Source organism: Hypomesus nipponensis, chromosome 17 (assembly GCF_054491055.1).
Source record: "Hypomesus nipponensis isolate SF chromosome 17, ASM5449105v1, whole genome shotgun sequence".
Lineage (NCBI taxonomy): Eukaryota > Metazoa > Chordata > Actinopteri > Osmeriformes > Osmeridae > Hypomesus > Hypomesus nipponensis.
In genome coordinates, this window is record NC_140377.1 from 12,501 (window position 1) to 150,000 (window position 137,500).

General features: G+C 43.5%; 8 protein-coding genes across 9 annotated transcripts in view; 4 read left to right on the forward strand and 4 right to left on the reverse strand.

Annotated features, from left to right (window-relative positions):
• Positions 1-45,490: 45,490 nt before the first annotated feature.
• Positions 45,491-50,337, reverse strand: asphd1 (aspartate beta-hydroxylase domain containing 1). Its single transcript, XM_084678268.1, has 7 exons — positions 50,164-50,337; positions 49,941-50,058; positions 48,753-49,216; positions 48,018-48,224; positions 47,679-47,886; positions 47,077-47,190; positions 45,491-46,865 (listed from the first exon to the last, which is right to left on the reverse strand). The coding sequence occupies exons 3-7, from the start codon at positions 49,197-49,199 to the stop codon at positions 46,756-46,758; spliced, it is 1,086 nt and encodes a 361-aa protein (XP_084534394.1). The 5' UTR covers positions 49,200-49,216; positions 49,941-50,058; positions 50,164-50,337; the 3' UTR covers positions 45,491-46,755.
• sez6l2 (seizure related 6 homolog (mouse)-like 2) lies at positions 50,330-73,517 on the forward strand. The gene is made up of 19 exons (XM_084678267.1): positions 50,330-50,449; positions 54,853-54,915; positions 55,003-55,131; positions 55,498-55,698; positions 57,563-57,696; positions 58,343-58,535; positions 58,672-58,857; positions 59,292-59,475; positions 60,793-60,956; positions 61,118-61,312; positions 61,629-61,767; positions 62,120-62,316; positions 65,103-65,297; positions 68,147-68,341; positions 68,458-68,649; positions 68,820-68,858; positions 68,977-69,094; positions 71,550-71,661; positions 72,194-73,517. Exons 2-19 carry the CDS (start codon positions 54,861-54,863, stop codon positions 72,221-72,223), a joined length of 2,658 nt encoding a protein of 885 aa, XP_084534393.1. The 5' UTR covers positions 50,330-50,449; positions 54,853-54,860; the 3' UTR covers positions 72,224-73,517.
• A 982-nt stretch (positions 73,518-74,499) lies between these two features.
• On the forward strand, positions 74,500-85,168 carry kctd13 (potassium channel tetramerization domain containing 13). Its single transcript, XM_084678553.1, has 7 exons — positions 74,500-74,669; positions 79,887-80,220; positions 80,326-80,495; positions 80,736-80,825; positions 81,029-81,081; positions 82,669-82,864; positions 83,370-85,168. Exons 2-7 carry the CDS (start codon positions 79,911-79,913, stop codon positions 83,646-83,648), a joined length of 1,098 nt encoding a protein of 365 aa, XP_084534679.1. The 5' UTR covers positions 74,500-74,669; positions 79,887-79,910; the 3' UTR covers positions 83,649-85,168.
• Positions 85,169-85,940: 772 nt separating this feature from the next.
• On the reverse strand, positions 85,941-89,862 carry nme4 (NME/NM23 nucleoside diphosphate kinase 4). Its single transcript, XM_084676743.1, has 5 exons — positions 89,659-89,862; positions 88,351-88,481; positions 88,113-88,214; positions 87,264-87,376; positions 85,941-86,667 (listed from the first exon to the last, which is right to left on the reverse strand). Exons 1-5 carry the CDS (start codon positions 89,810-89,812, stop codon positions 86,547-86,549), a joined length of 621 nt encoding a protein of 206 aa, XP_084532869.1. The 5' UTR covers positions 89,813-89,862; the 3' UTR covers positions 85,941-86,546.
• A 726-nt stretch (positions 89,863-90,588) lies between these two features.
• Positions 90,589-107,802, reverse strand: xpo6 (exportin 6). Of its 2 annotated transcripts, XM_084676741.1 has the most exons (25): positions 107,654-107,800; positions 107,188-107,326; positions 106,609-106,699; positions 106,014-106,126; positions 104,099-104,296; positions 103,745-103,904; positions 103,202-103,279; positions 102,479-103,010; positions 101,323-101,449; positions 100,518-100,627; positions 100,281-100,389; positions 100,063-100,155; positions 98,739-98,808; positions 98,444-98,603; positions 97,949-98,041; positions 97,546-97,690; positions 96,269-96,415; positions 94,878-95,064; positions 94,617-94,772; positions 94,126-94,240; positions 92,765-92,936; positions 92,280-92,441; positions 91,821-91,919; positions 91,442-91,672; positions 90,589-91,166 (listed from the first exon to the last, which is right to left on the reverse strand). In XM_084676741.1, the coding sequence occupies exons 2-25, from the start codon at positions 107,188-107,190 to the stop codon at positions 91,065-91,067; spliced, it is 3,453 nt and encodes a 1,150-aa protein (XP_084532867.1). In that variant the 5' UTR covers positions 107,191-107,326; positions 107,654-107,800; the 3' UTR covers positions 90,589-91,064. The 2 variants fall into 2 exon arrangements, with proteins under 2 accessions (XP_084532867.1, XP_084532866.1); XM_084676740.1 differs by having other exon boundaries at positions 107,188-107,802.
• A 168-nt stretch (positions 107,803-107,970) lies between these two features.
• Positions 107,971-112,226, reverse strand: antkmt (adenine nucleotide translocase lysine methyltransferase). The gene is made up of 5 exons (XM_084676742.1): positions 111,954-112,226; positions 111,334-111,438; positions 111,037-111,177; positions 110,027-110,077; positions 107,971-109,543 (listed from the first exon to the last, which is right to left on the reverse strand). Exons 1-5 carry the CDS (start codon positions 112,212-112,214, stop codon positions 109,328-109,330), a joined length of 774 nt encoding a protein of 257 aa, XP_084532868.1. The 5' UTR covers positions 112,215-112,226; the 3' UTR covers positions 107,971-109,327.
• Positions 112,227-122,210: 9,984 nt separating this feature from the next.
• On the forward strand, positions 122,211-134,485 carry slc6a16a (solute carrier family 6 member 16a). The gene is made up of 12 exons (XM_084677638.1): positions 122,211-122,490; positions 127,750-127,978; positions 128,142-128,299; positions 128,967-129,093; positions 129,308-129,483; positions 129,592-129,702; positions 130,474-130,715; positions 131,112-131,292; positions 131,638-131,839; positions 132,092-132,251; positions 132,406-132,568; positions 132,925-134,485. The coding sequence occupies exons 1-12, from the start codon at positions 122,488-122,490 to the stop codon at positions 133,258-133,260; spliced, it is 2,088 nt and encodes a 695-aa protein (XP_084533764.1). The 5' UTR covers positions 122,211-122,487; the 3' UTR covers positions 133,261-134,485.
• Positions 134,486-135,647: 1,162 nt separating this feature from the next.
• The window catches only part of slc17a7a (solute carrier family 17 member 7a), a 13,903-nt gene continuing 12,050 nt past the window's right edge, over positions 135,648-137,500 (forward strand). Inside the window, 2 exon segments of the mRNA XM_084676755.1 lie at positions 135,648-135,668; positions 135,670-135,710. Of these exon segments, the coding sequence (XP_084532881.1) occupies positions 135,648-135,668; positions 135,670-135,710 (62 nt within the window).

Consider the following 137,500-nt stretch of genomic DNA (forward strand, 5'->3'; position numbering starts at 1 on the left):
CAAAGGTACTCAGTGGCAGAAAGCCAAAAGGCTTGTCAAAATAAGTCCATTTAGGAAGAGGGCAATCGGCGGGTAAGGAAAGATCTTACAAGGGTGTTATTGTAGGAAGACCATGATTGACCAGTGGTGGGTGAAAGATTTCCTTCAAAATAAGAGTCCCTTCAAATTGTGCCCGAGAGGGAAAGTCATGATGGTAGCAGAGAGGTCCGATGACGGTCCTATTAGAATGAGAGTTTGGGGGTAACCAAAGATGGGCGTTAGGATTTTCAAAATAAAAGTGCCAATGAAGTGAAATCATGGTAGGATGATGACCACCGGGGGTGGGGGAAGGCCATGGGTGAGGATGACCAGTGGCAGATGAGCGTAAAGCCTTTCCAAATGAAGGTCCTTTAGAATTGCAGGCACAGGAGGAGGTGGACAGAGACGAGGGTTAGCCAAAATAAGTCACATTGGAGTGGAGGAGGTGCTGTAGGTAGCAAGAAGGTCAGAACCGGATCCTTTAGGATACGCCCTGTATTAGGGTTAGAGTCAGAGGGTCGGGTAGGGTTCTGGTTACAACAGGGTCTAGTACAGGTCCGAAATTCCAACAAGGTTACATTTAGGTGTTGGTCCTGAGTTTAGGTTAAGGGTATAGGTCGAGGCTCAAGGATGTATAGACAGGAGAGATGACAAGGAGGAGTCAAGAAGTGGAAGGGAGAGAAATAACTACAGAGCAGACACCCACAGGGCAAAGGACACTGTTGCCCACAGGGCTAAGTAAGTCTACCTCCCATCCAAAAGGGTGGTCCAAAAGGATGGGATGGGAGGGTATTTATTGTTTTAGGTTGAGAATCACAAGCTTCCTCCCAGAGGATTGATGGGTGGCTGCGGTGTTATCCTGGCAAGGTGAAATTGGGGAACTGGACCGTACCCATTTCAATCAGGAGAGCCCTGGGATGATTAAAGTGATGCTTATTACAGAATGATAAATGTACTACAGTTTTGAGCTTAGACCCCATGGGGAATTAGTGATCAAAGGGCGCCTGCCCAACATCCAAAGAAGAATCCCCCACGGAATCCAGACACTGGTGGCGGTGGCTGCAGCCGAAAACCCAGCCAAGGAGTCAAAGAACAGAGACAAGGGTTAAGGTGGGGAGGTGCAGGGTCGCGCACCTAATAGCATGGACAAACTAAACCGGGAGAGAATCGTAATCAAAGGCATGGGATCATTGTGATAGGCTGACAGCAACGAGGAAGTCTTGACAGCTTTGATAGACGGGAGCGCTGATCTAACTGAAACCAAGATGACAGCCCGACATAGGAAGAGGAAAAGTAGATCATTCTTAGTGGGGGGAGTAAGTCATGAAACATTAGAGTATGCCCGAAAGCAGGGGTCGGTCTTGCCTATCCCAACATGCGCCAAGCTTCATTTCCCGGAAGGACGCAGCTGCCATCAAGGGTCCCCAAGGCGAGGATAGGGGGTTTTTTTGGGTAAAGGAAGACAGCAGAAGGAGGGAATTGTGAGACGGAGAATCTTCAGTTCTTCTTTCTGATAAGAGAATCAAGGCAAATCTAAGGTTGGAATTAGAAGGAGCTGTAGGGGTGAGTAGACACCAAAGCCCAGGCAGGTTAGGTGTGGTAGCATCAATGAGGAAACACCCTGCGGAACCAGAGTTAAGGTGAGACCCCACAAAAGCACTTTTAAATCTCTCAGCCCGTCTTCAACAATAAGTATAGAGAACTGGTAATCAGTCTAACAGTATCATAACCACCAGGGTTGATATTATCGGTGTCTGGAATCTCCGAGACTGAGGTTATATAAAAGGTTTTGGCCAGAATCGATCCAATTGAGCGCTGGTGGTTAAAGGTCTAAGACCATTGGTCTTCATCTATAATAGATGTCAGTCTGAGTATCGCCACCCTCCAGGGGTTGAGCGATAACTGGTGTCCGGAGACTAAGACTGAGAGGTCAGGGAGATTTGCTTGAAATTATAAAGTCCAAACTAGCGACCGAGGGTTAAAGGTTCCACGTCCCCTTCTTGAAGATCTCAAACCAACAACAAACACCATCCAGGTTGTAACAGCTGGTGTCCGGAGACTTTAAGCCTGAATCAATGGTCCATTGGGGGTCTCAGAATAACAAACCCCAGGGTAGGTATATTGTAGTCTGGAGATGTTTAGAGAAACAACCGCTTGGGTAGTAGAATACAATATCCCTCTGTCAATGTATAGTTAAGTTTGAAGCAACACTACTAGGAGAAAAGGACACTGGTCCCCTGGGTATCAATCAGTATTAACACCACCTGGGTTGAAATATTGTTGTCTACAGACTTGAAGCTTAGCAACTGCCAGGTCATAATCATAAAGATACATGTTGGTCAGGTTGAAGTCCAGTCCAAGTAAAGGAGAATATCAAACATGTACTAAAGGGTCCTGAATTGTGGAAACGCATCAGTAGTAAACCCAGGGTCATTGGGTGTTTTCAGCCTTATTGTAATTCACTAGACACCCCTCTCCTTAGGCAGGGCCACCAGGGTTGAATCAAGTCCCAGTGACGGCGTCAAGGGGACACGTTGCGAAAATGGGATACTGGGAAATGCGGAACTCAAGATACGGTCCAAAACTTCTTGAGGGTTAGACAGCAAGTCTCCCAATTTGATGGGTTTATCCCCCAGGGGTCCAGCAATCGGGGAGGACAACCTTGATTGGTTGGGTGTACATGACATCAGTTTCATGACCGCCTCCACAGATAAAGATAATGGGCGGGGTTGTTTGGTGAGGTCCCAGGTGGTAGGGGGGATAGGGGCTGTTGGAGTAAAGGATGGGGTTTTCAAAATAAGTCCTGAAAAGGGTGAGAAGGCTGATGAGCGAGTAGGAGGGCCCGCCATGGATTTTATTGAATGAGAGTACAAGGTCAAAGGTACTCGGTGGCGGAAAGCCAAAAAGCTTTTCAAAATAAGTCCCTTTAGGAAGAGGACAATCAGGGTTAAGAAAGATCTTACAAGGGCCTTATTGTAGGAAGACCATGAATGACAGTGAAGGGTGAAAGGAAAGTCCTTCAAAATAAGAGTCCCTTCAAATTGTGCCCGAGAGGGAAAGTCATGATGGTAGCAGAGAGGTCCAATGAGGGTCCTATTAGAATGTGAGTGTGTGGGTAACCAGAGAGAAATGGTAGAATTTTCAAAAATAAAAGTGCCAATAAAGTGAAATCACGGTAGGATGATGACCACTGGGGGTGGGAGGGCCCTACAAGGGTTCAACAAATGAAAGGCCATGGGTGAGGGTGACCAGTGGCAGGAGGGGAAAGCCTTTTAAAATAAAGGTCCTTTAGAATTTCAGGCACGGGGAGGGTGGGCAGAGACAATCAATTAGAGCTTGTTAAAATGGAGTGGAAGAGGATGCTGTGCATCCAGTTTTAGGTTTAGGCATAGTTCCCAAATGGTTAGGGTTAGACTCAGAGGGTCGGGTAGGGTTCTGGTCACAACAGGGTGTAGTACAGTTCCGAAGCTCCAACAAGGTTACATTTTGGTGTTGGGGCTGACCCTAACCCAGAGGCTCAAATTGTGAGTGAACTACCAGGGTTGGTAATGAACTGCCAGGGTTGACGTAACAAGAGAAACCAGGTCAAGTAAGGTAGGAATCCTGTCCATACTTGTAGGTAACTAGATGATAGAGAAAAGTTGTGGCATAAGATTGGTTGGTGCTGCAGGTGTGTGATATGAGGGTAAGACAATGTTGAAGATCGGTGTAATTATGTGAGAGGAGATTGGTGCGGTTCAAGAATGAGGGTATTGAATAAGAAAATGGTGAGACATCAGGAGGAATAATATCTTTACAGGGCTGAGAGATTGGTGACAGAGGAGATAAGGGTGGGGTCAAAGCTGGGGTGACTGGGAATGGAGGGGAATCGAAAAGGAGTTTGTGAGATCAACTAGAGGGTAGGGATAAGTGGGGAATAAGGTGTGAGAAATGGAAGCTAGATGTGGGTGGGGTGTTGGTGTAATAGGAGATGAGGGCCACTAGATGTGTGTGCATGCGTCGGGGGGGGGGTGTCAAATAGAACTTTTTTTTTTTTGTGATTTTTTTTGAAATGTTGATTGTGCATTATGAGGGGAGGGAGAGGCGAGCCTATTTTTAGGATGAATTGGAGAGTCTAAGGCAGTGGTTCTCAACCCTGAACCTCAGGGATCCCCTGTCCAGCATGTTTTAGATGTTTCCCTGCTCCAACACACCTGATTCAAATGAATGGGTCGTTATGCAGAAGCCTGTTAACGACCATTAATTTAAATCAGGTGTGTTGGAGCAAGAAAACATCTAAAACATGCAGGATAAGGGGACCAGGGTTGAGAACCACTGGTCTAAGGTAATGTGGAATAAATACGTTTGTTTAACAATCAGTGTTGAGCTAATAAGCTAAATTGTGCAATTCTTACCTTGGATCCTGCCACACGGAAAATGTTGGGGTAGAATGGATACCCAGTAAGAGGCACAAAATGTGCAAGAGAATGTCCAAGAGAAGAAATTTCTCATGAGGAAGCCGACAAGCGCCAGGAACCAGGGAGGCAAAAGCGTATCCTGGGGTATGGGTTTGATCATACCCCTTGGGTTAAAGGGTAATGATCAGGATCAGTCAAAGGTGCAGTGGTGCATGAGTGGGGCTACCCCCCGTAAAAGACTGGGCTACGATCAAGGTCCTGAGCCCTGGACCACCACATCCTGCGTGCTGTCCCAAATGGGACCCAGGAGGGCCGCATACTTACCGCCCACCCAAACAGACTGCTTGTTAACACCGCAAGGTTACCACAGCCTGCCCAGAGAGGGCCTGAAGAACCACTTGCTCAGACAGACTGCTTGTGATCACAGCCTGCCCAAAGTGGATCAAAGTCTCCCACCCACCCAGACAAGCCGCCCCTGTCACAACTTGTCCAGTGGGGGCTAAGGAGAGTTCTGGCGGAAGGGAGGTAAGGCTCCTATCGAGCCTTGGAACTCCCTACAAGCTTCTACCAGCGGCTAGGGCCTAGGTTTGTCGGCGGGTGAGTCCTGGGAATGTGTCCCATTGTGCTAAACCACTGGACCCACCAATCTTCTACCGACGCTAACTATACCTTGGATAAGTATACTCACCAAAACTGTGGAAAACCCGGTCTGGAACCCCTATGTCAGGAGTCTGCCGAGGGATCCGGATGAGGCCTTGACATGTTTCAGGGAGACCACATCAACTGAGGTAGCAAACCTTTCAACGGTGAGAGCGGCAAGCGGCGGCGGGTATCAAAAACCCAATTGAGCCTCTGAATAAGAGCATCTGCTAAATGACTAAATGTAAATGTGAGCTTAATCAAACTGGAAAATTCTGGAAAATGGTCGAAGTCCATCAAACAGTCAGCCCCAAAGGATCATGGGAACTCAAAATGATTGAGAAACCAAAGGCAGGAATGGTAGCCCCAAAAAGGGGTATCTGCCTGAGTATTAGTGAAGATTCAATCGATCTGCTTGTCTATAGACACAGCGATTTGTCAACTGGCACCAAAATGGGGAGGGGCCCCTGTTAAATAAAACTGGTCACCCAACCTGTCAGTCAAAGGGATGTGGCAGTGTAGGGAGGACCCAGGCACCTGAGGGTGTCAGGGCGAGCCCCTTCAGAAAAAGGGTGGGGCCCTTGTGAAATAAAATAGTCCAGGGGACATGGCAGTGTAGGAACAAAACCAGGCACCTGAGGGTTAGTGTTAGAAAAATGGATATTAGGACTTAGGAAGGCCCCAAACTTGGCCTGGCCTGTTCATCAGAGTCCCCTCTACGGGTGTGTTTTGGATTGGATTTGGAGATTTTTTGGACCAAATTCGCCCTACCCCTTTGTCAGGCCCATAACTCTGCCTAGGAAGGCCCCAGAGGCCCCAAACTTGGCCTGGCCTGTTCATCAGAGTCCCCTCTACGGGCTTGTTTTGGACTGGATTTGGAGATTTTTTGGACCAAATTCGCCCTCCCCCTTTGTCGGGCCCATAACTCTGCCTAGGAAGGCCCCAGAGGCCCCAAACTTGGCCTGGTCTGTTCATCAGAGTCCCCTCTAAGAGCATGTTTTGAATTAGATTTTGAGATTTTGTGGACCAAATTCGCCCTGCCCTTTTGTCGGGCCCATAACTCTGCCTAGGAAGCCCCCAGAGGCCCCAAACTTGGCCTGGTCTGTTCATCAGAGTCCCCTCTAAGAGCATGTTTTGAATTAGATTTTGAGATTTTGTGGACCAAATTCGCCCTGCCCTTTTGTCGGGCCCATAACTCTGCCTAGGAAGCCCCCAGAGGCCCCAAACTTGGCCTGGTCTGTTCATCAGAGTCCCCTCTAAGAGCATGTTTTGAATTAGATTTTGAGATTTTGTGGACCAAATTCGCCCTGCCCTTTTGTCGGGCCCATAACTCTGCCTAGGAAGGCCCCAAACTTGGCCTGGTCTGTTCATCAGAGTCCCCTCTACGGGTGTGTTTTGGATTGGATTTTGAGATTTTTTGGACCAAATTCACCCTGCTCTTTTGTCGGGCCCATAACTCTTCCTAGGAAGCCCCCAGAGGCCCCAAACTTGGCCTGGCCTGTTCATCAGAGTCCCCTCTACGGGCATGTTTTGGACTGGATTTGGAGATTTTTTGGACCAAATTCGCCCTGCCCTTTTGTCGGGCCCATAACTCTGCCTAGGAAGGCCCCAGAGGCCCCAAACTTGGCCTGGCCTGTTCATCAGAGTCCCATCTACGGGCTTGTTTTGGACAGGATTTGGAGATTTTTTTGACCAAATTCGCCCTGCCCTTTTGTCGGGCCCATAACTCTGCCTAGGAAGCCCCCAGAGGCCCCAAACTTGGCCTGGTCTGTTCATCAGAGTCCCCTCTAAGAGCATGTTTTGAATTAGATTTTGAGATTTTGTGGACCAAATTCGCCCTGCCCTTTTGTCGGGCCCATAACTCTGCCTAGGAAGCCCCCAGAGGCCCCAAACTTGGCCTGGTCTGTTCATCAGAGTCCCCTCTAAGAGCATGTTTTGAATTAGATTTTGAGATTTTGTGGACCAAATTCGCCCTGCCCTTTTGTCGGGCCCATAACTCTGCCTAGGAAGGCCCCAGAGGCCCCAAACTTGGCCTGGTCTGTTCATCAGAGTCCCCTCTACGGGTGTGTTTTGGATTGGATTTTGAGATTTTTTGGACCAAATTCACCCTGCTCTTTTGTCGGGCCCATAACTCTTCCTAGGAAGCCCCCAGAGGCCCCAAACTTGGCCTGGCCTGTTCATCAGAGTCCCCTCTACGGGCATGTTTTGGACTGGATTTGGAGATTTTTTGGACCAAATTCGCCCTGCCCTTTTGTCGGGCCCATAACTCTGCCTAGGAAGGCCCCAGAGGCCCCAAACTTGGCCTGGCCTGTTCATCAGAGTCCCATCTACGGGCTTGTTTTGGACAGGATTTGGAGATTTTTTTGACCAAATTCGCCCTGCCCTTTTGTCGGGCCCATAACTCTGCCTAGGAAGCCCCCAGAGGCCCCAAACTTGGCCTGGTCTGTTCATCAGAGTCCCCTCTACGGGTGTGTTTTGGATTGGATTTTGAGATTTTTTGGACCAAATTCACCCTGCTCTTTTGTCGGGCCCATAACTCTTCCTAGGAAGCCCCCAGAGGCCCCAAACTTGGCCTGGCCTGTTCATCAGAGTCCCCTCTACGGGCATGTTTTGGACTGGATTTTGAGATTTTTTGGACCAAATTCACCCTGCCCTTTTGTCAGGCCCATAACTCTGCCTAGGAAGGCCCCAGAGGCCCCAAACTTGGCCTGGTCTGTTCATCAGAGTCCCCTCTACGGGGGTGTTTTGGATTGGATTTTGAGATTTTTGGACCAAATTCGCCCTGCCCTTTTGTCGGGCCCATAACTCTGCCTAGGAAGCCCCCAGAGGCCCCAAACTTGGCCTGGTCTGTTCATCAGAGTCCCCTCTACGGGGGTGTTTTGGATTGGATTTTGAGATTTTTCGGACCAAATTCGCCCTGCCCTTTTGTCGGGCCCATAACTCTGCCTAGGAAGGCCCCAGAGGCCCCAAACTTGGCCTGGTCTGTTCATCAGACTCCCGTCTACGGGTGTGTTTTGGATTGGATTTTGAGATTTTTTGGACCAAATTCACCCTGCTCTTTTGTTGGGCCCATAACTCTGCCTAGGAAGGCCCCAGAGGCCCCAAACTTGGCCTGGTCTGTTCATCAGAGTCCCCTCTAAGAGCATGTTTTGAATTAGATTTGGAGATTTTTTGGACCAAATTCGCCCTGCCCTTTTGTCGGGCCCATAACTCTGCCTAGGAAGGCCCCAGAGGCCCCAAACTTGGCCTGGTCTGTTCATCAGAGTCCCCTCTACGGGCTTGTTTTGGACTGGATTTTGAGATTTTTTGGACCAAATTCGCCCTGCCCTTTTGTCGGGCCCATAACTCTGCCTAGGAAGGCCCCAGAGGCCCCAAACTTGGCCTGGTCTGTTCATCAGAGTCCCCTCTAAGAGCATGTTTTGAATTAGATTTGGAGATTTTTTGGACCAAATTCGCCCTGCCCTTTTGTCGGGCCCATAACTCTGCCTAGGAAGCCCCCAGAGGCCCCAAACTTGGCCTGGTCTGTTCATCAGAGTCCCCTCTAAGAGCATGTTTTGAATTAGATTTTGAGATTTTGTGGACCAAATTCGCCCTGCCCTTTTGTCGGGCCCATAACTCTGCCTAGGAAGGCCCCAGAGGCCCCAAACTTGGCCTGGTCTGTTCATCAGAGTCCCCTCTAAGAGCATGTTTTGAATTAGATTTGGAGATTTTTTGGACCAAATTCGCCCTGCCCTTTTGTCGGGCCCATAACTCTGCCTAGGAAGGCCCCAGAGGCCCCAAACTTGGCCTGGTCTGTTCATCAGAGTCCCCTCTACGGGCTTGTTTTGGACTGGATTTTGAGATTTTTTGGACCAAATTCGCCCTGCCCTTTTGTCGGGCCCATAACTCTGCCTAGGAAGCCCCCAGAGGCCCCAAACTTGGCCTGGTCTGTTCATCAGAGTCCCCTCTACGGGGGTGTTTTGGATTGGATTTTGAGATTTTTCGGACCAAATTCGCCCTGCCCTTTTGTCGGGCCCATAACTCTGCCTAGGAAGGCCCCAGAGGCCCCAAACTTGGCCTGGTCTGTTCATCAGACTCCCGTCTACGGGTGTGTTTTGGATTGGATTTTGAGATTTTTTGGACCAAATTCACCCTGCTCTTTTGTCGGGCCCATAACTCTTCCTAGGAAGCCCCCAGAGGCCCCAAACTTGGCCTGGTCTGTTCATCAGAGTCCCCTCTAAGAGCATGTTTTGAATTAGATTTTGAGATTTTGTGGACCAAATTCGCCCTGCCCTTTTGTCGGGCCCATAACTCTGCCTAGGAAGCCCCCAGAGGCCCCAAACTTGGCCTGGTCTGTTCATCAGAGTCCCCTCTACGGGGGTGTTTTGGATTGGATTTTGAGATTTTTCGGACCAAATTCGCCCTGCCCTTTTGTCGGGCCCATAACTCTGCCTAAGAAGGCCCCAGAGGCCCCAAACTTGGCCTGGTCTGTTCATCAGACTCCCGTCTACGGGTGTGTTTTGGATTGGATTTTGAGATTTTTTGGACCAAATTCACCCTGCTCTTTTGTCGGGCCCATAACTCTGCCTAGGAAGGCCCCAGAGGCCCCAAACTTGGCCTGGTCTGTTCATCAGAGTCCCCTCTACGGGCTTGTTTTGGACTGGATTTTGAGATTTTTTGGACCAAATTCGCCCTGCCCTTTTGTCGGGCCCATAACTCTGCCTAGGAAGGCCCCAGAGGCCCCAAACTTGGCCTGGTCTGTTCATCAGAGTCCCCTCTAAGAGCATGTTTTGAATTAGATTTTGAGATTTTGTGGACCAAATTCGCCCTGCCCTTTTGTCGGGCCCATAACTCTGCCTAGGAAGCCCCCAGAGGCCCCAAACTTGGCCTGGTCTGTTCATCAGAGTCCCATCTAAGAGCATGTTTTGAATTAGATTTTGAGATTTTGTGGACCAAATTCGCCCTGCCCTTTTGTCGGGCCCATAACTCTGCCTAGGAAGGCCCCAGAGGCCCCAAACTTGGCCTGGTCTGTTCATCAGAGTCCCCTCTACGGGTGTGTTTTGGATTGGATTTTGAGATTTTTTGGACCAAATTCACCCTGCTCTTTTGTCGGGCCCATAACTCTTCCTAGGAAGCCCCCAGAGGCCCCAAACTTGGCCTGGTCTGTTCATCAGAGTCCCCTCTAAGAGCATGTTTTGAATTAGATTTTGAGATTTTGTGGACCAAATTCGCCCTGCCCTTTTGTCGGGCCCATAACTCTGCCTAGGAAGCCCCCAGAGGCCCCAAACTTGGCCTGGTCTGTTCATCAGAGTCCCCTCTAAGAGCATGTTTTGAATTAGATTTTGAGATTTTGTGGACCAAATTCGCCCTGCCCTTTTGTCGGGCCCATAACTCTGCCTAGGAAGGCCCCAGAGGCCCCAAACTTGGCCTGGTCTGTTCATCAGAGTCCCCTCTACGGGTGTGTTTTGGATTGGATTTTGAGATTTTTTGGACCAAATTCACCCTGCTCTTTTGTCGGGCCCATAACTCTTCCTAGGAAGCCCCCAGAGGCCCCAAACTTGGCCTGGCCTGTTCATCAGAGTCCCCTCTACGGGCATGTTTTGGACTGGATTTGGAGATTTTTTGGACCAAATTCACCCTGCCCTTTTGTCAGGCCCATAACTCTGCCTAGGAAGGCCCCAGAGGCCCCAAACTTGGCCTGGCCTGTTCATCAGAGTCCCCTCTACGGGGGTGTTTTGGATTGGATTTTGAGATTTTTGGACCAAATTCGCCCTGCCCTTTTGTCGGGCCCATAACTCTGCCTAGGAAGGCCCCAGAGGCCCCAAACTTGGCCTGGCCTGTTCATCAGAGTCCCATCTACGGGCTTGTTTTGGACAGGATTTGGAGATTTTTTTGACCAAATTCGCCCTGCCCTTTTGTCGGGCCCATAACTCTGCCTAGGAAGCCCCCAGAGGCCCCAAACTTGGCCTGGTCTGTTCATCAGAGTCCCCTCTACGGGGGTGTTTTGGATTGGATTTTGAGATTTTTCGGACCAAATTCGCCCTGCCCTTTTGTCGGGCCCATAACTCTGCCTAGGAAGGCCCCAGAGGCCCCAAACTTGGCCTGGTCTGTTCATCAGACTCCCGTCTACGGGTGTGTTTTGGATTGGATTTTGAGATTTTTTGGACCAAATTCACCCTGCTCTTTTGTCGGGCCCATAACTCTTCCTAGGAAGCCCCCAGAGGCCCCAAACTTGGCCTGGTCTGTTCATCAGAGTCCCCTCTAAGAGCATGTTTTGAATTAGATTTTGAGATTTTGTGGACCAAATTCGCCCTGCCCTTTTGTCGGGCCCATAACTCTGCCTAGGAAGCCCCCAGAGGCCCCAAACTTGGCCTGGTCTGTTCATCAGAGTCCCCTCTACGGGGGTGTTTTGGATTGGATTTTGAGATTTTTCGGACCAAATTCGCCCTGCCCTTTTGTCGGGCCCATAACTCTGCCTAAGAAGGCCCCAGAGGCCCCAAACTTGGCCTGGTCTGTTCATCAGACTCCCGTCTACGGGTGTGTTTTGGATTGGATTTTGAGATTTTTTGGACCAAATTCACCCTGCTCTTTTGTCGGGCCCATAACTCTGCCTAGGAAGGCCCCAGAGGCCCCAAACTTGGCCTGGTCTGTTCATCAGAGTCCCCTCTAAGAGCATGTTTTGAATTAGATTTGGAGATTTTTTTGACCAAATTCGCCCTGCCCTTTTGTCGGGCCCATAACTCTGCCTAGGAAGCCCCCAGAGGCCCCAAACTTGGCCTGGTCTGTTCATCAGAGTCCCCTCTACGGGGGTGTTTTGGATTGGATTTTGAGATTTTTCGGACCAAATTCGCCCTGCCCTTTTGTCGGGCCCATAACTCTGCCTAGGAAGGCCCCAGAGGCCCCAAACTTGGCCTGGTCTGTTCATCAGACTCCCGTCTACGGGTGTGTTTTGGATTGGATTTTGAGATTTTTTGGACCAAATTCACCCTGCTCTTTTGTCGGGCCCATAACTCTGCCTAGGAAGGCCCCAGAGGCCCCAAACTTGGCCTGGTCTGTTCATCAGAGTCCCCTCTAAGAGCATGTTTTGAATTAGATTTGGAGATTTTTTTGACCAAATTCGCCCTGCCCTTTTGTCGGGCCCATAACTCTGCCTAGGAAGCCCCCAGAGGCCCCAAACTTGGCCTGGTCTGTTCATCAGAGTCCCCTCTACGGGGGTGTTTTGGATTGGATTTTGAGATTTTTCGGACCAAATTCGCCCTGCCCTTTTGTCGGGCCCATAACTCTGCCTAGGAAGGCCCCAGAGGCCCCAAACTTGGCCTGGTCTGTTCATCAGACTCCCGTCTACGGGTGTGTTTTGGATTGGATTTTGAGATTTTTTGGACCAAATTCACCCTGCTCTTTTGTCGGGCCCATAACTCTGCCTAGGAAGGCCCCAGAGGCCCCAAACTTGGCCTGGTCTGTTCATCAGAGTCCCCTCTAAGAGCATGTTTTGAATTAGATTTGGAGATTTTTTGGACCAAATTCGCCCTGCCCTTTTGTCGGGCCCATAACTCTGCCTAGGAAGGCCCCAGAGGCCCCAAACTTGGCCTGGTCTGTTCATCAGAGTCCCCTCTACGGGTGTGTTTTGGATTGGATTTTGAGATTTTTTGGACCAAATTCACCCTGCTCTTTTGTCGGGCCCATAACTCTTCCTAGGAAGCCCCCAGAGGCCCCAAACTTGGCCTGGTCTGTTCATCAGAGTCCCCTCTAAGAGCATGTTTTGAATTAGATTTTGAGATTTTGTGGACCAAATTCGCCCTGCCCTTTTGTCGGGCCCATAACTCTGCCTAGGAAGCCCCCAGAGGCCCCAAACTTGGCCTGGTCTGTTCATCAGAGTCCCCTCTAAGAGCATGTTTTGAATTAGATTTTGAGATTTTGTGGACCAAATTCGCCCTGCCCTTTTGTCGGGCCCATAACTCTGCCTAGGAAGCCCCCAGAGGCCCCAAACTTGGCCTGGTCTGTTCATCAGAGTCCCCTCTACGGGGGTGTTTTGGATTGGATTTTGAGATTTTTCGGACCAAATTCGCCCTGCCCTTTTGTTGGGCCCATAACTCTGCCTAGGAAGGCCCCAGAGGCCCCAAACTTGGCCTGGTCTGTTCATCAGAGTCCCCTCTAAGAGCATGTTTTGAATTAGATTTTGAGATTTTGTGGACCAAATTCGCCCTGCCCTTTTGTCGGGCCCATAACTCTGCCTAGGAAGCCCCCAGAGGCCCCAAACTTGGCCTGGTCTGTTCATCAGAGTCCCCTCTAAGAGCATGTTTTGAATTAGATTTTGAGATTTTGTGGACCAAATTCGCCCTGCCCTTTTGTCGGGCCCATAACTCTGCCTAGGAAGCCCCCAGAGGCCCCAAACTTGGCCTGGTCTGTTCATCAGAGTCCCCTCTACGGGGGTGTTTTGGATTGGATTTTGAGATTTTTCGGACCAAATTCGCCCTGCCCTTTTGTTGGGCCCATAACTCTGCCTAGGAAGGCCCCAGAGGCCCCAAACTTGGCCTGGCCTGTTCATCAGAGTCCCATCTACGGGCTTGTTTTGGACAGGATTTGGAGATTTTTTGGACCAAATTCGCCCTGCCCTTTTGTCGGGCCCATAACTCTGCCTAGGAAGCCCCCAGAGGCCCCAAACTTGGCCTGGTCTGTTCATCAGAGTCCCCTCTACGGGGGTGTTTTGGATTGGATTTTGAGATTTTTCGGACCAAATTCGCCCTGCCCTTTTGTCGGGCCCATAACTCTGCCTAGGAAGGCCCCAGAGGCCCCAAACTTGGCCTGGTCTGTTCATCAGACTCCCGTCTACGGGTGTGTTTTGGATTGGATTTTGAGATTTTTTGGACCAAATTCACCCTGCTCTTTTGTCGGGCCCATAACTCTTCCTAGGAAGCCCCCAGAGGCCCCAAACTTGGCCTGGTCTGTTCATCAGAGTCCCCTCTAAGAGCATGTTTTGAATTAGATTTTGAGATTTTGTGGACCAAATTCGCCCTGCCCTTTTGTCGGGCCCATAACTCTGCCTAGGAAGCCCCCAGAGGCCCCAAACTTGGCCTGGTCTGTTCATCAGAGTCCCCTCTACGGGGGTGTTTTGGATTGGATTTTGAGATTTTTCGGACCAAATTCGCCCTGCCCTTTTGTCGGGCCCATAACTCTGCCTAAGAAGGCCCCAGAGGCCCCAAACTTGGCCTGGTCTGTTCATCAGACTCCCGTCTACGGGTGTGTTTTGGATTGGATTTTGAGATTTTTTGGACCAAATTCACCCTGCTCTTTTGTCGGGCCCATAACTCTGCCTAGGAAGGCCCCAGAGGCCCCAAACTTGGCCTGGTCTGTTCATCAGAGTCCCCTCTAAGAGCATGTTTTGAATTAGATTTGGAGATTTTTTTGACCAAATTCGCCCTGCCCTTTTGTCGGGCCCATAACTCTGCCTAGGAAGCCCCCAGAGGCCCCAAACTTGGCCTGGTCTGTTCATCAGAGTCCCCTCTACGGGGGTGTTTTGGATTGGATTTTGAGATTTTTCGGACCAAATTCGCCCTGCCCTTTTGTCGGGCCCATAACTCTGCCTAGGAAGGCCCCAGAGGCCCCAAACTTGGCCTGGTCTGTTCATCAGACTCCCGTCTACGGGTGTGTTTTGGATTGGATTTTGAGATTTTTTGGACCAAATTCACCCTGCTCTTTTGTCGGGCCCATAACTCTGCCTAGGAAGGCCCCAGAGGCCCCAAACTTGGCCTGGTCTGTTCATCAGAGTCCCCTCTAAGAGCATGTTTTGAATTAGATTTGGAGATTTTTTTGACCAAATTCGCCCTGCCCTTTTGTCGGGCCCATAACTCTGCCTAGGAAGCCCCCAGAGGCCCCAAACTTGGCCTGGTCTGTTCATCAGAGTCCCCTCTACGGGGGTGTTTTGGATTGGATTTTGAGATTTTTCGGACCAAATTCGCCCTGCCCTTTTGTCGGGCCCATAACTCTGCCTAGGAAGGCCCCAGAGGCCCCAAACTTGGCCTGGTCTGTTCATCAGACTCCCGTCTACGGGTGTGTTTTGGATTGGATTTTGAGATTTTTTGGACCAAATTCACCCTGCTCTTTTGTCGGGCCCATAACTCTGCCTAGGAAGGCCCCAGAGGCCCCAAACTTGGCCTGGTCTGTTCATCAGAGTCCCCTCTAAGAGCATGTTTTGAATTAGATTTGGAGATTTTTTGGACCAAATTCGCCCTGCCCTTTTGTCGGGCCCATAACTCTGCCTAGGAAGGCCCCAGAGGCCCCAAACTTGGCCTGGTCTGTTCATCAGAGTCCCCTCTACGGGTGTGTTTTGGATTGGATTTTGAGATTTTTTGGACCAAATTCACCCTGCTCTTTTGTCGGGCCCATAACTCTTCCTAGGAAGCCCCCAGAGGCCCCAAACTTGGCCTGGTCTGTTCATCAGAGTCCCCTCTAAGAGCATGTTTTGAATTAGATTTTGAGATTTTGTGGACCAAATTCGCCCTGCCCTTTTGTCGGGCCCATAACTCTGCCTAGGAAGCCCCCAGAGGCCCCAAACTTGGCCTGGTCTGTTCATCAGAGTCCCCTCTAAGAGCATGTTTTGAATTAGATTTTGAGATTTTGTGGACCAAATTCGCCCTGCCCTTTTGTCGGGCCCATAACTCTGCCTAGGAAGCCCCCAGAGGCCCCAAACTTGGCCTGGTCTGTTCATCAGAGTCCCCTCTACGGGGGTGTTTTGGATTGGATTTTGAGATTTTTCGGACCAAATTCGCCCTGCCCTTTTGTTGGGCCCATAACTCTGCCTAGGAAGGCCCCAGAGGCCCCAAACTTGGCCTGGTCTGTTCATCAGAGTCCCCTCTAAGAGCATGTTTTGAATTAGATTTTGAGATTTTGTGGACCAAATTCGCCCTGCCCTTTTGTCGGGCCCATAACTCTGCCTAGGAAGCCCCCAGAGGCCCCAAACTTGGCCTGGTCTGTTCATCAGAGTCCCCTCTAAGAGCATGTTTTGAATTAGATTTTGAGATTTTGTGGACCAAATTCGCCCTGCCCTTTTGTCGGGCCCATAACTCTGCCTAGGAAGCCCCCAGAGGCCCCAAACTTGGCCTGGTCTGTTCATCAGAGTCCCCTCTACGGGGGTGTTTTGGATTGGATTTTGAGATTTTTCGGACCAAATTCGCCCTGCCCTTTTGTTGGGCCCATAACTCTGCCTAGGAAGGCCCCAGAGGCCCCAAACTTGGCCTGGCCTGTTCATCAGAGTCCCATCTACGGGCTTGTTTTGGACAGGATTTGGAGATTTTTTGGACCAAATTCGCCCTGCCCTTTTGTCGGGCCCATAACTCTGCCTAGGAAGCCCCCAGAGGCCCCAAACTTGGCCTGGTCTGTTCATCAGAGTCCCCTCTAAGAGCATGTTTTGAATTAGATTTTGAGATTTTGTGGACCAAATTCGCCCTGCTCTTTTGTCGGGCCCATAACTCTGCCTAGGAAGGCCCCAGAGGCCCCAAACTTGGCCTGGTCTGTTCATCAGAGTCCCCTCTAAGAGCATGTTTTGAATTAGATTTGGAGATTTTTTTGACCAAATTCGCCCTGCCCTTTTGTCGGGCCCATAACTCTGCCTAGGAAGCCCCCAGAGGCCCCAAACTTGGCCTGGTCTGTTCATCAGAGTCCCCTCTACGGGGGTGTTTTGGATTGGATTTTGAGATTTTTCGGACCAAATTCGCCCTGCCCTTTTGTCGGGCCCATAACTCTGCCTAGGAAGGCCCCAGAGGCCCCAAACTTGGCCTGGTCTGTTCATCAGACTCCCGTCTACGGGTGTGTTTTGGATTGGATTTTGAGATTTTTTGGACCAAATTCACCCTGCTCTTTTGTCGGGCCCATAACTCTGCCTAGGAAGGCCCCAGAGGCCCCAAACTTGGCCTGGTCTGTTCATCAGAGTCCCCTCTAAGAGCATGTTTTGAATTAGATTTGGAGATTTTTTGGACCAAATTCGCCCTGCCCTTTTGTCGGGCCCATAACTCTGCCTAGGAAGGCCCCAGAGGCCCCAAACTTGGCCTGGTCTGTTCATCAGAGTCCCCTCTACGGGTGTGTTTTGGATTGGATTTTGAGATTTTTTGGACCAAATTCACCCTGCTCTTTTGTCGGGCCCATAACTCTTCCTAGGAAGCCCCCAGAGGCCCCAAACTTGGCCTGGTCTGTTCATCAGAGTCCCCTCTAAGAGCATGTTTTGAATTAGATTTTGAGATTTTGTGGACCAAATTCGCCCTGCCCTTTTGTCGGGCCCATAACTCTGCCTAGGAAGCCCCCAGAGGCCCCAAACTTGGCCTGGTCTGTTCATCTGAGTCCCCTCTAAGAGCATGTTTTGAATTAGATTTTGAGATTTTGTGGACCAAATTCGCCCTGCCCTTTTGTCGGGCCCATAACTCTGCCTAGGAAGCCCCCAGAGGCCCCAAACTTGGCCTGGTCTGTTCATCAGAGTCCCCTCTACGGGGGTGTTTTGGATTGGATTTTGAGATTTTTCGGACCAAATTCGCCCTGCCCTTTTGTTGGGCCCATAACTCTGCCTAGGAAGGCCCCAGAGGCCCCAAACTTGGCCTGGCCTGTTCATCAGAGTCCCATCTACGGGCTTGTTTTGGACAGGATTTGGAGATTTTTTGGACCAAATTCGCCCTGCCCTTTTGTCGGGCCCATAACTCTGCCTAGGAAGCCCCCAGAGGCCCCAAACTTGGCCTGGTCTGTTCATCAGAGTCCCCTCTAAGAGCATGTTTTGAATTAGATTTTGAGATTTTGTGGACCAAATTCGCCCTGCCCTTTTGTCGGGCCCATAACTCTGCCTAGGAAGGCCCCAGAGGCCCCAAACTTGGCCTGGTCTGTTCATCAGAGTCCCCTCTACGGGTGTGTTTTGGATTGGATTTTGAGATTTTTTGGACCAAATTCACCCTGCTCTTTTGTCGGGCCCATAACTCTTCCTAGGAAGCCCCCAGAGGCCCCAAACTTGGCCTGGTCTGTTCATCAGAGTCCCCTCTACGGGTGTGTTTTGGATTGGATTTTGAGATTTTTTGGACCAAATTCACCCTGCTCTTTTGTCGGGCCCATAACTCTTCCTAGGAAGCCCCCAGAGGCCCCAAACTTGGCCTGGCCTGTTCATCAGAGTCCCCTCTACGGGCATGTTTTGGACTGGATTTGGAGATTTTTTGGACCAAATTCGCCCTGCCCTTTTGTCAGGCCCATAACTCTGCCTAGGAAGGCCCCAGAGGCCCCAAACTTGGCCTGGTCTGTTCATCAGAGTCCCCTCTACGGGTGTGTTTTGGATTGGATTTTGAGATTTTTTGGACCAAATTCACCCTGCTCTTTTGTCGGGCCCATAACTCTTCCTAGGAAGCCCCCAGAGGCCCCAAACTTGGCCTGGTCTGTTCATCAGAGTCCCCTCTAAGAGCATGTTTTGAATTAGATTTTGAGATTTTGTGGACCAAATTCGCCCTGCCCTTTTGTCGGGCCCATAACTCTGCCTAGGAAGCCCCCAGAGGCCCCAAACTTGGCCTGGTCTGTTCATCAGAGTCCCCTCTAAGAGCATGTTTTGAATTAGATTTTGAGATTTTGTGGACCAAATTCGCCCTGCCCTTTTGTCGGGCCCATAACTCTGCCTAGGAAGCCCCCAGAGGCCCCAAACTTGGCCTGGTCTGTTCATCAGAGTCCCCTCTACGGGGGTGTTTTGGATTGGATTTTGAGATTTTTCGGACCAAATTCGCCCTGCCCTTTTGTTGGGCCCATAACTCTGCCTAGGAAGGCCCCAGAGGCCCCAAACTTGGCCTGGTCTGTTCATCAGAGTCCCCTCTAAGAGCATGTTTTGAATTAGATTTTGAGATTTTGTGGACCAAATTCGCCCTGCCCTTTTGTCGGGCCCATAACTCTGCCTAGGAAGCCCCCAGAGGCCCCAAACTTGGCCTGGTCTGTTCATCAGAGTCCCCTCTAAGAGCATGTTTTGAATTAGATTTTGAGATTTTGTGGACCAAATTCGCCCTGCCCTTTTGTCGGGCCCATAACTCTGCCTAGGAAGCCCCCAGAGGCCCCAAACTTGGCCTGGTCTGTTCATCAGAGTCCCCTCTACGGGGGTGTTTTGGATTGGATTTTGAGATTTTTCGGACCAAATTCGCCCTGCCCTTTTGTTGGGCCCATAACTCTGCCTAGGAAGGCCCCAGAGGCCCCAAACTTGGCCTGGCCTGTTCATCAGAGTCCCATCTACGGGCTTGTTTTGGACAGGATTTGGAGATTTTTTGGACCAAATTCGCCCTGCCCTTTTGTCGGGCCCATAACTCTGCCTAGGAAGCCCCCAGAGGCCCCAAACTTGGCCTGGTCTGTTCATCAGAGTCCCCTCTAAGAGCATGTTTTGAATTAGATTTTGAGATTTTGTGGACCAAATTCGCCCTGCTCTTTTGTCGGGCCCATAACTCTGCCTAGGAAGGCCCCAGAGGCCCCAAACTTGGCCTGGTCTGTTCATCAGAGTCCCCTCTAAGAGCATGTTTTGAATTAGATTTGGAGATTTTTTTGACCAAATTCGCCCTGCCCTTTTGTCGGGCCCATAACTCTGCCTAGGAAGCCCCCAGAGGCCCCAAACTTGGCCTGGTCTGTTCATCAGAGTCCCCTCTACGGGGGTGTTTTGGATTGGATTTTGAGATTTTTCGGACCAAATTCGCCCTGCCCTTTTGTCGGGCCCATAACTCTGCCTAGGAAGGCCCCAGAGGCCCCAAACTTGGCCTGGTCTGTTCATCAGACTCCCGTCTACGGGTGTGTTTTGGATTGGATTTTGAGATTTTTTGGACCAAATTCACCCTGCTCTTTTGTCGGGCCCATAACTCTGCCTAGGAAGGCCCCAGAGGCCCCAAACTTGGCCTGGTCTGTTCATCAGAGTCCCCTCTAAGAGCATGTTTTGAATTAGATTTGGAGATTTTTTGGACCAAATTCGCCCTGCCCTTTTGTCGGGCCCATAACTCTGCCTAGGAAGGCCCCAGAGGCCCCAAACTTGGCCTGGTCTGTTCATCAGAGTCCCCTCTACGGGTGTGTTTTGGATTGGATTTTGAGATTTTTTGGACCAAATTCACCCTGCTCTTTTGTCGGGCCCATAACTCTTCCTAGGAAGCCCCCAGAGGCCCCAAACTTGGCCTGGTCTGTTCATCAGAGTCCCCTCTAAGAGCATGTTTTGAATTAGATTTTGAGATTTTGTGGACCAAATTCGCCCTGCCCTTTTGTCGGGCCCATAACTCTGCCTAGGAAGCCCCCAGAGGCCCCAAACTTGGCCTGGTCTGTTCATCTGAGTCCCCTCTAAGAGCATGTTTTGAATTAGATTTTGAGATTTTGTGGACCAAATTCGCCCTGCCCTTTTGTCGGGCCCATAACTCTGCCTAGGAAGCCCCCAGAGGCCCCAAACTTGGCCTGGTCTGTTCATCAGAGTCCCCTCTACGGGGGTGTTTTGGATTGGATTTTGAGATTTTTCGGACCAAATTCGCCCTGCCCTTTTGTTGGGCCCATAACTCTGCCTAGGAAGGCCCCAGAGGCCCCAAACTTGGCCTGGCCTGTTCATCAGAGTCCCATCTACGGGCTTGTTTTGGACAGGATTTGGAGATTTTTTGGACCAAATTCGCCCTGCCCTTTTGTCGGGCCCATAACTCTGCCTAGGAAGCCCCCAGAGGCCCCAAACTTGGCCTGGTCTGTTCATCAGAGTCCCCTCTAAGAGCATGTTTTGAATTAGATTTTGAGATTTTGTGGACCAAATTCGCCCTGCCCTTTTGTCGGGCCCATAACTCTGCCTAGGAAGGCCCCAGAGGCCCCAAACTTGGCCTGGTCTGTTCATCAGAGTCCCCTCTACGGGTGTGTTTTGGATTGGATTTTGAGATTTTTTGGACCAAATTCACCCTGCTCTTTTGTCGGGCCCATAACTCTTCCTAGGAAGCCCCCAGAGGCCCCAAACTTGGCCTGGTCTGTTCATCAGAGTCCCCTCTACGGGTGCGTTTTGGATTGGATTTTGAGATTTTTTGGACCAAATTCACCCTGCTCTTTTGTCGGGCCCATAACTCTTCCTAGGAAGCCCCCAGAGGCCCCAAACTTGGCCTGGCCTGTTCATCAGAGTCCCCTCTACGGGCATGTTTTGGACTGGATTTGGAGATTTTTTGGACCAAATTCACCCTGCCCTTTTGTCAGGCCCATAACTCTGCCTAGGAAGGCCCCAGAGGCCCCAAACTTGGCCTGGTCTGTTCATCAGAGTCCCCTCTACGGGCTTGTTTTGGACTGGATTTGGAGATTTTTTGGACCAAATTCGCCCTCCCCCTTTGTCGGGCCCATAACTCTGCCTAGGAAGGCCCCAGAGGCCCCAAACTTGGCCTGGTCTGTTCATCAGACTCCCGTCTACGGGTGTGTTTTGGATTGGATTTTGAGATTTTTTGGACCAAATTCACCCTGCTCTTTTGTCGGGCCCATAACTCTGCCTAGGAAGGCCCCAGAGGCCCCAAACTTGGCCTGGTCTGTTCATCAGAGTCCCCTCTACGGGCTTGTTTTGGACTGGATTTGGAGATTTTTTGGACCAAATTCGCCCTCCCCCTTTGTCGGGCCCATAACTCTGCCTAGGAAGGCCCCAGAGGCCCCAAACTTGGCCTGGTCTGTTCATCAGAGTTCCCTCTACGGGGGTGTTTTGGACTGGATTTTGAGATTTTTGGGACCAAATTCGCCCTCCCCCTTTGTCGGGCCCATAACTCTGCCTAGGAAGGCCCCAGAGACCCCAAACTTGGCCTGGCCTGTTCATCAGAGTCCCCTCTACGGGCTTGTTTTGGACTGGATTTGGAGATTTTTTGGACCAAATTCACCCTGTCCTTTTGTCGGGCCCATAACTCTGCCTTGGAAGCCCCCAGAGGCCCCAAACTTGGCCTGGTCTGTTCATCAGAGTCCCCTCTAAGAGCATGTTTTGAATTAGATTTGGAGATTTTTTGGACCAAATTCGCCCTGCCCTTTTGTCGGGCCCATAACTCTGCCTAGGAAGGCCCCAGAGGCCCCAAACTTGGCCTGGTCTGTTCATCAGAGTTCCCTCTACGGGGGTGTTTTGGACTGGATTTTGAGATTTTTGGGACCAAATTCGCCCTCCCCCTTTGTCGGGCCCATAACTCTGCCTAGGAAGGCCCCAGAGGCCCCAAACTTGGCCTGGCCTGTTCATCAGAGTCCCCTCTACGGGCTTGTTTTGGACTGGATTTGGAGATTTTTTGGACCAAATTCACCCTGTCCTTTTGTCGGGCCCATAACTCTGCCTAGGAAGCCCCCAGAGGCCCCAAACTTGGCCTGGTCTGTTCATCAGAGTCCCCTCTAAGAGCATGTTTTGAATTAGATTTGGAGATTTTTTGGACCAAATTCGCCCTGCCCTTTTGTCGGGCCCATAACTCTGCCTAGGAAGCCCCCAGAGGCCCCAAACTTGGCCTGGTCTGTTCATCAGAGTCCCCTCTACGGGCTTGTTTTGGACTGGATTTGGAGATTTTTTGGACCAAATTCGCCCTCCCCCTTTGTCGGGCCCATAACTCTGCCTAGGAAGGCCCCAGAGGCCCCAAACTTGGCCTGGTCTGTTCATCAGAGTTCCCTCTACGGGGGTGTTTTGGACTGGATTTTGAGATTTTTGGGACCAAATTCGCCCTCCCCCTTTGTCGGGCCCATAACTCTGCCTAGGAAGGCCCCAGAGGCCCCAAACTTGGCCTGGCCTGTTCATCAGAGTCCCCTCTACGGGCTTGTTTTGGACTGGATTTGGAGATTTTTTGGACCAAATTCACCCTGTCCTTTTGTCGGGCCCATAACTCTGCCTTGGAAGCCCCCAGAGGCCCCAAACTTGGCCTGGTCTGTTCATCAGAGTCCCCTCTAAGAGCATGTTTTGAATTAGATTTGGAGATTTTTTGGACCAAATTCGCCCTGCCCTTTTGTCGGGCCCATAACTCTGCCTAGGAAGCCCCCAGAGGCCCCAAACTTGGCCTGGTCTATTCATCAGAGTCCCCTCTACGGGCTTGTTTTGGACTGGATTTGGAGATTTTTTGGACCAAATTCGCCCTCCCCCTTTGTCGGGCCCATAACTCTGCCTAGGAAGGCCCCAGAGGCCCCAAACTTGGCCTGGTCTGTTCATCAGAGTTCCCTCTACGGGGGTGTTTTGGACTGGATTTTGAGATTTTTGGGACCAAATTCGCCCTCCCCCTTTGTCGGGCCCATAACTCTGCCTAGGAAGGCCCCAGAGGCCCCAAACTTGGCCTGGCCTGTTCATCAGAGTCCCCTCTACGGGCTTGTTTTGGACTGGATTTGGAGATTTTTTGGACCAAATTCACCCTGTCCTTTTGTCGGGCCCATAACTCTGCCTTGGAAGCCCCCAGAGGCCCCAAACTTGGCCTGGTCTGTTCATCAGAGTCCCCTCTAAGAGCATGTTTTGAATTAGATTTGGAGATTTTTTGGACCAAATTCGCCCTGCCCTTTTGTCGGGCCCATAACTCTGCCTAGGAAGCCCCCAGAGGCCCCAAACTTGGCCTGGTCTGTTCATCAGAGTCCCCTCTACGGGCTTGTTTTGGACTGGATTTGGAGATTTTTTGGACCAAATTCGCCCTCCCCCTTTGTCGGGCCCATAACTCTGCCTAGGAAGGCCCCAGAGGCCCCAAACTTGGCCTGGTCTGTTCATCAGAGTTCCCTCTACGGGGGTGTTTTGGACTGGATTTTGAGATTTTTGGGACCAAATTCGCCCTCCCCCTTTGTCGGGCCCATAACTCTGCCTAGGAAGGCCCCAGAGGCCCCAAACTTGGCCTGGCCTGTTCATCAGAGTCCCCTCTACGGGCTTGTTTTGGACTGGATTTGGAGATTTTTTGGACCAAATTCACCCTGTCCTTTTGTCGGGCCCATAACTCTGCCTTGGAAGCCCCCAGAGGCCCCAAACTTGGCCTGGTCTGTTCATCAGAGTCCCCTCTAAGAGCATGTTTTGAATTAGATTTGGAGATTTTTTGGACCAAATTCGCCCTGCCCTTTTGTCGGGCCCATAACTCTGCCTAGGAAGCCCCCAGAGGCCCCAAACTTGGCCTGGTCTGTTCATCAGAGTCCCCTCTACGGGTGTGTTTTGGATTGGATTTTGAGATTTTTGGACCAAATTCGCCCTGCCCTTTTGTCGGGCCCATAACTCTGCCTAGGAAGGCCCCAGAGGCCCCAAACTTGGCCTGGCCTGTTCATCAGAGTCCCATCTACGGGCTTGTTTTGGACAGGATTTGGAGATTTTTTGGACCAAATTCGCCCTGCCCTTTTGTCGGGCCCATAACTCTGCCTAGGAAGCCCCCAGAGGCCCCAAACTTGGCCTGGTCTGTTCATCAGAGTCCCCTCTACGGGGGTGTTTTGGATTGGATTTTGAGATTTTTCGGACCAAATTCGCCCTGCCCTTTTGTCGGGCCCATAACTCTGCCTAGGAAGGCCCCAGAGGCCCCAAACTTGGCCTGGTCTGTTCATCAGACTCCCGTCTACGGGTGTGTTTTGGATTGGATTTTGAGATTTTTTGGACCAAATTCAGCCTGCTCTTTTGTCGGGCCCATAACTCTGCCTAGGAAGCCCCCAGAGGCCCCAAACTTGGCCAGGCCTGTTCATCAGAGTCCCCTCTAAGAGCATGTTTTGAATTAGATTTGGAGATTTTTTGGACCAAATTCGCCCTCCCCCTTTGTCGGGCCCATAACTCTGCCTAGGAAGGCCCCAGAGGCCCCAAACTTGGCCTGGTCTGTTCATCAGAGTTCCCTCTACGGGGGTGTTTTGGACTGGATTTTGAGATTTGTGGACCAAATTCGCCCTGCCCTTTTGTCGGGCCCATAACTCTGCCTAGGAAGCCCCCAGAGGCCCCAAACTTGGCCTGGTCTGTTCATCAGAGTTCCCTCTACGGGGGTGTTTTGGACTGGATTTTGAGATTTTTGGGACCAAATTCGCCCTCCCCCTTTGTCGGGCCCATAACTCTGCCTAGGAAGGCCCCAGAGGCCCCAAACTTGGCCTGGCCTGTTCATCAGAGTCCCCTCTACGGGCTTGTTTTGGACTGGATTTGGAGATTTTTTGGACCAAATTCACCCTGTCCTTTTGTCGGGCCCATAACTCTGCCTTGGAAGCCCCCAGAGGCCCCAAACTTGGCCTGGTCTGTTCATCAGAGTCCCCTCTAAGAGCATGTTTTGAATTAGATTTGGAGATTTTTTGGACCAAATTCGCCCTGCCCTTTTGTCGGGCCCATAACTCTGCCTAGGAAGCCCCCAGAGGCCCCAAACTTGGCCTGGTCTGTTCATCAGAGTCCCCTCTACGGGCTTGTTTTGGACTGGATTTGGAGATTTTTTGGACCAAATTCGCCCTCCCCCTTTGTCGGGCCCATAACTCTGCCTAGGAAGGCCCCAGAGGCCCCAAACTTGGCCTGGTCTGTTCATCAGAGTTCCCTCTACGGGGGTGTTTTGGACTGGATTTTGAGATTTTTGGGACCAAATTCGCCCTCCCCCTTTGTCGGGCCCATAACTCTGCCTAGGAAGGCCCCAGAGGCCCCAAACTTGGCCTGGCCTGTTCATCAGAGTCCCCTCTACGGGCTTGTTTTGGACTGGATTTGGAGATTTTTTGGACCAAATTCACCCTGTCCTTTTGTCGGGCCCATAACTCTGCCTTGGAAGCCCCCAGAGGCCCCAAACTTGGCCTGGTCTGTTCATCAGAGTCCCCTCTAAGAGCATGTTTTGAATTAGATTTGGAGATTTTTTGGACCAAATTCGCCCTCCCCCTTTGTCGGGCCCATAACTCTGCCTAGGAAGGCCCCAGAGGCCCCAAACTTGGCCTGGTCTGTTCATCAGAGTTCCCTCTACGGGGGTGTTTTGGACTGGATTTTGAGATTTGTGGACCAAATTCGCCCTGCCCTTTTGTCGGGCCCATAACTCTGCCTAGGAAGCCCCCAGAGGCCCCAAACTTGGCCTGGTCTGTTCATCAGAGTTCCCTCTACGGGGGTGTTTTGGACTGGATTTTGAGATTTTTGGGACCAAATTCGCCCTCCCCCTTTGTCGGGCCCATAACTCTGCCTAGGAAGGCCCCAGAGGCCCCAAACTTGGCCTGGCCTGTTCATCAGAGTCCCCTCTACGGGCTTGTTTTGGACTGGATTTGGAGATTTTTTGGACCAAATTCACCCTGTCCTTTTGTCGGGCCCATAACTCTGCCTTGGAAGCCCCCAGAGGCCCCAAACTTGGCCTGGTCTGTTCATCAGAGTCCCCTCTAAGAGCATGTTTTGAATTAGATTTGGAGATTTTTTGGACCAAATTCGCCCTGCCCTTTTGTCGGGCCCATAACTCTGCCTAGGAAGCCCCCAGAGGCCCCAAACTTGGCCTGGTCTGTTCATCAGAGTCCCCTCTACGGGCTTGTTTTGGACTGGATTTGGAGATTTTTTGGACCAAATTCGCCCTCCCCCTTTGTCGGGCCCATAACTCTGCCTAGGAAGGCCCCAGAGGCCCCAAACTTGGCCTGGTCTGTTCATCAGAGTTCCCTCTACGGGGGTGTTTTGGACTGGATTTTGAGATTTTTGGGACCAAATTCGCCCTCCCCCTTTGTCGGGCCCATAACTCTGCCTAGGAAGGCCCCAGAGGCCCCAAACTTGGCCTGGCCTGTTCATCAGAGTCCCCTCTACGGGCTTGTTTTGGACTGGATTTGGAGATTTTTTGGACCAAATTCACCCTGTCCTTTTGTCGGGCCCATAACTCTGCCTTGGAAGCCCCCAGAGGCCCCAAACTTGGCCTGGTCTGTTCATCAGAGTCCCCTCTAAGAGCATGTTTTGAATTAGATTTGGAGATTTTTTGGACCAAATTCGCCCTGCCCTTTTGTCGGGCCCATAACTCTGCCTAGGAAGCCCCCAGAGGCCCCAAACTTGGCCTGGTCTGTTCATCAGAGTCCCCTCTACGGGTGTGTTTTGGATTGGATTTTGAGATTTTTGGACCAAATTCGCCCTGCCCTTTTGTCGGGCCCATAACTCTGCCTAGGAAGGCCCCAGAGGCCCCAAACTTGGCCTGGCCTGTTCATCAGAGTCCCATCTACGGGCTTGTTTTGGACAGGATTTGGAGATTTTTTTGACCAAATTCGCCCTGCCCTTTTGTCGGGCCCATAACTCTGCCTAGGAAGCCCCCAGAGGCCCCAAACTTGGCCAGGTCTGTTCATCAGAGTCCCCTCTACGGGGGTGTTTTGGATTGGATTTTGAGATTTTTCGGACCAAATTCGCCCTGCCCTTTTGTCGGGCCCATAACTCTGCCTAGGAAGGCCCCAGAGGCCCCAAACTTGGCCTGGTCTGTTCATCAGACTCCCGTCTACGGGTGTGTTTTGGATTGGATTTTGAGATTTTTTGGACCAAATTCACCCTGCTCTTTTGTCGGGCCCATAACTCTGCCTAGGAAGGCCCCAGAGGCCCCAAACTTGGCCTGGTCTGTTCATCAGAGTCCCCTCTAAGAGCATGTTTTGAATTAGATTTGGAGATTTTTTGGACCAAATTCACCCTGCCCTTTTGTCGGGCCCATAACTCTGCCTAGGAAGCCCCCAGAGGCCCCAAACTTGGCCTGGTCTGTTCATCAGAGTCCCCTCTATGGGGGTGTTTTGGACTGGATTTGGAGATTTTTTGGACCAAATTCGCCCTGCCCTTTTGTCGGGCCCATAACTCTGCCTAGGAAGGCCCCAGAGGCCCCAAACTTGGCCTGGCCTGTTCATCAGAGTCCCCTCTACGGGCATGTTTTGGACTGGATTTGGAGATTTTTTGGACCAAATTCGCCCTGCCCTTTTGTCGGGCCCATAACTCTGCCTAGGAAGGCCCCAGAGGCCCCAAACTTGGCCTGGCCTGTTCATCAGAGTCCCATCTACGGGCTTGTTTTGGACAGGATTTGGAGATTTTTTTGACCAAATTCGCCCTGCCCTTTTGTCGGGCCCATAACTCTGCCTAGGAAGCCCCCAGAGGCCCCAAACTTGGCCTGGTCTGTTCATCAGAGTCCCCTCTAAGAGCATGTTTTGAATTAGATTTTGAGATTTTGTGGACCAAATTCGCCCTGCCCTTTTGTCGGGCCCATAACTCTGCCTAGGAAGGCCCCAGAGGCCCCAAACTTGGCCTGGTCTGTTCATCAGAGTCCCCTCTACGGGTGTGTTTTGGATTGGATTTGGAGATTTTTTGGACCAAATTCACCCTGCTCTTTTGTCGGGCCCATAACTCTTCCTAGGAAGCCCCCAGAGGCCCCAAACTTGGCCTGGCCTGTTCATCAGAGTCCCCTCTACGGGCATGTTTTGGACTGGATTTGGAGATTTTTTGGACCAAATTCACCCTGCCCTTTTGTCAGGCCCATAACTCTGCCTAGGAAGGCCCCAGAGGCCCCAAACTTGGCCTGGTCTGTTCATCAGAGTCCCCTCTACGGGGGTGTTTTGGATTGGATTTTGAGATTTTTGGACCAAATTCGCCCTGCCCTTTTGTCGGGCCCATAACTCTGCCTAGGAAGGCCCCAGAGGCCCCAAACTTGGCCTGGCCTGTTCATCAGAGTCCCATCTACGGGCTTGTTTTGGACAGGATTTGGAGATTTTTTTGACCAAATTCGCCCTGCCCTTTTGTCGGGCCCATAACTCTGCCTAGGAAGGCCCCAGAGGCCCCAAACTTGGCCTGGCCTGTTCATCAGAGTCCCATCTACGGGCTTGTTTTGGACAGGATTTGGAGATTTTTTTGACCAAATTCGCCCTGCCCTTTTGTCGGGCCCATAACTCTGCCTAGGAAGCCCCCAGAGGCCCCAAACTTGGCCTGGTCTGTTCATCAGAGTCCCCTCTACGGGGGTGTTTTGGATTGGATTTTGAGATTTTTCGGACCAAATTCGCCCTGCCCTTTTGTCGGGCCCATAACTCTGCCTAGGAAGGCCCCAGAGGCCCCAAACTTGGCCTGGTCTGTTCATCAGACTCCCGTCTACGGGTGTGTTTTGGATTGGATTTTGAGATTTTTTGGACCAAATTCACCCTGCTCTTTTGTCGGGCCCATAACTCTGCCTAGGAAGGCCCCAGAGGCCCCAAACTTGGCCTGGTCTGTTCATCAGAGTCCCCTCTACGGGCTTGTTTTGGACTGGATTTGGAGATTTTTTGGACCAAATTCGCCCTCCCCCTTTGTCGGGCCCATAACTCTGCCTAGGAAGGCCCCAGAGGCCCCAAACTTGGCCTGGTCTGTTCATCAGAGTTCCCTCTACGGGGGTGTTTTGGACTGGATTTTGAGATTTTTGGGACCAAATTCGCCCTCCCCCTTTGTCGGGCCCATAACTCTGCCTAGGAAGGCCCCAGAGGCCCCAAACTTGGCCTGGCCTGTTCATCAGAGTCCCCTCTACGGGCTTGTTTTGGACTGGATTTGGAGATTTTTTGGACCAAATTCACCCTGTCCTTTTGTCGGGCCCATAACTCTGCCTTGGAAGCCCCCAGAGGCCCCAAACTTGGCCTGGTCTGTTCATCAGAGTCCCCTCTAAGAGCATGTTTTGAATTAGATTTGGAGATTTTTTGGACCAAATTCGCCCTGCCCTTTTGTCGGGCCCATAACTCTGCCTAGGAAGGCCCCAGAGGCCCCAAACTTGGCCTGGTCTGTTCATCAGAGTCCCCTCTACGGGGGTGTTTTGGATTGGATTTTGAGATTTTTGGACCAAATTCGCCCTGCCCTTTTGTCGGGCCCATAACTCTGCCTAGGAAGGCCCCAGAGGCCCCAAACTTGGCCTGGCCTGTTCATCAGAGTCCCCTCTACGGGCATGTTTTGGACTGGATTTGGAGATTTTTTGGACCAAATTCGCCCTGCCCTTTTGTCGGGCCCATAACTCTGCCTAGGAAGGCCCCAGAGGCCCCAAACTTGGCCTGGCCTGTTCATCAGAGTCCCATCTACGGGCTTGTTTTGGACAGGATTTGGAGATTTTTTTGACCAAATTCGCCCTGCCCTTTTGTCGGGCCCATAACTCTGCCTAGGAAGCCCCCAGAGGCCCCAAACTTGGCCTGGTCTGTTCATCAGAGTCCCCTCTAATGGCGTGTTTTGGATTTGATTTGGAGATTTTTTTGACCAAATTCGCCCTGCCCTTTTGTCGGGCCCATAACTCTTCCTAGGAAGCCCCCAGAGGCCCCAAACTTGGCCTGGTCTGTTCATCAGAGTCCCCTCTAATGGCGTGTTTTGGATTTGATTTGGAGATTTTTTTGACCAAATTCGCCCTCCCCCTTTGTCGGGCCCATAACTCTGCCTAGGAAGGCCCCAGAGGCCCCAAACTTGGCCTGGTCTGTTCATCAGAGTCCCCTCTACGGGCTTGTTTTGGACTGGATTTGGAGATTTTTTGGACCAAATTCACCCTGCCCTTTTGTTGGGCCCATAACTCTGCCTAGGAAGGCCCCAGAGGCCCCAAACTTGGCCTGGTCTGTTCATCAGACTCCCGTCTACGGGTGTGTTTTGGATTGGATTTGGAGATTTTTTGGACCAAATTCACCCTGCCCTATTGTCAGGCCCATAACTCTGCCTAGGAAGGCCCCAGAGGCCCCAAACTTGGCCTGGTCTGTTCATCAGAGTCCCCTCTACGGGGGTGTTTTGGATTGGATTTTGAGATTTTTGGACCAAATTCGCCCTGCCCTTTTGTCGGGCCCATAACTCTGCCTAGGAAGGCCCCAGAGGCCCCAAACTTGGCCTGGCCTGTTCATCAGAGTCCCCTCTACGGGCATGTTTTGGACTGGATTTGGAGATTTTTTGGACCAAATTCGCCCTGCCCTTTTGTCGGGCCCATAACTCTTCCTAGGAAGCCCCCAGAGGCCCCAAACTTGGCCTGGTCTGTTCATCAGAGTCCCCTCTAATGGCCTGTTTTGGATTTGATTTGGAGATTTTTTTGACCAAATTCGCCCTGCCCTTTTGTCGGGCCCATAACTCTTCCTAGGAAGGCCCCAGAGGCCCCAAACTTGGCCTGGTCTGTTCATCAGACTCCCGTCTACGGGTGTGTTTTGGATTGGATTTGGAGATTTTTTGGACAAAATTCACCCTGCCCTATTGTCAGGCCCATAACTCTGCCTAGGAAGGCCCCAGAGGCCCCAAACTTGGCCTGGTCTGTTCATCAGAGTCCCCTCTACGGGGGTGTTTTGGATTGGATTTTGAGATTTTTGGACCAAATTCGCCCTGCCCTTTTGTCGGGCCCATAACTCTGCCTAGGAAGGCCCCAGAGGCCCCAAACTTGGCCTGGCCTGTTCATCAGAGTCCCCTCTACGGGCATGTTTTGGACTGGATTTGGAGATTTTTTGGACCAAATTCGCCCTGCCCTTTTGTCGGGCCCATAACTCTGCCTAGGAAGGCCCCAGAGGCCCCAAACTTGGCCTGGCCTGTTCATCAGAGTCCCATCTACGGGCTTGTTTTGGACAGGATTTGGAGATTTTTTTGACCAAATTCGCCCTGCCCTTTTGTCGGGCCCATAACTCTGCCTAGGAAGCCCCCAGAGGCCCCAAACTTGGCCTGGTCTGTTCATCAGAGTCCCCTCTAATGGCGTGTTTTGGATTTGATTTGGAGATTTTTTTGACCAAATTCGCCCTGCCCTTTTGTCGGGCCCATAACTCTTCCTAGGAAGCCCCCAGAGGCCCCAAACTTGGCCTGGTCTGTTCATCAGAGTCCCCTCTAATGGCGTGTTTTGGATTTGATTTGGAGATTTTTTTGACCAAATTCGCCCTCCCCCTTTGTCGGGCCCATAACTCTGCCTAGGAAGGCCCCAGAGGCCCCAAACTTGGCCTGGTCTGTTCATCAGAGTCCCCTCTACGGGCTTGTTTTGGACTGGATTTGGAGATTTTTTGGACCAAATTCACCCTGCCCTTTTGTTCGGCCCATAACTCTGCCTAGGAAGGCCCCAGAGGCCCCAAACTTGGCCTGGTCTGTTCATCAGACTCCCGTCTACGGGTGTGTTTTGGATTGGATTTGGAGATTTTTTGGACCAAATTCACCCTGCCCTATTGTCAGGCCCATAACTCTGCCTAGGAAGGCCCCAGAGGCCCCAAACTTGGCCTGGTCTGTTCATCAGAGTCCCCTCTACGGGGGTGTTTTGGATTGGATTTTGAGATTTTTGGACCAAATTCGCCCTGCCCTTTTGTCGGGCCCATAACTCTGCCTAGGAAGGCCCCAGAGGCCCCAAACTTGGCCTGGCCTGTTCATCAGAGTCCCCTCTACGGGCATGTTTTGGACTGGATTTGGAGATTTTTTGGACCAAATTCGCCCTGCCCTTTTGTCGGGCCCATAACTCTTCCTAGGAAGCCCCCAGAGGCCCCAAACTTGGCCTGGTCTGTTCATCAGAGTCCCCTCTAATGGCCTGTTTTGGATTTGATTTGGAGATTTTTTTGACCAAATTCGCCCTGCCCTTTTGTCGGGCCCATAACTCTTCCTAGGAAGCCCCCAGAGGCCCCAAACTTGGCCTGGTCTGTTCATCAGAGTCCCCTCTAATGGCGTGTTTTGGATTTGATTTGGAGATTTTTTTGACCAAATTCGCCCTCCCCCTTTGTCGGGCCCATAACTCTGCCTAGGAAGGCCCCAGAGGCCCCAAACTTGGCCTGGCCTGTTCATCAGAGTCCCCTCTACGGGCATGTTTTGGACTGGATTTTGAGATTTTTTGGACCAAATTCGCCCTGCCCTTTTGTCGGGCCCATAACTCTGCCTAGGAAGGCCCCAGAGGCCCCAAACTTGGCCTGGTCTGTTCATCAGAGTTCCCTCTACAGGCGTGTTTTGGATTGGATTTTGAGATTTTTTGGACCAAATTCGCCCTGCCCTTTTGTCGGGCCCATAACTCTGCCTAGGAAGGCCCCAGAGGCCCCAAACTTGGCCTGGTCTGTTCATCAGAGTTCCCTCTACAGGCGTGTTTTGGATTGGATTTGGAGATTTTTTGGACCAAATTCGCCCTGCCCTTTTGTCGGGCACATAACTCTGCCTAGGAAGGCCCCAGAGGCCCCAAACTTGGCCTGGTCTGTTCATCAGAGTCCCCTCTAATGGCGTGTTTTGGATTTGATTTGGAGATTTTTTGGACCAAATTCACCCTGCTTTTTGTCGGGCCCATAACTCTGCCTAGGAAGGCCCCAGAGGCCCCAAACTTGGCCTGGCCTGTTCATCAGAGTCCCCTCTACGGGCATGTTTTGGACTGGATTTGGAGATTTTTTGGACCAAATTCACCCTGCCCTGTTGTCGGGCCCATAACTCTGCCTAGGAAGGCCCCAGAGGCCCCAAACTTGGCCTGGTCTGTTCATCAGAGTCCCCTCTACGGGGGTGTTTTGGATTGGATTTTGAGATTTTTGGACCAAATTCGCCCTGCCCTTTTGTTGGGCCCATAACTCTGCCTAGGAAGGCCCCAGAGGCCCCAAACTTGGCCTGGCCTGTTCATCAGAGTCCCCTCTAAGAGCATGTTTTGAATTAGATTTTGAGATTTTGTGGACCAAATTCGCCCTGCCCTTTTGTCGGGCCCATAACTCTGCCTAGGAAGGCCCCAGAGGCCCCAAACTTGGCCTGGCCTGTTCATCAGAGTCCCCTCTAAGAGCATGTTTTGAATTAGATTTTGAGATTTTTTGGACCAAATTCACCCTGCCCTGTTGTCGGGCCCATAACTCTGCCTAGGAAGGCCCCAGAGGCCCCAAACTTGGCCTGGTCTGTTCATCAGAGTCCCCTCTACGGGCTTGTTTTGGACTGGATTTTGAGATTTTTTGGACCAAATTCGCCCTCCCCCTTTGTCGGGCCCATAACTCTGCCTAGGAAGGCCCCAGAGGCCCCAAACTTGGCCTGGCCTGTTCATCAGAGTCCCCTCTACGGGCATGTTTTGGACTGGATTTTGAGATTTTTTGGACCAAATTCGCCCTGCCCTGTTGTCGGGCCCATAACTCTGCCTAGGAAGGCCCCAGAGGCCCCAAACTTGGCCTGGTCTGTTCATCAGAGTCCCCTCTACGGGCTTGTTTTGGACTGGATTTTGAGATTTTTTGGACCAAATTCGCCCTCCCCCTTTGTCGGGCCGATAACTCTGCCTAGGAAGGCCCCAGAGGCCCCAAACTTGGCCTGGCCTGTTCATCAGAGTCCCCTCTACGGGCTTGTTTTGGACTGGATTTGGAGATTTTTTGGACCAAATTCACCCTGCCCTTTTGTTGGGCCCATAACTCTGCCTAGGAAGGCCCCAGAGGCCCCAAACTTGGCCTGGTCTGTTCATCAGACTCCCGTCTACGGGTGTGTTTTGGATTGGATTTGGAGATTTTTTGGACCAAATTCACCCTGCCCTATTGTCAGGCCCATAACTCTGCCTAGGAAGGCCCCAGAGGCCCCAAACTTGGCCTGGTCTGTTCATCAGAGTCCCCTCTACGGGGGTGTTTTGGATTGGATTTTGAGATTTTTGGACCAAATTCGCCCTGCCCTTTTGTCGGGCCCATAACTCTGCCTAGGAAGGCCCCAGAGGCCCCAAACTTGGCCTGGCCTGTTCATCAGAGTCCCCTCTACGGGCATGTTTTGGACTGGATTTGGAGATTTTTTGGACCAAATTCGCCCTGCCCTTTTGTCGGGCCCATAACTCTGCCTAGGAAGGCCCCAGAGGCCCCAAACTTGGCCTGGCCTGTTCATCAGAGTCCCATCTACGGGCTTGTTTTGGACAGGATTTGGAGATTTTTTTGACCAAATTCGCCCTGCCCTTTTGTCGGGCCCATAACTCTGCCTAGGAAGCCCCCAGAGGCCCCAAACTTGGCCTGGTCTGTTCATCAGAGTCCCCTCTAATGGCGTGTTTTGGATTTGATTTGGAGATTTTTTTGACCAAATTCGCCCTGCCCTTTTGTCGGGCCCATAACTCTGCCTAGGAAGCCCCCAGAGGCCCCAAACTTGGCCTGGTCTGTTCATCAGAGTCCCCTCTAATGGCGTGTTTTGGATTTGATTTGGAGATTTTTTTGACCAAATTCGCCCTGCCCTTTTGTCGGGCCCATAACTCTTCCTAGGAAGCCCCCAGAGGCCCCAAACTTGGCCTGGTCTGTTCATCAGAGTCCCCTCTAATGGCGTGTTTTGGATTTGATTTGGAGATTTTTTTGACCAAATTCGCCCTCCCCCTTTGTCGGGCCCATAACTCTGCCTAGGAAGGCCCCAGAGGCCCCAAACTTGGCCTGGCCTGTTCATCAGAGTCCCCTCTACGGGCTTGTTTTGGACTGGATTTGGAGATTTTTTGGACCAAATTCACCCTGCCCTTTTGTTGGGCCCATAACTCTGCCTAGGAAGGCCCCAGAGGCCCCAAACTTGGCCTGGTCTGTTCATCAGACTCCCGTCTACGGGTGTGTTTTGGATTGGATTTGGAGATTTTTTGGACCAAATTCGCCCTGCCCTTTTGTCGGGCCCATAACTCTTCCTAGGAAGCCCCCAGAGGCCCCAAACTTGGCCTGGTCTGTTCATCAGAGTCCCCTCTAATGGCCTGTTTTGGATTTGATTTGGAGATTTTTTTGACCAAATTCGCCCTGCCCTTTTGTCGGGCCCATAACTCTTCCTAGGAAGCCCCCAGAGGCCCCAAACTTGGCCTGGTCTGTTCATCAGAGTCCCCTCTAATGGCGTGTTTTGGATTTGATTTGGAGATTTTTTTGACCAAATTCGCCCTCCCCCTTTGTCGGGCCCATAACTCTGCCTAGGAAGGCCCCAGAGGCCCCAAACTTGGCCTGGCCTGTTCATCAGAGTCCCCTCTACGGGCATGTTTTGGACTGGATTTTGAGATTTTTTGGACCAAATTCGCCCTGCCCTTTTGTCGGGCCCATAACTCTGCCTAGGAAGGCCCCAGAGGCCCCAAACTTGGCCTGGTCTGTTCATCAGAGTTCCCTCTACAGGCGTGTTTTGGATTGGATTTTGAGATTTTTTGGACCAAATTCGCCCTGCCCTTTTGTCGGGCCCATAACTCTGCCTAGGAAGGCCCCAGAGGCCCCAAACTTGGCCTGGTCTGTTCATCAGAGTTCCCTCTACAGGCGTGTTTTGGATTGGATTTGGAGATTTTTTGGACCAAATTCGCCCTGCCCTTTTGTCGGGCACATAACTCTGCCTAGGAAGGCCCCAGAGGCCCCAAACTTGGCCTGGTCTGTTCATCAGAGTCCCCTCTAATGGCGTGTTTTGGATTTGATTTGGAGATTTTTTGGACCAAATTCACCCTGCTTTTTGTCGGGCCCATAACTCTGCCTAGGAAGGCCCCAGAGGCCCCAAACTTGGCCTGGCCTGTTCATCAGAGTCCCCTCTACGGGCATGTTTTGGACTGGATTTGGAGATTTTTTGGACCAAATTCACCCTGCCCTGTTGTCGGGCCCATAACTCTGCCTAGGAAGGCCCCAGAGGCCCCAAACTTGGCCTGGTCTGTTCATCAGAGTCCCCTCTACGGGGGTGTTTTGGATTGGATTTTGAGATTTTTGGACCAAATTCGCCCTGCCCTTTTGTTGGGCCCATAACTCTGCCTAGGAAGGCCCCAGAGGCCCCAAACTTGGCCTGGCCTGTTCATCAGAGTCCCCTCTAAGAGCATGTTTTGAATTAGATTTTGAGATTTTGTGGACCAAATTCGCCCTGCCCTTTTGTCGGGCCCATAACTCTGCCTAGGAAGGCCCCAGAGGCCCCAAACTTGGCCTGGCCTGTTCATCAGAGTCCCCTCTAAGAGCATGTTTTGAATTAGATTTTGAGATTTTTTGGACCAAATTCACCCTGCCCTGTTGTCGGGCCCATAACTCTGCCTAGGAAGGCCCCAGAGGCCCCAAACTTGGCCTGGTCTGTTCATCAGAGTCCCCTCTACGGGCTTGTTTTGGACTGGATTTTGAGATTTTTTGGACCAAATTCGCCCTCCCCCTTTGTCGGGCCCATAACTCTGCCTAGGAAGGCCCCAGAGGCCCCAAACTTGGCCTGGCCTGTTCATCAGAGTCCCCTCTACGGGCATGTTTTGGACTGGATTTTGAGATTTTTTGGACCAAATTCGCCCTGCCCTGTTGTCGGGCCCATAACTCTGCCTAGGAAGGCCCCAGAGGCCCCAAACTTGGCCTGGTCTGTTCATCAGAGTCCCCTCTACGGGCTTGTTTTGGACTGGATTTTGAGATTTTTTGGACCAAATTCGCCCTCCCCCTTTGTCGGGCCGATAACTCTGCCTAGGAAGGCCCCAGAGGCCCCAAACTTGGCCTGGCCTGTTCATCAGAGTCCCCTCTACGGGCTTGTTTTGGACTGGATTTGGAGATTTTTTGGACCAAATTCACCCTGCCCTTTTGTTGGGCCCATAACTCTGCCTAGGAAGGCCCCAGAGGCCCCAAACTTGGCCTGGTCTGTTCATCAGACTCCCGTCTACGGGTGTGTTTTGGATTGGATTTGGAGATTTTTTGGACCAAATTCACCCTGCCCTATTGTCAGGCCCATAACTCTGCCTAGGAAGGCCCCAGAGGCCCCAAACTTGGCCTGGTCTGTTCATCAGAGTCCCCTCTACGGGGGTGTTTTGGATTGGATTTTGAGATTTTTGGACCAAATTCGCCCTGCCCTTTTGTCGGGCCCATAACTCTGCCTAGGAAGGCCCCAGAGGCCCCAAACTTGGCCTGGCCTGTTCATCAGAGTCCCCTCTACGGGCATGTTTTGGACTGGATTTGGAGATTTTTTGGACCAAATTCGCCCTGCCCTTTTGTCGGGCCCATAACTCTGCCTAGGAAGGCCCCAGAGGCCCCAAACTTGGCCTGGCCTGTTCATCAGAGTCCCATCTACGGGCTTGTTTTGGACAGGATTTGGAGATTTTTTTGACCAAATTCGCCCTGCCCTTTTGTCGGGCCCATAACTCTGCCTAGGAAGCCCCCAGAGGCCCCAAACTTGGCCTGGTCTGTTCATCAGAGTCCCCTCTAATGGCGTGTTTTGGATTTGATTTGGAGATTTTTTTGACCAAATTCGCCCTGCCCTTTTGTCGGGCCCATAACTCTGCCTAGGAAGCCCCCAGAGGCCCCAAACTTGGCCTGGTCTGTTCATCAGAGTCCCCTCTAATGGCGTGTTTTGGATTTGATTTGGAGATTTTTTTGACCAAATTCGCCCTGCCCTTTTGTCGGGCCCATAACTCTTCCTAGGAAGCCCCCAGAGGCCCCAAACTTGGCCTGGTCTGTTCATCAGAGTCCCCTCTAATGGCGTGTTTTGGATTTGATTTGGAGATTTTTTTGACCAAATTCGCCCTCCCCCTTTGTCGGGCCCATAACTCTGCCTAGGAAGGCCCCAGAGGCCCCAAACTTGGCCTGGCCTGTTCATCAGAGTCCCCTCTACGGGCTTGTTTTGGACTGGATTTGGAGATTTTTTGGACCAAATTCACCCTGCCCTTTTGTTGGGCCCATAACTCTGCCTAGGAAGGCCCCAGAGGCCCCAAACTTGGCCTGGTCTGTTCATCAGACTCCCGTCTACGGGTGTGTTTTGGATTGGATTTGGAGATTTTTTGGACCAAATTCACCCTGCCCTATTGTCAGGCCCATAACTCTGCCTAGGAAGGCCCCAGAGGCCCCAAACTTGGCCTGGCCTGTTCATCAGAGTCCCCTCTACGGGCATGTTTTGGACTGGATTTGGAGATTTTTTGGACCAAATTCGCCCTGCCCTTTTGTCGGGCCCATAACTCTTCCTAGGAAGCCCCCAGAGGCCCCAAACTTGGCCTGGTCTGTTCATCAGAGTCCCCTCTAATGGCCTGTTTTGGATTTGATTTGGAGATTTTTTTGACCAAATTCGCCCTGCCCTTTTGTCGGGCCCATAACTCTTCCTAGGAAGCCCCCAGAGGCCCCAAACTTGGCCTGGTCTGTTCATCAGAGTCCCCTCTACGGGCTTGTTTTGGACTGGATTTTGAGATTTTTTGGACCAAATTCGCCCTCCCCCTTTGTCGGGCCCATAACTCTGCCTAGGAAGGCCCCAGAGGCCCCAAACTTGGCCTGGCCTGTTCATCAGAGTCCCCTCTACGGGCATGTTTTGGACTGGATTTTGAGATTTTTTGGACCAAATTCACCCTGCCCTGTTGTCGGGCCCATAACTCTGCCTAGGAAGGCCCCAGAGGCCCCAAACTTGGCCTGGTCTGTTCATCAGAGTCCCCTCTACGGGCTTGTTTTGGACTGGATTTTGAGATTTTTTGGACCAAATTCGCCCTCCCCCTTTGTCGGGCCGATAACTCTGCCTAGGAAGGCCCCAGAGGCCCCAAACTTGGCCTGGCCTGTTCATCAGAGTCCCCTCTACGGGCTTGTTTTGGACTGGATTTGGAGATTTTTTGGACCAAATTCACCCTGCCCTTTTGTTGGGCCCATAACTCTGCCTAGGAAGGCCCCAGAGGCCCCAAACTTGGCCTGGTCTGTTCATCAGAGTCCCCTCTAAGAGCATGTTTCGAATTAGTTTTCGAGATTTTTTGGACCAAATTCGCCCTGCCCTTTTGTCGGGCCCATAACTCTGCCTAGGAAGGCCCCAGAGGCCCCAAACTTGGCCTGGCCTGTTCATCAGAGTCCCCTCTACGGGCTTGTTTTGGACTGGATTTTGAGATTTTTTGGACCAAATTCGCCCTCCCCCTTTGTCGGGCCCATAACTCTGCCTAGGAAGGCCCCAGAGGCCCCAAACTTGGCCTGGCCTGTTCATCAGAGTCCCCTCTACGGGCATTTTTTGGACTGGATTTTGAGATTTTTTGGACCAAATTCACCCTGCCCTGTTGTCGGGCCCATAACTCTGCCTAGGAAGGCCCCAGAGGCCCCAAACTTGGCCTGGTCTGTTCATCAGAGTCCCCTCTACGGGCTTGTTTTGGACTGGATTTTGAGATTTTTTGGACCAAATTCGCCCTCCCCCTTTGTCGGGCCCATAACTCTGCCTAGGAAGGCCCCAGAGGCCCCAAACTTGGCCTGGCCTGTTCATCAGAGTCCCCTCTACGGGCATGTTTTGGACTGGATTTGGAGATTTTTTGGACCAAATTCGCCCTGCCCTTTTGTCGGGCCCATAACTCTTCCTAGGAAGCCCCCAGAGGCCCCAAACTTGGCCTGGTCTGTTCATCAGAGTCCCCTCTAATGGCCTGTTTTGGATTTGATTTGGAGATTTTTTTGACCAAATTCGCCCTGCCCTTTTGTCGGGCCCATAACTCTTCCTAGGAAGCCCCCAGAGGCCCCAAACTTGGCCTGGTCTGTTCATCAGAGTCCCCTCTACGGGCTTGTTTTGGACTGGATTTTGAGATTTTTTGGACCAAATTCGCCCTCCCCCTTTGTCGGGCCCATAACTCTGCCTAGGAAGGCCCCAGAGGCCCCAAACTTGGCCTGGCCTGTTCATCAGAGTCCCCTCTACGGGCATGTTTTGGACTGGATTTTGAGATTTTTTGGACCAAATTCACCCTGCCCTGTTGTCGGGCCCATAACTCTGCCTAGGAAGGCCCCAGAGGCCCCAAACTTGGCCTGGTCTGTTCATCAGAGTCCCCTCTACGGGCTTGTTTTGGACTGGATTTTGAGATTTTTTGGACCAAATTCGCCCTCCCCCTTTGTCGGGCCGATAACTCTGCCTAGGAAGGCCCCAGAGGCCCCAAACTTGGCCTGGCCTGTTCATCAGAGTCCCCTCTACGGGCTTGTTTTGGACTGGATTTGGAGATTTTTTGGACCAAATTCACCCTGCCCTTTTGTTGGGCCCATAACTCTGCCTAGGAAGGCCCCAGAGGCCCCAAACTTGGCCTGGTCTGTTCATCAGAGTCCCCTCTAAGAGCATGTTTCGAATTAGTTTTCGAGATTTTTTGGACCAAATTCGCCCTGCCCTTTTGTCGGGCCCATAACTCTGCCTAGGAAGGCCCCAGAGGCCCCAAACTTGGCCTGGCCTGTTCATCAGAGTCCCCTCTACGGGCTTGTTTTGGACTGGATTTTGAGATTTTTTGGACCAAATTCGCCCTCCCCCTTTGTCGGGCCCATAACTCTGCCTAGGAAGGCCCCAGAGGCCCCAAACTTGGCCTGGCCTGTTCATCAGAGTCCCCTCTACGGGCATTTTTTGGACTGGATTTTGAGATTTTTTGGACCAAATTCACCCTGCCCTGTTGTCGGGCCCATAACTCTGCCTAGGAAGGCCCCAGAGGCCCCAAACTTGGCCTGGTCTGTTCATCAGAGTCCCCTCTACGGGCTTGTTTTGGACTGGATTTTGAGATTTTTTGGACCAAATTCGCCCTCCCCCTTTGTCGGGCCCATAACTCTGCCTAGGAAGGCCCCAGAGGCCCCAAACTTGGCCTGGCCTGTTCATCAGAGTCCCCTCTACGGGCATGTTTTGGACTGGATTTGGAGATTTTTTGGACCAAATTCGCCCTGCCCTTTTGTCGGGCCCATAACTCTGCCTAGGAAGGCCCCAGAGGCCCCAAACTTGGCCTGGCCTGTTCATCAGAGTCCCATCTACGGGCTTGTTTTGGACAGGATTTGGAGATTTTTTTGACCAAATTCGCCCTGCCCTTTTGTCGGGCCCATAACTCTGCCTAGGAAGCCCCCAGAGGCCCCAAACTTGGCCTGGTCTGTTCATCAGAGTCCCCTCTAATGGCGTGTTTTGGATTTGATTTGGAGATTTTTTTGACCAAATTCGCCCTGCCCTTTTGTCGGGCCCATAACTCTGCCTAGGAAGCCCCCAGAGGCCCCAAACTTGGCCTGGTCTGTTCATCAGAGTCCCCTCTAATGGCGTGTTTTGGATTTGATTTGGAGATTTTTTTGACCAAATTCGCCCTGCCCTTTTGTCGGGCCCATAACTCTTCCTAGGAAGCCCCCAGAGGCCCCAAACTTGGCCTGGTCTGTTCATCAGAGTCCCCTCTAATGGCGTGTTTTGGATTTGATTTGGAGATTTTTTTGACCAAATTCGCCCTCCCCCTTTGTCGGGCCCATAACTCTGCCTAGGAAGGCCCCAGAGGCCCCAAACTTGGCCTGGCCTGTTCATCAGAGTCCCCTCTACGGGCTTGTTTTGGACTGGATTTGGAGATTTTTTGGACCAAATTCACCCTGCCCTTTTGTTGGGCCCATAACTCTGCCTAGGAAGGCCCCAGAGGCCCCAAACTTGGCCTGGTCTGTTCATCAGACTCCCGTCTACGGGTGTGTTTTGGATTGGATTTGGAGATTTTTTGGACCAAATTCACCCTGCCCTATTGTCAGGCCCATAACTCTGCCTAGGAAGGCCCCAGAGGCCCCAAACTTGGCCTGGTCTGTTCATCAGAGTCCCCTCTACGGGGGTGTTTTGGATTGGATTTTGAGATTTTTGGACCAAATTCGCCCTGCCCTTTTGTCGGGCCCATAACTCTGCCTAGGAAGGCCCCAGAGGCCCCAAACTTGGCCTGGCCTGTTCATCAGAGTCCCCTCTACGGGCATGTTTTGGACTGGATTTGGAGATTTTTTGGACCAAATTCGCCCTGCCCTTTTGTCGGGCCCATAACTCTTCCTAGGAAGCCCCCAGAGGCCCCAAACTTGGCCTGGTCTGTTCATCAGAGTCCCCTCTAATGGCCTGTTTTGGATTTGATTTGGAGATTTTTTTGACCAAATTCGCCCTGCCCTTTTGTCGGGCCCATAACTCTTCCTAGGAAGCCCCCAGAGGCCCCAAACTTGGCCTGGTCTGTTCATCAGAGTCCCCTCTAATGGCGTGTTTTGGATTTGATTTGGAGATTTTTTTGACCAAATTCGCCCTCCCCCTTTGTCGGGCCCATAACTCTGCCTAGGAAGGCCCCAGAGGCCCCAAACTTGGCCTGGCCTGTTCATCAGAGTCCCCTCTACGGGCATGTTTTGGACTGGATTTTGAGATTTTTTGGACCAAATTCGCCCTGCCCTTTTGTCGGGCCCATAACTCTGCCTAGGAAGGCCCCAGAGGCCCCAAACTTGGCCTGGTCTGTTCATCAGAGTTCCCTCTACAGGCGTGTTTTGGATTGGATTTTGAGATTTTTTGGACCAAATTCGCCCTGCCCTTTTGTCGGGCCCATAACTCTGCCTAGGAAGGCCCCAGAGGCCCCAAACTTGGCCTGGTCTGTTCATCAGAGTTCCCTCTACAGGCGTGTTTTGGATTGGATTTGGAGATTTTTTGGACCAAATTCGCCCTGCCCTTTTGTCGGGCACATAACTCTGCCTAGGAAGGCCCCAGAGGCCCCAAACTTGGCCTGGTCTGTTCATCAGAGTCCCCTCTAATGGCGTGTTTTGGATTTGATTTGGAGATTTTTTGGACCAAATTCACCCTGCTTTTTGTCGGGCCCATAACTCTGCCTAGGAAGCCCCCAGAGGCCCCAAACTTGGCCTGGCCTGTTCATCAGAGTCCCCTCTACGGGCATGTTTTGGACTGGATTTGGAGATTTTTTGGACCAAATTCACCCTGCCCTGTTGTCGGGCCCATAACTCTGCCTAGGAAGGCCCCAGAGGCCCCAAACTTGGCCTGGTCTGTTCATCAGAGTCCCCTCTACGGGGGTGTTTTGGATTGGATTTTGAGATTTTTGGACCAAATTCGCCCTGCCCTTTTGTTGGGCCCATAACTCTGCCTAGGAAGGCCCCAGAGGCCCCAAACTTGGCCTGGCCTGTTCATCAGAGTCCCCTCTAAGAGCATGTTTTGAATTAGATTTTGAGATTTTGTGGACCAAATTCGCCCTGCCCTTTTGTCGGGCCCATAACTCTGCCTAGGAAGGCCCCAGAGGCCCCAAACTTGGCCTGGCCTGTTCATCAGAGTCCCCTCTACGGGCTTGTTTTGGACTGGATTTTGAGATTTTTTGGACCAAATTCACCCTGCCCTGTTGTCGGGCCCATAACTCTGCCTAGGAAGGCCCCAGAGGCCCCAAACTTGGCCTGGTCTGTTCATCAGAGTCCCCTCTACGGGCTTGTTTTGGACTGGATTTTGAGATTTTTTGGACCAAATTCGCCCTCCCCCTTTGTCGGGCCCATAACTCTGCCTAGGAAGGCCCCAGAGGCCCCAAACTTGGCCTGGCCTGTTCATCAGAGTCCCCTCTACGGGCATGTTTTGGACTGGATTTTGAGATTTTTTGGACCAAATTCACCCTGCCCTGTTGTCGGGCCCATAACTCTGCCTAGGAAGGCCCCAGAGGCCCCAAACTTGGCCTGGTCTGTTCATCAGAGTCCCCTCTACGGGCTTGTTTTGGACTGGATTTTGAGATTTTTTGGACCAAATTCGCCCTCCCCCTTTGTCGGGCCGATAACTCTGCCTAGGAAGGCCCCAGAGGCCCCAAACTTGGCCTGGCCTGTTCATCAGAGTCCCCTCTACGGGCTTGTTTTGGACTGGATTTGGAGATTTTTTGGACCAAATTCACCCTGCCCTTTTGTTGGGCCCATAACTCTGCCTAGGAAGGCCCCAGAGGCCCCAAACTTGGCCTGGTCTGTTCATCAGAGTCCCCTCTAAGAGCATGTTTCGAATTAGTTTTCGAGATTTTTTGGACCAAATTCGCCCTGCCCTTTTGTCGGGCCCATAACTCTGCCTAGGAAGGCCCCAGAGGCCCCAAACTTGGCCTGGCCTGTTCATCAGAGTCCCCTCTACGGGCTTGTTTTGGACTGGATTTTGAGATTTTTTGGACCAAATTCGCCCTCCCCCTTTGTCGGGCCCATAACTCTGCCTAGGAAGGCCCCAGAGGCCCCAAACTTGGCCTGGCCTGTTCATCAGAGTCCCCTCTACGGGCATTTTTTGGACTGGATTTTGAGATTTTTTGGACCAAATTCACCCTGCCCTGTTGTCGGGCCCATAACTCTGCCTAGGAAGGCCCCAGAGGCCCCAAACTTGGCCTGGTCTGTTCATCAGAGTCCCCTCTACGGGCTTGTTTTGGACTGGATTTTGAGATTTTTTGGACCAAATTCGCCCTCCCCCTTTGTCGGGCCCATAACTCTGCCTAGGAAGGCCCCAGAGGCCCCAAACTTGGCCTGGCCTGTTCATCAGAGTCCCCTCTACGGGCTTGTTTTGGACTGGATTTGGAGATTTTTTGGACCAAATTCACCCTGTCCTTTTGTCGGGCCCATAACTCTGCCTTGGAAGCCCCCAGAGGCCCCAAACTTGGCCTGGTCTGTTCATCAGAGTCCCCTCTAAGAGCATGTTTTGAATTAGTTTTTGAGATTTTTTGGACCAAATTCGCCCTGCCCTTTTGTCGGGCCCATAACTCTGCCTAGGAAGGCCCCAGAGGCCCCAAACTTGGCCTGGTCTGTTCATCAGAGTCCCCTCTACGGGCATGTTTTGGACTGGATTTGGAGATTTTTTGGACCAAATTCACCCTGCCCTGTTGTCGGGCCCATAACTCTGCCTAGGAAGGCCCCAGAGGCCCCAAACTTGGCCTGGTCTGTTCATCAGAGTCCCCTCTACGGGCATGTTTTGGACTGGATTTTGAGATTTTTTGGACCAAATTCGCCCTGCCCTTTTGTCGGGCCCATAACTCTGCCTAGGAAGGCCCCAGAGGCCCCAAACTTGACGGGCCCCTTTGACGTGCCTCTTTTCCCTTGCATCATGGGAATGGACCAGCCAATGAGCCACGCTATCTTCATTTTGTCACGTTTTTATTTAGTTCTTCAGTCAGTTTGACAGTATAACCTTCAAATGCATAATGCAACCCTTCTGTTTGCTTGTTTCTCAAGTAGCTTTTTCGTTTTTACCATTAATAGCCCAATTGATAATTATTAGTATAGTATAACATTTTTTGGCTGTAATTAAGGTTACAGCTAGACATGAATAATTAGAATATACAAGGTGGATGAAAAAAATGTAACTTGTAATATACTTTAAAAGTTTTTTGACTGTTTTTGTTGTACAGTAAAACAAAATGTACATCCTACTCCAGAAGAAATGTATACCATTTTCTGTTTCTAAGCATACTTCATAAAAGTATACCAAAAGTGACACAAGTACATTTCTTAAAAGTATATCAAAAGTAAACTAAAGGTGTACTATCCATTTTTAGTATACTTATAGTTAAAGGAGGAGGAGGTGAAGTTTTTTTCCTACCTTTTTTTCCCAATCCTTGGTTAGACATTTGAGATCATTTTTGAAACTTTAAGTCATTCGCATATTTGGATGCATTTTTTTGGGTTACATTAACAGTGAATTCACCCATTGCATAACAGTGCATGCAATAGCATAGGTACTGTGCTTAAAACTATACCTCATGTGCATATTCTCTACCATAATACTAATTTTAAAAAACAATTTAAAAAAACATTATCCAGTATATGCCAAAAAGAGGTCACAATGTAAAAAAAACATTAGGCACAATAGAGAAACCAATGATTAGAAAGTCATAGAAATAAGAAAAATACATATGTGGGTCATACATTTTTACACATTGAACTTATTGATAACTCACAGTAAATGTTGTTAGACTGTATTTGATCGAAACATTATTGTATGGCTATTTATGGGGTGAAAATACTTTCCCTATATATGTTGAGCAGGCACCATCTTTATACAAATTTTTACAGCACAGATTACAATAGCACATGCATACACTGCACATGCATGGTAGATTTTATACGAAAACACGTCAGTCAGCAGCCACAACATGTGTTCAACCAAATATGTCTGTTTTCTTACAATTCATAGTTCAAATGTGTAAAACAGTTGATTTTTGATTATTTGAATTTTCAATGATTAGAATAGAATAGATTTAATAATGTATCTTTTCTCCCATGGGATTCACTTTTAACACAGTGATATTTCCACTGAAAAGATGTTGAGTTTCAGAATGAAAATCACAATCCTCCAGTCGAAGAGGAAGCTCAGCTGCCTTTTTTTCAAGAAAAACAAGAAAAACATGGCCACTGATGTTCATTGTTCAGGGCAGAAAATATAGTCCAAGGCTTGTCTCTCTGCTGCAGCCACATTTGGGTGCCAGAAGTCGACGCTGAAAATGACCCGTGGTCCATCCTCTGCCACCCCTTCATGAAAAGCAAGAACGTAAAATAATTTCTTAAGTTGCAATTTGATCTACAGCACTACCCAGTGAGCCTTGTAAATTTGGCTAATATTCTCTAGTATTTCAGAAAACATATTATTGGAATGACATGCCGTCTTTCTGTGAAGCATTTAAAACACCATTCAAAGACTCGGATGAAAATGTGAATTTAGTAGGCGGTGTAGCTCACTTACCATTGTGGGAAACAGTGTGAAGGAAAGAGTCATCTACCAGGAGGCAGTGTCCCTCTGACCAGCACTGAGGCTCACCGCCCACTACCAGCTCACACTGAGGTGGGGTTTGTAAACCTAATAGGATCAATACATGTAAGAACAAGATGGCATTAACCGTTAATCTTTTTTTTAAATTATTGGCTGGAGAAAAGATTTTGATAAGTACATTTTTCCAGAATTAAAATTTTATATTTTAGTCATAACAGGGTAATTCATAATAATATGCAGGAACAATTATAGTTGCAAGATGTTATTAATATATTTTGGGAGTTAATGGATAGCTAGCAAAGTCAATAAAAAATAAGAACTGCAGCCCAAGTACAAAGTACTCCCCCAAATCTTACTCTGTATCATAAATAAATAATATATATTTAGGTACAGTACGGTTAATCATGCTGATTCTATCCTTTTATTGATTTTATGATTTTATAGACTTGATGTCAAGATCAAGTTCTCACATCAGAATCTGATAGTCTGCTGAGGGCTGTGAAAACATGAATTGAGTAAGCAATAAACCCAAATATGATTATCTTCCTGTATGGATCAATGAACCAGACCCCCACCTAAATGACAGCGTAGACGGGTGTTGGTGGGGCCATATGATCCACTCAATGTAGCCCCAGGTCCTAAAAGCCAGAATCCAGCAGCCCCCAAAGAATTGCTGCTTATGAAGGTGCGAAGTGAGAGGAGAGTGCGGTAGGTGGAAGGGCTGGAGCGGCAGTTGGCGGTCATACACACACCTGCATTGTAAAGGAGAAATGCTGCCTGGCCCTGAAAAAGAGTGCTCTGCAATAATTGGCTAGTTTTCAAAATGAATAAAGAAAGAAAATGACTAAATAAATTATTACATTTTTGGGAATCAAAAAATGAAATTGTATATGGAAGTTGTAGTTTGTTTTTACCTTTGGTCCAAAACAAGTCCAACCAAGCTTTGGGTCAATTCCTCGTTGGTAGATAGCTTGGAACTCTGCCAGGATAACAGGGTAGTTGGCCTCCAGTATTTCAATGTCATGGCGATGGGCATCACGCGGAAAGTAGGGGATGCTTGGGACATCTGGAAGGAAGAAAAGATGAGGCCTCTGGATAGCGGAGCGGTCTTTTGACCTGACCTGATAGAAAGAAATGTTTTATGTATTAAACGGGAAGAAATGTCCTAACATTTATCAGCTGTGCAACTCATTAATTGTTGAATGTTGTCACCGCTGATTAAATCAAGGTATACCATGATGGTTGACTCCCTTGAGTGAGTGAGCTGGCCCCTTTTTGAACCTTTCCAAATATTTTCAACAATCCACAGTGTTATTTTTCCGAAACAATAGCTAGCCAGCTTTGTTAGCTGCCGGGCTAAGTTACCGAGCATTATACCAGTTGCAATGTTTCTACCATGCTAATGTTACTTGCTAAATTTCTAATTAATACATTCTGAGGCCATACTAAAGCCATTGTTGCTTAGTTTTTTGCCTACACCCTCAGGTTGCCACAATATATCGGCAACAGCATAAAGAGATTATATTATTTATGTAATGGACTGTCCTTACAGTCTGATACTTTTCCAAAAATATTATTTCAACATGACAACATGCATATAAGGTGCATATGAGGCAATATTGAAATATATAAATAGACATAAAACCTACCTGCTCACGGAGGCCCTTGTGGATGCGACCCATCCCAGCCCAGCTATAGCGCTTAGCATACTCTTGCAGTGCTGCATACAACTTTCTACCACTTGAAGAGGTCTGAGCTGGAAACAAGACTTGGCTTATAACTGGTGTGAGGTAACCCTGCCCTTGTTCTTCATCTCCTGTCTCCAATGCAATGCATGGAGTGCCCTGTTCACTGGACAACACTTTGGACACTGCAATGTTCTCTGCTCTTGCATTACCTGTACGGGATAAAATTGATCGCATTGAACTGGACTTGAGCTTTCCTGTGTGTGCTCGGCCTGAGGGTGGAAGGTCAGAGCCAACCCGGTAACAGTACCATAGGAAGAGAAGGAGAAGAGTCCACAGGAGCCCATTCAGAGGTCGGACCCCTGATTCCAAATATGGAGTGAGGGGGAGCAAGTCCATTGACCAATGCATCCTGGGCAGGAAGTGTTCTGAAATGATGCAATAACTAAAAGTGAGATGGACTGAAAAATAATGAATGAAAGAAGGGAAAGTGGTAATGATAATAATAATAATTCCACAGCCCTCACACAGTATGCAATACATTTGTGTTCGAGTTATGAACAATTGAACAGTGTGGGACAAACTAGTGGAAAAATAGAGCTTGAGACAAGGCAAATCATCTCGACTTTAGTTAAATGTATATACAGTAGAAGGATATATATATATATATACCCTTTAGCCTACTCATTTAACATCTTCTGTAACGTGGGTTTCCCCATATAATTTCACTGTAACCTGCACATGGTAGTTTGCCTAAAGGCTGTTTTATTAATTGACAGACTGAACTATGGTCCAGCTGTATGTTTCAATATTAGATTTTGGTCAGAATTCAAATGAGTGCATAATAAATCTATATTATTACAATGATTTAATTTATATTTCAGAAATAAATTATTGTTGTCTCACAGACTAAAATAAGATTTAATTTGTCTATGTTAGCATCTTGCAAACATAGTTTGATGTTTCCCACCTAGGTCTGAACCATTGCAAACCAATATATAAACAAGTTGTTAATCTTAGCACTTTAAAATGGCCATTCGACTGAGATTAAACATTAATAGGCTTATCAGTGAACATTTGTTAAAATTACAGTATTATATGTTTTAAATATGGCGCTAAACTTGTCTTATCATCATCATCAGTTTGACTTACCACGGCTGATTTATTTTCTGTATTTCACCCTGTTCCTGGTTACACAGCTGCAATTCTCTATTATGCTACATAATGTTCCGCATTCTACGTTCCCGCATATCACCGATGATTCCAGACTCTATACGGAAAATACCGAAGTGGGAAATAACACGGATATTATTGTGAACATTTCTGTATTACATTTAAAATGTAAGATTTTCCAACGCGCTTCAATAACACTTACGTCCCGAGCACCAAACCACCAAGGAAACAAATTTCAGCCCTTAATGGTAGACAGACGGGCTAATGGTTCAACTGCGTTGAGGTGGTGTGTGCTATAACTGAAACAACCACTATACGGCGCAGCTGATAAGCGTGACTCCATGCACAAATGCCCTCACATCCCATCGATAGCCAACGCGTCAAACCTAAAAGATAAAACCTGCAAGCTCTATGCGTTCTACCACCTTGGTGGCCTAGCGAAGAATCAGAGGCAAACGAGAAGTATATCGTAGGAAGAAGACAGTGGGGTAGGATACCTTTTTACAATATTGGTTGGATATGCATTAATTTCAGTGGGAATGTGGATCTTTAAAACACATTGCACGCGTTTGCCGAGACAATTCTACACAATAGGGCCGGGATGAGAAGAACTGTCATAATTTTCGCTAGCAGCATCGGTAGCCTACTGGTATTTTTGATGGCAGCCTACCGTCATATTTACGACCGAGAAAACGTTGGCTCTAAATATGTTTTGGAATCAAAAGAGGCATTCTTTATATGCGTTTATATTAACGTGAATATCCGTTGGCTAAACCGAATTCCACTATTCTCTATGAAACGTTATTTTTGTTCTGCAATACATGTGATAACAGATGGGAGTGTATAGCTTTCAAATTACGCTAGCCAAATGTTTTGGTCGATGGCCATCGACATGGAAATATGTACGAGGGAAATGACAAGCGTAATGTGTTGATTTGATAGATATTGTCAAGGTACGGAGGGGAACGCAGGACCCATGTGGGGCTGTAGACTATGTCGCTGTTGCGTCATACATTTAGACAAGCTGCATTTTTCATGTTTTTGACAGGTAAGGTATGTCCGAACGAGCTCCATGATTGCCATAACTTGTAAGTCGGTGTAACATCACAAAATGTATCTAGGTCTATTGTAGGCCTCGGAAGGCCTTGAAAAGTAATTTGAATGATTCAACAATTATTCTGTTTAGGAAGAGTCCCATGTTATTCTATGAACTGTAGTTAAGCCTTAAGCATTTCGAGAATGCTACTTTCCTCGTCTAAGATGGTACGATACAAGATCAAGGGATTGTCATGCCATTATAAAAAATTGTTGAGTGAAATTGAGTTCTTCAGCAATGAAGTGAGCTTGGTTCTATTCTCCTTTCAGTCCACATTTAAATCAAACATAGACCTACAACTCATAAGTTATTGACATAAGTAGGTGTATAACTTATGAAAAGCATTGGAACAAAGTTATAGTCTATAGGCCTACTGTAGCGAGAACATTTTGCAACCTTACAACCTGAATTGGATTGATCAAATTTTCTTCTACCCAAATGTTTTATTTATTTATTTTTACAATTCCGCACATATTCTAAACCAAATGCCAAAATATGAATGGGCTCAAGTATGTAGCCATAACTACACCCCTGCATCCTGCAGTCTGACTCATCAGTATCAACCAACACAATATTATTTGATTTGTCACTTCTATCATTTTATCTCAGAAGGGTTTTACTACTTTTATTAGTTATACTATTGTTGCTATTTTAATTATTACTTTTATCACTTATATTATTGTTTTTATTGATTTTGTGTAAAGCACCTTGAGCTACAATTCTTGTATGAAATGTGCTATATAAATAAAGTCTTACTTACTTACTTACTTACACTCAATAACTTTCGGACAGTGTGGAATATTTAGTTGATTACATAACTATACAGTAATATGGTATAAATATGTAAATTTACATTTATTCATTTAGCAGACACTTTAATCAAAAGCAATTTGCAAGAAAGTGCTTTACAAAAAGTGCATAGGTCAATGATCATAAACAACATGCTAGCCCCAAATGCGGGTATCCAAAACATGAAACATACATTGTGAAAAACAAATAAGTGCCAATGGGTAGAAGCAGAAGAGCATGTAGGCCTAGTTAAACAAATTACAATTAAACAACATGATCCTCGAAAGTGCTAAAGTGTATCTGGAGGAAAGCAAGCAACAAGATTGTAAAAAAAATAAAAATAATTACCGCACTTTTTCTGTAAATTATACTTGTTTTTTTCTGTATTTCTGACAATGGCAAACTCTAAATTTATCATTTTACATAAGAATTACAGCCAAATGTTGTTACTTAAAAATACAATAAAATTTCATTTTTTTTTACAAATACTAATAGAATGTTCACGAAAATGTTCTGTTAAAACACATAACTTCACTTTATCAAAACTAGCTATTTTAACAGTTATTTTGCAGATATTTACTTTCATCCCACGGACAAATAACTTAATAACATAATTTTTGGTTTACACATAGGAACCTTAAATTGTGAACTGAGCTCATGTAGTTGACGTCATGCAATCCCAGCATGCACCAATCAATATCAAAGACTACAAAAGCCTGCAAATGCCTTTTTGGGGCTATCTCGCTGTTTATGATCATTGACCAATGCACTTACAGTAAAGTTCTCTCTTGGAAGTCGCTTTTGATAAAAGCGTCTGCTAAATGAGTTAATGTGAAGACGCCAGAGTAGGACGAAGGAAAGTTGATTAGATAGTTGCGTAGCGGCAACGCTCCTGTTACCCAGAATGCACCACGGCAAGCTGAAAAGCTAAAGTTAAAGGTTTAAACTTTGTTTTGGAGTTTTGCAGTTGTGTTCGTTCTGTTTTGAAATGTGTAATGTGATGGTCTGTAGTTTGGATACATTAAGTGTTCACCCTGAGTGTGAATGTTGTCCAGTTAGATGCCGATCTAACCTGTCTTTGGAATTAAGTGCAACGAGATATAATCTTTTCCTTTTTGTACAGCTAGCCGGCGCTACAGGTATAATCTGAAGCGCCAGTGCTGTCTGTAGTATTTGGATTCTGATTACAGCATCTGAATGCTGTGTGTTGTGCACACAAGTTGCTTTGAATTAACATGTTAAATCATTATAACTTAATTAGGCTTTATTCATTATTTTTATTTATTGAAAATGATGTTTTTTTTACAGAGAAGTTATATCATTAAAAGTCATATTTAACGGCAAAGAACAGCTTGTAATGTGATATTACAGATATATCTCGTACATTTGGTTCTGGAAAATGACAATTTTATGGTTTTATGGTTAATGAATGTTAATGAAAAAACAAACATTTTTTTACCGTAATTTAATGGGTGTAATCTGGCGTGCCCGCTGCCAGAATGTTCCTGTTTTTTTACACTGTTTTTTTAGATCATTATTTTCGCTAGCAAGATCTCATTCGATGATTAATTTCCATTAAGCCTACTGCCAGCAGGCACATTTAAAGAAATGTGATCTGATTGATTGGGGTAATGAGGCACTTAAGATGAGCTTTTACATTTTCCCAAAACGTACGCATATACCTCATCGGCAATTTTTTGCCAAGCTGCCTGTTTTGCTCTTGCAGCAGTGGCGGTGTTTGACTTAGCCATGATAATATGCTTTTAGTCTTTCTAGAGACTCATTATAATAGTTTGCTCGGATGGCGAGAATATCACCGCTCTCTCTTTCGTCTTTTCCGCCATCATACCGTTAGAAAATCACGGTTTTGGTGATCGACCTTTCCTGCCTTTTGAGGTAGGACGTTAGCAATTTCACTGATAAGTTTAGCCTGATTTAAATTAACCACATGATCTCAATCTTGATCTTATGATTCTCAATCAGCTCGCTAATGTTAATGGGCTAAAGGGACAATTGATTAACTTAGCTTCAACCCTTACGACAACCCTTACGACAACCCTTACGCCCTGTTTTTTTTTTCAAATAAATAATCCGTTTTGTCATGTAAATATACAATTGTAAATGCATGTTTGTCCAGATCGCTTTTTCAGCAAGATAGCTAGAGCTAACTGAAGCTGAGTTGGATCACGATAGTTTGTTTGCTAAGCTGTAGTGCTAAAGTTACTCACCTTTGCTACAACAACAGAAGTGGAAACAACTAACGTAATCATTTGAAATGATATCTAGTCAATCTGTTGAAACCAGTGTTGTGTAGACACAATAGATTTATTTGTACGTTTTTATTTCAAGGGTTAGTCCTGTGGCCGTGTTGCGTCTTTGATCCGCAGCTTCTCTCGTTGTAAACCAATCAGCACGCAGCTCATCTATATATTCATGAGCATACCATTACACATAGTTTTTTTTTCACATTTCACTGGATGTATCAGGGGGCATAGAACAGCACCCGGGCCATTTTCAGCCCAACCAATGTTACATTCCCTATTCGGAGACCTTAAGGAACAGTGTGAAATACCCCCAAAACCCAGTCAACCACCCCTTTATCAGTAAGATCTTACCACAACTGAAGCAGTCAACTATCCACTTCTGCTGAAAGAATGTTGTTTTAGATGTTTGAAGTTGTGAGTAGGATTTTTTAAGGACAGCTGACCCCTGTAGCTCCATCCTTTTCATCATCCTCAACAGATTATGTGAAATAATATTTTTTGATTTAAGTAAAATAAATGTTTATTGAAAAGGATGTTAAATCCTGCAATGTAAAATAAATGCTGCGTCCCACCTAAAATTACACATACTATGAACACATCATGGTCAGAATTACATTTCAGTTTCCTTCACAGATGGCATTTTCTTTCACATTATCCACCTAGAAAATCTATAAATCCTCTTAAAATTCAGTGTTTTTCAGGAAAGCAAATGTGTTGCTTTATTACCTCTTCTTCTCCTCAGACTTTGCCATGATGTCCACACTGTTTGCTGTGACACTGTCAACAGTTATTCATCTAATATCAGGTAATAACAACTGGACTTTGTGTGTGAGTGCATAGACGTAAGTATGTTTTATGTTTGATACTAATATATTTCTGTCTTTATGTCTAGGTGTGAGCTTGGGGACTGTGGAGCCTGAGGCTCCTCCCACACCCTCCCCTGGTCCTCATGCTCTGGGTGACTTGATACATGCAGCTCTACTGAGGAAGGAGTACCTAGGACATGCCCTTATGGACACAGGTAACAGCTTAACAGTAATTACTGGGGCATTAGGGTATGTACGAGTTTTTGAAATGTATCTTTAAAATTAAATTGACAGTCTGTCAAGTGAAAAGTATGTATTTTTTAAAATATGTATTTTCAGCATAATTGAACATAGATACGGAAAGTAGGGAACAGAGAGAAGACATGCAGAAATGAGGCCCTAATGCAGTAGTCTGGATTAGGGCCTCATGGTACCATCCTGTACCCTGTGAGCTAAACCTACAAATATTGTTCCATCTGAATACTCCAAACCTTATTTTTTTGTTATAGGTTGAAGACTATCAACCAGGCTTTGCTAGTATGACTTGTAAGTGTTTATGCATACTTCTCACTTTTTGGCAGACACAACCACCAACCCCACTCAAGCAGTCCCTGCCATTGGGCAGACTGAGGCTGCATCCACAGCGATGTCACCAGGGGTGCTCACTACAGCTTTGGGGTCGACCAGCCTGTCAGGAGCCAGGAGCAGCCTGCCACTTACAGAGGAAGAGACTACTACCACTTTGATCACCACAACAACAATAACTACTGTGCACATACCAGGTAAATGTTAGGTGTTACTCTACAGCTACACCAACCGCAGAAATTCTGCCGTGTGGAAATAGAACGTTCACGGAGCGGATCTTTTATTTAACCGTATTTTCAAATAGAAAAGCAACGTTAAAATCGTTAGAAAACGTTAAATATCCATGGAAACAGCTGGAAGGTTTGGGAAATAATCAGATTTATTACTTCCTTCATTATTTACAGCAAAATATATATAATAATTTTCATTGCATTTCATAAATGTGTTGCCAGACTATGTAAAAAGGGCCACTCAAACCTTGCAGAAAATAAAAAAAATATAAGCCAGTCTATTTCTCAATTTCCCCTTGGAAATTGTCAGGGTGTACATTCCGTTTCCGCGTCTGGTGTAGCCACTCATTGTTTACAATGGATTAGAAATTCCGCAAGGCCGAATTTCCGCGCTTGGTGTAGCCACGGCGTTATGGATATAAAAATGGGCCGGTGAATGAGAGAGATATAAATATTTAATCACTGTGGAATCTGGATGGGAATAAACTTTGTGTGTGTGTAATGTGTCAGTAGAAGCCTGTCAGTCCAACCAAGGGTGTTAGGGTTAGGGCAGCACTCAGTATGTAACAGTGCAAATTTTACACAACACTGATTAAAAAGCTAGAAAATCTGGAATTTTTCAAATTAAAGCAAACATGAAGTGTGATAAGAGTTATTCTGCCTGTGGGAGGGTACCACTCACTTTACAGATTAATTTACCTGCTGTGCGGGTCTGTTGTTCCATCCAGTCCCCCAGAGCAAGTGAAAATTAAAAGGCTGGTTGTCTTTGGATCTTATTTATCTCAACAAAATCATTTGAATCTCAATAAACAATCCACAAGATGTTCATCCCCATCCCACTTTTTAACCCTAACCCTGCATCCATGCCTCTCTGTGACCCACTCGCTCACATTGCCGTTAATTGCCTCGTTAGCAATAGCAACACACCCTCCTTCATATCTATATCAATTTTTGCTGTTAGCTTTACAATTCCTTCGGGCTGCTACAAAAACCGACCTGTTGCATTTACATTTATGCTTTTAGCAGACGCTTTTATCCAAAGCGACTTCCAAGAGAGAGTTTTACAAAAGTGTATAGGTCACTGATCATAACAACGAGACAGCCCCAAACATTGCGGTAGCCAAACATGAAGCATACATTGTGAAACCAAATAAGTCCCAAAGGGAAGAACAATAAGAGCATGTAGTTAGACAAGTTACAATTATACAGCAAGAACCTCAAAAGTGCAAGAGTGTACCTGTGGAAAAAGCAAGCAACAATAATGTATTTTACAGCGAGTACAGTAATTTTAAGACAGTTACAACAAACCAACAACAAACCTACTTTAGCGTTGGCTAAAGTAGCTTGTTACTGTCAGCTATGTCTGTGACATAATGTCACAGATTAGCATGAAAAACAAAGTACATTGAATTGATGTCAGAGATCCTGCCCTAAGGAGGACAGCAGGAGCCCATCCTCCTCTGCCCTCCACACCCAACATCGCCATTACCACTTCACAATCCTCTCCCCACTTGCCTGCCCTGCAAATTGTTTAAGACATTTGTTTAATATAGGTTTTCCAAAGAACTCGAAACTCTATACACAAACCACAAAACCTTACCCCAAACCTGCAAAACATTACACACACTTACATGACTGACAGTCATTGGACATGCCTCACATTTTGTCATCTTGATTGAGCGACAATGAGATTATGGTGCAGATCATGGACATTTGATCTAAATTGTAACTGTAAAATACTTTATAATTAAAGCCGACAGTCTGCACTCTGCTATTATTGTATCCTTTCATGGAGAGACACATGGTTACTTACTTTTTTCTCCCTCTTTAGTGCAGTGCAATGCCAGTCTCTCGGGCATGGAAGGAATTGTGGAGTCTCCAGAATCCACGTCACCATTCCCATTTTCCCCCCTTGAGTGCATCTACAGCATCACTGTATATCCAGGGTATGGAGTGGAGTTGCAGGTATGAGAAGGCCATTGTCATAACAGTATGTTGTTAACTATTTAGCAGCCTCGCTTATTTTGTGTAATCCTTCAAAGACACTAACACCAATCAGTTGGAATTAAAAATATATTTAGTTTAGTAAGGTATATGCAGGGTTTTTCTTCTTCCACGTGATTTTGAGGTTAATTGTAGTCGTACATTTTATTGGGTACAGATGGTGATCCAAATATTATTTTTTAGGGGATAGAAGGGGTGAATTTGCATAATATTACATATACTAGAGAGGGGGAATTGTGAAGTGTTCTTGTGGCTGACCCAGCTATCCGTAGTCTCCAGCTGTGGACTGAGGTTAACAGAAACACAAATGTTGACACCTTTTGTGTCTACGTATTGCAAAATCTCCTTAGGAGTTAGGGTGGGTTTAATAATAATAACTAAAATATATATGTGACATAACAATACTATGCCTTGCTGGTAGCAAGAATACTAATAATATACAGTATATGTTAGAGAACAATGGTGTACCATGCTGGTAGCTAGGTAACACTAATTTGGTAGGATTAGTGTCTGTTTACAGATGAAATAAATCATTAAATGAAGATTGGAAAAAAAGAAAATTAAAATGGAAGCTAAAATATGATACATTTTGATCTCCATTACACAGGTGAAGAAGGTCAGCCTTTCAAAGAAGGAGTCACTGACCATTTTTGGATATGGAGAATTGGGACCTGAGGTTTTAGCCAATGAAACGTTGATCAATGAGGGTCAAGTAATTCGCAGCTCAACAAATAAGGTGCAGATTCACTACCGTAGCCTGCTGCAGACCAATCATGGCATTTTCAGCCTCCAGTATCAAGGTAATCATCCCAAATTACAATTATTAAACAAAAATGCTATGTACGAGGGGTTATATGTGTCAAACAATAAATACATTTTTGTTCCTGTCTCTTTCCATCTTCTGTCAATACATTTCTGACTCTCCACATATTCCAGCCTTCCTCCTTTCATGCACGTTCCCTCTCTCTCCTGGGGGAGGGGGTGTAACAGTAACAGACATTCATCCGGGAGGTCAGGCCCACTTCCATTGTGATCCAGGGTTTCAGGTCAGGGGTCACGAGGTAGCCACCTGCCTCAACACGACACGTCCGCATTGGAGTTTTCCTGAGCCACAGTGTGTGGGTCAGTAGTGCTCCTTTAAAAATCGTTATTGTTAATTAGAAGTAATATTATAGTGGCTTCTTTTTCAGTCAAGTTCCAACATGTTTTTAAAGGAATCCTGAGTAATTTTCCCATAAAATAAAAATAATTTATTGTCTTATCGCAGAATCTAATTGGAAACAAATGGATTTAGCAACTTCAAACATCAAAAACTGTGTCCTGCTTGTACCTGCCGGCACTCACATTGAATGCCCATAGAGATCAAATGTATGCAGTGACCCAGTGGCTGCTGTGCGTACTATGTAGAAGTATTTGGGAATGTCACAGTACTTAATCAAGCAGACATATACAGATAGCAGTAAGAAAGAATTGAAAGAAAAACATATATTTCACAGATGTGTCCAAAATCTCATGATTCTTGTAGCTAGATTTAACTTCTTTCTCCTCTTTTCTAGCTGTTTCATGTGGAGGGTGGATTCGAAATGCAACCATGGGACGAATTTTCTCACCACCTCACCCATCTGCAAATAACCACAGTAACGGAAATAATCTGAGCTGCCACTGGTTACTAGAGGCCCGGGAGGGACATAGACTTCATCTCCACTTTGAAAGGGTTGCACTGGATGAAGATGACGATAAGTAAGCTTTAATATTACTTGTATTGTTATTAGTATGTTATTGTCATAAAGTAATTTATTACTAGCGGTGGTATCTTTCTAGTGCTCTTTACTGCTACCACAATGACACTGTCAAATGGCAGTCCTGTCTTTAAAGGAATGTGCTAACCAATTATAGAGAAACTTCCTTCGTGAGATATAAATCTGTCAGATTTTCCATAGCTAAATTACATTTTTTTCCCATTAAACTTTCCTATTGGTAAGGCCATAGTAGAATTGGATTAGATTACATTTTAATAGCAACATTTGCTAATTAACGAATTAATTAGCCTAGCTACATTGTTTGTGAAATTTGATGCAATGACGAATACTTACAAACCACGGCAACACTCAAGAGTACTTTTTTATAAATACATTTAAAGGTGCAACAAAGAAACAATGAATAACATTACGCAGATGAATATGACACAGCTCCCCCTTTGGCTTTATTGCTCAAATATTTTAAAAAAAAAAAAGTATAGTCTTTTTTACAAGCAATGTCAGAGGGCTTCATATATGCCCATAGACCTACCCCTCACCCACCCTAAACCCTCAAGGAAGACAAGGAAAAACTCACTATAGGAGAAAAAATTGAAGAAACCTTGGGAGGAGAAATTCAGTGAGGAATCCCCTCCTTCAGAGATGGTTGCTGAAAGAGAGGTGCAGAACATAGTCATACATCAGGGAAGTGTCAATGGGTGTTGAATATCCAAAATCCAGTGTTCAACTTGGGTCAGTTGGTAAATGACAGTTTAAGCAGAAGTAGCCACAGGGCTGGGGACTGTGACTGGCGCAGTATCACAGGCCGGGGGGTGAGGAAAGTGGGTGATAAAACACACGTATCTAGAAAAAGTCAGGAACTCAGGGCCCTGGAATTCGATTGAGTGCGAAGATACAATTTTATTTCTCTTCACTGGGGTCAAATGACTGCTCGGTGCTGACTTCTGGATAAATTGCGACAGCACAATAAAAATGTCTGTCCATTTTGCCAGTATCATTTGTCCTGTGACAACTACACAATCTACACAATATTGGGAAAGTGGTAATAATATTATGGCTGAACGGTGTATGTTTGTAATTTAACATTTCCTTTAGTGGAACTTGAGGGCCTAAGCCAGCCCCTGACTCAGAAATTACCTTGTCTCTCAACTCCAATAAACCTCTACATATGCAATATAAATTACTTATATATTATTTATTGTATTCATATACATTATGCAATGTTAACCATAGTATATTCTCCCCTCCCTTTGGATAAAAGCTTCTTGTTCTTACCCCCCCCCCTCCCTCCTTCCGTAAGGCTGATTGTGCGCAGCGGCAACAGCTCTACAGCTCCTCTGCTCTTTGATTCAGACCTGGATGATGTTCCAGAGCGAGGGATTGTGAGTGAGGGCTCTATGCTCTACCTGGAGCTCACAGCTGACTCCTCTGCCATACCACTGCTTCTGGCTCTGCGCTATGAAGGTGAGCATAAAGAACTCATGATGGTTCCCTTATACCTCCATAAGTCACTTCCCACTCCCACTAAAACATCCATCAACAACAGCATCAAGTCAATCTGGTTAATCTATAAACAGATTAGTTTTTGCTAGAATGCACTAAAATATGTGTCTCTTCTCCATCAGCTTTTGACGGTGAACACTGTTATGAGCCCTACTTGCCTCATGGAAATTTCAGTAGCAGTGACATCACCTTTCAGCTGGGTACAACTGTAACCTTCTCCTGCTCTTCGGGATTTGTCATGGAACAGGGCTCTGGGATCATTGAGTGTGTTGACCCCAGTGACCCCCACTGGAATGAGAGTGAGCCTGTGTGTAGAGGTAAGAGCTAAACCTGAAATGTAATCCACAGTAATTGAATGATTTAAGATTATGTGGGCCGTGAGGTTAGACCAGCTGAGAAACACTGGTTTCTATCATTCACCCTGCAATATACTGTTGCTGAATGACTGAATGTCTTCACTCTATGTAACTATCTCCTTTTCTGTTCTGTTTCATACTGTATTACCCTGTTTCCGTTCTTGCCTATTTCTTTCTCTTTTCTTTAATTGTTCCATTTCCATCTACATCTCCCTATTATCTCCTATTTCCCCCAAATGGTCATATCCTGTGTCTCTCTCTTTCGTTTGTGTCTAAGCTCTATGTGGGGGGGAGCTGACTGACCCCACAGGCACCGTCCTTTCTCCCGACTGGCCTCAGAGTTATTCTAAGGGGCACGACTGTGTGTGGCAGATCCATGGAAGTGAGGAGAAGCGCATTGAACTGGATGTGCAGATGTGAGTTTAGTCTAGCTTGGTTTAAGTGATTGTTAATTCCTGCAAGATATCTAGTTATTGTATAACTATACATGATGCTACTTGTTTAAAAATGCGCTGGCAAGGGAGGAACAATATTGGATTATATTCAACTACTCACAGGTAAAGACTGAGGAATCAATACAAAATCACTGAAGTTACAGTTATTGGTGGTTTGTTTTCATAATGTGTAATCACATTTCTTGAGAATAAATTATTGTGTCATAGTCACCTCTTACAACAGCTATTGTGACTGTCGACTATTTCTGCAATAGCAAAGGTAAGGGATACTTAATATAATTCCTGATTCTGGTTTTCTTTCTGCTTCTTGAAGCTTAAATATTCGTCACAAAGATGTCCTCACCATTTTTGATGGACATGACCTCATGTCCCATGTGATCGGTCAGTACCTGGGGTCCAAAGAGCGTTTTCAGGTTGTCTCAGGAGGCTCAGAAGTTACTATTCAGTTCCAGAGTGACCCTGACGATTCCACGTTTATTTTAAGTCAAGGATTCCTTATACACTACCGTGGTACGTATTTAAATACGTTTTTATTTTTACCTGAATAAAAATGTTATATATCCATACACTGTAAAAAAAAAACTGTGTAACCCTAACCCAAAACAGGAACAATCTGGCAGCTGGGACACCAGATTAAACCCATTAAATTAAATTTGTATTGACATTAATTAACCAGAAAATAATTTTAATTTTCCTGTACCAAATTTACAAGATATATCTGTGATATTACATTACAGGCTGTTCTTTGCCGGTAAATATTACTTTTATTAATTGAACTTCTCTGTAAAAAAACAGCATTTCTAATTTTAAATGTGTACTATTATCCTGAATAAACCAGATTTGTGGGGGAAAAACGATTTGTAATTGTACAAACATATGTACGTTGTGTAGGTTCACATTAAAAACCCATGTTATGACATGTTCCAGAACCAGTAGATACTACTTTTGTTAATTAAACTTCCATGTTAAAATACAGCATTTTCTAAAAATAATAATATTCCTTAAAGCCAAGATACGATATCACGATTTAACATGTTCATTCAAAACAAGTCGTGTGCACAACATACAGCATCCAGATGCTGTTATCAGTATCCAGATATTTACGACTGTAGCGCCGGCTAGCTGTATGTATTGGAGAGGAATATTGCTTGCCGCACGCTTGTCTTATAAGACAGGTTAGATCGCCATCTAACTGGACAACATTCGCACTCAGGGTAAACACTTAAATTATCCAAACTACAAACCATCATATTACACATATCAAAACAGAACAAACACAACTACAAAACTCCAAACAATGCTTATCTAACTTAAACCTTTAACTTTTCAGCTTGCCACGGGGCATTCTGGGTAACAGGAGCTTTGCCGCTACACAACTACCTAATCAACTTTCCTTCGTCCTACTCTGGAGTCTTTACATTTATTCAAAGCGACTTCCAAGAGAGAGCTTTACTAAAAGTGCATTGATCAATGATCATAAACAACGAGATAGCCCCAAACTATCTCAACTACACGAGCTCAGTTCACAATTCAAGGTTCCTATGTCCAAGCCAAAGAAGTTATTAAGAAGTAAGTTATTAATAAATAAAAAAAAGATGCAATTAGTACATTTTGAAATTACAATCTATTCAGTTTCAAGTGCATATGTAGGCAGCACACTCTGTCTAAATGATGGTGTGGTTGTGTTGTGTTCTGGCACAATTATAAGTGCTAAGGACACTTGCGTTTAGGATTTAGATTTTCACTGTTCTACCAATTCTCATTCTGGGCTCAGTTATGTACAATAGAAATTAACAGTTGGTGACACTGCTGATGTTTGTAGAAAAAGATTTCAAAAGGGAAAATAGATTTTAAAACAGGCCATATTATAATCAGTGACCCACGGTTATTTATGAAAAAATTAAAATGTATGCAAATGAAGTGTTCAAATTGAATCAAAATCAACCACTATAATATTTAACCAGAGGGTACGGCGTGTGCTCGCGTTGGTTACAGATGGGTTATGTATATCTGAGTCCACACATTTGTAGATATAGGCCTACGTTTCAACTATATGGAAACATATTATGAGGTAAAACGGATTAAATTAGCCAAAATGAGATACAATGTTTGACGTTAAGATTGACATTAAATTTAGGCTGTGGCATTGAAGACAGCGATGCACCACACAATCTTGAGTTTAAATACATAATTTAATGTGACATTACTTACTGTACATTTAAGTCTTGAATTGCTTAAATGTAGGATGCTGCTAGTACACCATAATACTTGCTGAGCAACAGTCTTACTAGCACGTTGTAGATACACGTTGTATCTATGCATCGTTGTGACGTTGGGATAGCACTGACGTCCCTTGGTGCACACATAGCACTTTTTGCCACAAAAATATAATTCAAGCCTAAACCGTGCAATGTCACGTAAATCCCAATAGAAGCAATACAATCGCTGCCAAAACAAACCTTTTGACACCGGCGTTGTCTATGTAGTCCAAATATTGACGGATACTTAGGGTTGGGAAAATAATAATAATAAATATATATGACAGAGAACAATGGTTGTGCTCGCTGAAGGCTTGAGCACACCCAACTAAACCATAAAACTAATAACTGACTCAGGTAATTTACAGTGAGCGCTAGCATAATTGTAAAAAATATATAAATTTGGCATAGATGCACAACTTTAAGTTATAAAATATACTTTAACAGTTATAAAATACAATATTTAAAATTATAGGCAACAATTTTACCCATTCTAAAGTTTGTTTTTGGAACTTGTATATTTAAATGCTATAGCGTGACAAAGACGTCACTTCTTATTACCTTCTCGTTCATGTAGAACTAGCAATGAAGAGGGACATACGTGCAACACTGACAACTGTCATAAACCTAAATAAGATAAGATAATCCTTTATTTGTCCCCAGTGGGGAAATTGCAGTTTGCAACATCAGCAGGGTACAGAACAGCACTCAGAGTACAATTAAATATAGAAAATACAAAGTATACAAATATACGAGATACAAGATACAGGGAGTCATATAAAATACCATATAAACATCCCAAAATGGATGAATGACACTGGGGTGAAATGGTGACAATTCATTCTGAACACTTATTACGATTTATTGAACATGTAAAATGTACTATGTAAAATGTTATTCTGGTCGTTTATTGTAATCATATAATCCTGCACTGAAGTTATGAACAGATCAACTGAACACCTCAATTGTGACATTATCCTTTAAAAAAAGTTAAAATGCCTTTCAACAATTGGAATCCATATTTTTATTCATTTTCAGAAGTTGAGCCCAACGACACCTGTCCCATTCTCCCTCAAATTGAATTTGGATGGATTAGCTCCTCCCACACGTCTCCTGTTAGGGGCAGTGTGTTGACATATCAGTGTCAGCCTGGGTATGATATCAGTGGCTCTGACATCATCACTTGCCAATGGGACCTTTCCTGGAGCAACAGTCCACCCACCTGTGTTAAAGGTGAGATGGAGGTATTGCTTAGGGTTGACTTTAGTTTGCACTGCAACTGTATAATCATTCTGTATTATTATTCAGGTTTTATAGAAAACTATGAAGTAATGGCATTAAAACCAAAAACAATATTTGAGGAACTGGTTGTAAAAAAACATGAATTCTTGGAGTCTCCAAGTTTCTTTCATAAAAAAGTATTTGTTTTCAGCCAAGTCCCTGTATCTTTTGGAGAGTTTTTTTCAGCCAGTTTTATAAAACTATAAGAAAGAATAAGGAAGACATATGCTACAGTATTCAGTTAATCCGTGTTGGGAAAGATGAGGCAGAGGGTCTCTGTGTACGATGCGTGGAGTGCATTATTAACAAAATGAACACACCCCATCATAGCCAAGATCACTCGTGGAAGGGATGGTACAAAACTCGTAACTGAAAACTGTATTTGTTAGACAGCACACAGAAAGTTTTATAAGGACAAGACACAAAGACTGCTATCTTAAATATGCAATTCAAGTCATTGACATGTAAACAGAAAACAAACTTGGTATTTGATAGTTATAATACCACTTCAGTTTAACTTTTTGAGTACGTAAGTTTGTCACAGAATTGCCAAAGCAGGTTGTGGGAGTGACAGAGCAGTAGTGTGAAGAGGTGTTCTTGAATACCTAGAATTACGGTGTTTTGTCTTCATAATTTGTTATACTATTTGCATTTATGTCACTACAAATCCCTTTCCATCCATAAACATGTTTAAAACATGAATTTAGCTGTCCAGACAATAAAAGTCCCATGACATGAAAATTTCACTTTAGGAGGTTATTTAACATTAATATGAGTTCTCCTAGCCTGCCTTTGGTCCCCCAGTGGCTAGAAAATTTGATAGGTGTAAACCAAACTTTGGGTATTCTTCTCCGCCTTTGAGAAAATGAAAGCTCAAACGCTCCAATTTCAAAATATTCTTCTTATGTCGCCATAGGGTAACCTCCCCTTTCCCTGTTTTGCCCGCCCAGAGAATTTGGCCCGCCAATGAGAAAATTAGCTATGACTGTGCTAGCGCAATATTGGTTTTTCCTCGAGAGACATCATGGCTGCTCGTAGTGGCTGTAAATCTACACCAAGGCTGAATTTCGGAAATGGACTTCAGATACAGTATTAGGGGACCACTAAGGCGTATATAAAAGCATCCAAATACAGCATGCCATGGGACCTTTAAGATTTTTAGGTCGTTATGACCCTACATTTCCAAAATTGTAATTATTTCCTTCATGGTGAATTAATTAAAATTCACTATTTAGTCATTGCCTATCCATCCTTATTACTTGTACAACTGTCAACATGTATTAGAAATATCCGTTTGTCCTGTTATGCTGCATAAGAACATTAGGCCTCATTCTCGGACGCAGTTAAGAAGAATTTAAGAAGGAATTTCTTCTGAATTGGATTTAGGAAAACATTTGGCATTCATGAAAGTTTTGTCATCTGGGATTTGCTCTGAATTTAAGAAGACTTTCCGAGCTTGAAATAGCAGTCGTAAATTGGCCTGAGTTGTCTCAAATGCGATTCCTTAAAAAAACACAAGGATCAAAGGAATCGCATTTAAGAAAACTCTGTGTTTGAAGTGTTTATGAAGTTATGAGAAATTGTTGGTGATTGCGTTCACATCAACTCTACAGACTATAGCAAGCCGTTTGATCATTTAACCAATGAATTCTTGATATCCAAAATTTGAATTCTTGATATCCAAAATGCATTTCGAATTTTGAATATCAAGAATTCAGTGGTTAAATGATAAAACGGCTTGCCATAACAGACATCCTCAGATTTAAATAATAGTGTGCACACTGTTAGATCCAGTGGAGCACAATTCCACTACTCATCTTGGCTGGGTTTCCCAGATTCGTTAAGAAGCTCTTAACGCTGAGAGCTTCTTAGGAACGTTCTAAGAGCGTTCTAGAAACCCGGGAATCTGGGAAACCTGGCCCTTATTGGTATGATGTCGCACCTGTGCACCGGTTGCTTTTTGCTTGGACATAACTTGCGTTCCTGTTGCTTTCCTAATTCTGTCGATTCTGACTGCACACGTCATTGCTGTTGCGTGCCCATATAAGGAGCTGTCGGGGCACGTATGTATGCAAATTCGGGGGCACGAGGACGCGCTTTCAATTTAAGACAACTCTTCCCGGGGAGCACAACTCAGAAAAATTCTGCTGTGTAGGAACACATTTTCAAACGTTCATGAATTTGGCGGATGTCTTTTTCTTACGTTGTTTTTCCGAAGCCAGTAAGAAACATTTCAGAAGAAACTTCAGAAAATGTTCGAGAATGAGGCCCATTGTATACCCTAAGACTTATAATTTTAAACAATCATCTGTGTTTAAAATGCCTATTTATCCCCAGGTGCATGTAGCTTTCAGCCATAAAGGGTTAAACTGTTAAGTCTGGAAATTCTTAGGCCTTGATGTTTCCATAATGTACATTTCTAGGACAAGTACACTTTTTGATTGGACAGACAAGTTGTCCTAATGCTAACACTTTTCCAAACTAGTTTCACACCCACAGTAATAACATCCAAGCCCTATCTCATGTAGCCCTATCTCGTGTACCTAACCCTCAGAATGTTTGGCAAATGTTTCTGTTGTTATCTCTGTTGCTAGACGCTACTCTCACACCATGCAGCCACCCTATGTGTTTATTTGACAAAATCCTAATCTTTTATGAATGAGTTGGTTATTCCACCCAAATGTTAATTGCAGTCTTATTGACTCATCTAACAATGTTATGCTTTGATTGTTTATTATTGTACTAAGACAATCCATAGTTAATATTAAGCTGAGATGTCTGCACACATTTATTAATTTCAGTTCAGCAGTGTCCGGATCCGGGGGAGGTTGTAAATGGAGCCCGTTCTGTACGGCCGGAAGCTGGTTTTGCAGTAGGAACTGTGGTGCGCTTCTCCTGTAACCAAGGTTATCAACTAGAGGGTCCTGGGCAGATTACTTGCCATGGGAGAGACACTGGCACTCCCAAATGGAGCGACCGCAGTCCAAAATGTGTCTGTGAGTCACAATACTAACGTGTCTGTATTTTTGTACCCAGTATCTTATTGGTCCTCAAACAATGAAAGGAGTCATCCCTAACTCCCCTCACCATTCTCTCTTTCAATCTTAAACAGTGAAGTATGACCCATGTCCAAACCCGGGCGTCCCTGACAATGGTTACCAGACTTTGTACAAGCATAGCTACCAGGCTGGAGAAACTCTACGGTTCTTCTGCTATGAGGGCTATGAACTGATTGGGGAAGTCATCATCAACTGTGTTCCAGGCCACCCCTCTCAGTGGAATAGCCCACCACCCTTCTGCAAAGGTAAAAACTATCCTGGATCTGTTTAGTCAGTAAATTACCATATGTTAAACTGGACAGTGTCCTATGTAACAATTTAGGAAAACACAAGGTTCTATTGAGCAGCCTGTAAAGGAAATGTTTAATTTAAAATAATAAACTAAATGAAAATATAATATTCATCTCTGTTTCAGTGGCATATGAGGAGCTACTGGATGATCATAAATTGGAAGGTAGTACTCTTGTAAAATGTGTTCAATAAATTTCCCTCTATACAGTTACAGAGTGATGACATCTCAATTCATAGAAAGTGGCTTATCTTTAAGTTTTCTTCTATTTTGACTTTTCCAGTTTCCCAGTCATTTGAGCCATCCCACCAGATCTTAAGTGAGAACATAGCCTTGGCCATTGTCCTGCCTATTGTCCTAGTCATTCTGCTGATTGGAGGAATTTATATGTATTACACAAAGTAAGTACACTTTTCTACTCTTGACACCCAAGAGGAAATATTATTTTAACTAAATTAAATCCACTATATAGAAGGTGAAGAAAGATTTCTCAGTGATTTTATTGTCATTTAAGATCTACAGTTTAAATAACGTGTAAATTACAAACTAGAACTAATCCTGCTGTACCCTCTCTGTGGGACACATTTTCAATGTTTACTATGATTGAAGACTGATACAATTAATACATTTTTTCTTCTTCAAAGAACATGTCAAATAATATAAAAAATCTTCAAGTGCACACTGTGCTCCCCCCTTACATTTTTTTTTCTTCAATCAGTGTACATTTTCAGGCCACATGAAGTGGGGTTAACGGCACGTCCGACTCAGAAAGAGTACAGCTGGGGGGTGTTCCATCAATGTCGATTAAGGGAAAGACTTATTTAGCCAAGTCTCACTTACTGTAGCGAGAGTTCCGTTCCATTAAGGTGGATTATTCTAGTTCGAGCTACGTAATCAAGGTTCGGAACTAGCCTGATCCGTGTCAGGCTAAAAGTCTAGCTAAACTAAAATGTCTTGCAAGTAATTTCAAACAGACGAAAACAGAATCTTAAAAGACAGTTCCGTCGATTCAATTTCTTTGCATGTGGGACGTTTTTGAACTATGCCAGGAAATATGAAGGGTATACCTTGCTCCAAAGCAGTACCTGAATATTATCATCAGTTTTCTGGTCATCTTGAAACAAAAAGAATTAAGGAGACTTTTTATTCAATTGTATAAAGTATTTTCATTGTTTAAAGTAGCCTATATATTGACAAGCCTCTATATTACCTCTCCTCTGGCTTCCCCAATATTATAGGTGCAATATACTGCCCCCATGGGTGTATCCAGGCTCATTGGAAGACTCAGGGGGTGACTGCCTGGTGCCCCCATGGTTGAAAGTGTTCCTAAAATGCCCTCGAGTGGCAACAAATTTGACCTACTGTCTGCCATTCACATTGTGAAATATGCTTGAGTGCCTGCAGGATGCCCCACACAATAAATGACAGTGTGCCCTCTATAAATGTAAAAACATGTCTTAAAGAGTTCCTTTATAGTATACAAAATGTGATGCAGTACCCTATAAGGTGCCCTTACAATGGCCTAAATTGGACTGTTCCCATGCCCTTACTTCCAATGGAAAAGGGTGCTGTTATGAAGTGCCCTTTTATGCTGCCCCTACATGACAGTGTCCCAAATGTTGCCATTTCCAAAGAAGACAATTAGATGCTGTGCCCAACAGTCTCCCCTAAAGTTCCCAGTAGGGCATGCTGTCCCAAAGTGAGGCTCTCCCAAAGTGAGGCTGTGACAACACTTGGCACAGCCACAGTCTGTCACTGTCCAAGCCCCCTCTGGATCTGTGGAGGCAGACTATGTTAATTGGAAATACTCGTGATATAATAATGATAGTCATACTGAGCTATTTTAAATTACTGTTCTGCCAAACAAAGTGTGCAGTTTGGGTCACCTGATCTAAAAAGTCAGTGCTGGATCTGTGCAATACTAGTCATTTCAGTGAATCCCTATTTCAGTCATGGTTATCTTTCCCTTTTATCTTAAAGATCAGCATTTAGTAATAGTAGTATCAGGTAATAAATATGTGTGGCAAAGTTATTTTTAAGTAATTTATTGATTTTGTTCAAGATTTGAAGACAAAAACATTATTAGCCCACATCAAGTGCAATTAACCATGGCCTTCTTCAGTGTTTTGAATTTAATCCTACAATTTTCAATTGCTGCCACGTTCTTTTTTGGGCTATTATTCTACATCTCCTGTTGAGAATATCGGCCATAGGCTAGCCTACCGTCAGAACGGTTTCAGACAGCTCATCAAATTACGCTAATTATCAGTAGCCCTAAATGCATATATATGGTGGGTCTACCTCTTTTCGACGATCGCCTGATCTGGGCTGCAGAGTCTAAGCTTATTGAGGTCTATCTTAAATTAGCGTTGCCTGTTAGTGGAACAGAACGTTAGTGGAATGGCTTGAGGCTTAAGTCTAAGTTGACGTTTACCTAAGTGAGACTTATTCGTGTTAGCGCGACTTGCGTTAGCGACGTTGATGGAACACCCCCCTGGTTACAATGTCTGAAAAAGAAAAGTTGTCTATAGGCACCACACAACTTAATCCTTAACTGAAATTATCTTCCTATGGCAATTATAAGAGAGTAGTCCATTGTATTATTATTTATTATTTGGGGGGAACAAGGTGGTATTATTTCTAAATAAATAGTTTAAACATGAATATACTGTTTGTGTATGTACATCATTAATTTAGGATGTTAAATCTTTAAAAGCAATGAATAGTTATGCTTTTGTCTGGATATACTCGTCTCTTCACGAGTAGTGCCAGTAATGAGTAGTGTGTCATGGTAAGCTGTAATTCTGTTATTTTTCTTTATTTTGATCTATGTCTCTCATTCCCACTTCTTCTCAGTGTATGTAGACTACAGTGGAAGCCTCTGTTCTGGAAGTCTCTCTCACACACACACTCATACAGTCCAATTACAGTGGAGTCTGATTTCAACAACCCTCTATATGAGGCAGGGGTAAGTGTAACAATGTCAAAAACATTTACTATATAGGGCTGAGTTTCCCGATAACGATGGATCGTAGCAACGATCGAGCAAACATGATTCGAGCAAACATTCCCAAACATGCTCGAAAGGAGTAGGCTAATCTATGCGCTTTCAAGAGCTACAAATTTTCAAGAGACACTTTAGCTACCATGTCTTTGGGAACGGCCCGTAAAACTAAGCTTTGTTGTACAATGGATTCTACGATCAATTTACGCTTACAATGCTTTCGGGAAACGCAGCCCTGGTATACTTATTCAAAAGACAAGTTCTGACATTTGTTAATTAGATAGAATGTATTAAATAATAACATAAAGTCATAGATGTAGATTGATCTAGCTAAAATGTTGTTACCCTTTGTTAACTTAAACTTACATAAACCTAAAGCTATTGGTTATTTAGATGGGAAACCTTTAACTATTCCTTTAGTACACAGCAAATCAGTAATTGTTTATTAACATATTTCAACATTCTAAATAAACTGTTTTGTTTTGTTTGTTTCCAGGATACACGAGAATATGAAGTGTCTATTTAATATGGAAATGTAAAAAAACTGGGAGACAACTTTCATTTTCTTGGATGGCTTCTTTTTATCCCTTCATCTCAAGCCTGCCCTCTTCATGTCCTACCTGTTCTTTACAAGTGTACAACTTTAACTGTGAATCCTTTTCCTCCATCCCTCCAATCTCCCCATATCTCTTTGTATTGATGGTCTGAGCTTGCGTTTTAACATTTGTGTACTTTACGGCTGTCCTTCAGTGTTGTGCTCATATTCACATTCCAACTTCGTCTCACATTAGGACTGGTGCCTTACAACAAGTAAGATATGTGAGAGAGATAGAGATAGAGATAGAGATAGAGAGAGAGATAGAGAGAGAGAGAGAGAGAGAGAGAGAGAGAGAGAGAGAGAGAGAGAGAGAGAGAGAGAGAGAGAGAGAGAGAGAGAGAGAGAGAGAGAGAGAGAGAGAGAGAAAATTGCATCGAAAGACAGTTGAAGGTGATTAACACATTGTTTGAATTGATATAATTGTGTATAGAGGCAATTAGAAATCTACATATGTACGGTTTACACATTATTAAGTTCTGGTACTTTATGTACATCTTTTGTGTGATGAAGGTTACACAGAAATTTTTAAAAAATTAAATGAGAGAGAGGAATGCAGACACATACACACTCTGCCATCATTTCACCACACGCACAACCCCAGACACACTTGCGCACACACAAAACACCCCCAAATATTGAATGTAAATACTTGGTTAAATATTGAGGTCGACTATATAAAGTATGTAGACTAATCAGTGCCAAAATGTAACATTGCATTATGTAATGTATCTAAATGTTTCTCTTGTTGCCATAGTATTTCCTTCATGAAATGTAAATTATGTGTAAAGCCAGCAATACAGATTGTTCTTTGCTGTTTCAAATTGTATTTTCACCTGTTTTCGACTGATGTGAAGAAAAGGTGAAGGCCTGAATGTCATCGCGCTATAGCACGCAATGATTGTATATTTTACTGCTTGTACTGAATCATGTTTTATGATTATGGTAAGTGAAAAGTATAATTGTTATTGATGCAGGTTTGGTGTTGTACATGCACTGTGTTGATGAAAATAGCTATCTTGGCTGCTTGCTGTAATGCAGTATAAAAATGTAAGCTTTTTAATTTCTTACAGTTTATTGTTTGAGCAGTGAACTTGCGAGTCCTAGGGACTTTTGCATTGTACATTTATTCTGCTCTTATTACTATTTATTATATATACGGTATAATGTAGAAAATGTATTATTTATTTGAGAGAGAGAAAATGAATATAAAATAAAGTGTTTGTTGAATGGTTTCATGAAGTTGTGTCCTGGTTCATGCAAACAAATCATGAATTTAAAACATTCACAATTGTTTTTGAACATCCAACAATAAAAAACATCCGAAGGTTAACTACCTAGTAGCACAACAGAGCCCCGCCTAAAGTTGCAAAATTCTGCAAATGTTCTGCCTTGGAAACTTTTCACGGGAATTTGGGGGAATATTTTAGAATTTGGGGGAATTGATGGGGAATATTTGTAAATGAACAAAAATCTATGATAAATTAACAGGTATCAGTGGGGAATTTGGGGGAATTAATGGAGGACATTCAGGAATGAACACAAATGTATTAGGAATTAACATGAGCTATAGCTACAGTATGTAGCAGAAAACATGCCAATATAGCCTAGTACAAATTTACCAGAATGCATGTACTCATTTGGCTGAAGGCTAAATGTTAACAGACTAATGTAAGAACAAGCTACTCTGTGGTGGAAACATGGACAGGGCATGCAAGGAATTGCAACTGAAAGCACTGAATTAATACTAGACTAGGTGTGTTTTCACCTAAATGAAAAATACAATGCAAAATACAATGTATATATGCATTTATATATGTCACTGAAATATGTGTGTGTCGCTGACATCTTACTCACTGACTGCATCACGGCCACTGGGCCTTATCTATAATACTAGGAGTGTGTAACGTACTTCATCATGGGCTCTGGATAAGAGCGTCTGCTAAATGATCAAATGACACTGCACTAGTATGCACTTTTAGTGTGCACTTATGCACCTTTTCGGGTCGGTCATTTAATTTCTATTGACTTGAGAAATGTGACGTTCTAAGCAGGTATAGGCTGGGTGCAAGGGTGGGTAACAACAACGATAGGGATGTTTTTTCTTAAAGGGACTGACAAATTTTAGGCTACAATATCTTGTTGTAATGCCACTGTCTGACCCATACTCCAGAGCAAAAGGTGGCGGTAATGCACCAATAAACTGGATGCCGTAAAACAAGAAGTAGACATTCAGTTACAGGCAAGTCAACAACGACAGCTTGCAGTTTGCTTTGTACTGTGTATTATAGCTAGTTAGTTAACCTAAGCTTCTCAGCATTTACATTCAAACGTTGCCACAGCAGGACACTTGCTGCAACTTTGCTGGCCTGGTTTGGTGAGTAGTCTAACGTTAACTTACAGATAGGCCAGCTAGTAGGCTACGTTAGCAGCAGTATGTAGCAGGCACTTTAGCTAGCTAAAAATATGGCAACTACTGTAGATAACTTCTTCTAAAGTCTACATATGCATTGAGAATGGGTCACCTTTGGGCTCACAGGAACCCTTCGCCACAACTGTGGTGGACTTGGACCGGGTCTCGAAACCGTGCATGATACCGGAGCGGCAGGATTCTAAAATCACTGATGTGATCAGCGTTTACACGTCGATTGTTTGTCAATGGAACAGGAAGAAGACGATGCACAATGGACAATTTACCTCTATGGCAACTTAAATTAAGAAAGTGAATACATGTGAAAATAATTCAAATTTAAGAATGAATATAGGTCAAGCAAATTGAGTTGAGGTTTTTAGTATTTCATATCAACGATTAGCTAGCTAGAAATACATAGCTTCAAACTACTAAATGTAATGTAATTAGTGATATGAAACAAAACATTTCAATAGCATGTGACCACATTACATACGCGCAGGCAATGTGAGTGAACTGACCGAAAGAGCGAGCCGTTGTTGCTATAGTGTCAATAAAGCAAACAAGCTAGCCTAACACCTTGCCGAATTGTTCTGCAGATATATTATATTGTACGTTGAACATTAAATCGTACAAAGTACATATGAGCTAAACTGTGTACTGTATATTTCATCCAGTAAGTAAAGCTATCACTAAGCGCGTTGTTGGTTTTACTTATGGCGGAGCTTGGGTAATTAGACGAGGACTCTGTTACTGACACAATGATCGCTAGATGGCGCAAACGCAACCAGTATGTTAGAGTTTACAGAGCTCTGATTCCAGATCAATGACTGTAAAAATAATGGACATAGTAACAGCAGAGCATGGGCGTGTCTAGCCCCAAAATAGGGCTTTTTTCATATTTTAAATCTAAATTAGTTAATTTCTCTTCCTAAAACCCACTAGAGCAGGGGTGTCAAACTCCGGTCCTCGAGGCCGCTGTCCTGCATGTTTTAGATGTTTCCCTGATCCAGCTCACCTGATTCTAATGAATGGTCGTTATAACAACCCATTTAATTGAATCAGGTGTGTTCGAGCAGGGAAACATCTAAAACATGCAGGACAGCGGCCCTCGAGGACCGGAGTTTGACACATGTGCACTAGAGGACACTATTTAAAAGGATATTTTCAAAAATGTATTTTGGGGGAACATGCCCCCAGACTAGGGGTGGGCGATATGGCCAAAATCTTCTATCACTGTATGAGTAATTTTATATCACGGTTACGGTATATATCACGGTATAGTAATTGTTCTGTAAATTCAATTAAGAAATGGTACAAAATAACCATACCGTACTTCATCATCGCATTCGATTATTTATTACAAACAAAAACAACTGCCTCAAATGAGACAACACTTGAGTTAAAAACAAGACTCAAAAAGGTTACGAGTATGAGCATTGCGATTTGCTGATGCGCAGTCATGCCATCCGCGTGGTGTCCGACTCACAACTTAATGCGGATCCGTAATGCCCTCTGACGAAAATGTCTAAATGAGCGAAAGCATCAGTTTGAGTTTTACTATCCATATAACTTGGGTTTCGACGTATCAACCTCGTTAAAGCTCGGTCGATACGTTAAAGCCTCAGTTTGATATTTCCTGGCATGACCTCACTCTCAGTTAGTAAGTAGTTAGCCTTCACTAGTCATCCTAGATCAAGAATACTAGCAACGCCACCAGTGTAATTTTACAACAATAATTTTACAGCACGAGACATGACTTGAATAACACATCGAATTGGTTACCTGCAGAATGGGTCCTCAAATATATAATTAATTAGCATCGGTATGAATGTGGTCCACTTAGACACATTACACTCCACATCGAAAATTCCGTCAGACCAACGCAAATGTGCTTCAAGGTCAAACGAAAATAGCAAATCAAATAAAAGTTCAACTACAATTCTAAATATTGCAAGAATGTGATTTATATGATGGCTTATATACAATACAACAACCAGACATTTATTTGACACATGTAATACAAAAATATAGTATAAGAGTATACCGCGGTTGAAACGGTATAGCCAAATCTCTCCCGGTAGACACATTTCTACCGTCGCACGGTATATAACGTCATACCGCCCAGCCCTACCCCAGACCCCCTTAGTTTTGCTGGGTCACAGGAAAAATAATAGGTTTTATCTAGGGGCTTAGCCCCTCCAAAAGTGGGAACCTAGATTCGCCCCTGCAGCAGAGCCTGTTTGAGAGCCTGGCCACTCCCTATTAAGCCCCATTGTACCGAATTGTGTTGCAGTTCCACCAGAGTTCCACTGGGAGTGATCGTGTGTGAGTGCAGAATGAATGGGAGTCTATGGAGCTAAACTGCTAAATTTGTCTCTTTCACCTGATTGTCGTTGAGAAATATCCAATTTTATTGTCGTTTTTATATGTTCAAAGTGGAATATAGGTCGAAAATGTTATGAACGAGCACTTATGTCCTTTCCATATCTTACAGGGTGAGTCGTTGTTGCCTATAACATGCTAGCATTCTGGTAATGAATGCTGATTGGTTAGTGAATGACTGATTACGACCAGAGATCCCGCTTGATGGCATCTGATGTAAAATCAGAATGTCAGAGCATTAGCAACATTAGCAACAACTAGGGCTGCAACTAACGATTATTTTAGTAATCGATTAATCTGACGATTCTTTTTTCGATGAATCGATGAATCGGATAAAAAAACTTAAAACATAAAAGCATTCATTTCCAACCCTTTATTCAAAAACAGAACTGACAGTGCAAATTCACAGTGCAAATCTGTCAGATCTGTGCACAAACAGGCACACAGTTTTGAAAAAGTTATTAATATTAGCGTGGATTTAATGCTTTTCAGAGATTAGCAATTTATTTGAGTTTTGTTTAAAACATTTTTCATAATTGAAAGGTTGTGGAAGTAGTCTAGACTTTATTAGAATAATCTGGTCAACCAGGCAGGTGCTGACAGTTTAAACCCCCCACACCACAAGGGATGTGGTGTCTGGCCCCCCGCCATCGGGGACCCAGACAGGAGTAGCCCTTGGGTTGGGAGCAGGTGCTCTTGAGGGGTGGGACCACCTGACGGTTGTCAGAAGAAGACCGTATAGGTGGCGGGTGGGGGTGTAAAGCTGGAGGAAAGACTTGATGTAGTCGGGTGCAGTCCCGTTCACCGCTCGGAAGGTCAGTAATCTCAGGTCTTGAATCTGATACGGGCAGTGATGGGAAGCCGGCGGAGGGAGATGAGGAGCAGGCTAACATGGGAGCGTCTGGGTAGATTGAAGACGCATAGTATTCTGGAAAGAAAACATCTACTACAGTGGCCGGGTTTTCCAGATTTGTTAAGAAGCTCTTAACGCTAAGAGCTCCTTAGGAGCGAACGCTCTAGAACGCTCCTAGAATGCTCCTAGAATGCTCTTAGAACATTCTTAGAATGCTCTTAAGAAGCTCTTAGCGTTAAGAGCTTCTTATCAAATCTGGGAAACCCGGCCAGTAACTGTAGCACAGTGCACATGAGGGATATCTCTAAGGTCCACTGCCATACTGACAAAACTTCTAAACATTTTGACCTGCAGTGTTTACACAATGCCAAAGGGACTTTTCATTTTGGGGGCACTGACTATTTGTATGGGAAAAGGTTTACATTTTGACTGATGAGTTGTCTGTTTTGGGAGGGATGTGACCTTTTGCAAGTGTGCCATGGTGTTTTGCTGAACCATCTAGGTTATTTTGGCAACTGTATTTAAAGCTTTGAGAATGTCCTTTTTTCGAGAGAGAGTCACAGCAATCAGAAGGAACTTTTTATTTGGGGGCACTGACTATATGAGAAAATGATTTGGTTTTGAAGCATGAGTTATCTGTTTTGGATGAGATCTGACCTTTTTAAGGTGATCTCTGTAGTTGTGCTGAACCATATAGGCCATTTTGCCAAATGCACTTAGAACTTTGAGAATGTGATTTCTGTTTCAAGAATTGAGCCAAAGCAATGGAGGAAAAACTGTAAGATGGTCTCCTATCTAAACCCTGTTGAAATGTTATGTTAAAGGGCACAAGATATGCAGTTTTTGGATGCTTTTATATAGGCCTTAGTGGTTCCCTATTACTGTATCTGAAGTATCTTTCCCGAAATTCAGCCTTAGTGCATACCACTACGAGCAGTCCCTCAATGAGCTTTCCTCAAAATGCGCTGTTTCTGTGTCTGTAGCTTTAAATGCTAATGAGGAGGAGAGGGGCGGCAACATGCGCTAATGTTTACAACGGATGTATTGCAATGGCTCGTAGCCCCCGTTGCTGTAAGATGCCTCGAATTTGCCCATTCTGATCTGATCACCCTGGTTTGCAGAGGTGCACACTCAGTCATTTCAATGAGGAGAAATGTGGATATTGCGCGCCATAACACCAACAGCAGAACGGTTATCCAAATAACAAAGTATACAAAGTGTACAACACTGGCGTTACAGCGTTTTCTATTCACACACACACTTGATGCCATCTACCTTTACATTAGCGACGGTAACTCAGCTGGCTCGTAGCCCCGTTGCTGTAAGATGCTTCGAACTTGCCCATTCTCATCTGATCACCCTGCACACTCATAATTTGGGGAAAGGCGGATATCGCGCGCGCCATAACACCAACAGCATAACTGTTATCCAAATAACAAAGAAGTGTACAACACTGGCGTTACAGCGTTTTCTATTCACACACACACTTGATGCTATCTACCTTTACATTAGCAACAGTAACTCAGCTGTTAGCTCCAGAGCTAATGTCACATCCAAATTCTAAGGGTAGCAAGCTAGGTAAATACTTATTTGTCCGAGGTTTGTAGCTTGACCAAGGAGAGTTAGTAATGATCCAGAATTTAATTTTTAAGCAAGGCCAGCTTTTTGTTGGCTCAAGTTGAGGAAACAGTTGTGGCTGAAATGTTTGGCGCAGACATACAACACCTTGGGAAGTTGTGTCAGCGCATTTCCAGCCAAAATAAAATTTAAGATACTGGTTGTGCAGAGGCTTGGATGAAGGAACTAAAAAAATACTTTTGTTTTGATTTGTACATCCAAACACTGAGCAACTGTTATGCTTCGTTCGTTTGCTGGTGTCCTGTAGAAACCCTGTTGACATTTTATGTTATGATGGTCTCTTATCTGTGCCTTTATTTTTCATTCAGGAATCTGTAGCTTCATGAGCTGCTATGTCTGCTGAGGCTTCAGCTCAGAGGATGGCATCTTCCCCAGTCCCTGTTCCTCTGTCTGCCAGCCAGGGCTCTGCCTGTCAGGGCTCTGCCTGTCAGGGCTCTGCCTGTCAGGGCTCTGCCTGTCAGGGCTCTGCCTGTCAGGGCTCTGAGGAGAAGGAGAGTGGTGGAGCACTGGCAAGGAGCAAGTATATCAAGTTGAACGTGGGGGGCTCCCTGCATTATACCACGGTACAAACCCTGAGCAAAGAGGAAAGCTTGCTGAGGAGCATGTGTGATGGAGGAACAGACGTCGCTATAGACTCGGAAGGTATGTGACATTTCCTGCTACCAGAGCTCACACTTTGGGATTAGAAAAACAGTGCTGATTGTTGACAATTACAAGAAAGAAACATTACATATGGTTTTATTCTAGGCTGGATAGTGTTGGATAGGTGTGGGCGCCATTTTGGATTGGTCTTGAACTTCTTACGGGATGGCTCAGTGCCTCTCCCTGAAGCCCACAGAGAGCTGGAGGAAGTTCTGAAAGAGGCTCAGTACTACAGGGTCCAGGGGCTGGTCCAACACTGCCTCGCTACCATGCAGGTACTGTCTCGCTTCATCTGTTTAATGTTGCAGTGGAATTGGGTGTTCTTTATCCATACCCTTATAATAATCAGAATCCATGTATTGAATAAAATGCTGTTAATGTAACAATTCCCCAAAACTATAGATGCTTCAATCTACTTCTAAAGAGTTGTCTGTGTTTTTTTTTTGTCATATCAGTCCTATTTGTTTTTTCATTGATATATTGATGGAGAATGTAATGGCTCTGGTGTCCCTCAGATGCGAAATGACATTTATGAGGGGGTTTGCCGCATTCCTATGATCACCTCAGCCAAAGAAGAACAAAGGATGATTACCACCTGTAGGAAGGTGAGAGAAACAAATGGGAATATCGAATGCCAAAGGGGAGCTTCAAGAGAAAGTTTCAGGGCAATACACTGTTAGGACAACACATACAATACAGTGTTAGGACAACAATAAATCTAACGTGCAAAAGAGGTATTATCCAGTAGTGAATTATATTTGAGCAGTAAATATAAATGAATTCATATTTTGTTTCCTGTCTTCTGCAGCCTGTAGTTAAGCTTCAAAACAATAGAGGAAACAACAAGTACTCGTATACCAGGTAATGTTACCCTTCAAACTGTTCTCAGAAGAAGACACCATCTCACTATAATAGAAAGCACAGAAGTGTTAACTTCATACAAGTAGTAGTGATAATAATACATGTTTGTGGTGAGTTATGTTTTGTGAAAAGCCTCAAAAGAAAGGAAATTAAAATGACAACCAGAACCTACTCAAACAATGCAACACAAAAAAAGGTGTTTCATGACTGTGGTGGCTATCAAAAACTTAAATTACTCATACGTAACCACAGTGTCAGCAGCAGTGTAAATCTTAACGCACCTGTAGATGTTGATGTACAGTCCAGGTTTGGGCATGATGAGTCCAAGTTGATGTGGGTATTTGTGTGTGTATATAAATGTGAAGTGTATGTTGTTTGTGCAATTTAATGTATATTTGTGTGGTTGAAAACTATATTGCTCTCTATCAACAACTCAAAACCCTCAAACAAATTCTCACTCAGGGCTCTATAAGCCCCCTCCCGCTGGTCGGAGCTACAGATACCTATTAATCATACCAACTAAGGTAGTTTCCCCAAGGTCTGGGTCAGGACCAAAGAGCTAAAGAAAAAACATCTTTAAGGTTAGGTCATTTGAATTTCAGTTATTTCAAAGCTTTTCACAAACCATAAATCATCACATAAAACAGTGATATATTTTTCTAGGTTTACTCAATGCAGGCTTTTTATTCTAGGCATCTTTCAATATATGAGTTACCAAAAACAAAACAGTTCATTGGGTAGAATCACAAAGCTCCTCTTGGGTGAAGAGATTGTGATTCCCTCTGGGATGTTGAGTCATCTTGAAATTTGTCAAAAATACACAGAGGAACTTCAATTGAGTAATCAATAATACACCTATATTGAATCAATTTACTGAACTGAATTATCTAATTATCTGGAGTCGTGCGCAAGTTAGACAGATGTTATAGAATATTTTAATGGTTGTCAAGCCAAAAGATTTCCCTGAGCCTCAGAATCGGCTTTATTCAACAAGTTACACAAACAAAGAATGTGCTGTGGCAGGAAGGTGCATACGATAAACATATAAGAATCTTAAATATTAAAAAGTAGAAAATGTACAACGGTCTAAATAATTCTAAACACTACTATACAATGTAAAATATAAAATAAGATATGAAATAAGTGCAATATGACTATGAATGTGATTTTGTGCATAAAGTGTATATTAGGCTTTGCGATTGGTTGATATGTTGGAGACATTTTCAGTAGTGTCTTCAGATTTCGAATGGAGGTGTCAACCAAATCGTTTTCATCCAAGCAGTCGTTCAGATACTGTAATAATAATCTAGTAATATTTAAAAAGCATTATCCATTCACTTTTACTAATGAAGGCCAGAGTATTCACAGTGAACTTTAACAGTAAATAATGCAAAAAAACGCTTTGACAGTACTGGATAATTTGTCATTGGTTTTCTTGGTGTCAGATAAATTTAGTAATGATTGGTTTGAGCCGTATATTACTGATGCCTTTCACACGATTTTCATGTAATTATTGAAAATGTTGGCACACATTAGTTATTATTAATTGTTATGGACTGACAAACCTCATTTTTTCCTTTTCATTAGTAACTCTGATGACAACCTACTCAAGAACATTGAGCTGTTTGATAAGCTGGGTCTACGCTTCAACGGCCGTGTTCTGTTTGTCAAAGATGTGCTTGGTGATGAGATCTGTTGTTGGTCCTTTTATGGCGAAGGCCGCAAGATTGCTGAGGTCTGCTGTACCTCCATTGTCTATGCAACTGAGAAGAAACAGACCAAAGTGAGTGCCTCGAAAGAAGTTAGAGTACCGTGATGATGTATAATCTGGCGATGGTGTGGTATACAGTTTTTGCAAACTAAACATATGCACATGGGCAACATGGCATGCCAATAATGCCAGCACACATGAGATCAAATCAAATGTTATGTTTATAGCCCTTTATTCCTGCAATGTCACAGAGGGCTTCCCATGGCCATTGAACTGCACCTAAACCAATATAACCCCTCAAAGAAGTCGAGGAAAAACTCCCAGGAAAGAAATTCTAACCTCAGATAGACATCTGGTTAGGGTTAGGGTTAGCCCTAACCCTTCATCACTGGGTTAGGGTTCCCTTCATCATTGCTGTCTCCATCATCTCCAGAATCTGGATTTGTGAGGGTCTAGCAGTTTGCTCCTGGTTAGAAAGGAAGGTGGCTTATTGTTGTTAAATATATGTATAATATTCTTGTAAATAAAAAAAATGCTAATCTTTTCAATGCTGATCATACTTTTTCATACCTGATAGGTGGAGTTTCCAGAAGCACGTATTTTTGAAGAAACTCTCAATATTCTTATCTATGAGAATGGACGCTCTGGTCCTGGTGGAGTGGGTCTTTTGGAGTCTGGTGGCTCGGGTTCCTCTCCCAGGACTGGCCAGCTGGAGGAAGAGGGGGCCGGCATGGCAGGAGGGGACAAGGGGGCCGGCATGGCAGGAGGGGACAGAAGGGTGAGACGGATCCACGTGAGGAGGCACATTATGCATGATGAGAGGGGCCATGGTCAACAGACTGTCTACAAGGACTGAAAGAGAAGTCTTTATTCCTGGGGAAATGGAGAGGGATATTAAAAGACAAAGATGCACTACTTGGAGGTAACATTGGGAATCACTGCACATATGATAAATATAATAATTTATAGACTGGAAAAACACCTAACTTGAAGTTCTCTTGATTTCAAACTTTGGAGAGGAGCCTTGGATGTTGGCACAATGCGCTAATAATGATGCTTAAGTACCGTCAGCTGGTTTGATATTCCCTGCTTAATGAATGAAGAATGATATGTCATACCAAAATAATATGTACTCACATCATTTCAACAGTTATTGTTAGTGTCATGAACACAAAATAGAGGGGTTCACAGTCATAATTGGGTACTTAAACATTGCACAAGTAGTAATTGGGGAGTCTTGGGGATTTCTGGGGATGGATATGTAAATAGAAACTACACCCACTATTTGATTTCATATTTTCTTTTATTATATTTGTCATCATTAAGTTATACAAATATGGTTAATTTATTATATTTATTATTTTATTATTGTGAATGTATTATCTAAGATCACCTTGTAGGGATTTTGTAGTAGAGAGTTTAGGCAGCTGATTTACAGTTAAATTACAATTTAAAATTAATTCAGGGTTCCCCATGTAATTTCTAAAATATAATGGATTTTTGTTCATTTGCATTTTAAATTCCAGTTCTGAAACTGACAGTACCATACCAATGCCATAGCATGGGGATTTTTTTTGTTTAGTTTTTACAAATGTGCAAGCCATAATATCTCAAAATTGTTATTTGTTTGTCCAATGTTAAACTTAAAAGTCTTGTTAAATGTCATTGTCTTCATTCCTTTGTCACTGTATATAGTTTTATATTTAGATCCTTGAAATAAGTGATTTTTCTCTAACTGTGACAAGTTCCCACATTAAATGTGAGTGACTAACATCTAAAGTGGTATGGATGGAATATTTATTTTATTTTTTAATATTACAATATTTGCGCATCCTATATTATGTTTTCAGTCTGTTAAACTAAACTGATCTAGCACTTCTTGGGGTACAAGTTTCTTAATTCGGGAAGCATTCACTGTGAGCAGTTACAAAAGTAAACATTATTAGATGACATGATGATGTAAACAATACCTTCTTCCACAGATTTCAGATGTGAATTGCAAAGGTATCACACAATTTAAAAAGTATGCTTTTTCAACCATACAGCCTAATTCAAGATCTCTCACTAATTTATTCAAAATAAAAGATGTAATCTAATTTGCATAGGTAACCCCTCTTCTAATTGTAAGTGCCAATGAGAATTAATGTGGATCTAATTCTAAGGTTAATGGCACTGGAATAGTATGGAATGCTTAGCTGATAAATGACAGCAAGTGATCAAGTGTCTGTGGGTGCAAACCAGCATCAAAAGATCATAGCCCAGCTACTAAGGAGTATGTTGGAGTTTAACTATGTACAAAACAGAACTTATTTAATTTAATGCTGTATTATGAAAGTTATAATCTAAGTATAATTAAAAATGCCACTGTGCTTACAACCTTGTGTCCAAAGAAAGTGTTGGGAGTGCTTTCAGTCATTTGAGATATTTATAAAGTATCTAAGTTTTATAACTAATATAATTTATAAATAATATACTGTGGTACTGTGTCTCAAGGAGGCTACTCAAAACGCAGCTGAGGTGCCATGACAAAATATGAAATTTCAATAGCATTAGCTTTTCGTCTGCTGCGGCAGTTAACTGAAAGCTGAAAGTGTCTTGTGCCTTGGCACAGGCTCTACTAGTCTTTAGAACTCTGCTGAATGGGTGGTACACCATTATTCCAAAAGGTCCCATCATTAGGTGATGGTGGTGTAGTCTATTTGCTTGGTATATTTATAAGAACATACAAAACACATACCATGGTATGTTGGTAAAGCTAATGTGTAAAGCAAATTACAATAAATGTGTTTAAACTATTTTTGAGACAGGTTCAATGGTTGATTCTAGATGTCAACATGTAAAACATGTAGAAGTTGCAGCTGTGTTACTGTATTGTATAGGACAGGCTACTTCTCTACCTACCAACATCCTGGCAGTAGTCAGGCAGTACATTCATGTGTTTTGGGAGAGTGACTTTGAAGGGAGGTTGGTGGGACATTTTGGTTTGAATCCTTTTTGAACTCAAGCCAAAACTGCTTGGTTCACCAAACTTACCTGCTCTGCCTTAAGGAGTGAGACAGTCTTGGAACTCTGAGCAAGCAAAGTAGCTGAACTTGGCTTGATACTGTAATCACATGTTCGAAGGAGCGTGGACAAGTACACATTCATCAACCAGTTCAAAAATGTTTTATTGTAGTTATGAAACAGATATAAAACCATGTATCCCAAATCATAACACATCATTACAAAGGCACCGATATATGACACTAGCTATGTTCTGAATCTGGACCATTCTTGGAAAGTGTGAATGGATCTTCTCAAATGCTTTGAGAAGATCTTTTTTGCCAGGTAAGCTTTCAGGTAACCTTTCAAATATTTTCCTTGTCAATTGTTCCCCATTATTAACTATGATCTATTAAGAAAGATTTAAGGTTAGGAAAATCATAAAAGGAGAAAATAATTACTTTAACATCACTATGATGATTTACTTATTATTTGTTGTGGTTGAGAATCATCTTCACAGAAACATTTATAAGAAATCTGCTGTATTTCCGAACCAAAAATACAAAAGATTAAGACAATTAGTAGGGTAAATATGGTACAAATGCCAAATAATTCTGAGAATAGTATTAGTAAAAAGGGTTTAATATACAATATAACAGCAACAAAAAGTCATGGTATTCCGCAACAGAGGTGAAAAGGAGGTGATTTGATTTTATTATAACGCTCATCCTGCTTTTAGGGTTAGGGTTTAGTTTTATTTACTATTTCCATTTTACAACTGGTAGGTAATACTGTGGTCACAGGAGTCCCAGTCTAGAAGTTCTCTTCCATGAAACCACAGCTGGATCTCTCTCTGAGCCCCCTCCACTGAATCACTGGCATGGACAACATTTCTAGAGAAACAAAACAATTAGGGTTTAGTTGGCATTTCCATTTAAAATCTCCATGTGCCATTGTGAATGTTGCTCTACAGCCATTTAAACCGAATTGACAATTCCTTTGGCACATAATATAAAACAATGTGCAATACACTGTTCGTGTATTGCATCCTGCACTATCTCATCAAAATGACAGTTCTCTCTACAGTCAGAGTTCGCGCAAGAAGGTGGAAAGTAAGGGAGATACCCTTTCCGAAACTTGTAAGGGCGTAATAGTTGGTGATAGACCCAGAGAAACACGAATATCCAACGAGGCAAAAACCCGGACAATTTTGGAATCCCTGCCGGACGCATTTTTTAGGTCTCGAAAAGAGGACATGTCCAGTTAAAAGAGGACGTCTGGTCACCCTATTTTAATGAACTTGTATATTCTTTCTTTAGAAAGACCATTTCAGCTTATTGTGCTCACACCTTCCTACAATCTCATTATACCCATGTTAAGCATCCTTTTACCCCGAGAGCAAACCCAAACAATAAGGGATGTCACAGATGCGAATGTTATTGAAGGATAAAGAAATTACCAATACAAATATTGACTATACCAAAATCACCTGCTTATATGAATGCTGAAGTCTCCTCTAATGGTGCCTGCTTGGGCCTCAGCTGGGTTGGTGTGGCCTACCATGATCCGAGATGCCTGGACAACATTGTGCCCCTCCCACACCTACACAGCAAACAATATGATCATTCAAAAATATCCATGAAAATCTGACATCCAATAAAATTAAGTAGGGAGATTTGTAATGGTTAGTAAACTAGATTAGCTTACTGACATAGGGATGTTTTTAATTGGGTTGTAACGGTACACAGAAGTCGCGGTTCAGAACGTACTGCGATATTGGGGTTCAGTTCAATACCAGTTTGGTACAAAAGGAAAATGCAACAAATCCCAATTGCTAGGTTTCTTTTCACATGACTTCAAGGCCACATCCTAAACTTTAAGTCAATCTGCTGAAAAAGTATTGTCTACAAGACAGTAGGGCTGGGCAATATTTATAAAAAATTGATATCTCAATATTTTCAACATTTGACCCCTTCTTCCTCTGCCAGGAACCTCGGGGTTACCATGGATGACAAGCTCTCCCTTACTGCCCACATTGCTGCAGTCTCCCGGTCGTGTAGATTCACCCTCTACAACATCTGGAAGATCAGGAGATACCTGTCTGAGCATTCCACCCAGCTGTTAGTCCAAGCACTTGTCCTCTCCAAGTTGGACTACTGTAACTCACTGCTCGTTGGTCTCCCAGCATGCGCAAACCGCCCATAAATGTTCAAAATTTCTCAACAAAAATAACATGGACACAAATGTTAATTTAGCTAATTGGAAGATTTTCTTTTTAAAGTTATGAGTTAAAGATTAAGGGTGGAGTTAAAATTCGATGTGAATGAAATTCTCTCACCATGACAACCACGGGCCCAGAGGTCATGTAGTGCAGCAGACCAGGGAAGAAAGGTTTCCTTTTCAACTCCTCATAGTGCTGAGAGAGCAGATCGTTTGGGACCTGCACAAAGTGGCATTTCATAATGCAGTCATTCAGTGTAGCGACTGATTGACTAAAAGGGTTGACTTACATGTGCAATATATTAAAGACAAGGTTTACATATATTGTACCTCAAGTTTGTTAGGCATTCTCTTACCTGCAACATCTTTAAACCCACTAGTTTGAAGCCCCGTTGTTCAAAGCGATGCATGATATGTCCCACCAGACGGCGCTGCACCCCGTCTGGTTTCACTGCAATGAGGGTCCTCTCTGTCACCCCTGGGATCCCTGCAAGGATGATTGTTTTGCATAATTTACTGGCCTTCCACCTGCACCATTACAAAAACAATGTGTAATAAATATGTGAAATAACATTTCCTAATGATCTAGCCTAAATTCAATATGGTCCTAAATCTTCATTTCTACATGAATAATCCTAACCCTATGTGAGTCAACATTTTCAAGAACGAGTTGGGAAGGTATAGCTGGGGCAGTTGGGATGTAGACCAGGCAAGGCCCTCCCCCTTTTTTGGCATCTTCCAATTAGTTAAATTAATGTTTCTGTCCATGTTATTTTTGTTGAGAAAGGTTGAACATTTATATATGTTCTATTGGATAACTTTGTTCAGGGGAGACAGATAGTCCCAACAAGGGACAAGGGGGTTAGGGTTAGTCCAAGCTGCTGTAGAAGCTGTTCATTCTCATCATGATCTTCCACCAATCTGTAGCCTCTCTCTAACTGCCCTCCTGTACAGTCTGACATCTCTAACTGCCCCTGTACAGAGTCTAACTATTCCTTTCTGTTTTCAAGTCTGGACTTCATTAGTGGACCCTAACTCATTGAATACAGCTTAAGAACTTTGTGACAATATATATTGTGAATATTTATGTTATGCTATGATGATCTTGATATTGCCAACAAGACAGATTGGGAAACCAAAACTTGTTTTTGCAAAAACTGATAAAGCACATTATAAACTGATAAATAACGCATAGAATGTTATCTTTAAAGAATTGTTTGCAAAATAGTAAATTCAATATAAATGAGCAATTTCAGAAGCACGTGAAGGCTCATGCGCTCAACGCAAAACGTTGTCATGCGCTCCCAATGGTCCCATGGTGATACCCATATTAGTTTAAAAGTGCTCACTGTAGACCATTATATCTTTAGAGAATTGTATATTCCTATTACAAAGCGAATATTAAAATACCACAATGAGTATTTCCGTAGCCCATGCGTCACACCTCTGGAATTTTAACAAACCAAACAGACGTGGTAAACGTGATTGAAAATGCTTTTAAGCCTGAATGGTGGAGGATCTACATTACCTAACTTGACTTATCCAAATATGTGTTAACTAATTGAAATGTAATAATCACAACGAGGACTGGTTTCACAAAGTAGGCTATGAAACATATTACCTGATTGCCCTTACTTTTCTCGCAAACAGTTTCTTTACATTACCTGATAAAGTGTTGTGTCCAGCAACGCTCCTTTGTCTTAACAGCGTAAAGGTGGTTTCCGGTGCAAAACCATTTTTTGACGGATTTGCTACAGTGTATGTCAGTTTACCATTTAGAAAAATATTCTTCAAAGCACCCCGAAAAAAAAGAACCATGATTCAAAGTGTATCGATACACTTCCAAAACTTCAATGGTTTACGAGTCACGTCCCCCACGAGTCATTTCATGTTTAACCCCAAACATGCCAGCAGGTGTAGATAATCAAGACCACTTGTGAATAGTTTATTCGTAAAATATCTGAAAGGTTGGTTACCTTACATCCATTATGCATGTTTATTTTATTGTAATTTATGGTCAAATGGTGCTATAGTATTTTAAGAAACTGCACTACAAAAATAAACACTGGTAGAGGATGAGTGAGGAAATGTACACTTTTATATTGCAACTGGGGTTAGGGTATCTGTAGAGTAACACACAGAAGACAGAAAGTCCACCCCTTTGAAAAGTCAACACACTCTGTAAACTAACACAAGAGTATCTTGTACCTGATAAAAAGGTCAAAGCCCGAGAACAAAATAACCTAACCTGAAATTGTCCTTGAACACTATTTTGTAAGTCAAAAAGCAACTATAAAAACTCTACAAACAAAAACAGGAAAATCAATTGGCAGCTGATCAGGTTCATATATATATTTTTACATCAAATCTAGTCTAAGGATCAGTTAGTGGATGAATAGATTCAATTAGATTCAGATTGAGATTAACCAACAAATACTTTCACCTCTTTTGACCAAATGTCCAAATTTAGAAATGAGTATCTTATTTTACTAGTTTTGCAAAAGTTTCATTGTCAGAAGGATTTGAAAAAGAACCATTGTGTCTTTTAATAAATAAAGTGTTCATTGAAATAAATGACAATATAATTCTTACCATTTTATACAAAACAAGCACTTTATTAATCAAGCATGGTTTTTCCTGTTTCAGAATGGAATGATATGAAAGTTTTAAGTTTAAAATGTGTGTCTCCTTTGGAGATGAAAAACAGAATGCAAGTTCAATAAAGCAGACATTTTTTAAAACTCACAATTGAGTTAGAAAGTGCTGAGTTCCAGCCTGGCCTTGTTCCAGAGACTGGGACAGTCCTGGCTCAGTTTGCTCCAGGCCAGCCATCTTATGTCATCTCATTATTTGGCCTTGTCATCATTGGCAACAGACAAGTAAAAGAGGGCACTGCTAAAAACAAATAAAAAATGTTCAACCCCTCTACAGTAGAAATGGAGCAGAAGCTTATCCAAGTGGCATTCAACAAGACCATGAAGACTGGCACTCATATTTCCCCAAAAGTTGACAAAGGTGTTCCAGGGAGCTGAAGTATTGGCAGTGGGAGTGGGCCTCATGTGACAGTGTGCTATAGCTTGACGGTGCCTGTAGGCAGGCTGCTATTACATAATCTATAATAGCGCAAGTCGTTAATCAGTCTGTGCACACTCTGAGTGAACGAGGGTAAGTCCTAGAGAAAGAATGCAGAGAGAGATATCAAAATCAAACCCTGCAGACAAAAAACAAATAATTCAATATTCATACCCACATTTAATTGGTCGTTTCCTAGGCTTTCATTCTGTATAGACTGGTTATTTCTTTCATGATGACTCCAAATTACATTCGTATTTAACACCTTATGGAAAACTGTTCAATAATGTCTAACCCCTCTTCATGCAGTAGGTATAACCCATCTTCCTGTAGTAGGTCTAACCTCTTCATGTAGTAAGTGTAATCTCTTCTTACCTTCTCAAGTTTAAAATTGCGTCCAAGCACAGCTCGTTGGTTTGCATCCACTCCCTGGCATCCATTCAGAAACTCTGGCATGAAGACGGAGTAGAAGACCTCAAAGTCCACAGAGGCCATGTTGTAGACGGCCAGAGCCACCTCCTCCTGCAGCAGGTCGTGGCTCCTGTGGAGAAGGACTTGCAGAAGAACGTTGATGAAGTGGAACAGCATGGAGGTCCGGAAAAGCTTCTGGGGGAAAAAAAGTGTGGCAGTCAAGGGTGTTTTGAGATTTGTCAAATCAATTTGTCTTGCAGACATTGTTATCAGTTTGCATGTTGTAACGAGTATGTTGAGTCTAAGTAATGAGTAGAGTGTAAATGAATGACACCCAACTCACTCTATGGTACAGTTTGTGCTTGCTGTTGAGTGATTCCAGATAGGAGAGATTCTGTTTGAAGATGTGGATGTCAGGTTGCAGGAAGGACTGTCCAAAAGCCTTAAGACACATCATACTCAAAATCAGGAAACTCAAAGCACAATTAAGAAAAATATACTGTAGGCTGCTATAACATTTTGCCCCACTCTGCTGGTTTTCCTCCCCCGAAAATGTATATATTCTTATAGATATTTGGTTTGCATCACCCTTGTAGCATTATGTAACATGAAAACGATATGGATAAGTGTTCATTTATGTTTAAAAAACAAAACCATAATATTTATAATGTTGATGTCTGCTGATCAAACAGCAGTAAGGAGGCACAATAGTTTGTTAATTTACAATGTTATTGAACAGAGAAAAAATATGACAAGAAATTAACATGTCCATTCAAACACAAATCAAAACTCAAGCACACACCTGCATAGAAGCTATGAACTGGGCTTGATTCTCCATGGCTTCCTCTGCCCCTCCTCTCTGAACACTTGCCAGGACCGAGGTTTTGAAGAAGTACCTCCAGTTCTGGTGAAGAACCTGGTAAAGCAGCTCGAACATCTCTGCCTTCACATCCGGGGAGGAGCGCTGAATAATGAGTATAGATGCCACAGTCAGTCTGTGCGCATGTGGATGCAGTATGAGGATCCAACTATGAGCATGGGAGTGACATTATTTAAAAAGGAAGGTATTCTTGCTTGGATTACTTGAACACATTTCCCACATGTGTAGCACTTAAGTGTTATTTACTTGTGCTAACCCTACTTGTGCTAACCCTACTTGTGCTAACCCTACTTGTGCTAACCCTACTTGTGCTAACCCTACTTGTGCTAACCGTACTTGTGCTAACCCTACTTGTGCTAACCCTAACCCTGTGTTGTGGGTCTTGTTACTGTGGGCTTTCCTCTAACCTCTGCCACGATGGGATAGACCTGGTCCATGCACAGTGAAAGGATGTTTGGAAGGAAAGGTTTGAAGGCCTGTCCAGGCTCCTGCACCACCACCTGGAGGATCTTCAGAAACTTCTCCACCACTCTGCATCCAGCACTACCTTCCTGCAAGATACTGGCAGCCAGCTGCTCTCTGCAACACACAGACATAACTACAGTGTAGAGCTTGCTACTACTACAAGGACAGCTTCCTGGTGGGATCACTGAAGCATGAATACACTTGATACTATTCCCACTGAAACAGCTACACACAGCAACGACACATTCCAAAGAACATTTTCTAACATGGCAACATATTAGACAATAAAGCTTTTTGAATCTTGAATCTTTTATATAATAAAAATCAAAATTGTTATGAGGAACAGATAATGTAACTGAATAGGTACATTTCCACATGATAATCTGAATCCTTAGGTAATAAAATAAATAACGAGTTGGGGAATGTTTTTTGGCACTCTGTCCAGAGAACGTATTGAAATGGAATTGTAACAAATCGTTGTAACAAACTACACCTCGACATCTTCACTAAATGCAAAACAGGGTAATCAATTTTTACATAAACCCTAAAAACACAGGGGCATCATTTAGGTAGATAGGTTTAACAACCATTCTGCACTTTAAAGACCAATTATACATGGGCTACTCGGCAATTAGGGGTGTAACGGTAGCGCAAATTCACATTATGGATGTCACAGTTTGGTGCATGCAGTCAGACGAAGAATACATCTTCAGTCAGTCACAGGCGTTTATATTTAATGGAAACGGAGGAGGTCGATCAGATGAAATGAGCGAATACGCTCCTCATCTGCCCGTATTTTAGTGCTGCGAGATTGTAAAATGTTCACAGCAAGCTAGCTAGATAGAGAAAAAACAGGAAAAGGAGGAAGACCTAATATTCTAAGCTTGCTAGCTATCTGATCCAATCCAGTCAATTTTTTATATATATATATATATTTTATATTTTCCCCACTGCACAAAGGGTATAAAAACAGCCCAGTTCTGAAACGTAGCACTGTTCTAACGAACCACCTGGACAGCAACGTTTGTTGTGCGTTGTCAAGAGATTGAATGTAAGCACGTTAATTCATTAACATGTAGATCAAATTCACTGCAACTCTACCGAAACGACACTTGTCTTACTGCAATTGTCTTACTGCTTGCTAGCTAGCCAGAATTTCATCCAAAAATAAATGCCTTTGAAACAGGCTGATTCAATCAACCATGACCCCAAAACCGCGGTAAATACCGTGACTTCTGTGTAGCGTTACACCCTTATCGGTAATACATCTCAATGAAAAGTACAATTTGCATATGTAGTCCACCTTGTGAACATGCTGAGGAACGTATGGATGACTTGTCCTGTGAAAGGAACCCCCATCTGCACACGCAGTCCTTGAAACAGTGTCAGGAAGAAGCTCAACATTGCATCTGTCACATCTAGGCACAAGAGAAGAACACAGTGAGCATTACCTTTTTGAGTAAAACTAAATGTGGCAATATACTCACAAAAACCATTCTTCATTGCAAGGATGTGAACATTTAGCAAATCTTTAACGTTGAATTTGTACATACTCCTATATACTTTTGGATTATTTTGTAAGTAAGCATTCTGAAATAACAGAAACTGCACCCTGGGTTATCTTAATGCCTACCATACCAAGTGAAAGCACGTCAAAACACTTTTTCCTGGGTTTGATACATTTTATTATTATATGTACAGCAGTGTATTCTAAGAAATAAGATCCCACAGCAGTTTTTTCTATTAGGCTCATTCATAGACTTGTAATTAAATGTGATTATGTTCCCTTCTTACCTGGCTGCTCAATGATCACAGGAAACAGAGCCAGGGAAACTTGCACAGATTCCTGGAGAGACTGATAGCAGATCTGACGAGATTTGGTTGATTCACCTGAAATGCTGTTCACAATGTCCCTCAACACAGGCAGGGTCTGGTGTAGTACTGCTTTCACTGTAAATAAACAGATGTTGACATTTTGAGGAAAGAAAGGAAAGAAGGAAGGAAGGTAAGTTGGCAGAATAAAGGTAGAACAAAATAAAGAAAGGAAGGACTGACTGTCATCCAGGCCGAGTCGTGGTGGCAAGCTGGCGGTGCCCCTCAGCAAGCGGTAGTGGCGTGTCAGGGCTGCTAACATGTTGGCATGGCTACTGGACCGTGTGTGCCATTGCTGGTCACTCTCTGGAAGGTTAGGCCAAGGAAGAAGCAGCATGTTGGACAGGGCCCTACACACCAACATGTGAGCCTGTGTAGGAAACACACACACATACTTTACCATCATGAATTCAGGTCACTTTTGAATTACAAGTTTAAGACAATGCCCTAATTATATTAGTTCACCAGCTGCAGTGACTAACTTTTCCAGAACCTCAAAGCCTTGTGTGTGCCCAATGTATTTTTTATGAATAATGTTATTGAATCCCTGAACCTCTGCTTGATCATTCTGTTGTTGGTCCTAAAGTTGCTGTTGATTTTGAAGAATTTTGCAAGGTCAAAATTATAAAAAGTCTTATGGCTACTCAATACAGTGGTATATTTCTATGTGGTAAAAAATGATAAGAAAAAAAAAAAAAACAGCATTTGGCAGGTATTAATTTTATTTTAGCACTAGCCCCAAAGAGTTAGCCAACAAGGGTCAAGGATGGTGCTTTAACCCTAACCTTAACCCGCTTCTGAGCCGAGGACTGTGGCTACATTTCTCAAACTGTTCTGGAATCTAAAATAGTGCTCCTTAGCTTTAGTTACTATTCTGTCAGGGAGATTAAAATATCTGAAACCTAGGTATCATCCCTGATGACAATATGGATTTCAAGAAGCATATTGCTTGAAAAAAAGCGTACCTGTCAGTGTTTTCCAAGCTAATGGCAAGGCACTCAGAGCTGCACCAAGCCCTATGTTACTTATTTGTGCACAAAACCGTCCTTTTCTACATGCTGGAGCACAGTCTCATAACAGACTGCACCCACAATTGTTTACAATGTTGCCCTTAAACTATGATACTGTTTTTGTTGAACTGTACTATGTCAAATTTGTTGTTGATGTTATTGTTGCACTACTGTTGAGATGTGGTTACTTTACACTGTGCTTGGTAGCTGAGATGTGGTCACTTTACACTGTGCCTGGTAGCTTAGATGTTACTTTACACTGTGCCTGGTAGCTGAGATGTTACTTTACACTGTGTCTGGTAGCTTAGATGCCTGGTAGACTTTACACTGTGCCTGGTAGCTGATATGTTACTTTACACTGTGTCTGGTAGCTAAGATGTGGTCACTTTACACTGTGTCTGGTAGCTGGTAACACACAGACTGCTTCTTGCTTGAAATACTGTTGCCAGAACCATGCACCTCTGATATGTGATATTGCTCTGTACTTTCAATATGCCCTACTTCTACAGTGGCTTATCCGCTAAATTATTAAAATGCAGTTGTAAATTAATCTCAGTCCCTGACCTCTGGGTGCAGTCTGTGTGTCTGGCTCTCTGTGATGAGGCTGAAGATGTTCTGGACAGCTGGCAATGTTGCCAAGAATACAGGCCGCACGGTGGTGGCCATGGAAACCAGGAGGTGGCAGGCCGACAGCAGTAACTTTTCAGGTACCTGCAACAGACGGGGCAAATAGAAAATATTTTAGACAACAATTATAATAATTTAAACACAAATACTTTATTATTCAAATATAATTTTACTTGTAGATCCAGTCTCGTCGAGCAGCTCACCCCGTCACTACAAGAAGCCACAGAAATTTGTGCTGGGGCCTTGTCTAGATCAACTGGCCTGGTGGTTCAGTCACATTACATTTACATTTAGTCATTTAGCAGACGCTCTTATCCAGAGCGACTTACAGTAAGTACAGGGACATTCCCCCTGAGGCAAGTAGGGTGAAGTGCCTTGCCCAAGGACACAACGTCATTTGACACTTGGCCGGGAATCGATCTGGCAACCTTCAGATTACTAGCCCGGTTCCCTAACCTCTCAGCCATCCGACTCACATGACTTCTCCCTGTGGTTCAGTGATTTGACTTCTCCTACCATGACTACTTTGATGATACACAACTGCTTCTCCTTTGCTCACTCAGCCTCCCAGGAACGTCTGGCTGGCCTGTCTTCAGACATGTCCTCCCACCCACGTAAGAAGATTGGCCTCAGATTGGCCTCAGATTGGCCTCAGATTGGCCTCAGATTGGCCTCAGATTGGCCTCAGATTGGCCTCAGATTGGCCTCAGATTGGCCTCAGATTGGCCTCAGATTGGCCTCAGATTGGCCTCAGATTGGCCTCAGATTGGCCTCAGATTGGCCTCAGATTGGCCTCATCCCCCCTGGATCCTAAAGCCTACAATCACACCACTCTGATCTCTCTAGGATCCGTCTGTTGTTGTCTTACATGGAGAGTTATGTAGTATTGTAGTTGAGATTATTGCACCGTTCCTTGGCACTAACCACTGTAATACTGTAAGAACTGTGCACTTCTTGTCCCTAATTATCTGCTTCAGTTACATTTTACACTATTTGTTCATCACCTTGGTTAAAATCCGGTTACACAGGAAACACACAACTGATTTGTATTTGCGGTTCTTTTAAATAATTTGCAAAACTCTTTGCCAACTTTTGACTTTAGTTCATAGAAATTAAATGCCTTCAAACCCTGTGGAGGAGCACAGAGCAACAAATGTTCCACAGTCCAAATACTTGTGTGGTGTCCACTTATATGAGAGTGCTGGTGGTACTACCTTGGCTGTGATGAGTGGACTGCTGGCATTCACAATGGAGGTAATGAGGTTTATGAATCTGCTCTGGTTCTGCCTTTGAACCTCACTGTAGAACTGAGCCAGCCAATGGGAATAGGCCTGCAATGCAGCCAAGGACTGGGCATGGCTAGAACACACATTCATACAAGCATAAGCAAAGATAAGACGTGGTGAACTGGCAAAAAATCATTTTTTAAAGACTTTTGAGTTTTGTTTCCCTTCATGACACATGAGAACAGATATGACAAAAGTATATTACTGTCAATCAATACCATACAAATATACTTGACTTTAAACAATGAAAAAATGCCAAGTATAAGAGACCAATAGAAAAATAAAATAACTCGATGAACAAAAGCCACATAACTGAATAGTTGACACTCACACATCAATTAGGTCTGGCTTGAGCACGGAGGGAACAGCAGTCTCTAGGTCGTACAGGCTGATCTGAGAGCCATAGCATGTTACCTCCGCCAACCTAAGTCAAGAAAAAGTTCTATATGTATTAATGTTATATGCATATACAAATGCCAATGTTGTGTAAGATTATTATGAGGTAAATGTATTGATTATTAGAGTTGATGTCCCAAATGGTGCCAACCAAACTAAATAAGCTAGTACTTCCACATATATAGGCTGCCAATAAGTGAATATTATGTTGTTTTTTTATATACAAATATTTACCAAATTCTGGAATTAAACTCTATGACTTTATATTTTACAGACTTGTTTTATGTCTATTTGTGGAGACTGCAGAATTTCTAAATCCTATGTATTGTAACCTGCCCCAAGCTGAGGCCAATAGAACATCAGCGTGGATGTGTTTAGCATTTAGATTCAACCCTGATGAGTGTTAAAGAATACAAGAGCACTCTCTGACCTCTCCACCACAGCCAGGGCATCACTGAAACGTGCTGCAAACACATCTCCAATAAAATACTCTGCCAGGCGCCCAACTGCCTGGAGAAGGGAACTGAGATCCCTGAGGGAACAGTGAAGCCTGCGACAATCATTCTCTGCTGTGATGTTCAACCTACGACCTGCAGCGAGACACAAGTTTACACATGGCGTTGTTGACATCTCTGAACATGCAAGTTTACACATGGTGTTGTTGACATCTCTGAACATGGTAACCGTAGTCAGCTAAATGAGCAATAATGTTGTAAAAAACGAACTTGTGCCTGAGGTGATGATGAACTGCTGTAAACCCAGATACACATCCAAATTCTCTTGAAGAACAGGAAACTAGGTGGGAGGAGAGAGACTGGTTAGTTTTCTTATAATAAGTGGGAATTAGGGAAAGAGGGCAGTGGCAATAGTTGCAGATACTACAAAGTATGAGGGATTGCCATATAAAAAATGTCACTGCTCAAGTACTCATTCCTACTTCTCATATTAAATCCTGTTTTACAAAAAGTAAGTCCCGTCAACAAAACCTGCTTTACACGGTGTCCTCAGTATACCCTTTAGGCACAATGCATTTCAACGTAATCCACAAGTCATCCACAAGTGAGCAACAAAAAATAGCAATTTTCACGTGTTCATAAAATTGACTCAGAGTTGAGAGGGAATCAAAAAAACAGTCTAGAAGCAACACGACACACATTTGTTTTGCGACTTCAACAGTAGTTAGAAAACAGCCTGCTGATAATTGCACATTATTGTTTGAGAAATATTTGAATTGGTTAATAATATGAATGATCTTATTCTTGACACATTTAGATATGTTATACTTTCTGCCCTAGCTACTGCTTAACTAGTGATATACTCTACCACGGCTAATATAAAAACAACTCTGAGAAAAGGCCTTAAAAACAGCAAATTGATACTATCAGTTCTGACCAGAGATATCTTGGCAGTGTACACAACACAGCATCAAGTACCCCCTGTCCTGCATGTTTTAGATGTTTCCCTGCTACGACACACCTGATTCAAATGAATGGTCGTTAACAGGCTTCTGCATAACTAGATAACGACCCATTCATTTGAACCAAGTGTGTTGGAGCAGGGAAACATCTAAAACATGCAGGACGGGGGTACTTGAGGACCATTGTTAGAACCACTTTGACTATGAACTACTGAATAAAATGTGCTGCTTGTCCTAGTAGATGTTTTCTCAGTGCAGAAACATAATGACTGCACTAAGATTCTTTATTTAGACTTAGTTTTTATTTGAACATTTTCTTATAGCTTATAAATACTTTAATTTTGAGAAATCTATAGCTATTAAAATTGTAGCCAATTATTTCCTCACAGCTCTCAGACAATTATTCAATCAAACAATAACACTTGAATATTGAAAGACTCTTGTAAGCACAAGAAACATGTTGCAGAGAGTAAAAACTCCTTCCAAGCTGGTGCTTCCAAATCATCAACTCTGAAATGAACAGCCCAAAATACAATTTCATACCAAGTCAAATATAGACCATTATTCTGGAAACGTATTCGTAATAGACACAGGACAACTTCAAGACTGACATCAAAACAACATCCACTTACCAAGGTGGAAAAGGCATGGGAGGGGAGCAGCTCCATCACCTTGGCAACCACCTCAAGACTTTGACGCAGGTACCTCTGCCACTCTGTCTGTTGCTGTGGTTACAGAAACATTTCCTGAATTGAGCACTTTTATCACATAGTGTGAAGGAGTGTCATAGCTACTTTGTTGTCTCCAGATTCTAAACTTATTTGATTTGTCAGGTGTTAATTTCTCTTACATCATCATCCAAGATCTCATCATCCATTTCTTCAAACTGGGCCTGGTTGTATCGAAACTGGATTCGGTTCAGAACCTCCCTCAATAACAGCACCAAAGCATCTTTATACCTGTCCAGACAGACAGGTGACCAGAATACCAAAGTGATATGACATGGGTATATATGTAAGAATTTATATAAAGCATATAAAGTTGCATATTGGACATATGCCATTCAAGGGAATTCATATGTATATACCTGTTTAATACACTCTCTCTGTCAGCCAGTCTACTTTTGATTTTAGTGGTCAAGTAATCCAAGAAGATGCTCCATATATCTAAGCAGGAAAAGTAACCTTCATGGGTAGGCTGTAAAACAAAGTTATGAAAAATCGGAAATTAGCTTGTTCAATAATTCTTGGTAAAGTCAGCTATTCAGGCATCCAATATATGCTGCATACAGTGCCAACATGTTGTACACTTAAATACATCAATCATATACTGACTGTAGATCAAGTCGTCCCATTTCAAATACAGCCCTCTGTTACTTTAGATAAAAGTGTCTGCTAAATGAAAACTTGACATTTCTCATGGAGGTTAAATTCCTTGAAATGGCCTGGAATTTTGACAATGGAGAATTATTTTATTTTTAGGATAAAATATCAACAATAAACTTGTAGCTGTTACTGATTGATAATATGATCAAATCACTTTCAATCAACAGATTAGCACTTGGCACCAATGCTGTATTTTTATTATTTTATATATAAAATAAAAAATTATATATCTCTATATACATATGTACATATATAGTTATTCATTTCTACAAACAAATCAACTAAATATTTTATAACAGCTTGTTTATGATCTCAGAACAAAAACAGAACTACTTTAAAAGATGACATTTTCCCTTGAATTGGATTTGTACTTAGTATTTACTTTTGATCTAAAATTTGCCAGGCACAGTAGCTGAGCTGAGATATGACCTTTTTCACAAGACGGATTAAAGAAATGCTGCATGTATTTAAACAGGGTCTTAAGGTGTTATTTGTGGAGACTGATACCTGGTTGAAGGTGTACTTGAACAGCAGGGCAAGGAACTCCACAACAGGAAACTGAGCATTGGATTCAATCCGCCTGAGGTGAACGCTGACAAAAAGGCGCAGAAAATCTGAAAACCTTTCCAAGTAGCTGTAAACAAAGAATAAGAGTTGATACTACAAATTAGCAGGAGTTAAATAAAAAATGGTAGAGCACCTGACTCCAAACATCTGAAATTGTTCAGTAGTTCTAAATTGGAGGTAGGATCTAGGCTTTAGGCACTGCTGTAGGTACTGCTGGAAGTAATACTGGAGGTAATGCTGTAGGAACATTCAAACCACCTGTCCTTTAAAAGCATCACTAGTAAACATAAAATTAAACACAAATGATGCATGGGAAGCTTCTGCTCCTTCAGTGCTGTATCTAAAGAAGAGCCCTAACCCTAAGCAATACAAACAGGTGTATGTATGGGAGAAGGTGTACTTGTGCACAACCATTGATTTGTTTCCCGTTCACATCAATAGACAGCAGCACCCTACATATTAACTTACATCTTGCTTGGAGGGTCTTGACTGCAGCACAAACCATACTATATTTATGATACACCACACCTTTTTTAGTTTATTGCTTCATTAAAGCCTGCCAAATATTAAACTGTATTTTGTCCATGACTAACTATGTTTACTGATAATCCATGTGGATGTGCAGTAATACATCCAATAGAACTGTGCCAAGGTTTAGCCATGGTAAATCATCAATATACCATGGCTATCAGACACTATCAGACAGAGGTGAACAATTTGTTCTACTTGTTGTACAACATAAATGTAGACATGATAAGAATCAATCTTAAATGTTTTAAAATCCACCATGTGGAGATATATTGAGTCTTAGTATTGCTAGCAGTGTGGCATTGCAGAAGCATTTTCTGAGACAAAAAAAAAAAAAAAAAAAAAAAATGTCAATGAGAAACAACCTTCCTACCCAAAGGACACAACCAAACCCAACTGTAGTGTACAATAACCCCCCCCCCCCCCCCCCCCCCACACACCCACACCCACACCCACACCCACACCCACACCCACACCCACACACACACACACACACACACACACACACACACACACACACACACACACACACACACACACACACACACACACACACACACAGGCCTACCTCTCATCCAGCTCCTGCAGTCTGCTCTTAACGGTGTGAGCGTTGTGTTCACGGGTCAGCCTCTGCAGCAGGAAGAAGGTCTGTTGAAACATTCGGAGTAGGTACTCCTCAAAGTCTAGTGGCACGCAGTTCTTTGACACCAGTTCGTTGACACACGTCATGGCCAGCACCCCAAGCCGGGCCTGCTCTGAGTGGCTGCCTGCAGGGAGCTGTGACCGGCGGCCCCCTTCGCTTGCTGGAGGTGCCAAGGAGCCTGGGTCCAGCAGGCCGTTAGAGAAGGAAGACGAGGAGTAGATGGAGGGGGCAGGCTTGGCCTTTGCCCGTAGGTCACAACCAAAACGTGCAAAGTGGAAAATGGATGCCAACAGGGCTGGAGTGATGCTGGTGGACAGTGGAATCCAGCTAAACAGGTGGGCAAGACACTCCAGGGCTAGGGAACAGAGCTGCTCACTCTCCTGGTCAAGCATGGGCATGGGTTGGCATAGCAGCTTGGAGTACTGGTTACTCTGTAGTAGACTGCACAATGCTTCTGCTACAACACAATAAGATGGGGTAGGGGGGGATTAACATGGCCACATCATATTCAAAATACATACCCATGGAACCAAGCACAATTTCTCTTATTTACTTTTGTTTTAAATTGATCAATTAAATGGTGGCATGGCAGTGTTTTTTCTTATTTATTTTTAGGAGTCAAATAGTTTCCCATTAAAATCAACTTACTATTTTCTCCCGAGGTGGGGGAGGGAGGGGGGGTGGCAGCTGTAACACTGTGCTTGTCCCACATTGTCTCAAGGATACCTGAAGCACAGAACAACTATCAGTATCGAAATGTTTGATGGGATGTTTGTCAGTGGTGGGGCGGGGCCAGTTTGTCAGTAGTGGGGCAAATGCAGGCTCCCCACACGTGTGCCGGCGGCTCTGGTGTAAGTAAAATAAGTGCTCAGGTATTAGTATAAAGGCTAAACAGACTTTGAGCGTCTTAAGCAATCATATAGGAATGGGTTGATAGGAAATTAACCAGGAAGTAGTCATATGCAAACTGTGTAACCTTGTCAGACCTTGTCAGACTAAAATTGGAAGAAAAAATACATATATTTTAAGATTTTATAAATCACAATGACAAAGCCATTGCAAATAGTCCTGTTTTGTGAGAGATACATTTTGAAGAGTGATCATCAAAATGCTATAAGAGCTTCCCCAGTAAAAGTGACACATCTATTGCAATCCAGCACCTTCTTCCAAACACCAGTGAGCCATCCTCACCCGTCAACAGACCGAGCACTGTTGGCATCTGCTCCAGCAGCAGCTTGCGAAGCTCATCCTTCCGTGCCACACTGAGATCTTCCCGAGGGCATGCCAGCTCCTCAGATGTCGTCTTCAGTAACACCAGGCCCAGAGATGTCATCACTGGAGACTGGATCAACTACAGAGGCCCACAGAGGTTTTAACATTAGTTTACAATCAATGTAATATAAATACATTAATGCTTCTGAAGATACTGTTACTGTGCCCTGATACAGAACCATTCCAGTTCATAATAATTAACAAATGATTGAAGTTTAAATTAAGACAACAAAGTATGGTGCACTACCGTTACAAGTGTGACTAGAATTATACCTCAAGGGTGTTTGTGAAGAAGTCATGATAGAACATCGGCCAGTCCTGGCGACCAATGTCCACAATAACTTTGCAGAGTTTATTGCGTATGAAGTAGGGCATGGCTTTGTGCTGGGTTAACAGTAACTTAGGTAGACAGCTGCGGATCTCCATTTTGTCCTGGGAGACCACTCCAAGCCACATCTTATTCACCAGGTTCTACGAAGTGGGGTGAAAATCAAATAATGGTTGTTCTGACATTTCTAGAAGACACATAATATGGATTTAACATGATTACATTAATTTCAAATATGGGAGACTGGGGAAAGTTGTTTCAGGCTTACGTTTCAAACTATAGGCTTGATGTCAATGTCCAATAAGCTAATTAGCAATCTAGGACAAACAATCCTCGGATTGTCAACATGGTTGTTCTATATCTAACTCATTGTTAACATGGTTATTCTATAGCTAATTCATTGTCAACATGGTTGTTCTATAGCTAACTCAAAACAGACTTGTTAATTATGTGTGGTCAACAACATATCCCAAAAATGGTAGTCCCAAAAAGATGTAGTGAGAGAGAATAAGGGGTCAGCTATATAATGATGTAGTGAGAGAGAATAAGGGGTCAGCTATATAATGATGTAGTGAGAGAGAATAAGTGGTCAAATATATAATGATGTAGTGAGACAGAATAAGGGGTCAGCTATTAAATTTAAATGGTAATGTCAAGCTTTGTGGTCAGGGCAGGTGAATTCGTTGGGCTAGGGTTAGTTGTCTCATTAGATTGATATGAAAATATAGGGAATCATACGTAAACGCATGCAAGAAAATAAACAAAATAAGGTAAGGTTGTCCAGGAGTACAACGGTACTTAGGCATGATTTGCCGGACCTGGATGTTAGTTTCCTCCAGGAACACAGTGACTCTTATTGAAGGACTTGTTGCTCTTGTTGGTTAGTTGTAACTATCTTAAAATTATTGTACTCGCTGTGAAATATATTATTGTTGCTTGCTTTTTCCACAGGTACACCCTTGCACTTTTGAGGTTCTTGCTGTTTAATTGTAACTTGTCTAACTACATGCTCTTATTGTTCTTCCCTTTGGGACTTATTTGGTTTCACAAAGTATGCTACATGTTTGGCTACCCGCAATGTTTGGGGCTATCTCGTTGTTATGATCAGTGACTTATGCACTTTTGTAAAACTCTCTCTTGGAAGTCTCTTTAAAGTCGTTAAAAGCATCTGCTAAATGCATAAATGTAAATGTCTGCTAAATGCATAAATGTATCAACAACATTAATAATAACATCAAGAATGTTAGCTTGGATGAATGGCCTTATTGTCAAAGCAGCAAATGCTCCATCTCTCTCTCAGAACGAATGGCTTGTCATTAAAAATAGTGACAGCATAATGTTTGTAACACATTTATTTCACCATCAGCTCAGCCCAAAATGAAGAAATGTAAGTTATGAAAATAGCAGTATGTCGTTGCATTGTTTATTCACTGCAGACAAATAAATACCAGGTAAATATCACTTGCAAAGAGTTTGGTACCCATCCTCATTAATCCTTTTTCAAATTCCTAAAATGCAACAAATACATTTTAATAACACCTATAGGTGTTATTAAAATCTTGCTATAGATAGCAACAGCCGTGGTCGAAAACATTCGCATCCTTGCATTTTCAAGTTGTGAATAAAAGAAACAGCTTTTTCAAGACTGAGACAGACTGTGTTGTATCTCCCTTGCTACGGATTGTTGGACAGACAGCTTCACAGTCCAGAGTTCTGCCTATGCGTCTTTTTTAACTATTAATATAATGAATATTATATGCCAGTTAATATCTAGTTCACCTAACACTAACCCAGTTAGTGTCTACTTCAATATCATCACACCTACACAGGCCTAAGATCATGGAAGAATGTACAACTTACCTCAAACACTGTGAGGCTGTACATCATTACATATTCATTACTCGTATTAGACAGGAAGTACAAACAGTGGCGCCAGGCTCCTGTTTGCTGAGCAAAGTTGTTCAGCAGCTCCTCTGCAAAAAAAAACAACCAGAACAAGAAACAAGATTGTCTTTAATAGTTACTTTACATAATCGGGGTGGATTGATTAATCTCATATGATTCAACTGAAAATAGTGCAGAAGAGCTACTGAACATGTACTGTTGATTTCACAATGCTTTGATTGGTCACCCAACTGCCTCCAGTCCAAAACTCTGGAAAAAAGGCTAAAAAAATATTTCTCCCAACCGAATATGATGCACATAAGTATGTGTGTATAATAATTGGGCTTCACTGGACCTATAGTATACATGGTGACTGCATTGAATGAGAGGAAAGGAGGTCCATCATTGGAATGCTGAGGTAGACAAATTACTTCTTTGCACATTAATTGCACACCAAGTGAGAACCCCCCAGGACAAGAACCTCCTCCACATTTTGAATGAGAACATTATGTAAATTATAAATTGATAGTGGTTACACACACACCCGAAATACAACCAGTGCAAGACTCACCTATTTCTCTCTTGCGCTCATTGGTTGTGCAGCTGTGAAAGAACTCAGTCATGAGACTTTCCAGTGCACGTAAAGACACCTCCTCTGATCCCTGATGGATCAAAGAGTTTAGAGGCTGAGTTTTGACAGCGATTGAGGGATGGTTGAAATGTAATGGTTAAAATGTTTTAGATTAAATTGTTTAAAAAAGGTTATTAGCACTAACTCAGTGATATTTCCAACTACCGAAACAATTCTGTGAGTCTGAATTCTTCAAATGGGTCACAACATGCAGAAGATTACCCAATGCAAATATTTGGTTCTGCAAGATTGTGTGCTACTGACATGCGACATCCCGGAAGGTAACCGAGCCACTACAGCTCGAGCAGAAACTCGATTTACGTTCTACGACCTACAGAGATGACTTACTTTGATTACATTTCAACACTATGAAATTTAAATAATGTGTGATTATTTTTCTAATTATTTAACTGAAATCATTATTATACAAATCAACAACTGTAAGCGTGTGCGATGCATTTCAATTGATAGCAATCTAGTTGTATCATTATGGCACATTGTTCTGATAATGCTACTCACCATGTCTCGAGGTATTTTTATGCTACTCCAAGACTCCAATAAATAATTGTAGCTTCCTTGTTCGCTACTTGAGGTGTTGGCTACCCCGGCAGAGGCTCATGCTTTGCTTGTGGCGTAGGGCCCACTTGCGACTCATTTACTGATCACAGAAACATTGCATCGAGAAAAACACTTCGGGTAGCTTGCACCGTCAAGTTGTTCGTTGGTACAGTTATCTATACAGAAATGCACTGGTCTAAAATTGTACCCTGGTAAATATTGCCAATGTTCAACGCTGTGTGCTGAGTGTAGCTAGTAGCGAGCGCACAAGTAGCCACCAAGCTAATAATGTTACTTGCTAGATGGGCTAATAGCTATACAGAAATGCTATACGACAGATCCGCCTAGTTTGTCGCATACATGGAACTCCGATTTGAGCGCAAAATAGCAAGAAAAGCACATCTGTTTGAGTTTTCATCCAACATACATTTACAAAATCGTAGCTAAACTTTCCTGTTTCCACTTGTCTTCCCTTTGGGTTATTCTAAACGGTCCGATGCTATTCTATATGCTGACATCTAAACACGGGCCTTTGCACTCGTCGTAACTTCCTCCTCAAAAAATGGCACCAGTGTGAAACTAGCCTATGGCCATGGCCTCAACGTTAGATCTCTTTATTTCCGGTTGCCTCTTTCCACAAATGTCAAAATAAGGGTCAAAACGAATTATATTTGTAAAAGAAAATGTGACAATATATTTATGATGAAATGCTATTTGGAAATGAAACAAGTAATAATACAAAAATTTAAAATGAAAAATGTCGGAGGGATAATTTTATTTATTCACTTTAGTGTACTCTTGACAAATGTAAGCAACAGCAGGACTGAGCGGAAACACGTTGAGTTTGACCAGATGCAGTCTGCCTTTTCCAGTCTGGGAAATTACATGACTTATTGTTACAACAGATCCTCCATAACTGTCAGTTCTCTGACTCAACACACAATCAACAATCAATACTCATACATCAGAACCAGCAAACAAGCCCACCAACACACATCCAGTCCTGACTTCCCCCTCAGGAGAGGATGGGGGCAGTCTAGGCCGCTGTCAGCTCCTTGTATTCTACTGCCACGTCTCAATATTCCCCTCCATCTGTCTTGAGTGGCAAGGCAGTTACCTAGGGCACTACAGTCTGGGGAAACGCCTCAGTGCTCCAATGCAAAATGCTTTTTGAGGAAATCTTTGAAAATATCAAACTGCTCGGCCAGGGGCCAATTGCAGTGAGCATCACCTTGGGTGACACTGCAAATCCCTAGCTTTGGGGTTGGGTAAATCCAAGACAGACCCCTAGATTAGGGGTTAGGTTAACCTAATACAGCCTCCTAGCTTTAGGGTTTGGGCAAGTAATTTCCTGTATTCTGACATGGTCAATCAATTTAAGATCCCCAAAACCTGTCTTGGCAAGCTGCTTCCTGTCCTAGTCTTGTAAAGGATGCCCCTAGTTGAGGGTTGAGGATGATGGCCACACCACCACAAATTGGGTTCAGCAGAGATGCATTTCAGCTTGGCAAAAGTGTCAGAGTTCAGTGCAACACAGGGGTAATAATACAGATGTATAGAACAACCAGAGTCGAAAGCAGATACATATTTGTGTTAATAAAACATTTGCGACACCAGGGCCTACACTGAATACAGAGTCACCTTTTTAGCTTTTCAGCTTAAAGTCAAAAACAAAACAAATATTTGTACATTCAACACCTTATAATCAAAGTTATAACATCTCTTTAGAACTATTACCACATTTATAAAAAATATTTGTCTAATTTGCAGAGTCACACATTCCCCTGAGTACGTCTACAGTAGAGTATTGGTGTTTGGTTCTTGTCAGAATATCACTGCATGCTCCTTTTAAGTTGATACAAACCACTTGCATTTAATTATGTTTCCATATCAAAGCGGTTCTTGAGTCAAATACAATAATGGAATCACGCATACTAGTTACAAGAACAAGCGATTAAACTTACAATACATGTAGTAATACATGTAATACGCCAAGTTATCAATCCCTACCCTGATAAGTTGTAAGGATCAAAACGTCTTAAATAAATACATAAAAAACTCTACAAAACTTAACTTGCAAGACTGCTGGATTCTCACTTGTTCAGATTTTGTCAAGTTGTTGGTTTTGAATCTCTGATTTAGGAGATGTAACTGCTTCTGATGGAACTCTCTGAGCCCGCATGCTATAAGCCCAGACTTTATCGACACCACACCCCTCAGTCCTGCAGGGGATCCACTCAGGGAAGGGGTACCGACCGGACATCACTACAGCATCATCTTGTAGCTCAGTTAGCAACTTCTTCTGCAACAAAGACAGCTACCACAAAAACACTGGTCCCATTAGGTGCTGCAGGGATTTCATGGTGCATAAAGAAGGTTACCATGTCAGTGTTGTTCAGCCTCTCAAAGGAGAATACTGATGTTAAAGATGTAAAGATAATTGTATTAATGTAGTGCTTTATATTCTATCTTGATATTACAGGTACATTATAGGTGTTTGTAAATACATTACATATAGTTAACGCGTTACATTAAGTCATAAGCAATTTTCCAGTACACCTTCAGACAAAATCTGGCTTGTTTTAGCTCTTAATACTTCAGCGGTTTTCCCAGATGTCATGCATTAAGCGCCATCCATGAATAGAATGTTGAATTGTCGCCATTTGCCACTGCCATCTGTAACAGTACAGTAGTGCAAATAAACACTGAATTCTGATGAAAGTAGGGTTGAATCATGAAATTTGACCACAAGGTCATTTGATACATCTTGACCTGAAACAAATTTATGCTAATAACTTACCACGCTGGGGGCCAAAAAAACGGTGATATTCTTACAGTCTGCCAGGCTAACCTGTAATAAGAAACCAATTTAAATGATCCCATTATTTCAGGAAAACATACTTGTTTATTTCAAAATAAAGACATACACCATTTGTTATCACAGGAAAAATGATTAAGTAAAATGTATGAATGTTGGCCTCTATGGGCTTCTGTACAAAAATACAACTCCCTGAAAGGTTTAATGTTGAGCCATTACATTACAAGTACAAAACACATGTTGATTTTACACCAATACTGCACACTGAGAACGCTCCTATCCTAACCTCACACCACTAGAACGCCACCTCTCCTAACCTCACACCACTAGAACGTTTCCTCTCCTCACCTCACACCACTAGAACGCCTCCTCTCCTCACCTCACACCACTAGAACGCCTCCTCTCCTCACCTCACACCACTAGAACGCCTCCTCTCCTCACCTCACACCACTAGAACGCCTCCTCTCCTCACCTCACACCACTAGAACGCCTCCTCTCCTCACCTCACACCACTAGAACGCTTCCTCTCCTCACCTCACACCACTAGAATACCTCCTCTCCTAACCCCACACCACTAGAATACCTCCTCTCCTAACCTCACACCACTAGAACGCCTCCTCTCCTAACTTCACACCACTAGAACGCCTCCTCTCCTCACCTCACACCACTAGAACGCTTCCTCTCCTCACCTCACACCACTAGAACGCCTCCTCTCCTAACCTCACACCACTAGAACGCCTCCTCTCCTAACCCCACACCACTAGAACGCCTCCTCTCCTAACCCCACACCACTAGAATACCTCCTCTCCTAACCTCACACCACTAGAACGCCTCCTCTCCTAACTTCACACCACTAGAACGCCTCCTCTCCTCACCTCACACCACTAGTTCTCTCAATGAGAAACCCTTCAACTGCAGCAACTCTTTTATCCTCTTTGAGAAAACTATCTAACACCAAACTGTACACTAAAACTAAGTGTAGGTTATGTCACCTTCCACAGGTCTTCTCGTCTGAAAGACACCTTCTCGTATTGTCCTGCTCTCCATGCATGGAAGCGAGCCAGAGAAATAAGCCAAGGGTTCAGTTCGTACCCCACAGCAGGACTGAAGCCCTGACGGTTGGCTTCTAGCACCTGAACAGATCAAATAGAAGTTTGAGGCAACAAGTCTGAATGCTAGCTTTCCTAGTAAAGTGTTGTGTCTTCTTGGACTTGTCTGTGGTGTGTGATTTGTGCAAACACACCTGCTGTGCAGGAACCAATAAAGCACCCATGAATGCACACACTCACAATCCTTCCATCGCCTGAGCCCAAGTCTACAAGGGTTCCATGTCGACCTTTCAACAACGTCATAACGTTGTTTACTTGGATTCTGCTGGCAGGTTGGTATGGCACCTGAAAGGAATCATTTCACATTAATACAGTGTCTTCCTTTAAAGGTTTTGTTTATAAAAGTACAAAGTACTAACTATTTTAAATTACTGATGAAGTATGTAACTTAACCATGGAGATTCCACGCTAAACTCTAACAAAGTAACAAAGTATTTTATTATTATGATGGTCGGGCTTATTAAACGCTGAATGGGCCAAATACGACGAGCTGTTAACTAACAGACCCTGGCTACATTTAGCGGGTCATCGCTGTTTACAGTTCAATTCACATTTACATGTATTCATTTAGCAGACGCTTTTATCCAAAGCGACTTCCAAGAGAAAGCTTTACAAAGTGCATAGGTCACTGATAATAACAACGAGATAGCCCCAAAACATTGCGAGTCGCCAAAACAAGAAGCACATATTGTGAGTTTGGAGTTGGAATGGAGTTTCCATTCCATTTTCTTTCACACAGCTATCGGCACAAAATATGCACAGTAGGGCTATAAAACAGTAACATGTAACAGTAACTTGACCTGTAATCTCAGTGGAACTTTTCGAAAGCCTGGCATGAGAACTCCTGCCCACATGGCATACACTGCTAGTCCTGTGCCAGCTGTTATTTGGAAAATACCCCAGGCTCCCAGACGCCTGTCCTTGAATTCTGCAATGACCTCCTCTGGGGTGTCTTGATCCATGATTAAACACCAGGTAATTGAAATACGCCGATGTTTAGCACTAATATATAGAGAAGGTGACTTTGCCACTCGTTTATAACATTGGTACACCACTGTCATAAAACAACATATTTGAGTCCGAACGCAAAATAGTACGTACCTGAAACAATGTATCAACTAAGGTTCCGCTACGAGATTTAAATATCATGGGACGCGGGACTGTTCATACCCATAATATAGGTTACTAAGTAAGCAAAACTCAAAGTAATAAGGCCTGGGATGAAGAGAATAATTGTATATTATATTAATTTATTGTTCTATATTTCAAATTTTTCAGGCAATTCATAAATGTAATTATTGCAACTAATAAGCCAAATGAAAATCTTTATATAAACATCACTTATTATTCAGGGGTTCCATCTGAAGCAGGGGCGGTTCTACACGAGGGCCTACTGTAAAAATGGCACTGGCCCTCCCCTGTGGCCCCCCTGAGCTGACTAAATATACATATATATATTTTTTGACGTTGTTTCAAGTAGTCATCATGAAACGAGGAAGGGACATTAAGTGAGAGAAACATATCAAGGTATTGAGAGAGCTGAGGGGCTGGAAGGGGGAGAGCCAGAGCCGTTTGTATGATTTTAATGTAGAGCAAAATTAAGTATTTAATATTTGAATATCATTCGTTCCCCCCCCCCTAAAATATGTCTAGAACCGCCACTGATCTGAAGTATATTCTGGAAAACTGTAAATGCTCATAACCAAGATATTTCTTTACCTACATAAATTCAATGTAGTTGAATAGTAGTAGGAGAACCTGTGTGTTTTATCTACTGTGACAAATCTTCTAGAACAGGGATTCACAACAGATGGGCCGCCAAACCAATGAAAACTTAAGTATGAAAAACGAATACAAAATATTCATACATACTGTTGGTAAATGATTATTAAAATTCTTACACATTTTAAAATTACATTTTGCCTTTAATTCATCTTGACTGAAACGCCAATAGTTATGCTTGGCACGGTGACGAAACACCAACTAACATTTCCACCCTAACTTGCACACACCCACTTTATTTCAGTATGCACGTATCCGTTCCATATAATGCATAAGCCAAGTCAACAACTTCCGGCAGCAAGCAGTTACGTAAGTTCTCAAACACAAAATGTCCATTTTTATGAGGAGTTTAGGAGAGATATCATGATAGCTAGCAATAATGAATTGCTACCAAAAACAGTGGTTAAGAGGTTACTGTAGTCTAGCGAAATGACATTAAACAATGAACTACAAAGACAATTATGACTTTCTTGACAGAAGGGCAAAATTCAATAAAGATGTATGCAGAACAAATGACTTGTATTCAAGTTACTTTCAATGACAATACATAAAAGGTATGAAGAGATTATGTTACAGTACAGCTTTCCTATTGGAGATGTGAATAGACCAATTATCACCCGACGTCACACAACTGTCAAGCAGGCTCGACTGCGCATGTCGGTTGCAAAAGACAAACTTCTCCCATGGTCTATTACACTTGGAGTGTCGATCAGGTCATCATATATCTCTGGCCACTGGATTGCAGGGCTTGATATTAACTTTTTGAGGTTCTTGGCCTTTGGACAAATACATTTACGTTTCACTTGTCTGTGCACAAAAGTCACTTGACCCCGATACCCTTAAATAGCCTGACCAAGTGATCGGGCAAAACTAGCCTGGCTAACGGAGGTCGCTTTCTCAGGCAAATGACGAATGAAACAGGCTCGGTTAAAGAAATCGCCGCTCGACTATGCGGTCTGTACCGGGCGACATTCTCACTCAAATTTCAAGACTTTCGTGACCCAAATCAAAATTCTGATGCGACAGATCAATGGGGAATCGCTTTCTCTCTTAAAGGCTGTCTTCCTCAACCTTTTTGGTCTTTTTAAATCTAACTATTTGTATTATCCGTGTGGTCCTTTTGCCATTTAAAATTCTATCCTTTCCCGGTTTTCTGCAGCCACATTGCGCACGCATCCCCAATGTTGACAAACAAATAATTGGTGTATACATGTGATACCATTACCAAGTGAGGCTACATTCATGTTTTAGGTTCCGGGATGAGTAGTATACATAGGACCAGAACCATTTCTCTCTGACTCTGCATAGGACATTAGCTAGCAAGCTTAACTATTTACACATTTTAGTTTGTCAACCATAACCCATGAATATTATAAAGATCCCACAAGTTGGCCCACATCTTCAGCTACGAATAAGCATATTATTTTGTTCATTAGTTACCCATAAACTATTTTTGCTTTGGTGTTGCTTTGGTGAGTCATTACAATCATTTAGATCTCCCGCTCGGCTGATGATTGGCAAGTGTTTCTATAAGAATAAGCTACCAATAATATCTAAGGTGCCAGCCACTGCTATTGAGCAAAGGACTTCATCTCAGTTAGCTCGTGTCACTACTCTGCCTCTCACCCTGCTCCTCTTATCCAGTGTAGGTGTATTGATGTTGTATGGAATTGTGACAGCAAAATGTACCAACAAACATCAATTCAGTTTTAGATAAAGTTTGATTTTAATAACCCCCTTATTGAACCACAAAAATCCTTCCATTTTCCTTCCTCTGTGATTTTGCGCACATCCTAATCGAAAGGGAAAAAAGGAGGATTCACATGAATGAGAGAGTGGAAGGACAGCATCTAAAGATACTTCATCTTTCATTTGAAGAACCTGTACCTCCAGCAGGGCTTTCTGCACCATGATCTGGCTGTAGCCCCATCCTTAGGTGACACAGATCACAGCCCCTCTTTGTTCAGGGAGAACAGCTGTGTAAGCTCTGTACTGTGCTTGGGATGAGAAAGTCAGGGAGATACAACATAAGACACAACACTGTACTCAATATTTAAAATGTCCATGACTGAATGGTAAATCAGGGTTGGGCTTATTTTCATCTGACTTGAATTTGATTAAGAATTTGGGTCTAATTTAATCCATGTAAAAAAGTTTACTTTTACTTAAGCAATTTTGCAGGAAATGTTCTATACAACACATCTTCCCCTCTTCTCTCCTCTCCCCAAAAAACTGTTTATCATATAATAATAAAGGCAGAAATGCCACAAAAAAATATATCAAAGAAATTATAATAAATTATATTGATATTTAGTTCCTGAAATTAAATGGGCCCCAACCCTACTTTCAGACTCACTGCAGACTGAAGCCTTTCCCCCTGAGCCTGGCCTGCCCCTCTGTGTGTGTGTGTGGGGGGGGTGGTAACCCCTGAGCCTGGCCTGCCTCTCTGTGGGGGGGGGGGTGGTAGCCCCTGAGCCTGGCCTGCCACTCTGTGGGGGGGGAGTGATAGCCCCTGAGCCTGGCCTGCCCCTCTGTGGGGGGGGGGGGGGTGGTAGCCCCTGAGCCTGGCCTGCCCCTCTGTGGGGGGGGAGTGATAGCCCCTGAGCCTGGCCTGCCCCTCTGTGGGGGGGGGGGGTGGTAGCCCCTGAGCCTGGCCTGCCCCTCTGTGGGGGGGGGAGTGATAGCCCCTGAGCCTGCCCCTCTGTGGGGGGGGAGTGATAGCCCCTGAGCCTGGCCTGCCCCTCTGTGGGGGGGGAGTGATAGCCCCTGAGCCTGGCCTGCCCCTCTGTGGGGGGGGAGTGATAGCCCCTGAGCCTGGCCTGCCTCTCTGTGGGGGGGGAGTGATAGCCCCTGAGCCTGGCCTGCCCCTCTGTGGGGGGGGAGTGATAGCCCCTGAGCCTGGCCTGCCCCTCTGTGGGGGGGGAGTGATAGCCCCTGAGCCTGGCCTGCCTCTCTGTGGGGGGGGAGTGATAGCCCCTGAGCCTGGCCTGCCTCTCTGTGGGGGGGGAGTGGTAGCCCCTGAGCCTGGCCTGCCCCTCTGTGGGGGGGGAGTGATAGCCCCTGAGCCTGGCCTGCCTCTCTGTGGGGGAGTGGTAGTCCAGAGGGGCTGAGGTGTCAGCAGCACGGGGATCACCAGAGGGTTACGGTTATATATGGTTAGGGTTATATATGGTTAGGGTTATATATGGTTAGGGTTATATATGGTTAGGGTCGATCTCCCAGTGACCAGTTGCTGGAGTAGCTCATCATTCACCATCAGCAATGTGAGACACACACACACGTCAGGGGGATAGAACCATAGAAACTGTGTGAAGAATGGTTAATTTAATTTCTGTGTATTACTGGGTACTGTAAGAGTCTTGGAGTCCACGGAAACTAACAGGTGTACTTATTATAATGTGGAAAGTACTGGATTTGGGGGAATTCCAAGATGTGTATTTGGAGGTCAACAGGATAAATGGCCTTTTTCTCCATCATCTCCTTGCACAGATGTGGGGGCCACAAGCATGTATGTGTGTGTGTGGAGGGGGCTTGACAGGCATGCTCTGAGGTCTTTTCACTACAGTTGGGATTTGGGGACTTGGCCTGGACAGACTTGATGGGGCATAGGAGAAGCGCTTGGCTGGAGGAGCGAGAGGACCCTTCTGTAAAAGTAAGAGGGTACTGAGCATGTGCACGCTTTCTTTTGTGCATGAATGATTATGAATGTGCATCATCTTTGACTTTCTAAGTACCCCTGAGCTGTCATTCTGAGTGCTGCTAAAAGCAGGAAGTGCCTCCAAAATGTTGAAAGGCACAAAACCAATCTGGTCAAAACGGTTGCGACACTTCCACCAACGTTTATACGACTCAATCACCTAGGAGGAAGATCCAAGGAGGACATGAAGGCCTAATATATACACGTAAAAGTATTCAGTGTTTAAAGAGTATTTTACCTAATTAAACATAATTGGGAAGTGTTTATGAGTTCCAGCTGCAGTAGTTGTTCCAGTAACAGAGGCGTTTGTACCTCATGGGTCTCTCCCTGAAGAACAGAAAGTTCACTGCTGTTCCTGGCCACAAAGTTGTAACTTCACTGCCATGCCTTGGGGGTAAGCAAAATACACAATCTAATCTAACAACCCAGTATGAATACAAAAAAGTTTAACCAAACACTATATGCATTCATGACATTAGTATAGGCAATTCTTATGTACATTGGTCTAAGCTAAAAAAATTATGTCCAACAAAGGCAGGACAGAAGTTGTTAGTTTGTCTTTTTAGTCACAACAGAGTTTCTGATGGAGCCTGTAATAATATCTGGTTAGATTAAGGGATGCGATGGATTTTTGAGTGATCTCACCAGTAGACTTAGGTAGTACTTGACTTTCTGAAAGATGTCCACAAACGCTTCCTCAGAGGGTGGGCAGGGCTTTAGGGTTTAACCCTAATCCTGCATTTTGTAGACATTTTGTGTGTTTATGTTCACTTCTGGCACTGTTAACTGCTGAGCAAAGAAATTGAAAGTTTCATTTGACGAAACAATTCCATGACACGCATACACACACATCAAAACACACCGTGATTGTAAATACTTTTGAACATACTGTTGAACATATAACTAAATATTATATTGTAGGAGTTCACAAGAGTTCAGGCCTACTGGAGTATTCAGTAGGCCTGGCTCCTGTTCCATTAAGGTCATAGGTCATCTACCAGATGTTACTTAGTTCCATATGTATGCCATGAGGCAGTAGAAACCAGATGAATTATGATTCTGTCATGTTTCCCCATATAAGTCTAAAAGATAGCAGTATTCTCTGTTGAGACTCGATTACCTCATACTGTCCCCTAAAAGTAAAGTATTCTATGGAAACTATTTTTGTACTTGTTTACTTCATTGTACATAAGTATAGTCATTTATTTATGTCTGTGTGTGTGTGAGGAAAGAGGGAGTGAGACCGTTACGATTCAACTTCTTGTAGCCTACAGAGAAGCACTGATTATAGGAATCATGTTTTAAAATGTTCTAACAGATTGTTTATGACTAGGGTAGATCAAAGGTGTATGAAAATAGTGACATAGCAATTTTTTTATTATTCTGTGTCACACTAGTTTTAGGACCTTGCAATTTGAAGGATTCTGCAATGATTGTTATTCAGTTATGTTTAGGTGAACTCACAGGATGTTCCACCAATGAAACATCTAAACCCAGTTCTATTCTGTTCCAGGTCCACATACAAATGACCACATCTGAGTCATGTGTCCTTATATATTTTTTATTTTTTTCCCACCTTAACTCCTCCCTCAATTCGTTCAATACAGTCTCGGTGTCAAAATGTTAATCTTGATCCCAATCGCGTTACTTGTTTCTCCCCAAGCATTCAGATATACGGTTTGGACAGCAGGCAGAAAACGTCACACAACAAGGCATTTAGTAGGAAATTATCCCTAACCCCAACCCTTCCTTGAGGCGGGATACACTTACAGACCCACTCCATTTGCCAGTCTTCAGGCAGCCTAGTCTATGCACAGTCCCACTGTGTACTGTTTATGGCACAGTCCAACCTTCTGAAGATATGTACGAACAAGAAAAACTAGTCTCACATTTCTCTTGTAGGAAATCTTTCTGGCTTTCACTCTCTTGCTCTTTTTCCCAAAATGTTTATGTCATTGTGTATTTTACTTTGTTTTTCTCTGTGTCCTTCCAGTTGTATCTGTTTCAACCCTTATCTTCCTCAATGAGATTATCTATACCACTAGCTCCATGATGTAGTTCTAGTAACTATGTTAAGAGACAGATCTAATCTAAATCTGATGTAATCTCAGAAATGTAAGGCAGTATCTTCATTAGCCCTCTCATTCCATATTTAAAGACACTGTACTTTCATTGTGACCTTAAACTCCATTAAGATAGATTAAACTAAATGGGGGAAAGATACAAGGAAGGACCCAATCATGTAACCGTGTGTCACAGCTGTCCTAGCTGCAGACTGGCTAGTGTGTGAGATAAATGTACAAATGGCAGTTTTACAACATGTTAAAGTTTAATTTCCTACAGGGAGCTTTTTGGGATAAATAGCATAAACCTTAAACAATAGTAAACTATGGAACGCCGAGTTAGTCAAAATTAAAGAAATAAAGAAATAGGTCAAGTTAATGGATAATTACATAAATAAATATGGCTATGAAATAAACTGTGAAATAAAACAAATATGGCATTAAATGTATAAATATTGCATTATATAATTATATAGCTGAATCCGTTTACCGACATGAAGAAATAAATACATTTATTTATTTCAAAATGACGTTTTTGTAAAGACAACATTTATTTATTTCATGGGACTTTTATTTCCTAATGCCACGTTTATTTATTTTTTGAGACTTTTACACCACATTTATTTCCACATTTATTTCTGTGCTGTATTTATTTCCATTCTCACATGCAAACGCGAGGGGAGTGGTTATCTTCAGACCAACGCAACTGCACACAAGATCGAAGGCAGATATAGGGACACCTAGATTCGGTAGATAATGCTGGAAGACATTAGCCGTGTCAGAGATCGCATGCTGGCCTTATAGATCAAATTGATCAGCATGGCTTGTCAGGATATATTATTTTGGCACATATAGTAGATTTTGTAGAGGTACTTGGGCGGATAAGTGCTCTACAGAACATAGATATTAAAGTCTGAAAATTGTTTGAGACTTATCGAGCACTGTTCATATGCAAGATGTACAGGTAGTGGGGGTGATTAGTGCCAGGTAATGTTAGCTAACCCAGCTAGCAACCGTCGCTACGCCTAACAAAGAAGACAATCACTGCCACCGCTAGCTGTGGATAGCTAGGTCGATAAGGCACCTACCTATTACTATCTAGCCTCAGATAGATAGCCTCTATCTAACACGCTTTGTTATTATTGGCTTATAATAAGGCTTTGTTATTATTTGTTAAAGTTGCAACCAACCAAAACGTGTCCAGACCAAGACCCATTCAACACAGTACACAATAACCAAACTCAGATATAATTTATGGAATTATTCAATATTAAATCAAACCACTACCCTACCACTAGACTCATTTTAATGACCATTCAGTGACAAAACGGGTTTGGCTGTTCAGGTTTGTGCCGCAGCAACACTATAGCTCTAGTACAGTAGCACTAGCTGAAATTGGCACACTGATGTCCTTTTATTATTTCGCCAGATAACTAGCCAGCCACTTGGCCTACAGTTGCCGACTTTGAGACCAGTGATAGCCAACATACCACCTAGGAAAACGTAGTGGTGGCAGTGATTGTTAGCTTTGCAGACGAGTTAAACGTCACATGAGCGAAAGCAATGTTTACAAAGGTAACTTCAGCGCTACCTCGTAGCTATCAAAGACCAAGTCCCCACACTTTAGGCTACTAGGTCACCGCCATCACTCCCATTGGGAAACAATGATAAAAAGGCAGAGATGACACAGACATTATGGCTTTTCGGCAGTGCGATTCCACTGTCACCCCCCATACAGGTAGCCTAGCTATCTAGGAATGTAGGTGTGCAGCTGCGTTGGTCGAAAGATAACCACGCCCCTCTCGTTTGCATGTGAGATCGGAAATAAATACAGCACAGAAATAAATGTGGTGTGGAAATATATTTGGAAATAAATGTGGTGTGTAAAAGTCTCAAAAAATAAATAAATTTGACATTAGGAAATAAAAGTCCCATGAAATAAATAAATCTTGTCTTTACAAAAACGTCATTTTGAAATAAATACATGTATTTATTGATGTTGGTAAATGGATTCAGCTATATAATTATATAATGCTATATGTATATGATTATTGCAAAAAAATAAATAATCAGAATTTATTTCATAGCCATATTTATTTTTGTATGTATGTATTTATCTATTTATTTATTTAATTTTGACTAACTCGGCATTCCATAGTAAACCAGTAATCTTAATTCGAGGCTTATTCCCTGGATGCCCTCTATCACTCCTGGTGGTATCTTTACATTTTGGTTTATATAGACGGTCTCTTTTGCACAATATATTTGTGGCAAACTCTTTTAAATTCATGGGCTACATACAGCCCAGTTAGATTTCAAGTGGGCCGGACCAGTAAACCTATTGTATAATGACCTATAAATAATAAAATGACACCTCCAAACTTTTGTCTTTCTTTTAGTGTGAAGAAGTACAAATACATTGTGAATCATAATCAATGAACCATCCATTTACAAAACAGATCTTGAACAGCTCTGAGATGTCTTGAGATTAATGCAATTTCAACAATATTACAATTTGTTTTTCCACATCCAGTCAGTCTACTGCCACATGATCCCGTCAATCTACTACCATTACTAGTGGATCTACAAATGCTCAAACATTTAGTCATATGTATTCTATGTATAGTCATATGTCTACATATGTATTTTGGAACTGTACAACAATTTAGTATTTCACTTATGTATTTTACTTTATGACTTGAATGACTCGTTGAATCAACTTTTCACACGTTGCAATGTCATCCAGTTGGCCAGTTTGGACCCTTCGGTACGGTTATGACCTGTGGGCCGCATGTCTGTGTAAATTGTGCCTCCAAATTAGTGGTTGGTTGATTCATAGAATAAAGTGTGTGTCGTCATAAAATAGTCCAATACTATAGCCCATTGGCTTCCCCATGTGTAAATTATGTAGGCCTTAACGGTGAGCTTTTGCAATGTTGAACTTCTGAATTGTTATCCAACATCTGTTCACGAATATTGCAATAATACTCAACGCATACACAAAATATGGTGTATAACATATAATGTGTCAAAACTTTCTTTGTTATTCAAGTCGCACATTCTGTCCTCTAGGAAACTAATAAAAGGCAGTGATAGAGATGGGGGCATGAACGTTAGACGGGACCAAAAACCCATACATTAACAAAGTAAAATACAAGTAACTGATTATTATCTTGATTTCCCAAAAATATATTGTATACATATAGGGCCTATAACTTACAAACGTATGGATTTGTTTGCATAAATGTACACTATACTTTAAAAAAATGATTTAGCCTTGAAAGTTGTTAGATAGCCTACGTATACTTTTACGGTATGCTCCCCTCGATGTTGAACAGTCAATGTTAGTTGTTTGTAAGAGTTTGTTGCAGACACGTCAGATGCAAAGACAAAAATAGCGTGCCATGCTAAACTTGTTATCATATCATTTGCTGTTGTAGTAAATATAACTGCTTTCTATATCCCATTGGATAGACTACGCACTGGTCGTTGAGGCAATGGGGCAGGGCAAGGACCATGAAGTAACAGGACTCTGCAACCAATGGTAGCACTGTGTACCCTTACCATACCTTGATATGATCATGTTCTAGACACAAACGTGGCGCTTGTCAAGTTCATCCAAAGGATTTCCGAAGACCTCCGTTCGAATTGGCATACAAATATTCATTAAACTACAAACGCCTATAATTCCTCAGTAAAAACGTTCGTAAAGACTTACAATTTAAAAGAGTGAGGAGAAAGTGAAGACAAACCCCCTCCAAGTGCTGCAGGTCGAGTTAGAGGGCACTCAACATGGTATGTTCTCAAAAAAGTTAGTTAAACGAGTCACATAAAGCTTAAATGTGCAGTGTAAAAGGCTGACGTTTGCAGGGCGTAAGTAAAACAAGCTTTTTTGTTTCATAGTTTTGTTTTGTTTGGAATTGCGTGAGGTACCAAAATAAGCTCACCTTCTTTTGTTTGCTTGAGGGTTTACTACATTGTCATCGGGTCTATGTCGCACGCGAGAGAGTGCCTTACTTTTCTAATATTTCTCTAATATTTCTAACATTTAATGCATATATCCTACTATCATATCATTTCCTGAACCATCATTTTGAGTAAGCTCATGTGTACTTTAATGATATTTTTCGTTTGACCTTTGTTTACTTTATAATCAAAATTCAGCAAGGTTTTTTTTAAGGGGTTTATTTATTATAGGCTACTGCTTGTGTACTAACTTGTAGGTTAACTATAGTCAATGAGCATTGAATGTTTTTATTACATCGGAGGGAACATCATTCTAATGCTAAACACACAAGTTTACCAGTGACTGGAAATGAACCTTCAAAGATATAGCCTACTAAGATGGTGTTTGTGTAGACAACCAATACAGTGATATTTTACAAATAACTACTCCATGACATTATTTATTACCTGAAGATGTGGATATTTTTTAATCACTGTTATTTCTGTATTGTCTCAGAGCAGACTAATCTACTTTGATTGCCATCACAAGTAGAGTGCACACTGTACAACAACTCTGTAAAATATAAGAATTCACCTGTCTGAACTCAAGGTGACTTGAAGTATATGAAGCCAACCTTTATTTAATCTTTGATTATCCACATGCCAGAGATTGTACGGTTATCTACATGCTTGAGCTAGTATGGTTATCTCATTTTCTTTTGAATTTATTTGTTCGTTATTCTGAACATGTTCACACATGAGAAAAAAATGTGTACTCAAAACCTATCTGTGATTGAGCGTCAGTAGTGTGGTTGTCTACTGAGTCAGTATAGTTGTCTACATGCTTGAGCTAGTATGGTGGTTTTCTACATGCTTGAGCCTGTAAGGTTAGCTATAATTGAGCTGGTCTGGTTATCTACGTAATTGAGCTAGTATTGTTATCTACAGGATTTAGCTAGTATGGTTACCTACATGGTGGAGTGTAGATGGTTACTTACGTGCTTGAGCTAGTACGGTTATCTATATGCTTGAGCTGCTAAGGTTAACTATGTGGTTGCACTTGTAAAGTGGTCTACAAAATTGGGCTAGTTTGGATAGGATTGAGCTAGTATGGTTATGATTGACCTAGTATGGTTGTGATTGAGCTAGTATGGCTGTGATTGAGCTAGTATGGCTGTGATTGAGCTAGTATGGTTGTGATTGAGCTAGTATGGTTGTGATTGAGCTAGTATGGCTGTGATTGAGCTAGTATGGCTGTGATTGAGCTAGTATGGTTGTGATTGAGCTAGTATGGCTGTGATTGAACTAGTATGGCTGTGATTGAGCTAGTATGGTTGTGACTGAGCTAGTATGGCTGTGATTGAGCTAGTATGGCTGTGAATGAGCTAGTATGGCTGTGATTGAGCTAGTATGGCTGTGATTGAGCTAGTATGGTTGTGATTGAGCTAGTATGGCTGTGATTGAGCTAGTATGGCTGTGATTGAGCTAGTGTGGTTGTGATTGAGCTAGTATGGCTGTGATTGAGCTAGTATGGCTGTGATTGAGCTAGTGTGGTTGTGATTGAGCTAGTATGGCTGTGATTGAGCTAGTATGGCTGTGATTGAGCTAGTATGGTTGTGATTGAGCTAGTATGGCTGTGATTGAGCTAGTATGGTTGTGATTGAGCTAGTATGGTTGTCTACATGAATAAGCTAGTATGGTTTGTTGCCTACATGGATACCAGACAAAAAACATGGTGCAGTTTAAGCATTTAGTTTAAATGCTGTAATGCCATGCCTATGCTATTGAAATAAGTATATTGATTTCATACGTGTTTCATTTATTTGTATTGAGATATAAGGTTTTGACTCCAATGGCTTCAATGGTAATCCTAAAATGTGTATTAAATCCAGCAAGTGGCAGTGGACATGTTTGTATTCCTTGCCGACCCCATTCAAGTGCCGTTACAGCTTTCAGAACCTAGCTGAAGACTAAACTTTAAACTGGCATTTTTTTGCATGCCAAAATTGTCTATCCTTCATACATAAGTGAATGATTGTGTGATTTAATACATGAATCCTACACTACTCTACAGTATATGTTCTGTATCTGTGTTCCCCATTACTGTCTTGGTGTTTGCCCACCTGATTCCCCGATCTGATCAAACACCCGTGCAAGATCTCTGTTGACGCGTAAACAAGGAAACACAGCGGGCAGTTGAATAGAATGCACATGTACGCACGTGTCATTACTGACGTTTTTATTTTAAAATAGAACTTAATTGATCCCTAGGAGGAAATCGCAGATTCCAATTGTCTCATTTTAAACTGATTCAAGTGTCCTGAATGTCTTTCACTTTGACTACATTACATCTTGTTTCAAACAGTTTAGATGTTGCTGGACTACATTACAGAAGTAGCTGGACTACATTACAGAAGTAGCTAGACTACATTACAGAAGTTGCTGGACTACATTACAGAAGTAGCTGGACTACATTACAGAAGTTGCTGGACTACATTACAGAAGTTGCTGGACTACATTACAGATGTGGTTGGACTACATTACAGATGTGGCTGTTTCAATACTAATTCTCTTTGTTTAAGCATAGGGACTCACAAGCTCTGAAATCAGAAATTCACATTTCAATGCCACATAATATCCTTACTAAATTACATAAGGATATAAAAATAAGTCTTAGGAATTGGCACCCCTTTACTTGATTAAGATTTTCACAAGCATTCATGAAAATTCTAATCTAACACTCTTAACACCTTCACAAGTTTGGATGTGTCCTTCATAAAAACTATTATAACACATTATTTTATAACATTTTATGTACTTTGAAGCAGATTTTAAGTAATAAAAGCCTGTTTAAGATGATATTGGTATATAGCTTTTTCAAAGATCAAGACCAAAAAATAAAGAACATGTACAAATATGTAACTTGGACTATAGTCAAGTAATATCAAATCAAAGTAACATCATTTATTATGCCCATTGGAATTACATGTTTTATTTGAATCATCACTCTATCAAGTACATGAAGAACGAATATCTTACTGAATAACATGCCATCTTTAAACAGCTTGCAGTTCATCTTTAAACAGCTTGCAGTTCATCTTTAAACAGCTTGCAGTTCATCTTTAAACAGCTTGCAGTTCATCTTTAAACAGCTTGCAGTTCATCTTTAAACAGCTTGTAGTTCATCTTTAAACAGCTTGCAGTTCATCTTTAAACAGCTTGCAGTTCATCTTTAAACAGCTTGCAGTTCATCTTTAAACAGCTTGCAGTTCATCTTTAAACAGCTTGCAGTTCATTTTAAAAGAAACTATCTCCATTGTTTCTAATTTGATCCATCCAGTTAGCTAGCTAGCATTTTTTGTTATATGTGGCATTTCATTTACCCTATTAGTGAATAATTATGAGAAAATTACTTAATCAGAAAGCCTTTGTTGAAAATATGAAGAGGAGAACTGAGAGTGGACAGTTTTTAGTTACACTTTTTACTAACCCTTACGGGACATGAAACCACTGTGGAGGGTTGAGTCTTTGAGAAAGAAGCGGATTGGTGGGCTAAATATAGAGGAGAGTAAAATAGATGCGTAGAGTGAGGTACAGAGAGTAAGAAAGGCGGTAAAACGTATGTTAGTAGGGTATTTTTGTTATGATTAATTTATAGCTTAGCCAATGAAGGTCATCTTTAAGGAGGGCCCCCCTCTATTGCACTTTAGTCACTTTCTGTGTTCCACAATTCAATATTCAAAGCAGCTATGCTGCAAAAAAAAAAAAAAATTATAGAATAATTTTCAGGGAACAAAAGTAAATTAGTTCTTAGTTTTGAAGTATAGTTCTGTACTTTAAAAGCTTATGGTTATAGTTTTGTCTCCCAAAATTTGCCATTTGGTGAGAAATAATTTGAGATATAATTATTGTTTTTACCTGATATGAGACTGATATAGGCATTGACACTGTATACTGTATACAGCAGACAGAAAAAGTAAGCATTTTTATCCCCCCCCACCCCCTTCTATGACACCTTCCTCCCCCCACCCCCTCCTATGACACCTTCCTCCCCCCACCCCCTCCTATGACACCTTCCTCCCCCCACCCCCTCCTATGACACCTTCCTCCCCCCACCCCACCCATGACACCTCCCCCCCCCCACCCCCTCCTATGACACGTTCCTCCCTCTCTAAAACCTGTGTGTCAATGTGTGTGTATGTTTAAAAAACACCTGTTCCATCTGGCTCCTGCTCTCAGCCAGCCAACACCCCCCCTCCCTCAGACCCAACACCCCCCCTCCCTCAGACGCACACTCTAGCAGACTGATACGTGTGATCATGTGCAGCTTGGAGTTTCTACCTGGAAATGTGGAGGTCGTCAGGTCAGTTGGCTTGTCAGCTGTGAACAGCAGAAAGGACAGAATGACGACAGACAGAAATCTTGTGTCCTCTCTTTTAAGCAGCAGTGTGTCACACAGGTCCAGAAGATTGGACAAATTCTCAGAAGATTGGACAGAGTGTGTGGTATAATGATTACATGCGACAGAACTTAATTTCAGTGTGTTTCATCACTCTTAAAAGTGTCAATTTCCATTTTGAAAAAAACAATTCATATCAATATCAACATATTAGTCAACTTACCCAAGTTACATGAGATGATTGTACATTTATAATTGTACATTTATTGTAAATGTATTTGTACAAAACCACAATATTCAACAACATTAATTAAAACACTCACCATGTTAAAAATGAATAGTTTGAGTGAAATTAGATGAATACCTAGTATTACAAACAAGTAGCAAATGTACTGCAAGTAGTTCCATATGTTGTGGTATGGTAACAGCTTGCAGCAATGGTTAGAATGTTCTGTACATTCCTTGCTTCCTTACAAAATATTCAAACAAGCCCATGCCAGTCTTATTGGACATACTGTACAGCCAAATGGAGGAAAGCACCATCTAGTTATTAATAAGGATTGAGCTGGCTCTTCAAAACTAGAAGCAGGACAGCTGGACCTAATACCTGAACAAAAATGATACTGCAAATTAAAGCGTGTATTTATGTTCATCGCACACAAAACAGTGTATGATAAGATCTATATTTCACTTTCTATTCACATGACAAGACTGAGAAGACGGCACTTCCCTGTGACGATGACAGCTCCCAGTTAGGGTTGAGCCAGTCCCAGGTGCAGCTTGTTGACCTGGCAGGGCAGGTGGCCCCCACGCCTGCAGCAGAAGCAGACCGCCCAGCATGGGACAGCAAGCTCCAGTACGTGCTAGCTCAGGTGGGGTTCAGTGTGGGGCTGGGGAATGTGTGGAGGTTCCCCTACCTCTGCCATCAGAATGGAGGAGGTGAGTATAGCTAAACAGCATTCTCTAAAACTATCTTACAGTTCTTAGTAACACCTGATAATAACTATTGTTTATTATACTGAACTAGCTTTGAATAAAACATTTTAAATAATAAATAAACAATGTCTATGATACTGTTTTTCCCTCTCTCTCTCCCCCTCAGGGGCGTTCATGTTGCTGTACATCATGATGTTGCTGTTGGTGGGGGTTCCCCTCTTCTTCATGGAGTTGGCGGCAGGCCAGTGTATACGGCAGGGAAGCATTGGGGTGTGGAAGCACATCTCTCCTAACCTGTCTGGGATTGGCTACTCCAGTTGTGTGGTACAGTGATCTTGAGAATCACACTGACAGTATTTCTATAGAGCATGAGAATCACACTGACAGTATTTCTGGAGAACATGAGAATCACACTGACAGTATTTCTATAGAACATGATAATCACACTGACAGTATTTCTATAGAACATGATAATCACACTGACAGTATTTCTGTAGAACAAGGTTTTCAGCTGGATGGGTGTGTTGTTGCCAGACTGTTTACACAAGGTTTTGGGTGAGATCATTTTTAGTAATTTAACAACCTGCAAACGGTCTACTTGATAACATTTCTGATATCAAATAGCCTATTAATTTTGAATAGTCAGTACAATAACGGTAGATTCTGTGCCAGGTTTTGTTGATTGAGATGCATATGTGGAGTGTTATTTATTATGAGATACCATTAGACTCTTGCACAACACTGATACTTTACTGCAACATTGGTCTTTGAGTGTGTTGGCATCTGATCTGAACAGGCATTTGATATGTCCACAGACACACATATACACACATTTTGGATATTATAAAATAGCTAAGCAAGTTGCTTTTCACTGCTCGGTCTCAACTGGCATATACATTCTCCTCCTCAGGAAGCTGCTGTACCAATACTGAAGGTGTTTTAGTAAATACTCAGTAAATACTCAGTTAACACTTTTCTTCCTGTTCCATAGGTTTGCTTCTTTGTGGCTCTCTACTATAATGTCATCATTGCATGGAGCCTGTTTTATTTGGGCAACTCCTTCCAGAATCCCCTGCCTTGGCAGCAGTGTCCAATCGACATGGCCACAAATACGACTGGTACACATTGCCCCTCATTCAAATAATAAAGAGACAAACTTGTTTAAGATTTTTACTTGATACGTAAATTACATAACATGGTCTACGTTTGGGAAAACAACTTATCTTCACTATCCTATGTCAAAATCGACTGTGACCATGGAATTCAATGATTGTTTTAGACTCACAATCAACAGGGCTATCTCCTTTTCTCTCTCATTCTCTAAAACTGTAGTTAAGGAATGTGCAGGTACCTCCCCGACCTCCTTCTTCTGGTTCCGGAAGGCTCTGGATATCACTGACTCTATAGAAGCATCGGGCACGATAAACCCTATCATGACAGGCTGTCTACTAGCTGCTTGGACTATTGTCTGCTTGGCCATGATCAAAGGAATCAAGTCTTCTGCCAAGGTAACTAAGCACACATTTCTCATCCACATTTCAATGGGATTATTCAGGAAACAGCATCTTAAACATGAAACCTCTGAAATCAACCAGGTTTTTCTCCTGCTCTTCCAGGTGATGTATTTCTCCTCAGTCTTCCCCTACGTGGTGCTTTTTATCTTCCTTATAAGAGGCTTGATGTTGGACGGAGCAATGGATGGAGTCACTTTCATGTTCTACCCTAAAGTAAGTACACTAGTATGCAATACTTTCAATACTCTGTCCAGACTTGCTGGACCACCACTCTGCATAAATGTGTTACTTTTCACAATTCACAATATAAGCAAGGCAGCCTCTTGCAAGGGATGATGTAATACACAGGGGCACTACAGTTATTTGGATAGGAAATCTCATCTTCGCTCATAATTTATGAATGGGAACAATGAAGTACTAGATGCTAATCCTCTTTCTATGAAAAATCAGCTGGAAACAATGATAGACTTACAACTGAGTTATATACAAGTCATACTTTTTAAGTAAAGGTGCTGACCCTTGATACTGACTGGTTAGCACTACTACTGTCTTGTGAATATTTTGATTTGGCAAAGGCAATCCTGAGATTCTGGAATGAGGTGACAACAACACTGCACATTCTCAGGGAACACATCTACTCTAACCTACCATGACGACTGAAACTATGTAGCAATACAATCAAGGAGACTCAGCAGTCATTGATACCAAGTGGTGGGAGTATTTTTTTGAATAATATAAAAGGCCCGAATTGATGACAACACAAAGCAATTGCATTTAATCCAATATAAATATGTTATTCTATATTTTTCATAAGTGAGGGTGTGTTTATTTGATAATAAGAACACCTATTATCAACCTTTAAAGGGGCACTGAGGGCAACACTTTATCCTTTATCTGAACGCTTACTAGTACTCATCTATATATGATTTGTATGATTGTATGAGGTTCAATAAAACCACCTCAACTCTTTTTGTTCGTCTCTAGTTGGAGATTTGGGGAGAGGTCCAGGTGTGGAGGCAAGCTGCTACTCAGGTGTTCTTTGCCCTGGGATTGGGTTACGGTTCAGTCATTGCTTACTCCTCCTACAACCCCATCCACAACAACTGCCACAGGGATGCTCTCATGGTCTCCTGCATCAACTTCATGACATCTGTGCTCGCCTCACTGGTTGTGTTTGTTGTGCTGGGCTTTCGTGCCAAGAACATTGCCCTGGAATGCGTGGCCAAGTAAGAAGCGCTTGTGTGTGGAGGCTAGGGCTAGGGCTAGGGCTAGGGCTAGGGCTAGGGCTGGGGCTGGGGCTGGGGCTGGGGCTGGGGCTGGGGCTAGGGTTAGGGTTAGGGTTAGGGAAAGGGTTAGTAAGAAGCACTTGTGTGTGAGGGTAAGGGTTTGTAAGAAGCACTTATGAAGACACTGAGGATGATGACTGAGGACCATGAGGATGGTACCAGAACTCTAAAATTTCATGTCACTAGTCTTGTTACAGACTCCAGAGATTGTACGTCATCTACCTTAATGCACTATTGTATCAGTTAGGTAGTTGTTAAACCAGATGTTGGCAGTTTGGATTGACCCAGTGGAAGACCGAATGTTGCATAAATGCAATTGTTATTCTAATTCTCCAGAAACCTTGGCATCCTAACAGTCAAAGCTTCTTCTGAGGTGAATCCTCATTGGTGGCCCTGGTTCAATATGTCAGACCCCAGCTCCGTCAGCATACCTGAGTACAGGGAGTGGTACCGTCACTATGGCTCCCAGGTGGCACCTAACATCACTGACTGTAACCTGGAAGAAGAAATGAATAAGGTACACAACGCCACAAACTCTGGGGCTAATTAAGAATCAAGATCAACACATGCAACAGTCACCTCACCTCCTACACCCTGCTATTTTAGATCTCAGACGCACGCATTTTATTCACTGACAAAGCTTCAGGAAACTGTGATTGAATATATGATCTCCTTTGTCTCAAGCTTTTGCAGAGAGTCTATTTGGGACAAGTCAGTGTCTCCAAATTAAAATATTGTTGATTCTTGCATAGGTCAGAATTCAAACCCACCTGAGAATGATTTTCCATATGTGCGTGTAGATGAGTTGAATTGGTTCCACACTGTCCTCAATGGGAGTACAGACTGTCTGCCTGTCGTCTAGGGAGTAGAAGGGACGGGACTGGCGTTTATAGCCTTCACTGAGGCCATAGCCCTGTTCCCAGCCAGCCCACTGTGGTCCACACTCTTCTTCCTCATGCTGCTCAACCTGGGCCTCAGCACCATGTTTGGGACCATGCAGGGAATCCTGACTCCCCTCATGGATAACTTCCTGCTGCTGGGCCGACACCGCACTCTGCTGACTGGTAAAGACCCGCTTCACAGAGCTTGTGGAAGCACAGGTTAAAGTACATGCTCACACATATTTTCTGTCTCAGGGCTGTACTGTATTGACTCTGATCTCTTTGGATCATAGTTACACTTTATAGGACCTTTTGGATCATACATATTCACTATGCTGTTACAAAGACATAAATATAGTTTTTTTGTATGATTGTGCAGAGCTTTTTAGTTTCAACATATTAGGTTTATAACAGTTTTCTGTGTTTGTGTTTTAGTGTGTAGCTGTACTCTAGGTTTCCTGATTGGCCTATTGTTCACCCAGCATTCAGGCAACTACTTTGTGGCAATGTTTGATGATTATTCAGCCACGCTCCCCCTGATTATTGTGGTTATCTTTGAAACTATAAGTGTGGCCTGGGTTTATGGTGCAGATCGGTAAGGCATACACAGACAAACATAAATTCACTTAGTGTACACAGACAAACATACAGTAACTTAGCGTACACAGACAAACATACAGTAACTTTTTTACAGGATGTACAGTGCCTTGCAACATTTTTCATCCCCTTTGAAACACTCCACCCCACAGCTTTTTAGATGACATTGAGATTATGCTGAAATGGCGCCCCCCGGTGGTGTATAAGTACCTGTGGAAGTATGTGTGCTTGTTGGCCATGGTGGGTCTGCTGTGTGCCAGTCTGGTCCGCATGGTCTTGAAGCGCCCCACCTACACGGCCTGGAACCATGAAACAGTAAGACAACAAGACATTTTCACTATTTGTTAGAGTTGTATATTTAGCTGTTGCAAATAGTAAGTAGTTAATTACAAAATCACACTTTGGAGGCTGGTTTCATCCCGAATGAAGTAAATGACGGTGCCCTTGAGTAAATCATAGTATATGCCCCTGGGCATCATGCACTGCCCCTGGGCATCATGTCATCTTCACTGTCATGCTTGCTTTGTCCTAGCCGTGATCAATTTCAAATGTAATTTAGTCTTAAAAAGTATCCCTGCTGGGCAACATATGCAGCAACCAACATTCATGCACGTTATTGAAACCATTAGTTTATGTTCATAACTGTAATATGTCAACTGTGTATTCCCCAGGCCTCTGAGAGCAGTCTAGAGTACCCTGGCTGGGCCATGGCTATGATAGCTCTGCTGATACTGTTTGCTTCCCTGCCTGTGCCGGTCGGGATCATCCACTCTGTGCTTCAAAGCCGTGGAGCGCAGGGCCTGGCTGGGGAGGAGAGCAGCCAGGAGCTGCCTCATGAGAGGTACACCAAGTGCAACTCCAGTGAGCTTTTGAACTCCCAGCTGTCCTCAGAGGAGGGGGGGGGTCGTCCTAGGGCCTCCTTCCTACCCCTGGGTCTGGACCACTACAGGCTGCTCCCTCAACAGGAGGAGCTGGAGGAGGAGGACCAGCAGGATACAGGGGTGTGAGCCAAGCAGAAAACAACTGATGATGCTGTTTCACTGCATGGTACCGGCTCCATGGTACCAGCTTGACCTGACTGGACTCGCTAGATTGGTTTTCCCCCTCAGCTGGTGGTCTCTCAAGTTTGGATCTGTTCCTCCACACCCCCTCAGTTGATAACAGCGTTTTGTGTGTTGACATTTAATAGTCGTCCAGTGAATGGAAGAATTATGGTCACTATTATATGCGGCTATAATAGTAGCTGTGCAACAAAAAAAAAACGTATTTTTTTCAAATTTATGCTGGATGTCCTGTGTCGCGATTCTCTCTGACCAATCAGTAGTCTGCTGTATTTTCACATCACCTTTGGGTATTGCTTCAGCTTGCTTGGGACCTTGACGGAAGTGTTCCAAGAAAAGTTCCAACCCCGAGGTACCAAATATGCGCAGTGGAAAACCAAAAAGGCGGGGAGAGCCAGTCCGATGCAGTGGAAAAGTACCATAAGAGTAGGGGGAGATACATTATATATATATATATATATATATATATATATATATATGTATACAGTATATAAAGTGTATTCACTGTGTTAATCATGTTTATAATTAATAACATACACTTCTGTATGTGTTTAGTTCTGCACAGTTGTCTGGTATACAACTATATAGTACAACTGTAGTAATTACACACATGATTAACACAGTGCATACACTATTATATATACGTTACATTTTAGGAATTGTTCAGACACTTATCCAAATGGTTTGGACAGTAGGTACAGCAGGCAATCAAGAACCAGAGGTGCACGGTTCTAACAAGATTTTCAGTAGCCAATGTCATGGAAAACTCAATAATTAGTTTCTCCTCAAAACAGTGAAACTATAATATAACATTTAATTTACAATTAGATATATAATAGTGTACTTTTTAGTGGGAAATATTCATTTTAATTATCAACATGTTAAAAAGTTTAAAATAATGAGAAACTATTTGATATTGGCCCCTAAATATCATGAGGTAAACGGAAACTAACCCTAAATAGCATTTAGCGCCAGCGGGGTGCTGCTGTGTATTTAACCCCTACTAACCTTTTTGAGGTGTTATTTTGTTCATTAACATGAATATCTTGAACTTGTTCTGAGTACTTATATGTCATGTTATGCCAGGTTGCTTTGCGTTGTCTTGTCCTAAGAATTCCAGTCTGACCCTGTGTTGGTCTGTGCATCTGACAATAAAAGACTTGAACTTGAATATCTTAGTATGATCTTAACATATATTCTAGTGCAAATACATCTACACATAACTGAAAACTGAGACTTGCCATGGTCTGTTCCAAAATGCTAAGTAGGAAATACTTTATTTCTTAACAAATGTTGTAGGCATCACAGGCTTTTACCAGCTTGTTACATATTGTATGTCAAATTAAGTGCTCTTCTGTCTGTACAACAGGCAGTGAAGAGGGGGAGAGAGAGAGGTAGAGGGAGGTAGAGAGAGATAGAGAGAGGTAGAGAGAGGTAGAGGGAGGTAGAGGGGCCAACAGTTTGCAGTTTTGCCAACAGAGGGTGCAATTGACCTGAACTTTTGGGAGGATTGGCAGGGCCAATATTGAAAGGCAGAGTGCAAGTACTAGTAAAGCTAGTATAGCTGAATAGTAAAACTCTAGTTTACAGACCTCTAGTACTCAAAACAACAGAGCTGAAACTTTTTTGCATATTATGACTGATGTGCTATTTCATTAGTGTTGTACTGCTTTGTTTTTTGTCATCTTAAGGATGGGTTGGCATGTAACCACCCTCTTCATCGAGAGCACGTCTGTGTTCATGTATGTGGTGTTTTCATGCATGACAACTTCACTTTGTATGCTTTTGGTAGATGTGTGTGTCTTTGTATGTGGTGTATAGGCCTATTATTGTTGTCTATTTAACTGTTTAAAGCTGTTATTCTAAGCAATGTACAGTAGATATGTATTTCAAGTATATGGAATGTATTCACTCAGTTTATGGTCCCTGCGGGAGCCAACCCTTCAACCATGTCATGCTATGTATTATTTTGTTCTAAAATATACGTTTTGAAAAATAAAATATACTTTTGAATACTTGAAAGGTTACCTGAACATTTTTTTTGGGGGGGGGGGGGGGGGGGGCGGGGGGCTCTTATAAAAGCGACATTTCTACTACATGGACGTTTTCCAGGAATTTGTATCTTTCCACGATAAGAGAGGTACACAATGTTTTATTTTATATTTGTTATAGACAGGGATATGATTACCAAAGGTGCATTTTGGACTTGCATTGTAGTATCTGAGTCAAGAGGGATGGACTGACTGAAAGGGATGCAGTAAAATGTGTGTGCATGCTCAAGCGGGAGTGCGCACGGGACAGTAACACACCGGCCGGATCTGGGAGTTGCGAGGATGGAGATCCGACCAGACAGGATTTAAGGCGTCTGCCGGCAAAACTCTGGGAAAGATACACAGGTACTCTCGAAATTTACTATTTTAGTTATTGTCAGTAGGTTATGTTCAGGTTAAACGCATTTTGTAGATATGGGTTTGTTTTTCTGATTGCTAGTTTTTTTCCCCCAATCACATTTTGCTCCCTTGTCACTTTCTTTCTAAGTTTTTGAAGAAGCATTCGATAAATATAGGTGTATGCAAACTTTAAAATAAGAGGGGGTCTTTGCCGAAATTGTACTTACCAGGTACACCTGGGTCAGCAGGGGCGCGCCAATAATCCAAATGATGCACCTGGACGCGCTCTGATGGTGCGCGCAAATGACATCATGAGCAACATCTGGATTGTACTGGAATGAGTTCATGACCAATAATTAAACTGCTATTACATTCTTTTAATGTTGATTCACTATTCCGTCCCTCAAAATCTTCAACTAAATTATAATCAAAGTTGATTAGTTAATGTAAATAGATGTCTTGCTTCTGTCAAGACGATCTTTGACACTTTCGATGTCATGTCGTGCCCTGTCTGGGTATTAGGCTAATGCGTATGTGTGGAGGTGGGGGGGTTGGGGGGATATAGACACAAAAGGAATTCAACAGAATATTGACAAGAAATATAAAAAAGCTCAAATTGCAAATATCTGTTTGATCTATATCAAGTAAATGGAATATCCTATTAACCTGAGGACAAAGACAATATAAAATTGAAATTAAAACTGTATATTGTATATTGCAACATTTGAAATGTATAGAAGAAATATATCTGCATTATTATGTATTTTATTGTAGAGATATTGATACATAGACTGTGTTTTTCTTCAATAAGAAGAGAGAGATTAAGCACATGGATAGGGCGACACGCAATAACTATGGCTTTATAAACTCACTGCTCTCTCAGGATTTGAGGTAGCAACTAAACATATAAATCCAATCCAGAAATAGCCTGTTTCTCAGCCCAGCTGTTGGCCCATGCAAATCCCTAAACTAACCCCATCCCACTCTCTTCCCCATGCCGTGTCACTTCCTCCAGCCCTCCTTCCACCATCCTCTGACCCCTCCCTACAGTCCCATTCAGGGCCTCGTAGATGACTATCATCCCATCAGGGTCTCCTGGATTAGTGAGTAGGGGCGTGCGAGTCGACAGCTCTCCCCCTAACTGGCTACGCACATGCATGCTGCTTGAGGGTGGGGAGAAGCCTTGTGATTTGTTTTAGATGGAGTTTGGTTTGCAGTTACTGTGGATTTCATGAAGGACTATTCACAGCAGCCATACTTGATTTGCTCTTTACGTTAAAGTGTGTTTGTGTGTGGCCTTGTATAGATGCAAATTGCTTGGTGTATGTTGGTGAATGTGAGCAAGATGCTTCACAGGTCAGAGCCTTGATCTCTCACTGTGAATAAAGTCAGTAGTTCATCTATTATTTAGAGGTGTTCTCCCTCAGAAGGCGTCTCTTGTTTCTATTTTGAACTCTGCTAGGTACGCTAGGGTCTGGTCAGGTCAGGAAGCACCGCACTCTTCGTGGCTCTTTCTTGAAGAATCAAGCAGTTGCCGGGATCAGTGCTGACCTGGGACACAATGGAACTAATGGACTGTTCATACGTTAAAAACCCACCTACTTAATATCCCAAACATACAATAGGAAAACATTTTTTAAGCGATTAATTATTTCGAATAAAATGACAGGTGTGAGGTAGCCTCCAATTACATGTTGACAGAAAAATAAACCTGAATAACTAAGGTGCAAAGGTTGCAAATAAATTGCAGTGTCCCTTAATTAATAAATGTTTTAATACATTCATTTGTACAAAAA

Coding starts and splice junctions, on each gene's coding strand:
- antkmt (XM_084676742.1), bottom strand. CDS start 112,214: ATGACAGTGGTGTACCAATGTTATAAACGAGTGGCAAAGTCACCTTCT. Junction 111,439..111,953: donor AAGTTCCACTGAGATTACAG/GTCAAGTTACTG, acceptor GATTCCTTTCAG/GTGCCATACCAACCTGCCAG. Junction 110,078..111,036: donor GACGAGAAGACCTGTGGAAG/GTGACATAACCT, acceptor TTCTTATTACAG/GTTAGCCTGGCAGACTGTAA.
- slc6a16a (XM_084677638.1), top strand. Junction 127,979..128,141: donor CTGCCATCAGAATGGAGGAG/GTGAGTATAGCT, acceptor TCTCCCCCTCAG/GGGCGTTCATGTTGCTGTAC. Junction 129,484..129,591: donor GAATCAAGTCTTCTGCCAAG/GTAACTAAGCAC, acceptor CTGCTCTTCCAG/GTGATGTATTTCTCCTCAGT.
- xpo6 (XM_084676740.1), bottom strand. Junction 100,156..100,280: donor ATGAGATCTTGGATGATGAT/GTAAGAGAAATT, acceptor CTGTAACCACAG/CAACAGACAGAGTGGCAGAG. Junction 98,604..98,738: donor CATCATCACCTCAGGCACAA/GTTCGTTTTTTA, acceptor GTCTCGCTGCAG/GTCGTAGGTTGAACATCACA.
- nme4 (XM_084676743.1), bottom strand. CDS start 89,812: ATGGTTCTTTTTTTTCGGGGTGCTTTGAAGAATATTTTTCTAAATGGT. Junction 88,482..89,658: donor TGGACACAACACTTTATCAG/GTAATGTAAAGA, acceptor TCATCCTTGCAG/GGATCCCAGGGGTGACAGAG. Junction 88,215..88,350: donor TGGGTTTAAAGATGTTGCAG/GTAAGAGAATGC, acceptor CACTTTGTGCAG/GTCCCAAACGATCTGCTCTC.
- sez6l2 (XM_084678267.1), top strand. CDS start 54,861: ATGATGTCCACACTGTTTGCTGTGACACTGTCAACAGTTATTCATCTA. Junction 59,476..60,792: donor CTGGATGAAGATGACGATAA/GTAAGCTTTAAT, acceptor TCCTTCCGTAAG/GCTGATTGTGCGCAGCGGCA. Junction 71,662..72,193: donor ACCCTCTATATGAGGCAGGG/GTAAGTGTAACA, acceptor GTTTGTTTCCAG/GATACACGAGAATATGAAGT.
- asphd1 (XM_084678268.1), bottom strand. CDS start 49,199: ATGCATTGGTCAATGGACTTGCTCCCCCTCACTCCATATTTGGAATCA. Junction 47,887..48,017: donor GGACTTGTTTTGGACCAAAG/GTAAAAACAAAC, acceptor ACTCTTTTTCAG/GGCCAGGCAGCATTTCTCCT. Junction 47,191..47,678: donor CCGTCTACGCTGTCATTTAG/GTGGGGGTCTGG, acceptor TGATCCTATTAG/GTTTACAAACCCCACCTCAG.
- kctd13 (XM_084678553.1), top strand. CDS start 79,911: ATGTCTGCTGAGGCTTCAGCTCAGAGGATGGCATCTTCCCCAGTCCCT. Junction 81,082..82,668: donor AACAAGTACTCGTATACCAG/GTAATGTTACCC, acceptor CCTTTTCATTAG/TAACTCTGATGACAACCTAC. Junction 82,865..83,369: donor CTGAGAAGAAACAGACCAAA/GTGAGTGCCTCG, acceptor CATACCTGATAG/GTGGAGTTTCCAGAAGCACG.